The sequence below is a fragment of the Crassostrea angulata genome, chromosome 3 (assembly GCF_025612915.1).
Source record: "Crassostrea angulata isolate pt1a10 chromosome 3, ASM2561291v2, whole genome shotgun sequence".
In the NCBI taxonomy this organism is placed as follows: Eukaryota; Metazoa; Mollusca; class Bivalvia; order Ostreida; family Ostreidae; genus Magallana; species Magallana angulata.
In genome coordinates, this window is record NC_069113.1 from 13,115,740 (window position 1) to 13,259,918 (window position 144,179).

A 144,179-nucleotide genomic window follows, 5' to 3' on the forward strand; every position below is an offset into this window, starting at 1 on the left:
TCTTTTTTTCGATCTCAGAAGTTTTAAGTAAATTCATTTAGAATATAACACTCGGGTACTCATATAACTTGATCACTTTCTTCATTAACTTTTAAACATCCCCAGCAGGCGACGTTCAAAGGACTTCAATGGAATCACAAAATACATCGAAGAAAACTTTGTTGACTATGAAAAGGTTACTGAACAGCACTTGTTAAAATTTTATAAACCCGTATTTTTCCGACAATGACCCTTTGTGCTATTATGCAGTGTTTATTTACAATGCAGAGCCTTTTCAGCTGTGAATAATTCTTGGCCACTTAGATTTGTCAAAACAGAATTAAGTATTGTTATCCAGTTTGTCTGAATAACACATCTACCTGTTGTGCAGAAAGATAGGAAAGGGCTTGGAAAGATTTAAAATATACACGTACTGAGAAAGTCCATTTAAATTGACCAAATCCTGCACAATGATAAAGATTTTTTTTGAAGGTTGATGTCCCGAATTAATAAAACAACGAGGATTAGCGGCAGATCACAAGGTAAGAAATTGACCTTGTTTTGTACAAAAATATTACTTATGTAAACCTAATATTATTATAACAAAATGGCTACAAATGATATAGGCATAAGGAAATCATTATCGCACAACTTGGTTTAGATATAATTCCTTTTCTTAAATGTAAGAAAACAAAAAGTAAGATCACAGAAGAATTGGCGGGAAAACCTTTATGATTTCCATAGAGATGCAATTTTTATTGAGGTGTGATTTTCGTGATCAATACTACATGTAATCAAACGGCAGTATTCCCCTACCCTGCTCCAGTTTTATGTCCAAGAAGGCAATAAACATAACCGGAAATGCTTCCAATTATACATGGAATACTTTCTTCTGCAGAAAAAGCGCCAGATTTTGTTTCTCAAGACAAGCGTCTGATTGGGGACATAAAGAAGTATTGATTGAGAAATCCCCCTCTTGACTTGTAGTGCCTTGCATCTCTCTCTCTCTCTCTCTATGATGCTAACGAGCAACATACAACAAAGCGGATTGACACAACACCTAAAACTCTCTCTCTCTCTCTCTCTCTCTCTCTCTCTCTCTCTCTCTCTCTCTCTCTCTCTCTCTCAATAACAAGATCATTTTCAAGACTCGACAATATATACTCGTATAATGTGTTACCTAATAGAATATTTTTTTCTGTTCTTAAAAATTTTCATTAGCTCATGCAGTAATCTTATTCAGGTACGGATATTTTAATTTGATGAGCAATCCCAATAAGTCACTAATCTTTTTGTTGTTTAAATCTTCTGTGTATACGTAAGAATTATGATACTCGACGTTCCTTGTTAAAATTCCATTATTGTTCGATGATTGTCAAAATGTACCCCCTCGGTCGTTGATATGACACTCCTATAAAAAATAACTTTAATAAATCATTGGCTCACATTATATACATACAGCTTAAAGATTACATCACATGAGGTAAAAGTCCCCAAATGATCGAAGCAGGTGGATAAAACCATTGAATTTACTTAAATTAAAATTATCAACGACCCCCGATTTTGTGCATTAAAAATCCCCGAATATCCAATAGTTGCGTAATGAGCATTTAAATTTCTTTAATATTTTTTCGCCTGGTGTATTAACCTACGTATACATATCAGTTAAAAGAAGAATGGGGAAATAAATTGGATTCGCTGTGTATTGAAAGGTAAAGCAAACAACGACCAGATCGATTGTCCCCAACGAGAGCTTTCTTTATCATCTCTGGCAAAGCACCGGGATAGGAAAGTCCCACACGGGGCACCCAAAAATATAACAAGTGCATAGTCTGCTGTCCCTTTATAGCAGCAGAAAAAGGATTACCTGCAGGTTTGCGTCTTTGGCGTAAGGGGCTTTCCTGGCGTTAAACCGCGTTAATCTTGGGACAATAAAGATTAAATGACACAGTGAGACCGATCGACGATATGGGAAATAATCACTTTGTGTTCACAATTGCAGTTCATTGAAACTTTCGCTGGTGGGACCTACAAACCAGACACCGGCAAAAAAGGAAATTCGCTTCTATAAACTGGAATATGTAGACAGAGAATTCGTGAGAGAAAGAAGAACAAACAGATGGGTACTTTGGGTCTGTCTATTTTTTCCCCGTAGCCCGTTGTAACTAGCTCGTGGTAAGTAGATATTATTTACTTTAATAGATTATTTACAGTTAATAGCAAAATATATTTACTCACTCGAGAGCCTGTATCTCTAACCGATTCAAATTCACATGATGTTTGATTTTTTTTTTCTATAAATTTTCTGGCATTTAATTCAGCTTTGTATATCAAAATCGCCTTCTTTGTAAACAGACGTTTACAATCCGTGGCAAAAAATCTTGACACAAAGGTGTAATTTATTCTTATATATACATATATAGAAGTATATTTCTAAACAAAAATCCCCTGGTGCTTTACATAGCCATGGTGTGACACTTTTCATGAATAAACATACATATTAACATCTTCAATACTGAAATTTTGGTCGATGAACACTTTAATTGTTCGACATCGTTTCAAGTCTCAGATTTCATATTTCGAAAAACGATCCTATTCAAGTAATGTCATTAATTTCTCATTATAAAGCCATATCTTTTATGATTTATCCAGACCTAAGTGAAGTATAAGGGTCTCTATCTATGAATAAAACATTTTAGCTTTTATATATAAAAGAAAATAAACACGGTGACACCGACAAATTTGGTAAACGACCTTTTGAAAACATTCTGACCAAACATCGGCCATTTGCCCAATGATTCAATCACAACGGGGGACCGATTCAGCGTTTACAGTGACACTTTTAAACCATTAATAACCAATGAATTAATAACAGATTTCTATATCTGAGAGAAACCCAGACAGTATAGAAACCAAGGCTGCCGTTGCAATTGTTCTTACTTGTTAACTCTGATGGCAGATACAGTCATAGAATTTTAAACAATCGGTAATATGTTTGCTTTGTAAATGGGCGACCATCAGTATTGTGTGATCAGACATACCGGTACTTCGTTCGTTTAAGAGATTGTAAATTCAAACAGCCTTTCTCAAAAGGACATCGGAACAAATTTTTGTTCATTATGCGCAAACTAAATACACGAAATCGCCTAGGAGTGCATATTTACACGGACTTCTTTAATACACATCAATATCAATTGTACTTTGAAGCACCCTCATTCCTGTCTGCAATTCACCATAAACCACTTGAACAAGCGGGTATAAATTACTTGTATGCCAAAGCAAAGAAATGAGGAAACACCTGTTAATGTATTTTATTACTGACGAAGTGATCATCTAGGTGTTAATCATATCATGGGGGTACTCTTGGGTTAGCCGTAGGACGACCACAAGTGCAAAGAACTCTCTTGGTTCTCTGCAAGGATAGCTAATGTAGACTTGCTCAGTCCACAATCGGATAAGATTACATGTGTCGCTATTGTATTAAGTCCCTCATGTGAACTTTAAACAAAAAACTTAAAAAACCTTTTGAATATTAAGACGATTAAAAGGTTCTATAGTTTTGGAATCACCAAGAAAGTGATTTTGTATGGCAGCTAATTTTTGAATACTAAAATTGATTATATGACAATGCACAGGATTAAATGTTTTAATTCCTTTGAAATCAAATTTTGAATTAAGGGCATTAAAAATGATGTTTATGTTTAGCGCGTTGTCTTATTCTTAATTAATGATAAAACACACCGGAACCTTATGATTTTGATGGATATGAAATACTCATTGGGAAGAAATAAACAAATAGTACATGGTTATTAGAGACCAATGTGAACTGGTTATAATGCATTTCTTAGTTACGAGATTAGCTTACTAGCGTATAACCAAATTTGTGACTTTTTAATTAGATGACAGACATGAAAGAAAACACACTTGAAGAGAAAGAAAGCGACAATGAAAATGGCCGGCCGGGTAGTGAAATCTCCCTGGATTCCTCGGATTCTAACAGAAAGAGACCCTCCCTGCGGGGCAGTGCCAAGTTTAGGAGGGTGCCCTCCGCAGCAAATAGCCAGGGATCTATGGAAGACAAAATGCTGGCCCTGAACGCCCTACTGTCGGACAGCCTGTTGATCACAGAGTTTCCCGGAAGGAACGGGGAGGTCAGCAGAAACGGGAAAACCGAGGACGACGACACGCTGAAAGACGAGTTTGGCGACGATCTCAGTGATGACGATTTCGAAGAGCTTCCAGAAGATGGTAGATCTTCCAGGGATGTCGACTATGACACGGATTTAGATATGGACTATGATGGTATAGTTAATAATCACGTTAAAATGTGTATATATACTCTAAAGAAAATAGAAATGGTTTTTTTTATCTTACCAGTTTTCAATTTATTTTACTATCTAAACATCCATTTAATGTTACCATCTTCGCTAGCTAAGATGAGAATAAACGAATCGGATACAGTAAAGCAAAGCAAAACGATGTCCGAAACCTTCAATCATTATTAAGTACGTTGAACTTGCAGAAGGTATCTTAAGAATATCATAATGATGTTTTCAGAATGGATCAACGAAGCCAAAAGGGAAATAGAAAACGACAAAACGGGAGAAAAGAAATACTTGCACATGTGTGAGGAAACGGGAGTTATTCCTGCGTCATATTTTCTGAATCACATACAAGAAAAAGAATTCAGTATGAAATATCATGGACTCGGTCCAAATGGTGCTAAGGCCATCGCATGGCCGCTAAAGGTATATTATTGAATGCACGTAATCATTAGATCTCCTGAAATTATTATACTTTGATATGCGTTTAAAAGAGCAATATGAAAATCTATTTAAGTTTGCTATTGGCATTATTCATCATGGTATTGCTTAATGTAATGGTGCTCTAATCATTTGCTTCAGACGAATAAGAAGATTGAGAAAATAAACCTGGAAGGCAATTGGATTGAAGCCGAAGGATCAATATATCTGGCGAAGATGTTGAAAAATAATATCTATGTCACAGAGCTGGTAAGTCATAACATGTAAAACAGATATTTTGTACAAAAATTGAACCATCACCAACACGTTTTTAACACATTTTAGTGAATTTGAATGAGCATAATAGTTTCCGTGAAATTATCGTGAAGCCAAATCTAATTTTAAACATTACCATAGACATTAGCAATTGTTGAGACATTATTTGTATGATAGTGCAATGACAAATACCAATACTCTGCATGAGAAAAGTGTACATACATCATAGGAAAACGATGTGCTCTGTTTACAGACGCCGAAAACTATTTTTGTCAAATCATTCTTTTGAATGCTTTTCTGATTGATTTAAAGATTAATTTATTCAAATACCTTGAAGATTTAATAACCAAATGACGATGGACTTTTTATATTCATGTACATAAAATACATTTGGTAGAAATTATAACCAAATCATATGCTTGATACTTAAACATAGAAAAAACAATGTTTTTTGCAGCATTTAGCAGAGAATAGGATAGGCAACGAGGGAGCAGAGGCAATCAGCGACATGTTACAGAAAAACGACATGATCTACTCACTCGATCTGTCGGGCAACTCCATTGAAGACTACGGTGCTGAAAAACTATGTAGAGTGCTCTTGGTAAACAGGTTTTTGTCAAATTTGAATACTATTAATTAAATCATTAAAAAAACCTTGATTAATTCGCAAGCTTCATCATTTGACCCTCTCGTAGAAGACTTTGACTGATTACATGTAGTTTATTATGCAATAACTTTTTCATTTTAAATAGAACACTTTGAAAACATGTTTGAAAAATAGGCAAAATGAGTGATATTTTCAGCGTGATTTATTTAATGGTCTCCTTCTGCATATCATATTTAGAAAAATTCCTCTATCAAACATCTGTACCTTGCCAACAATAAGTTCGAGGAAAGGGCGGCTGGCTGGCTCCGAGAGGTCCTGACGAACAATGAAACACTGGAAACTGTTGATCTAAGCTGGAATCATCTTAGGACAAGGGGAGCTATCGCCATTGCAGAGGGTGTTCAGGTAAATTCTCGATTTCTATGGGGAAAAAATGAAATAAAGCAACATGCATGTACAACTTGCATTTTAGAATACAATGTGCAGCATTATTTTCTGCTTGTTTTAGTAAGCATTTTTTATGTTAATAGGAGAACTATGGTCTGCGAATACTCAATTTAGCTATGAATGGGTTCGCGCAAGACGGAAGTGAAGCAATGGGGAAAGCATTGAAAAATAACCGGACTCTCCTGGAACTGGACCTTAGTCATAACCGGATACCCGAGGCAGGGGCCACGGCCATCAGCCAGGGTCTACAGCATAACGACACCCTCAAAGTACTCAGGGTCAGTTCTTACTACAAATAAAACATACGCAGGCACGTAGCATCTTTTTGAAAGTTTAAAACTTATCCGAAGTCTTGACAATCAATTTTTTTTCAATGATTGCTACCCTCATAACCCGCATGAATCATCAAAGAAAGAATTTTATTGTTTATATTTACATATTCTTTAAACAAATTAATAATTTGACTGTTAAAAGTAAAAAAATTAACTATATTATTGTTGATGTACATAAGTAAGGTAAAAGAAACAGCCAAATTGTCTTCTACAGGAATTTTACATCATCATGATTATTTCGTGCAGTCCGTGATTTTTCTTAGTCTGCTGAAGGTTACGGCCAATCGATAAACGGGGCCTGTAGATTTCAGTCCTGTCAGTTTCGACAAAGCTATTAATTATTATTAATTTTCGTAAGAAATAGAGGGAAAAATACTTGGTGTAAATATATATGAATAACTTATGGTAACACAGCACGTATACTTGTAGGTGGCGTCCAATCCTTTGGGAGGTGAGGGACCTCTAGAACTGCTGAATGTTATTGCAAAGAACGACATGAGCGAAATCCGTGTTCTGGATTTGACGGTGAGGAGATATAAAGCACATAGATATGCCAGTTTGTGAATATAAATTTTTAAATTGCTTTAAGTTTTTTGATGACATTTCTTTTTGAAAAAAAGAATTATCGTATTTTTATTCTTTTACATTTCATTTATCTCGTTCAACTACGTAAAAATCAATTTATGCATGGAGCTCGAGGCTTTCTGAAATACCGCATCTAAACGTAGGCCTAAGAACACTTTATAGTTAATATAGAAATATACATGTACTCATAATGTACATATATTCATAATATAACATGTAGGCATTCTTCTTTCAGGACGTTCTAGTTACCCCGGCGTTTAAAGAACTCCAGCAAAGTTTGGAAAAAGACCGAATCCTCACTGTGTATTTCGGTAACGTAGTGGGAGAGATATTTGATTTTAGTTCGATTAAATTCGATCCGTTTTGCGACTTCCGTCGAAACCCTATGTCACTACTCATTGAATACTGCAAAGAAGCTGGTTATAGACTGGTGGACCTATTTAACGATTTCGATAGGGATGGGAACCAGGTTATCTCAAAAGAAGAATTCATTATGGGAATTAAAGTACGTAATACTTAGTTTCAGGTCAAAACAATGGAAAAAAATATGTTGTGCAGCAATTCAGCTAAATACATATATCTAATTGCGCATTTTGTATTATTTTGATTTCAGAAAGCTGGTGTAAAGATTAGCATAAGGCAACTTGAAATTCTCATTGAGTCTCTGGACATAAACAAAGATGGTAATATCGACTTCAGGTAAAGTCTTCAAGTTGTTATTTGGTGACTTCAAAACTCTTTTCACAAATAATTACCTTATAACGACAAGGATTTTAAATTATTTCACGTTCTTACATGAGCAGTATCTAACATATGAATCCCCGAAAAAAATTGTTGTTAAAGTCACTATTTAATGTTTGTATTGCACAATTTGGTCAATAATTTTATACATGTACATGTTATGAGCGATATCAACTTTGCTTTTTTCATTTAGTTCGATATTAAGTTTTGAAGAGGGAAAATAAGTAAGTGTTTATATGACTAGAGCAGTCAGCTAGATCTTTCACCGGATAAACTAGCAGCGCACGCACAATGTAAATCTATCTGCTGCCTTGCGCAATCACGAAAGACACATCTTTATTATGTAGAGCTAGTATAAAACTTTTTTATGATATTGCTTTAGGAAAGCGTAGAATTTTTATTGTCAATGATGTTATGCATTTCTTATAAATACTTTTCTTTACCATTCTTTACGACTGAGACGAATCTCTATTATGACATATCTTACCTTCATTTGTTCCTGACTTTCTCTGTAACTAGTGAGCTTAAGAAAGGAAAAGGTAACCAATTCGTTTAGATACTTACTTGTACTTTATATGCTCTAGAATTCTTTTTCCCCCCTTTGTATGGTACAGCATGTTTGAGTGTTGTTCGTAAAATGAAATTAAAAGCCATAATGATCAAAGACGAACTTTGTATTTACCTTATTCTTTAACGGTAACAACTGAGCACTACTTCTCTCTAAACATAAATATCTTTGTACTTTTCTCCTTTTTTTCCTACAATGTATGAAAATATCATCCAGAATATATCAATATATTAACAATTATTGTATAACTATAGTACATGTTTATACTTTTAATATTAATATATATGTAGTTCTGAATTCATATTTACTAACTTCTTATCAATATTATCAAGCATCTATATATATATATATAATTTATAATTTATTGACGATTGATAGCAAAATGAAGAATACGTGTATTTAATTAGTTTTACAGTATTTTAAAAACATTTGGCAATGCCTCGGAGATTGACTTCGATGGAGGCAAATTTGACTTTGATCAGTGGCTTTGACCCCATCCCGCTATTGTCCTCTGAGGTTTTAGTAACATATTTGTAGCTGTCTTCTTCCATCTGAATATCGAATTTAAAAAAAAAATTATTCAGTAATAGCCTGCATGTATGAACTGTCACAAAATTACGATATCCTTCTATCAAATCAAATGATCCACAATTTTGTAATTGCTGTTGTTGTTTCGCTTTGCACTGAACAGATGTACCAAGGTACATTAAATTGTCTAATGAAGATAAATCACAGGGCTGTATCTTTATATTGCTCTGAAATAGCATGTTTTAAATCAAAATTAAGGAGGCTGGATGGTCAACAAACTAACGATCAGATCTACATAAAATTTTAAGAAATGATTTGCTTAGCTTTAAACTATTATTTAGTAAAGAATTTTTTTTTTTAAACTTTTTTTAAATTGGGTACTTTGCGGTAATTTAATGTAGAGCTCTTCTTCAAAAGGAGATCAATGCAGTCTAAAAATGGCCACGACCATCGAGCCATCTTCAGCCTTCCCTCTATTGGATTGTTGTGAATGTTTCATACTAGTATTTTGATTACAAATTGAATGCTTTTAGCTACTCTCTCTCTCTCTCTCACTCTCTCTCTTCTGCTTCCCTTTTAAAATATTTAAAAGCTATCATACATAGAAATGGTATTTACTCACTCATTTACCTACTCATTTTTGGCTTAACAAAGAAAGTGAATCCAAACTAGAAATATATATAAATTCGATTCGCTATCCCTAATCAATATGATAAAGGAATGGATCTTATAAAAGCACAACGTTTTTTAAATCTTTATTCTAATTCTAAAAAAAAAATTTTTGCCTTTACTTATTATTATATTTCTTTTTTTAGGATCAAATATAAAAATTATTCCTATTTTATACAAATGAATGACCGCAACCGATTCTAAGTGTGGTTTTTAAAACTTGCAGAGAACTGGTCATCGGAGAGAAAACATACACACAACAAAAAATGAAGCTGGCCGCGGAGGCGAAGAAACTGGGGAGGAAGGTATCTTCCACAAAGTTGATGGATGATATGTACCTAAAGAAGATGATCGATGAAAACTATGCGTAGACTTTTTGTTGCTTATCTGGGCATTGAAATACTGTTACCATTTTATGTTCTACATGTATCTCTGTTTTTTTTTATATTTATGAAGAATTGCATGCATCGTGAAGTCATTGATTGCATTCCTTTGCTGGGGGGGAGGGGGGACCTATGAAATAGTCACCGAACTCTCTTCTGGTTTTAATGTTGTTAGATTGGCAATCTCATTGTAGGATCTTAACTTTTTAACGATAGAAAAGCTAATAGGTGCATGCATTGTTAGTATATGTACATTAAAAACTTTATTGTTATAATTGGACTTATTTGAAAGGAAGCGTGTAACGAGCAGAAAAAAAATTACCGAGAGCGTAATCAAAAGTTTATGAACAATGACAATTAAGCCCGTTAGAACATGAATTGTCTGTATAATTTTTAAAGATGTTTATAATTTATTCAATATTTGTTATATTTGTGTATATGCTGATTAAAATATTCTGTTGATAATAATTTTTACAGTATACCTGAGACCTCTTCAGTACCTGTAAAAATCTGACATTCCACACTCTCTTAAATCGGAATTATAACCCACGAACCATAGACATAAATGGTCCGAACGCTTTGCGACAATATAACAGACACAGTCACACATATCTTTTTATTAACATTTCCGAAAATTGGAGAAATTTTCCACTGGAAATAACATTATACCAAACAGAATCGCGATGAATTTCGTTGAAAGGCGCGTTCAGATTGGTGGTTGTACAAGACCGATACCACCAACCGGAACCGCACTGGGCAGAACACTTTACGGCATTGTCGTGATCAAACGTGTAGAAGGTCTGGTTAACAATCGAGTGATCCCTGAACTCATCGCTTCCTAATAAAAGATATAATAAAATGATATTAATCAACTTAATTTAAAAAAAAAATAGATGGACTTGAAATTTCTTTGAATGTACATCTTCTATTATATGCACCTTACGTTTTTCAATGGTCTAAAGTAGTCAATTTAGTAATTTGTTAAAAGATTCTGTAAATGTAAATATAAACAATACAATGCTTTCTTTGAAGATTCATGCGGGTTATGAAGGTAGCGATCATTGCAGAAAAAAATACATAACCCTTGAACATGAATCATCAAAGAACGCATTCATTTGTATTGTTTCAATAATTTTCCCAAAATTGTCTTAGGAGGCCTGGGTGGTTGTGGCCAGATTTAGACTATATTGACCTCCTTAAGAAGGAGAACTCTGTGTAATGACACTGTATGGGAAGATATTCAAACTTAAAAGCTAAAATAGGAGGAATTTTCAATACTAGATAATTGTTTAATATAGCCAAAAAAAAAATATCCAAACATTAAAGGTAGATCTAATGAACAAATTGTTGACAACACGTCTTTCTTAAAATGGATAAAAAACAATTATACTTAATGCAATAGGAACTATGTTAAACTTTGTTAAATAATCTACAAAAGTATTAGATTACCAAAATTAACAGGAACATTGGATGAATATGTTCGAGAAATGTGTCCCAAATGAAGACGGTAGCCATCATCCCCACTGGATATAGAGAAAGAATCATACTCCGCCCAATATGTGTTTCCATCTGTCGTCTTCATTTGTATGTACAAAGAATAGTTGTTACTTGTAGTCAGTAGATGGATCAGATCGTTTCCTAAAAAGTTTTTAAGAACACATTCATATACATGTATCTACATTTCCCAGCGACTTTGACGGTCAGAACAGTACGAATTGGTTTTTGTCCAATACATTTCATCAATAACTTAAAAAAAAAATTAAATCATACAATTGATAAAAATTAAATAAAAATAAGTAATAATGAATCATTCTTGGAATATTACGGTCGAACGTGATCAAATCTATCATAAAACCCTAGCTTCGGGCTTTATTGGATTAGATCACCCTGTCCGTATTTACCTCACAATACTAAAAGAATTATTTCTTATTCCTTAAATGCATGTCATTAAAATCAACCACACATGTATCCTAACGGATCATCCCGGATCTAGGATCTGGTTTATTCGTCGCATTATTTTATGCTTTTTCTCAAAATCCTATTTTTTTAACGTTACAATATAAGTACTAAGATTACCCAGCCAATGGTTTCCGTTAATGTCCCCAAAGCCGTTCTTGTAAGCCTGCCAGGTTGTGTTGAAATCCACCCTTGGATTATCCCGCGCCCTGGACTGAATTACCTGTACATAATCTATATGTAAAATACCAGACAAGTTTGAATTTAAGGACATTGCTTCATGTATATGACCCAAAAGATTTAAATGATTAAATCTAAATTTAATAAAACTGATGATCTCATCAATGTACATGTAAAAAGTTCAGTCGGCACATCCATGTAATTATTGATATACAATTATATACTTTTATTGCATTTGTGTACGATGACATGATAAATATTCAATTTACTAGCTCGCTTTTAGTACAGCTTTTCTTATATACGTAGTTATGTAACCCGAACAAATAAAAAAAAAAATGACATCCCCCCCTCCTAAAAAACTCAGAATTTAGAATTGCACCTCAGAAAGCACAAAACTTTATTCATTATCACATATTTAGAAAAATAATAAAGCTGTGTAATTTTTTTTTTCAGACGTAAGGAAATCGTAAGATGTGAAAGATACCTAAATGTGTACTTCGTGTATTGGGATTATATATTTATCTTGTCTCAAGACCAGCCTACTTTATACATTGTTTAAATTGAGTTAAGGTTAGATGTTTAAGAACTACATGCAAAGTAATTGCTTTTTTTTTTTTTAAAACCATTTGAATTATTCATAACATTTTTTGTGAAGCATGAAGTTTGTTATATTGTACCTCATTAATAATATTTCTAAACTATGCTTCATTTGATTGGTCTAAACAGCCACGTGATAGGACGAATAGAATATACAGTATCCCAGGGAATAAATATAAAAGTTTTCAAATGGTCTGAGTGAAAAAAAAAAAACGAAGATAATCATACAAAATGAATAAATCTTAAATACCGAAATCTTTTAATGCTTTCTCATCATCTCAAAGTAATTTAACTACATTTAATTTATACTTTGAAAATAGAAAATAACCTAGAAATGTATACATTTACAACGTTTTTTCATGTACTTTATTTGAGGTTGAAAATCCAATGTACCCTTTATTAAGGTCTTCCGTTTCCAACGGAAGACCTTATTGTTTTCGTACTGTTTCTTATTATTAAGGTCTTCCGTTTCCAACGGAAGACCTTATTGTTTTCGTACTGTTTCTTATTATTATTAAGGTCTTCCGTTTCCAACGGAAGACCTTATTGTTTTTCTTCGGTTTCTTCTTCCCTATTATTATTATTTTTGTTTTTTTTTCTTTCAAATTTTGTGCACGCGAGTTCTCGGAAATGGCTCGGCCGATTTTCATGAAACTTTCAGATCTAATAGATAATGATCTAAACCTTATTGGAATTTTTTTATTTTGATGACGTCATTTCCGTTTCAGAGATATTGACGTTTTAGCGATTTTTAGAGGGTCAGCTTGTCCGTCGAACTCCTCCTAAACGATAAAAGATATCGAATTCAAATTTTCAGGAATTGTAGACAAATGATGGTAGTTTTGTCTAAAGTGAGCCAATTTTGTCCGGCGCAAAAGGCGCCGAAGCTTGCCTGGACCCGAAAATTGAGATGTAAAAAATGTAGTGATTTTTCTTAGTTTTCTTTAAATATCTCTTATCTCGAAAATATTTTGTTAAGACATGTAGAGAAATTAAAATTGATTTTTACAAGAGCTTTCATTCGACATCAAGAAAAAGGGGCTACCCCCTCAAATTAGGGGCCAAAAGGGCTCTGAAGTCTTTCTTCCATAGCACTTCACTGAGAAATATTTTGTAATATCTTAAAGAAGCAAAAATGTTCATCTTACAGTTATTTATCTATTCATTATAAAAATAATTTCATGCGTTACGTATTTAGGGGTTTTAAGGGGCCAGAAGTTCAAAATTTCGATCACTTATATCACAAAAAAGACAAATATTTTGAAAAGCAATATAGAATAAAAGATGCTTAGAAAGATGTTCTAAACATAATTCAACCATCAAAATTTCGTTCTGTGGCCCCAATAAGGAGATAAGGGGTCGGCCCCTAAAACGTTCTTTCCCAGATAGCTCAAGAACGGTAACGAATTTCTAGACACTTGTTGAACAAAATATGTTGAATATTAAAAGACCTTTCATTTGACATCAAGAAAAAGGGGCTAGCCCCTAAAATTAGGGGCCAAAAGGGCTCTAAAGTCTTTCTTCCATAGCACTTTACTGAGAAGTAATTTTTAATATGTTTAAGAAGCAAACATGTTCATCTTACAGTTATAAAACTATTCATAATATAAAAGAATTCATGCATTACGTATTTAGGGGTTTTAAGGGGCCAGAAGTTCAAAATTTCGATCACTTGTATCACAAAAAAGACAAATATTTTGAAAAGCAATATAGATTAAAAGATGCTTAGAAAGATGTTCTAAACAATATTCAACCATCATAATTTCGTTCTCTGGCCCTAATAAGGAGATAAGGGGTCGGTCCCTTAAACTATTCTTTCCTAGATAGCTCAAGAACGGTAACAAATTTCTAGACACTTGTTGAACAGAATATGTTTAATATCAAAAGACCTTTTATTTGACATCAAGAAAAAGGGACTGGCCCCTCAAATTAGGGGCCAAAAGGGCTTTGAAGTCTTTTTTCCAAAGCACTTTACAGAGAAGTAATTTGTAAAAGGTTTAAGAAGCAAAAATGTTAATCTTCGAGTTATGCATCCATATATGATTTTAAAAAATCTCATATGTTACGTAATTAGGGGATTTAAGGGGCTAAAAGTCTTTTGATGATAACTTTAAATTGTGAAATATTTTGTAATACATTATAGAAGCAATTATATTCATCGAAACACTATACACCTATAAATGCAATTGTTTACTCCTTTGTTACGTAATTAGGGTTTAAGGGGACAGAAGTCCGAAAGATTGATCTTCAATATATTAAAATGGAAAAAAATTTCGAATGCTTAACAATATGCAACCATCCTTGTTTTGTTACCTGATCCCTTAAAGGAGTTATAGGGCCGGCACCTTAAATGATCTTTTCCAGATATCTCGAGAACGGTATATAATTTCGAAACACTTGTTGAACAAAATTAGATCCCCCGGCATTTACTGATATGTTTCGTTGATGAAGATCAAAGGCAATTTCATTTCCTTTTCTTAAAATCGGACGGAAGACCTCCTCGTTGCTCGCAACGAGATCGTGTCTAGTTATTATTATTTTTTTCCAAATTTTGTGCACGCGATTTCTCGCAAACCATTCAACCGATTTCAATTATTTTTTCACAGATGATGGAACGTGACTTGAATTTTATATGTTTTTAAAGTTTTTGACGTCGTCACTTCCGGTACCGATTTACGGCCGATTTTGTAATTTTTACGACCTATTTTGTGCAGAGATGATCTCAGAAACTATTAGAGATATGAGTTTGAAACTTTCAGGATATGTAGAGTAAAGCTTGAAGTTAGGCCCTATTAAATTTTATGTCAGTGGCTATATTCCTTAGAGCTCAATGAGGCACAATATTTGGGTACGAATTTTCATTCAAAATTTTCATACGTTTTGTTCTGTATCTTTTTATCAGTTGATATTTTGTTAAGACATATATAACAAAAGTAGTAGATAATAAAAGGTTCTTACCAACAAAATCAAGAAAAAGGGGCTGGCCCCTTAATTTAGGGGCCAAGACGTTCGTAAACTCTTTTACAAATAACTTAAAAATGATACAGATTTTTTGATGCATTATAGAAGCAAAGTTGTTGATCGTACCAATATCTATTAGAAAAAAACTATTGCCACGCCCATTAATACGTAATTAGGGATTTTTAGGGGCGAAAGTACTTAAACTTTGACGCAATATAGCTAGAGAAGTAGACATATTTTGTTAGACATCATAGAAGAGAACATTTTTGAATTAATGATTTAAATCGATTCCACATATCAAAACACGAATTTCTGTCCCCATTAAGGATCTAGAGGGCTGGCCCCTAAAATATTCAATCATTTGTATCTCAAAAATGATCAACAATTTTAGATTGGTGTAAGAACAAAAAAATGTTTGTATTCTTAAGACCTTTTGAAAGAAATCAAGAAAAAGGGGCTGGCCCTTTAAATTAGGGGCCAAGACACTCGTAAACTCTTTTACAAATAACTTAAAAATGATAAAGATTTTGTAATGCATTATAGAAGCAAAGTTGTTGATCGTACCAATATCTATTAGAAAAAATATGGCCACGCCCATTTATTACGTAATTAGGGATCTTTATGAGCCAAAGTACTTAAACTTTGACGCAATATAACTAGAAAAGAAGAAATATTTTGTTAGACATCATAAAAGAGAAAATGTATGAATTTATGATTTAAATCGATTCCACATATCAAAACACGAATTTCTTTTCCCATTAAGGATCTAGAGGACTGGCCCCTAAAATATTCAATTATAAATATCTCAAAAATGATCAAGAATTTTAAATGATTGTAAGAACAAAAAATGTTTGTATTTCTAATACCTTTTCAAAGAAGTCAAGAAAAAGGGGCTGGCCCTTTAAAAATATGGGCCAAGGCACTCTTAAAATCTATAACAAATAATTTTAAAACAATAAAGATTTTGTAATGCATTATAGAAGCAAAGTTGTTGTTACTTTGTTACTTTATTAAGCATTTGAAAGGATATTGACAATCGTATACATTATCTGAATGGGAGAGGATGAGTGGAAATTCTGAAATTTTATTGATATTTTAATGGTATCGTTTAAAAAATTGAACGGAAGACCTCCTCGTTACTCGTAACGAGATCGTATCTAGTTATTAAGGTCTTCCGTTTCCAACGGAAGACCTTATTGTTTTTGCTTTGTTTCTTTTCCTCTATTATTATTATTATTTTTTTTTTCTCCCACGTTTTCTCAAAAACCCTTCAGCCGATTTTGATAAAACTTTCAAATCTTGTTTATGACAAAATTTGTAAGAAAAGTACGTGGGTTTTTTTTGGTCGTCACTTCCGGTCCCGAGATATTAAAGATTTTATGTTTTTGCTTGTTCACGAGTTTTCTCTAAAAGTATTTAAGATAGAACTTTAAAATTTTTAGGGATGGTAGAAAGTGTCCAGCCGCAATGTACTACGCATATCCGAACGTCCGCCGTCACTTCCGGTCGTCACCGGAAGGAAACGAAAAAAAGTCATTTTTTAACTTTTTTGGTTTGAAAATATTTTTTGTTGCTATTCGATAGAGACATATAAATAACTTCAGAATATGAAATCCGTTTTAAAATCGATCCACGCATTCTCGAGATTTTAGGCTTCAAAGTCTTGAAGCGAGAGTCCGCGTAGCTCAGTCGCTAAAGTGGTGGACTTGTGCCCAGGCGACCCGGGTTCAGTCCCCGAGTGTCGAACGTTTTTTTCTTTCTTAATTGAGGTTTGTTTAACGATTTTATCTTTAAAATGATGGATTTCAATGTTTTCCGTTTTATATTTATTTATTAGCAGCTTTTTTTTTCCATTACAAATAGATAGCTTGTTTCTGTCAGCAGTTCGTTAAATTCAAACGCTCGTCGCATCGCCGGCATCAAAGACATGCCGCCGACGTACCCCTGCAGTGGGTTATTTGTCGGCATCAAAGAAATGCCGCCATCTCAATGACACACACAATATTTAGCAATGCACCCACGTTTAAGTAAGTATTCTACATGACCTTAAAAAGAGGACTGATTAGTATTTATTCACATATATAGATACACGCATGCATGTATATGAATTTGTTTATTGTCATACGTTGCTGATATACTGATTACCTAAACACTATAAAAACTAGAAAATATCTCTCTCTCTCTCTCTCTCTCTCTCTCTCTCTCTCTCTCTCTCTCTCTCTCTCTCTCTCTCTCCCCCCCTCTCTCTCTCTATTCAAATTACAAATGTTTTAGCATTTGAATAAGAACTAGTTCAGGTAACATGCAGTCAATTGGATATAGGCTAAATGTACATTGGCGTCAAAAAATTATACATGTATTTATTTCAAGTTACGGGATAATGTCTATGGATTCTAATAATTTGAAATTCATTGTTTAATGATTGTCTTCATACTGATTGGAAGTCAACGCTAAAAAGTCATTTTTATTAAAGATGGTGTCCTTTTTCCTTTTTTGTGCATGTCTATATACCGATACAAATCTGTTCCCTGTCTGGGATTAAGAAAAACCTCCAAAGTTTATACGCGTAACTATACAAACGAACGGGTGACTGCGACAAGGTTTGAAAACTGACCAGCCGTTTATGAGTGTTTGAGCCTAAGATAAACAGATGTTAAAAAATCAATAGTTACATCTTTCAAACAACGCTTATACATTGTTCGAACATATGTATTTTGTTTAGAAATTGTGTTATTTGTGATATTTAGAATTTAATATTTTACGTTTAATATAGAAGTCACCGACCGACCCCCCCCCCCCCCTCCCCAATTCATATAATCATTTAGTTTTTCTGGCCCGACTTTCCTTGATCTTTGATCTTGGGCCTTTAATTTCAACTAGGTACCATTTTAGATTACTGTACTAATTACCAGACCAATTCGTTCATTATTAACAGAGTTATGAAGTTTTTGGCATTTGAGTTTCAATTGTCGTGATTGACATGTACTGTAAAAAAATCATAACTCCCAAGCCCTTCACTCAATCCTAATGAAAATTCGTGAAAATGAACCTCGGACACCATCCTTATTTTCTGCCAAATATGCAGCGGATTGAACAATCAAGACGAAATTCCTGAGATTAAACGGCGCTTATTGCCTACACTGGGAAATTAAATTTATACAGTCACGCACCGACCCCCCCCCCTCCTCCTATTCACAAAACAATTTAGTTTTTTTTGGCCTGATTTTACTGGATTTTTCATCTTGAACCTTTATTTTCAACCTAGTTCAATTTTAGATTACTGTACTACATGTAATGACCGAATCCGAGATCCACACCTCAAAATTTTATTTTCGATTTATTTACGACGAAAATCAAACTCAGGTCTTTTCATCCCCCTCCAGACACAAACACGCATCAATAATTCAAATTACCTCGCACTGTTACCAAACCTGAATAGTCAGACATCTTACACGTTGTTTTTCATCTCATACAAAAACTCAGCTCTTCTCCCGAGCGGAAACACCCCAAATTCAAAGACAAATTCGGGAATTATTTCGCGTCAGCCATGTTTTGAGACACCTGCAAAGGCTGTGTGTTCTAATCTCGCCGGAGCCAAGATTTGTTCTTTCTCTCTATTTCTTTCTCTCCTTTTTATTTAATTTTCTAACTTAAATATTCAACATAAAAGGGTTGTTGGACTAAAGTTCAAGTTGAAAAACACTCTTCAATTAAGATTTTTGACAAAAACAGTCTTTTATTATTAGGGTCTTCCGTCTTCAGCGGAAGACCCTTCTATTCTTATTGTTATTAGGGTCTTCCGTTTACAAAGGAAGACCCTCTTTTTTTCCTCGGTTTCTTTTTATAACAGGTTATTAGACGTGTTATTAGGTCAAAAGATCTCTTATTTAATATGAAATAAAATGGGGCTGGTCCTTCAAATTAGGGATCCAACGGGGTGTATAATTCTTCATCCATCGCTCTTTAAGATCACATCTGCATTTCCTGATATGTTTCGTTGATGAAGATAAAAGGCAAGGTCATTTCCTCTTCGAAAAATCGGACGGAAGACCTCTTCGTTGCTCGCAACGAGATCGTGTCTAGTTATTATTATTATTTTTTTCCACAAATTTTGTGCACGCGATATCTCGAAAACTATTCGGCCGATTTCGACCATTTTTTCACAGATGATTGCCAGTTGTCATAATTCTAGAAGTTTTTTGAAATTTTGAAATCGTCACTTCCGGTTCCGATTTACGGCTGATTTTGTAAGTTTTTACGACCAACTTTGTGCAGACAAAAACTCAGAGACTATCAGAGATATTAATATGAAATTTTCAGGATAGGTAGACCATAGTTTGAAGGTGTGCAGAATGTAGTTTTTTGGCGCCAGTGGCGCAATTTCTTTGAGCTCGCCTAGGCTCGAAAATTGGGTTCGAATTTCGATTCAAAATTTTCACATGTTTTGATCTGTATCTTTTTATGAGTTAATATTTTGTTAAAACATATATAACAAAATTGGTAGATAATTGAAAGTTCTTTCCAACAAAATCAAAAAATAGGGGCTGGCCCCTTTATTTAGGGGCCAAGGCACTCGTAAACTATATTACAAATAACTTAAAAACGATAAAGATTTTGTAATGCATTATAGAAGCAAACTTCTTGATCGTAACAATTTCTATCAGGAAAAATTATTGCCACGCCCATTTGTTACGTAATTAGGGATTTTTAGGGGCCAAAGCTCTTAAATCTTTGACGCAATATATCTAGAGAAGGAGACATATTTTGTTAAGCATTGTAGAAGAGAAAATGCTTGCATTGATGATTCTAATCGATTCCATCAATCAAAACTCAAATTTCTGTCCCCATTAAGGATCTAAAGGACTGGCCCCTAAAATAGTCAATCATTTGTATCTCAAAAATAATAAACAATTTTAAATAGGTGTAAGAACAAAACATGTTAGTATTTGTGAGACCTTTCAATTGAATTCAAGAAAATAGGGGCTGGCCCCTTAAATTAGGGGCCAAGACACTCGTAAATGCTATTACAGATAACTTAAAAACGATAAAGATTTTGTAATGCAATATAGAAGCAAAGTTGTTGACCGTAACAATATCTATCAGGAATAATCATTGCCACGCCCATTTATTACGTAATTAGGGATTTTTAGGGGCCAAAGTTCTAAAACTTTGACGCAATATATCTAAAGATGGATACATATTTTGTTAAGCATTGTAGAAGAGAAAATGCTTGCATTGATGATTCTAATCAATTCCATCAATTAAAACTCAAATTTCTGTCCCCATTAAGGATCTAGAGGACTGGCCCCTAAAATATTCAATCGCTTGTATTTCAAAAATAATAAACAATTTTAAATAGGTTTAAGAACAAAAAATGTTAGTATTTGTGAGGCCTTTGGAAAGAACTCAAGAAAAAGGGGCTGGCCCCGTTCATTAGGGGCCAAGACACTCGTAAAGTCTTTTTCACATACCTTAAAAACGATCAAGATTTTGTAATGCATTACAGAAACAAAGTTGTTGACCGTAAAAATATCAGCTTGTAAAACTCATTTCCAAACCAATTGATGACATAATTAGGGATTTTAGGGGACTAAACTCTTAAATCTTGAATATGCAATATTTGAAAATGCAAAACACTTTGTTATGTATTTTAAATGATATTGACAATCGTATACATTATCGGAATGGGGATGTTTGAGGGAGAATTCTGAAATTTCATTGATATTTTAATCGCATCGTTTAAAAATTGAACGGAAGACCTACTCGTTACTCGTAACGAGATCGTATCTAGTAATCTTATATTTTTGGTATAACAAACAAATTGCACAAATGTTCAGCAGACATAAGTGCCCCCCCCCCCAAGAAAATAAATTGTGTTTCCTTCTTAACTAATGCCCTCGGTAAATATCATACGTTTATTGTTAAGGAAATAAATTTTCATATTGCTTTACCATCGTGCAATATATCGCCAAACATGTTTTCTTATCAATATGAGCAAGTTTTGTTAATAATAATATGATTAATACTCTATGTTTTGAGAAGATACAACAAAGGACATCAGTCCTCATTACCGTCCAGCCTCCGCCGAGTACAGCCCCTTCACACTTGACACGGACGGGTCTATTCGGGTCTTTATAGGGGTAGATCGAGTAGACCCCGGTCTGATGCTGGCCATTCTGGTAGATATCCGAACAGTCTACGGGAAGTTTACCTACAAGGAGTAGCCACATAATTTTTGATGTAAGAAGATTTTGCAAAACACAGGCCAAAGATGTAAATCGTACACTTAGTTTTTTAAACAATTAGAGTTCTCTCCCCTCTAAGGCTTTAAAATTTTGTTTTTTACACAATTATTTAATTAGATTGAAATAATGTATAAAGCTAATTTTGTCAAATGTTACATCAATAAAAATACATAGTGTTTTAATAATTATTATCCTTAACTTTTAACCATTAAAAAGAATTGATAAAAAATGCATTTTGGTTTAGAATTTGTGTATTTACGACTTGCGATGTCAAATATTAAAGGAGCGATAATTACAAGATTCTCCAGGCAAAGAGTGAAACACGTCTAAAATTCTTTTTTCAGTTTATGAGTATTCACATTATGTCTTGAGTAAAAAAAGGAATTATAGATGAATGTTGTATGTTTTTTTTTTCCCAAATCAAACGTATAACAGAGCAACATACAGTTTGAGTTACACAAGTCGGTCCCACAACACGAGGAGCAGGCGTGTACGTATCTCTTTCTACCAAAGGCACTGCCTGGCCTGTAGGCGTCACATATCTTGAAAAAAATAAACAATATGTGATTCAACGCTGTTTCAGAGACCCTTTTCATCATTCAAAGTTCATTCTGAATTTTAAAACACAGACATATTCACAAGAAATAAGGCGCTCTCCAATAAAATAATGTTACAAAATCTTTTTATTTGAAAAAAGGCCTGCAAATCGGTACCATTTTGACTCCTGAATTTAACAGGAAGTGATAAAAAGGATAATTTATACTTTGAATTCCAATGTGTTGTTGGTTCCGAATTTCCTCTTTCATTACTGACCTGTCTCTGTAGACACGATGATGAATAGAATCGTTCACCAAATTCATGGACTTCGTGGATGTGACATACCTACAGTATATTAACAATGAACAAAATAATAGATACCAAAAATATTAAAAAAGAAACAAACGCGGGCTGTGTATTTTTTCTGTAATTATAGTTATCTTTATATCCACTGGGAGCAAAAAAACCCCCAAAGAAAGCATTTAAAAGCAGTTTAAATATACAACTGACATATCTTTAGGAAGTTTGATGTTCGTGGTCATTTTATACTATTAAGTGATATTATCTTCCTTAGAAAAGGAGCTCTCTATAAAGACACATGGTAATGGCAAATAAAACTCCCAATTACCCACCCCTTATTATAGGTGGCGCTCACAACGATTAGGTTCAACGCTATTCTCGCCTCCGCGACTGAAGATCACTTTCACTTTAACCTTCAATCGTAATTCGCTTCGCAGATTCCTTTAATCATTATACATAATGGCTGATTACGGATCGTGGTGCCTCAAAGATATAAGAGACGAATTGCGTCGACGGAATGCGCGAGTCTCCGGTCGGAAAAGAGAGCTTGTCGAAAGGTCTGACTCGCTTCGATATTTAACCATAATTTCCTCTGTTAAACATTATTGACATGTAGAGTGGTGAATAAATGAAATCTAAATGTTTTAAAGTTGTTTTGACTGGTGTATGAGAAATATTTACTTACGCAAATGACTATTACAGTTGTAGCTATAGGGTTAAGTCATAGAACATTGTTTTGAAGTAAAAAAAAATACTGAACACGAACTTGAATATACACAAGGAAAAATGTCTTTCATTTTGGCACATAATTGAATGAAAAGAATTAGAAAATTACAACAAATCCGAATTAAGTAAAAGATTAAACTTATTATGGTCTATATTTTCAGACTAGAAGCTTATGACAGAAACAGTAATTTTGGTAGCAGTGAGAATGTTGAGAGAGAATATGAAATGAAAGTGCCCTGCTATGAGCAGTACAAAGATATTAACAAAGACACACAATTTACACCTGTAAAGAAAGAAGCTATTGCTGCATATTTAGGGAAAATGGGGAAAAGTGTGGATGATCATGTGAAGTATATATATGAGAGCAAGTTTCTGAAATATGTGCGATTGGCGTGTGATGTTGGTTTGTTTTTTGTGAGAGCTGAATGTCATGCAGAGATGAAGAAAAGCATTTCATACAAAGTGGATGTCTGTGTGGATGTAGATGGATGTATTGTGCAATGCCAGTGTGAATGTGCTGCAGGGATGGGCCCATCTGCTGTGTGTAAGCATGTATCTACTGTGTTGTTTGGTTTACAAATGTTTAGTGAGTGTGGAGACATAGTAACAGAAGAAACATGTACTCAAAACCTACAAACATTTCATCATACCAAACGTTATAAGGGTAGCCCCATCAAGGCCAAAGACTTATCATTGGCTAACCAAGACCTTAATGTCATTTTTGAACCTCGACCAAGAGAATTTCAAAATGCTGCTGGACATCAAGACATTTTCAGAAATGTGTGGTTAAATCACCCAAATCTTGATTATTTCCCTGTGTCTCAGCTATTTTCATATGCCAACAAAGTGGCTTTAAACAATGACCATGACTATCTACAAGGTTCTCTTTCCGACAACTGGCTTCGGAATATGAATATTACTGCCATAACTGACAATGAAATAATGCGGACGGAAAGACAGACATGTGGACAAAGTAACAATAAATTATGGCATACTGAACGTCAAAAGAGAATTCATTCCTCTAACTTTGGAAAAATTTGTAAAGCAACTGAGAAAACTGATCTAAACAAAGTTGCCAAAAATTTGACAAAACATAGCCCCCAATTATTTGCCCCTGCTATTTTACATGGCAAATGCTATGAATCAGTTGCTTTACAGGAATTTCAAGAAAAATCTGGTATTCAAACCAAAAAGTGTGGTATTTTTGTGTCTAAATCACATCCTTACTTGGCTGCATCTCCTGATGCAGTCATTGATGACAACAGATTAGTTGAAATCAAATGTCCCTATTCAGCAAAAAACAAAGAAATATCAGAGGAAACTGTACCTTATCTTAATTATGTTAATGACACCTTAGAGCTTGACAATTCTCATGATTATTACTATCAAGTGCAAGGACAGCTCTTCTGTTCTGGAAGGAAGGAATGTACATTTATTGTTTATACTTTAAAAGACATAAAATCAGTTACAATACATAGAGATGAACATTTTATTGAAAACATGCTCAAGAAATTGAAAGAATTCTTTGAGACTCATTTCAAGAAAGCTGTTTTGAATAGGGTTTTTTTCCAACAAATGGATTAAATGCTGAGATGTGCCTTATTGAGTTCTTGTGGAATTCTTGGTATACATTAGACTTCCCTGTATATTGAACATAAAACTCTGACTGTACACTAGATTGAAATATGCAGCACTTACAAATTGGATACATTTTCAGTGCACAATTGTTTATAAAAAGTGTTTTTTGATAATAAAAAATTTCAATCTATAAATATGTGATACTTTTTGTTTTCAGCAAAAAACTGAAAGTTTTCAACTTGAATAGGAGTGTATTTATGCATGTTTAGGGACAATGCACTTTCGAAAATTGCACATAATAAAACACACATAAGAAATTTCACTTGCTAATTTTGTTTCCGTAGAGTTGAGGGGTCCTTTTAATATCTTATATGTTTTCGCAAGCCCTATCAACCTCTCAATGTGAACACGTTTGCTTGAAATTTTTCTGTCTCTTAAAACAGTTTTATTAGACATACGGTTTTTTTTCTTAAAGAATGTGGGAATGTTCACCTTAACATCCTTTGGGGCAAACAAATCCTGGACATTGAATCCTTTGTCTGACATAATCGAGTCTCCTGGTTCACAAATGTTTGTTAAAGGGCTACGTTCAACAATTTGCCTGTCACTGGTAGACCCTCCATAAGCTGGGGAGATGTATGATATAAGTCCTCCAGGTGTAGCACCAACAAGCACTTTAACAGTGTTTCTGTTTTTGTAAGTTGAGAAGGTAGATTGTTGAGCAACAGGGGGTTTTGGTTTTTTGACTGGGATTTCAGTGCCATCAATAATAACTCTTGTAGAGGAAAATTTTTGAAAAAAGTCACAGGGTGAAAACAAATTAACTGTGTCTCTATCAGGCCAGAAATTAATTTCTCTAAATTGTTTTGCCATAAAATTTACCCATGTAATCCAAATGTTGTCTACTGTAGTTTTTGATATTCCAAATGAGCGACTCAATTCATAGTTTGTTTGGTTCTGTCTTAGTTTTATCAAAGTTAAAAACAGTTGATTTTCAACTGACAAATTTTGAACTTGATTGTAAAGATATCTTAGATGATAAGCAGCTGGACCTAAACTATGAAGAACAAAAAGGAAATCTGTGTGTGTTGCAAGACCGGTGTAAAATAGCATTCCTTCATGGTCATCAATAAAGTTTTCTATGGATAAAAAAGGTGTAGGGATGGTTTGAGATGATGTCTCTGTGAAGCACACTTCTTCCTTGTCTTCCAACTCAGTAAAATTTGATGCATCTTCGTCCTGATTTAAGTTGCTGTCTGTTGAATCAACAGTACACCAGTTTGCCACATCAGAGATATCAGCATCATCCATCAATACTTCTAATGGTTCTTCAGCCTCATTCTTAATCTCTTCAACTTTAAGATTGCGCGCATCTCTTCGCTCACTTCGCTCATCTTTTTTCTGTTTGATGCAGCTATTCCAAGGAAAAACTGAAGGGATCGCATCAGCCTTTCTTTGTTTTTTCAAAGGATCAGTTCCTAAAACAAATATTAATACAATTTCATTTTATTTATTCAAATTGCTGGTCTTATAATGAATTTCTTTTATCAAAAAAAAAAGCTCAGATTACATCTTCTCTCAATAGCAGACAGGCTTTACCTGAAGCTATGACTATATTAAGCTTCAGTTCTAATTAGTGAAAAATTTCTTCCATTTCATTTCTTTCTCAAATTTTAATAACAACATTCAACATTATAAATATTATAATGAATTTTATCTGATTCATAAGTTTGATAACAACATTTAACATAAAAGAAAATAATAAATCTTATCCTGCATGTTGTGACATTCCTCCTCCAAGAAATTGATTTTCTTCATCATTCTTCATCACATTCTGTCAGCTCAAGTTAAATGTGGGTCTATGCTTTGTGATTTATGACAAAACAAAATAGCTATGGAAGAGCAAACTTTGTAACATAATCACAAGTTTGTCAATTTCATTGCATATTTTGAATCTGCCAATTTATTCAAACATGGCCAATCAATTCATGAAAATAAAGTAAAAAATTATTCAACAACGAACAAAAGTATACAACATATAAATAATCAAGACACATATGTTTTCACTTTCTCGTTTTTTTCATTTTCGGGACATCAATACATTACAATGCAAAGCAATCCGAACCCCCTCCCCCCCCCCCCCCCCCCCCCCCCAGTGAAAACAGTCTCACTCATTATAAAAATTTAATACCAAAACACAAATTCAATTAACTGAAAATTGTTATAACGCCAATGAAACAACATATCAGAGAGAAAACTTACCGTGCGAAGTTACAGATATGAAGTCATCTTCCCGAAAATGTTTGTGACAGACAACGCTGTGTGGCTGAGGACACCATTGTTTATAGCGAAACTCCTCGCTGTTTCTTTTGATGGCTAACACCCAGAGTTTCTTCAGTTTTTTGTCTTTAGGGAAACTCAATCCACCGCGGGTTGAGCACCCAGGGACACAGCAACATGTAGGCATTACGATAACAATCATGTAAACACCAAAACAGTGACGAGCTACTACCGGAAGTATAGATCGTGAACCTAAACGTTCGTAGCGCCACCTATATTTTAACAAAGGGGGAAAACCGACAAATATCGATCATTAAAATATTGAAGTTTTTGCGGGTTAAAATACATGTATATGTTTTTTTCCTAAAGTAAATACATATAGCAGTTTAAATCCAAAAGAATCGTAGTTAGATTAAGATCTGCTGGGTAAGTCGTTGACCACCCAGCCTCCTTAAAACCATTCAGGTGTCATGGTCGTGGTTTTACATGTATACAGTGGTGACTAGATTTACCCATCCTCGTTACAGACTCGGGCCGTTCTACACAGGGAAGGGTAATGGCCTTGGTTATACATGTATACAGTGGTGACTAGATTTACCTCATTCTCGTTACAGACTCGGGCCGTTCTGCACAGGGAAGGGTAATTGTCGTGGTTTTACATGTATACAGTGGTGACTAGATTTACCTCATCCTCGTTACAGACTCGGACCGTTCTACACAGGGAAGGATCTGCTGTTTGTTGACAGCTAAAGCAAAGAGGTCCTCTGACAGAAGGGTAGGCTGAAAGGGAAAACATTGGAAAATGATTAAAAAAAATTAGTAAAATATCAAATATGTAAAAGTTGTAATAATGAATATTGTTTAATAAATATTTTGGATATATCGTATAATTTATCATATATTAATTGAAAACCATGTTGGGGATATTCTTAAATAAACGTATCGGTTACATGTTTAACGAAGCAATAAAATCGCCAACCTTTGGAATTACATCCGTGACTGTTGCAGGCGTTACCATGACAACACTCCACACATTGCTCTATGCGGTTGTTCGACGAAGCTTCTAATGGACTCCCGACAACATTTGTCAAATTACAAAACTAAAATAATATTTTTTGTAAAATCGAAAAAAATGTATATTTTAGCATACCCTTAAATATAGTTGTATGGAATTCAGCAACCATCAACATATTACAGACAAAGGTCTAACTTTCTAAGTCTAAGTTTAGTGATATGTTGGTATAAATAGCATATCATACAGTAACTATACAAAATATACTCTAAGCAATAAAGCTAACTTGATAAAGTTGCGTTATACCACTCATACTTACTGATGGCGAATGACATCCCGTATTATACAGTATCTCTCCATTATAGTTTGTATATTTTTCCGTATAGCAGACCTACATGCAAGTGAACATGTTAAAATAGATAATGTTCATGTAGACATACATAGATTGAACCTGTTAAATAACCGGGCTTATTTCTTATTGCTTAATAAATACATCTAGAATGTAAATACTCGTAGTAGGAGTTTTATTAATATAGTTATAATGCTGAGTAATTATCATCATGTTATAAAAATATAACAAAATTTTGTAAAAACTAAAAGAACAACAAGAGATGTGTGTGAAACACTTATGCCCCCTTCCCTTGGAAACATCCACAAAGAAATGAACGTAAACTGCAAATAACTGTAATTTTTCTATGTCCAGGAGCCATAACTCTGTAGAAAATTGCTCGAATGTACCCAATATAGAACTTTACCTAGATATTATCATGATAAACCTGTATACCAAATTTCATTTCAAAATGTTCATCCTCTGCGAAGAAAATGAACGGAAACTGCAAATAACTGGAATTTTTCTACGTCCAAGGGCCATAACTCTGTTGAAAATTGCTCGATTGTACCCAATATCGAACTTGACCTAGATATTATCATGATAAATCTGTATACCAAATTTCATTTCAATATGTTCATCCTCTGCAAAAAAATGAGCGGAAACTGCAAATAACTGGAATTTTTTTTTATGTCCAAAAGGTCATAACTCTGTTGAAAATTGCTCGATCGTACCCAATATCGAACTTGACCTAGATATTATCATGATGAACATGTAAACTAAATTTCATTTCAATATGTTCATCCTCTGCGAAGAAAATGAACGGAACTGTTGGTGGACCGACAAACCGACATACCGACCGACAGACAGCAGCAAAGCAATGTACCCCTCCCCCTTCTTCGAAGGGGGCATAATTATCATCTTAAAATCAAATTTTCCGTTCATTGAATGATCAAATATATCGACCATATGTAAAGTACTCTATAACTGGATCATCGCACCTGTCCTTCCTCACATTTTCTGATGTTGTGACAATGACGAGGGGAGATAACTGATGAACAGCTCAAGCAAAACAAAGGTTCCTTAGCTGTAAAGGAAAACAAATACAAAAATGTACTGAAATTGGACAACGGTATTTATTAATTTTGTGCTCAATTCAATTCTCAGTTCACAATATCTCGACTTGCCTTCAACGTAATTATAAAGATTGACTGAAATCAACAAGCCAACCAGTGACGACAGTTTTCCTGTATTAAAAGAAACCAAATAGTACCATTATATCATCTGATATTTACATAAATAATTAAACATTATATTCACAGTAGTAAATTCATAATATAGTATGCATACTCATCACATTTTAGAATAGGGCTTATTCGCTCCTGATTTACTCTTTATTGATTATTATCAATAACTGCATGTACTTCCATTAATTATACCAATAACTGCGTGTACTTCCATTAATTAATTTAATGCTTAAACATTATCTATACCTGTCCAATAACTGCATGTAGTTACATTATTTATACCTGTCCAATAACTGCATGTAGTTACATTATTTATACCTGTCCAATAACTGCATGTAGTTACAATATTTATAAATACCTGTCCAATAACTGCATGTAGTTACATTATTTATACCTGTCCAATAACTGCATGTAGTTACATTATTTATATCTGTCAAGTAACTGCATGTGGTTCCATTTATTTAACTTTACCAACAAATACATGTACTTCCATTAATTATACCAATAACTACATGTTGTTCGATTAATTATACCAATAACTGCATGAAGTTCTATCAATTATACCAATAACTGCATTTAGTTCCATTAAATATACCTCTAAATGCATGTAATAACATAAATCATTAATTTTACTAAACACTGCATGGAGTTTTTACAAGTCGTACAGTGTACATACCTATTGAAAGCGTCGCCATTACTGATACTAATTCCTTTAAGTTGAACAACTGTAATCTTCCTCGAATTTGATAAACGTGTTCAGAGATAAAATCGTCACACAAGAGAAAACTTGGATTATTCTGTACTAGAATTCAATCTAATTATTTTCAGGAAGGAGAGCTGTGTGGTTTGAAATTTTTTTAGAACGTCCGATTACCACAGAAAATTGCGAATGATGTTTTGTCCATCATCTAAAATGGACGATTTCTCATTATTTGTTATTTTGCAAACCACAGTTGACCAAGGCTGAAAAGAAAACTGTATTTCCACCCCCTCTTTTACTCACATATCGTCTATTAAATCTCTTATGTATATTATGAATAATAAATTTTTAAAGACCGTGAAAATATAAGAAATAATAGTATACATAACAGATGATATAAGGTAAACAGATGAAATTCAGACAGACCGTAAAATTCATATTTTGCAAATACGGATTTACCATTTTAATTTTAAAAATATACTGTTTTGGTCGAGGGTTATCTCTCTTCTCTTATACAAGTTAATAACCAGAAGAATTTATTGTAAACACATATAATAAAGGTACTTTTAACTGTCATCTGCTGATTTTAATGGGTTGGCTGTATTTTGAGGTTTATTACTTTATTATCAAACGCATAGTTTTGATAATAAATCTTTGCCTATTCTATCCAACACAAGGTCCGTGTTTCTTAATTAAGGGTCACCTGAAGATCATAGTAAATTAACTCCAATATAAAAACCCTTCTGGAAGGAAAGATATTTTAAAAAAAAAAAATACCGATATTTTGTAATAAAAAAAAACATTCTGATTCTTAAAATGGCAATTCAAAATGACAAAAAAAAAACACGCATATAAAAGAAGACTATGATCTTTATTTGAAAATAAATTGCCAGACAAAAAATATCGGATTTCTATATCTATTTAAATTGTACGTTACCTTTCAACTTCAGGGTCGGTTAGGGTCTTTTTTTCTTTCAAAGAATTGTCCTATGGGTTCTTATTGGTTCCATCAAACGGCTGCAATATATCGTGGTGACCCTAGAGGGATATAGGCTTCGTGTTTTTATTAAGCGCAAAGACTATATCACAAAATTGCGAAGCTAAGATTAATGGGTTTTTCTTCTAAATCCTTAAACATGTAAATGTTTTATATCTAGCAACATAACAAGTCTTAAACACAAATTTTCCATTGTTTGTCATTTCTTATGGAAAAAAATGTTAAAATCCATGGCCCCAAGGTCAAGGAATAAACGGAATGAAAATCTTTGAAAATCTTTTAATTTACCAAGCCTAGATAGTAACTATTTTGTCGCCTACCTTTTATTCAGAATTGACTTGACTTAGCTTCGCAATTTTTGGATATTGTCTTTGACATGAATATATAATAAATCTTAAAAAAAAAAGATAGAAAAATGGTATCCTTCAGATGTTCTTCTGCTTATCAGAGAGCAATCTCCCACAAGAATATCGCGGTCTTAAAAAGCATTAGCGGAAGGAAATTTAAACTGCATCTGTGATATAGGTAGGTAAAACAGGTGAAAAACTCGGTGTCCCCATAAGTGACAGCATCGTTTACATATAATCAGGGGGTTTAATCCGGTGCCTCGTTGTTCCTGTCAACTCGTTGTTCTAAGAGGTCTTTGTTTGATACTTCAAAGACATTGCATATCATCAGGGACATCTTCGCGTAAGACAAAAAAGCTTGCCATCTTGGCAAGGGTAAACTCTCCACAGTGGAAACAGTGCAGTTTTTAAGTGTTTATTTATGCGGAGATTTAAATACTTGTTATAATTTGCTCTCAATAAAGATGATGTATGGGATTTGGTTGCGTGGCTAATACACCTAATCGGCCGACATTATGAATTGCTGGCGAGAATTAAACAGATCAATGCTTCTATACAAGAATTAGCGGGCACTTGATCGCAGGGCTCTCGTGTTTCGCTTTTATTTTCAAACGGAACTACCTAATGGAATCGAAAATCGACCAAAGTATAGATGCTGATTTTAAATAGAGACTAAGTAAGGAACAAATGGGATATTATTGGTTCGAATACAACCGACTTCACCTGTAACAAATTTTATTGTCAATACTTTTATAGACGCAATCTACTATAGAAGGTAAGACTTTATGAATGTAAATTATCAATTTCACAATATTTACGTTGATATAATATTTAAAGTACAAGAACTTTTGAAAATATTTTCGTACGATCACCTATATCTAATTGATAAAGTGACTTAATATTATTATTCAAAAAGATCTATTGTTACATGTTTTAAAACATCTGTTTAATCATTTGATACAGCAGAGTGCTATTACCCGTTCCATTAACTATTTAGTAAACTCAAATAGGTCCTTTTGTATATCTTATCAATTCGATATATCTCCCGAATTAGTCGACACAATAACCATTTTAACGGTATCAATAGGTTGGACTTCTCAATATAACAGAACTCCGTTTAAAGTCGGTGTGCTTATTTTGTTAAAACACATATGACATGTGCTGTATTGAAATGTTTAAATATCCCATAGAGAAGTATCCGTTTTTGGACGTAATGATTTCTCAACAAAGGCGGGATCTAACCTGAATACATTGGTATGCCTCTTTGGGGGACATTGGTAGATATCTGATAAAATAAGATTGTAACTTTGTTCGAAGTTGGATCTCGACAGTGTTATCTTTAAATCGGAATCAGGGCGTTATATCGGGACATTCTATATTGTATATCATTGGAATATGATCTGATATCATTACTAACAGTAGAAAACATTCAAGTCAGTTGGTCTGAAAAGCTGGATTTCTATTTTTCTCATATACATGATCCTCAATATATACCTGAAAACGGTAAAAAATTAAAACAATACCACCAGAAAAGTCTAGTCTTTTAATTTCTACCATTTAGACAATCATTTATGTTTCCGTAAGTACGAGCGTTTTAGAATTTCATCCAACTTCAATGCTTCTTTTAACCAATCAATCTATGATTTGACCGATATCTTGTGGTTGAACAGTTTGCTTTGAAGGATTATAAGGAGAAATGAAATGCAAATTGACCAGGCGTGAATCAAAACAAAGTGTTTTTCAAATCTAACCCTTTAGGCAGAAATATTCATTTCCAAGTCACAGAGATTTTATTTGTTTCAAATTTTATTTGTTCTTTAGATTGTAATTTAAATTTTTTCAATGTAATTAAGTGATTATCAAACAAAGGATATAGATTCACGTTGCCTTCAGTAATACACTTTAAATGCATTTACAAATAATCCGTTTATCAAGTGCGCGTTTTATATTATGAAGTTTATAAAACTTTGAAGGTTAAACATTTCGAATTTAATGAATAATCTTAATCAACCTGTTCTAGACAGATTTTGAACTACTTTTTATTTTGATTTATCAAAAGGAGTTTAATTTATACGTTAACTTGCTGTTTAACATATAACCTGTTGAACATTTGTCTTGATACAACATGATCTGGAAATCTCTGCATCACTAAAAAGTGCCATTTAATGCAACACAAATGCAAAAAAAAAAAAAAAAATAAAAAAAAAAATGCCATAACACTGATCGATGCTTGTCGGAAGTCAAACTCTTTTCTACCAAATAGGTCTTTTGCCAAAGGTCCCTCGAGAAATCAATGAATCGAGATCAAAAGAGACCTTTTTGATTTGCGAGAAACTATTGTTGATTAGTTTACACTTTCAAAATTATGAATAATTTCGTAAAAGGAGGGAGTGTTAAAGCCGAGTATTTCTGAGAAATTGACAATTGATTTGATAGAAGTTCTCGCTTGTTTCTTTTTCCTTGCATGTCATTCTAGAAATGGAATATGTGTATTAAGGACTCTAAGAAACGAATAAAATAACAGTTCATTCGTCTGTTTGTTTTTCCTTTTTCACATGCATTTTCCTGTATTCGCATTTGCTTTCAAATTTCACATCTCCTGAAAAAAACCCCACCACGATGATGTTATAATTATTTTTTTCTAATTTGATTGAATTTAGTATTTTCATCCCAGCGAGAGTATTTAATTCTAAACATAAAGTCCTTAGATGTTTCAAACCTTTGGTAAAATACAATTTGTACTATTTTAAACATGAGATGGTCTATGGAAAGGCCTACACCTACACTTACTCACTGAGTGAGGAGTAAAGGCTGTAAATAATTTTATAGGAAACCACTTCGATTCCAGCACACTTTGAGGTTATATATGTAATGAAAAATTACCTAATTTTATGAGTTTTTAAATAGAATTTTGGCGTATATTAAGAAACCCAAAAACATAATTGTCATCGTTTGATACAGATAAACAACTGTCCAGTCCCTTTGATAAAACACGCCGCGTCAATTCAAGTCGAACTGATCAAAACCTATGGCATTTAGATACGAATTAAATGATAACAAGTTCCCAGGCCCTTGCGACACTGTTTACTGACGTATTATTTATGGCAATATACCAATAAATATATCGCTGCCCTTGTATAGATAATGTTCTGGGTTTAGACTCAAGCATATTTGACCATCTTCTCTTCTTAATTAATGCAAATTGCTACCAGGGAAGAAAATTGATAAGAAAGATTTATGTATATGTAATCGAAAGAAACAAAAACATATTGCATAATCTTGTTTACTATTGGCGTATGTAAGAGCTATTTCAAGAAACATTATAAACCTATTTTTTTTGAAAACGTGTCTGTTCGAAAAGGGTAGTGAAGAATTTAGTGGTGCTATAAAGAGATAACAGAGCCCATCTCAGTTCTCTAAGTAAACTGTCTTTGTCCAAAAGTTGATATAGAGAGAAGTGTTTTAATGACCTACGACCTGCAATGATTTATTTTCGATACCAACCGGTATGTAAAGACAAGTTTATGAAATCCATTTATTGAAATTAAATATCATATGCAAACCTAGTCTCTTCAATCGGAGGCTTTTGATATTGTGTTTAAATTTACAGGTAAACTCTATATAGCTTTGTATTGACAAAGAGACTTACGGCATACTCTCGTTTCAAATCAGTCGGGTCAACATGGCGGCCAATTAACTAAAGTCCTTGAGGGAGTCTATATACCCTCTCTATCTCTATTGCAGATTGCTCACTCACGATGTAGCTGTTGTTCAGGCTGAACGGGACTTTCTTTGTGTAGCACTGTGAAAACTATGTCGAATCTGCTTCGGGTGCAGATTCAAGAAAGCGACCTCAGCAGGCGAGTCTTGTCGCCATTGGTGGAGGATCTAGATGAGGATGCAGAGAACCGACCGCCAATTCTAGAATATCTTCCAGATCTTGAAAAAGATGAAATTGTCGGTAATGAAAAGCAGAGTGAAGAGAATAACGAAGATTCTCTTAATAACAATGAAATTCAAGAGGACGGGTTCTTAGATGCAGACGATGACAACGTCAGTGATGACGACGAGTATTTCACGGAGGATAGCATTTCTATACATACCGATCCCGATGACTATGACACGGATTTGGAAATAGACACTGAATGTATGTTTAATCAATTATATTTTTCAACTTAAATTCAAGTATATACAGGTAGACATACGTTCACATAGTATCTTTAAAAATTAAAGCATCTGTTGTTCTTCATACTAAATGTCAAGTTGTTTTTTTAAAAATTTTTTATAGCTCTATTGAACCCCAAAACAACTGACCATGATACAACAGGAAAGACAAAATACATAAAAAAGTGTTTCGACTTGGGAATTAATCCAGTGTCATATTTTGTGAAAAACTTGGAAAATAAGGAACTTAAACTCAGATTTCATGGACTTGGTGCAGAGAGTGTGAAAGCCATATCGTTCCCTCTAGAGGTAAGCGTAATCTAAATACCCAGTCTGATACAAGCAATATACACGCCAGTTTATTCAATATTGACACAAAATATTGTATTGAGAGGGGTGTTAACCCTTGCTTCACTCGCAACTTTATTAAATTCTTTTACATTGTATTGAGTTTCGAGTATCTATTAATTGATTTAAACCTCTGTGCCTCATAATTTTTTGTTCATGTGTAGTAGACTTAGAAAGAATTGTTCCTTGGTGGTTCTTAACTCTGTACAAAGTATTCATAAAACAGGTGCCAAATAATATGGCACATTGGCAGAGATTGCATATACTTGTGACCTGCAGGATTACATTTGATCATCATGTTTTAAATCTTGATGGCATTACTATGAAACAAACAAATGCGTTTTAACAAGAGGTAAACACGGCAATAGAGTGACTAAGAAGGACAAAGGACGATCACATTTTATATCCAGAAATACTTATCTTGCCCATAAGCAACAGGAAGACACAACGAAGCAAGCGCAATTCTTTGCGATGTAATTAAAGTCCTTACGGGGCGCTATCTTATGAGACGTGGCATTTTGCATTTCCTTTTCCTATTAAAAAATCTTGTGTCTGGTTAAGGGCAAGAATTATCTTGTCACTGTAATTGTGATTGAATAAAAAATGGTAGCGGAGAAATATCCGCTAAAAAAAGGAAAAGAAACATTAGCACGATATCGGGGCTTTTTTAAATGAAACGATGTGTATTGATTTAGATACTACTATGTTTTTTAAATCTGTTGAAATTCAAATGGATTGTATCAATTCATGAAAAAATGACATTTAACTGATATATATTTGAATTAATTTACGAATAGTTTAAGCAATGCACATTTTCCAAAAAAAAATTATGATTTTACATTTAACTGTATACAAGTATGTCTAAAAATGGCTTTCCAAAACTGATTTTTGCTTTTAGAAAAATTTCGTACGACAAATGCATGTAGGTAAATATTTTTTTGGTCTGAAGAGAGTTAAGTGTAGACAAGATTTATTGACTTTGAATCATCTTTATGTATATTGCAGACGAACACGAATATTGAGATATTAAACCTAGAGGGCAATGGAATTGACAGCCTGGGGGCCCGCTGCTTGTGTCGTGTGCTCAGGGAGAACCTGTTTCTTACTGAAGTGGTAAGCCAACAATAATGTCGAGCGAACGCTAAAACAAACACATTCAAGTATAGGTAATGCAGAATTACCGGTAGCTGATGGCAGAAAGTGAGAGAGAATCGATATATTGAAAGTATGAAAATAGAAAATATTACATTTTTATGCGTTCAATATTTCATTTTCAACAGGTGCTTAGCGAGAACAAAATAGGAACAGAGGGAGCCATTTCGATTTGTCAGTTTTTGAAGAGCAATCGGAATCTTTTAAAAGTCGATATGACAGGTACATGTTAATGAAAAGTAAAAATTCGATAGGACATTGTTTGAGTAACCCTAGTTATCGTTTTAACGCCTCTCATATCTATTCATTTTTGTAGCGAACGAAATTGGGGATCCCGCGGGACAAAGTTTTTCCGAGGTTTTAAAGGTAACCCTGTTATTTGTTTTAGAGAGAGAGAGAGAGAGAGAGAGAGAGAGAGAGAGAGAGAGAGAGAGAGAGAGAGAGAGAGAGAGAGAGAGAGAGAGAGAGAGAGAGAGAATGGTACTAATGAATGCACAATGAACATAAAGTTTCTATCATATTTCTACACAAGACTATATAAATTTATGCCAGTTCACTAATAAGACAAAGAGACCGTCCTACACGAATTTTAACACAATAACACATCTTCACGATCTGTCCAAGAGAAAATGCCATTAAACTTTCTGTAATAACAGGGAAATCAAACACTAAAAGAGCTGATATTAGCCAATAACAGACTAGAGGAAACCAGTGCCCGATTTCTGAGGGAGGGGATACAAGAGAATGACAGGCTGGAAATGTTGGACCTCAGCTGGAACCACTTCAAAACTACTGGGGCCGTCGCCATTGCTGAAGGACTGCAGGTCTGCGATTTGTCGTCATTATATATGTATGACGCAATTGCGTAATATTTTTATAGATACGCAATTAAAACCATGTGTTTGAGTGAATTAATTTAAATAAAGAGAAATTTAAAAACGTCGTTGAGAAATCAAAAGGTAACATATATATAATATAAAACAACACATACAAGTTATCATGACGTTGCACACTACCACTTCATTGTACGTGCTTTATCATCATATTTTTTAAATAAATAAAAAAAAACCCATGTAGGCCTATATCAAAATAAAATATTGTTATTAAGTAAAATTATTTTAAGGAACACTAGTACAAGGTTTTGTTAATTTTAATTTTGTAGGAAAACGTCGGTTTGAAAAAGTTTCGTTTTCAAATGGCCGGTCTTGCCAAAGCTGGGTCGGAAGCCATGATGAAAGCCTTAAAACACAACAGGACTCTGAGGGAACTAGACATCAGCTTCAACCGAATCCCAGTGGAAGGGGCTGCCTTTTTAGCCAATGGTCTGAAAGAAAACGATGTTCTTCAGTATCTGAAGGTGAAACTTTTGTTTCCTCATTGTTTCACATCGTAAAGTCGTTAAAAATGTTTTTCACAATAATGTGTAGATGTGTTATCATGCAAAACAAAATGCCTTTTTGTAGCTTGGAAATAATCCTTTTGAAAGTGAAGGAGCTATGGTCATTCTAGAAGCTGTTGAGGCAAATGAAAACAGTGCAATAAAGTACTTGGATTTCAGTGTAAGTTGTTATCCTTTAGCATTGTTACCAAGACTTACTACAATACATGGATTTAGTTTCAGTGATTGTATGATAATTCTTTGTTTACTAACTTTCAGAACATGCTTGTAAAAACGGAGTTTGCTACGATTGAAGAAAGACTGAAAGAACAAAGAAAATTAAGAATCAAACATGAGGGTATTTTGCCAGAAATGCATCCAAAGAATGGAACCTATGCCCGACTTAGTGCCTTCAGAAGAGACCCAATAGAAACATTTAAGAAATACGCCGAATTCTCAGGAGTCAACCTCCATGACGTTTTCAATGGCGGACATCGTCTTCGACTTGATGCAAACGAATTCAAAGATCTTATAAGGGTAAAAAAATAATGTAAAATTGATATTGGTGGTTCATATCACAACTTACATTACCTAATTGTGATCTAAATTGAGAGATTTATTTACACTTTTAAAGTTCTGTCAGTTTTCCAAAATTCACAACTTCATGTAGTGGTAATTTACTACATGTGTATGCAGTCTTTGACCCAAAAGACTAGACCCATAATCTGTCGTAAAACCACTAAGACTTTAATAACGCTTTCCGCAAATCCTTAAAAGACCCCGAGTTAGAACAATTGGGTTTTTCCAAATCCAAGATTATGTCATTTAAGACGGACACGTTACGGGGATTACTACAGTAAAGAAATGAACCGATTTATTGTTGTGACGAAAGAATTAAACATGTTGTTTTATTTACCGAAGTTATGATAAACGATAAAAAAAACTATAGATTTGTCATTATATAATTGATTATTCAAAGCTTTCTGATTGGCTGAAATAAAATATTCTAAAAAATATAAGTATTATAATCACCTACACGTGACCTAAGAGGTAAATTTTTCGACATTACTACGATTGATTATCATCATTGTAATTGTATAATACTTTCCCAAAAATTGAATTGATCAATTTGCTTTGCGAAAACAATTCATTTTCTAAAAATTAAGGTTTAGTATAAGAAGAAAAGTCTGTGAACAAAAACCTTGGTTGGGGGGAGGGTGGGGGTGGGGGTGGTAGGCCCCGTTCTTTTAATTTTGTATCAACGTACCTGCAAAATTTGATGCTAGCTTAACAAAAAGAAGAAAACGGAGCCTGTTTTAAATGATTAATTCTGTATTTTGAACTGAATACAAGTATCTGCTTGAACTAAGGACATCAATATGCAATACCCACTAATCAAGAGATATTTACTGTAGTTAATATAGTTCCGGATTTGAAGAAATCGTGATGGCTGTAGGTCATCATTCACTTTAAATATAACATATATTCATGCACCTTTTGTCAATGTTCTGAATAAATATATATAATCAAATATAATAATTTAATACAAAATGAATGTATATCTAAGGCCGTTAGGGAGCGGAAATCTTTACAATAGAATTTACATAGTGATACATACATACTGAAACCATTAATTTCCATACCATTTCAATATCTATATATCGATTTACTTGCTTAGAGTTGAAGCCGTTAATCATCTTGATTTTTTATAACAACAGGCACTCCGTTAAAGAATTTCCCTATATTGTCTCACTATGAATTGGAGCGTTGGCATAGGATTTATTAATTTTTGTGTAGAGGTTATTGAATATTTGAATTGGGTCAGGGCCTTCATGATCCTACAGCTATGAATCCTTTTCAGTACAATACTAGTAAACATCACATGCAATTGACCCAAAGCGCCCCCTAAAATAATTGTACTGTTTACTAGTATATAGATTTTACGTGTGCTCAAAGCTTCGTTTTATGTTTTGCGTGTATCTGCGTGAGTATTTCAGAGTTCTTCAGCAATTGGGGGTTTTGATTTTTGCAGGGTTCTGGAATCGATATACCTGACCAACAGCTGACCGTTTTAATTCGGACCCTGGACGTGGATGGATTTATTAATTATAAGTAAGCAAATTCTCTAAATTAAATGTCTTGAAGGTTTGTAACCAGAAATATATTTTAAATTTTCTCATAAAAAGAATATTACCAAAAAAATTAAGAGTAGCCTATATCCAGGAAAAGTCAGCTCGATTATTTATAAAACGTGTCAGTTTTGCCGTCGATGGCGAAAGGTCTATAAAAATCATATAATGGTAATATTATTATAGGCCCTTGTTGAATATAAATGGGTTAGCAATACCATCGGGTATTTGTAACGAGGATTTAATCCATGTACGAATCATCAACGGTATCGTAATGATTTTATTTTCCATTTGTTTGTTTTAGTCGCATACTGGATGAAAACGAATCTGAATCTCCCATCAGTCCGGAATCAAGATCCGCATCCGTTGTGAGTTTTAGTTCCGATAAATCTGAGAAAAGCGTGTCCTCCGCGAGGCGAAGGACGTCTAGCACAGATACTGTATCGACAGACGGAGGGAACAAACCCAAGTCCGCCAAAAACAAGGCCAAGAAAAAGGAGAAGAAAAAGAAATGATCTTTCTTTGTGACACATGAATGCAAGTTTGTGTCGTTTGTGAAGTTAAGGATTCCACAGTGGTTGAAACACTTTAAATATTCAAGAAGTTGTATGCGACAGCGCTACAGTTGAGTCTACAAGGCTAGGAACACGCTAGCATAACTATGCGTTTGACGCATCCATTTCTCCTAATGTAATATAGTACGTTTAAAATCATCGTTCTGATTTACATGTTTACGGTGCTGAATGCATTTCATTCACGTTGGTTGATTTTCAATTTTTTTTTAAACCCAGGAGACCCTTTTGGTCGAAATAGTGCTTTGCATTTGATGGTGACAAGTATCATCTATATAAAGTGGCATTGATATGTATTTTATTTTAAACTTTTAAATGTTAAATATTCGAAATATTTAATTAAAACGTGCATGCAAATTGAATTTAACCAGTAATTTAGTACTTCAAATAAATAATTATTGACATTTAATAGCCATCATTTACAGGTTTGTTGCAAGTTTAATAAAATCTCGAACTTAATTTTTGTGTTTTGAGTATTTGTTCCAATCTTTGTAGAGGTAAAGAATGAGTTATGTTCCCGCCCACAGTTCACGGTTAACTGTTGAGTATATGTTTGCTCATTGAGATCCTGTGAAATGTTTACTTAATGCCTTGAACGTAAGAAGTTAATAGTAAATTATTCATTAATTTTGTTGAAAATGAGATATTTGTTGCATTTTCGTAGATTAAACGCCCTGTCCATTGGACGTACAAGTCACAGTTAGTCGAAATGATTTCTTTAAAACTTGCGTCAGAGTTTACGTTGTCTTTTGAATTAGAAAGAGTAATATACAAAACTAAAAGCTTCTCTTGTATATTACAATACTTTGAAATAGATATGCCGTTTTCATTTGAAACGGTACTATTTTTTTTTAACCTTACACTTTGAAACAAAATATTTCAATAATTATAAAAGATGTAAATTTTGTTTCAAAGATTGTATCTTTTATAGAATAAATGAGATAAATGTGGTATTAAATGAGATGAATGTGGTATTCGTCCTCTAATCCGTTTCTATTGTGGAATCCAAGTATATGCGTTCAATCATTAGTTTAATAATTTATAACTGTAATGGTGACGAGTTTTATTTAAATCGAATATAAGCATGGCATGCTTTTTTTGGATATCGTCGGTCCTAAATCACACCAGACCCAGGCTGTGCATACAAATTAGCATACCGCGCTAACGATCAGTAATCAATTTGTCTGCACAGCATGGTGTGTTACATGTACAGGACCGACGATATCCAAGAAATAGGCAATCAATGCATAAAGGAATTAATAAGACCAAGCTGCATTGTTCAATATAAAGTGAGAAGAGAAAACAATTACAGTTGTCTATGGAGACACAATGTTCTTTTTTGTCGATTACAATATGTTTCGGGTCTTGACAAATATGACACTGAGAAAAATGTCGTTCTCAAACAATCAAACTACGTCATATTTCTTTCAGATTGTCTTTAAGAACACAAAACAACAAAGAAAACGCAATTTTACCATATTATTGTTAGTGTTTGATTCCATTTTGACAAACATGTAAATCTCATAAATGGACGATGATAGTCGAATTATTGCTGTACCGTTTACTGAATCAAAATTGAAATAATAAAACTTAGAGCTTCAATAGGTTTTTTTTTTTTTTAGGAAAATATAAACCGGCTCTTAATGTCGGTAATCAAACATGCAAAATGCAAAATACACATTATATACTTGTAACACACTAATGTGAAAGAATAAGGTTGTTAAAAGTCAATTGTACGCACAGCAGGACCAAACATTTTTCTTCAAATTTTACCTAAATACCCCCCCCCCCCCCCCCCCCCAAAAAAAATTATCATCGGAACACATTTTGAGGAAATACTTACATATACATATAGGTTAGATACTCTTTAATTAAATGCATGTTGGAACAGAAAAAACGGGTCCAATTTGTAAAAAGTATCTGTTTATTAAAAAAAAAGCCGAATACACACAACAGCATGCGTAGGACAAAATAATTTCCAATATAGGTCTCCTAGGGTGTGAATTTCCGCGAAAGGAACAATCTTTTTTAGATGGAAACGATACGAGACTATTTGAATTTTTTATGACTATGTGAAATGACACTGTTCTGTATAATGTAAACAAATTCTCTTTTCTTGCTGATTGTTTAGATTTTGCTACTATACGAAAATATTGAGGAAGTATACTCTAGTTTTGAATGATGAAACAGGAATCTCCACAGATGTTTGTAACTTGCAACTGCAACTGTATAACTTATACTGTGTAATATTTTAAACAAAAATATCTGATCAAGAGAGATAACCCTACCATCAGAATTATTTTTTTGAAAACAATAGGAATTGTTTCAATGATCTCTTTTTAGATTTGAAGGAATGGCACGAAATTGCGTGTAAATTGTGTGTAAGATTGTGCTTTGCAAGGAATGGAAATCGAGGTCTAAAATTTCTTTCCACGTTTTCTGTTATATAGCCAAAGGGAGACAATCCAATATGTTTAAATCATTTACTGAATTCTAACAAACAAAAAATATAACAAGACAAATTAACAAAATGTTAACAATATCTTGAAAAGAAAGGTAGACATGCTGTTCTAGAAGTTTATTTAATTTTAAAAATCAATTGAAAGCACTGCATGCTTTTTAGTTACGGTGATTTATATACATGTAATTAGACGGTTTGTTGATCGCATCTTCCCAAGTCAAGGGTTTCTGATCCGCTTCTCGTTTGTGAGAAGCTATATATATATATATATATATATATATATATATATATATATATATATATATATATATATATATATATATATATAATAAAAAACTTTTAAAACACTGTTTCAAAATATTTCGACCGTGTTACCGGTCTTCATCAGTCGGTGTTTATTGTCTATAGCAACACAACGTAGAACATATACTATGACGTCACAATATGAATACAGTCTGGCAAGTGACGTCATACAACAATATTGCGCCAAAAACATATGAAATATAGGTGAGAGTCTATAGAAAGCACATTGATAGCCGTAATTAATGCATAAACAAGTAATATATGAAAAATGTATAGATAACGGGACATAAAATAAAATTCGAATTGAATTGGGTAGGATTTAACTTTTCCGGTAGATTTCAATTTCACACAAATAGAGAAAATCGAGTTGTCCTGGCTTGGACTGAATTTGCAGTTTTACTGTAGTAGCATGAGCTTCCGGTGGGCAGTAGAACGAAACTTGATCACTGTTACGTGATAATACACCCGGATAAAAGCCACAGATGTCGGTGACACCGTTTTTACTGTACGTAACGTTTACGTTGACAAAAGCAAAACCTGCAAAAGTGAAAGGTTAAAGATATGTAATTATCTGTCTATACGTATAGATAATTATTGATTAAATCGTACTGTACCAATAAGAATATATGTTTTGAAAAATAATTAAATCGAACTTCTCTCATTCTGTTCTGATGAATATCATTTGATATTTATTTTTGCTTATGTGCATAAATCAATTTTCTAATAAAAATTATGATGTTTGAGATTTTTTCGTAACAAAATAAAATTCTGTTCTATGTGGATCCAAATTTAACAATACTTACTAAATATATCACCATTGTAGATTACTATTTTCCAAATCGTTATTGCCCCGGGCAGTGTAACTTCTAGCCATGGATTTGGTTCTCTAGCTGAACTGTATATATTACTTCTATTGCAGTAGGGGATCCCATCAAGAACATTGGAAACGATGTTGTTCTTGATCGGCCACCATGTGGTACTTGCTACTGCTGACAAGTTTGCGGACACTGTATATGATAAATAAAGATTGTTATATTTTAAAGATAGTTATATTCAGTTTTTTTGTGAAACGTAGTGTAACATGCAGGTAAAATACAGTTTTTGTTGGGGAAAAGGCATAAAATTCCAACAATGTAATTTCTATTTTTATTGGCTAATTTTCAAAATATACGCATGTATACATATTCTAACCGACTTTATACTGACCTTAAATTGATCAAACTGTGTGTCTATATGTAATATCCTACCCCATAATTTATTCGTATACATTATTTAGCTATTGAATTAACTTTCATTATATTTAGTTCAAATATTTTTATTATTGTGTTATTTTTTCGAAGCAGAGGAGATGGAAGTCTGAGTTGATATTATATTGTCGAATACATCATTTCCAAATCAGGGTATTATTTTTACAATCTGAAAATTTGACTTGTTGCTTGCAATGAGATTGTGTCGGGTCTTATACTTACCTCTGCTTCCTCTTGATTCCATGTTATTTTTGCTCTGTGAATGAACGCAAATGTTTGATACATATATTCCAACATTACAAACAATGAGAGTCTGAATAATACCGACCTACCGTACTGGATTTATATACTCATGAATTACTTATAACAAAGAACAGTAGTAAAACCAATGTGGCTTTCAAGATAGATGCAAGATTTATTGTTAAAACATTATATCAAATAAAAGGCATTCTTAATTGTATTAAATAATACAATAATTTTTTTGACAGTTGAATGCAAATTTTAATTTGAAATATAATGAATTTAATCTACCATGTATTTTGAGTATTTTCAGAAATCTTTTCTAATAATTGTTAACTGATTAGTTTATGGCAAGAAACTGCATGTGTATCTACAGTGCATGACCAATTGTTGTTCGGGCTACGTATAAATGTACCATATCATTACCTCAGTTGTTGTTGATCATTCTTGTTATTATTTCAAATATTAATGTATACTTTATTGATAATAGTTTCTTTAGAAATCGATTAGCGCCGCTTACCCGATTTTAAAGGATATGTGATATATTATGCAATATGTGCCCTTTATTTTTAATTCCAGTCATTTTTATAGCAAACATGACTAAACATAATATCTGCGTTGTTTATAATTTACGTTTAAAAGTAATTGCCAAAAGAAGAAAAGGAAAGTAAATAATTTGAATATAAAATAACATACTGCGGTTTAGTGCTGCGTTTTTTTTCTCTGAAAAAAGGTATAGGTATTTTATCATAGATTTCATTTTATGTTTGAATTTAATGGAAAAAACAATTTCGCGACCATTTTACAACATCTAATTTACATGTACGTTACAATATAAAACATATAGGAATTATTTTTTACAGGTATATCTATTTTAAACATAATGAAGATCACATACCAGTTCAAAATATTTGCAGCCATCCGTAGCATTTCCGGGGAGACCTCCATCTTTGTCAATCACGTACCATTCACAACATCCCCTGCACCGTGACAAGTCTGGTCGTATCGTGCAAATTTCGATCCCGACACATCGCTGGTCTCTCTCACATTGAGAGAAACAAAAATGCATGACCAAACCAACAGATTCCCTCTCGAATTCCCAGAGAGGCTTTGCTCGATCTTCCTGAAGTGACCCGATAAACTTTTTATTCATGGTGTATGTTGTACATCTAGACTGTTGGTTCCGTGAAAGTTCGAGACAAGCAAGAATACAAGCAATTACTTTCTTGAAGAATTCGAACTGCATGTTGCCGGCCTTGCTGTTCATGGAAGTGTCCTTAAACGAATGTAAGTATGATCTTTATCATATATATCACGTGAGAGGAATTGTTTTGTGTAGAATTCTTTATATGATGTGTCTGATGTGTGATCAGAATCCCAGTATTAAAAAGAGTGGTCTCAGAGGATGTCAATTAAGTTTTCAAATGTATGTCTATTGATTATCTAATTAGTTACACCAAGCGGACCATGTCACTGTATGATCGTACTTCGTGATACGTTTAACAATGAATAAATTATTTCTTCCAAACATAATAAATGCATTATTTTGATATCAAACGTTTTTGTCTAAAATACCCCATCTATACTACTATACAAAAAAAAGACTAGAATTTTTTGCCTTTAATACCGAGAAATCGGAAGAGTACTCTGTTTTGTTTTATGTATTTCAAACATCATTGGTACCTAAAGATCATCAATTTGTTTTTATTTTTTCTCAATCAAGCTTCGCTAATAAATTATCAACGAAAATTCCTAACAAAAATCCGGAAATCATCTGGATTTTTTTGGATTTTACAATCTTGCACATGTGCATCACATTCAAGCTAAATTACGAGAGGCTCTTTAGTTTATCTTTCCGCAATAGCACATTTGCATTGATAAGCTCAGAAATAATAAAACAAATAGAGCCGAGCTCGTTGCAAGCAACGAGGAGATCTTCCGTTACAGCTTCCAGCACTAAAATGGATATCTCGGCAGAAATAAAACTAAGCATGTCTTTGGTAAGACATATGTTTTACTGACCCCTGATGTCTAGAGACGTGTCTTGTTAGATAGACTACTGTGTATCAATAGGTAAAGGGCTAATGATAAGGCAGAATTAGTTGGTATTAGTACGTCTCAGCATATGTATGGACTACCTTATGTAAGAGTCATAAAAAGGGGGAACAAAAACCAGACCGCAAAGACTACTACTGAAGATATTTTCAATAACTTCATTTAGCATTTGGAAAAACCTTATAGATAAACCTCGTTATGATCAAGATACTAAATATTGCAGTAATAGAATAGGGAATTATTTTTTTCTTAAAGATATTTCCAAGTTTTAAACAGTTCCGTATCATTCATTACGCAATTACCGCACGAATTAACAAAATATTAGGAACTTTAGAAAAGCCCATAATGTAAACTTAAAACGCCATATAGACGTACCGGTAGACGTTTCAGATAATTAAAATAATGTGTCTATTTCAGATTTTGAAAGTAATTTTTCTTCTTTGGTAACCATGTTATAACAGAATTTTCTACCAGGGACCTCTAGTCAAGATTATGAAGACCATTTCCTGACTAGAGAAGCTTCAGAAATGTGTTCTTTATCAGTATGACCCTGAAAACCAACCTGAAGAAGAAGAAGAAGAAGAAGAAGAAGAAGAAGCTAGTCGTAAAAGAGAGGAGCAAAAGGCTGGTGATGAGGATGAGGATGACGAACCTTCATTTGCCCCAGACTGGCCAGTTCCCTGCTCCGTGGAAGTCAACGAGACATAAAAAAGTTCTGGGATTAGTGATTATTTGCTAATCAAATATTTGGTCTATTGTTTAAAATGAGCAATTTAATGATGATTTTAGTAATCTGTTAATTGGATTACATATATACAAAAATTGACATATTATGATGACAAAGATGCTAAGCTACATGTAAGTTGTGGAAATATTACATTCATTAAAAAATGTGTGAGTTATGCTTTTAATTGGAACTTATTTAAATTAATGATTATAATAGTTTTAACTTATTCACATGGACTGGTACATTATGAAATAACTGTTTTAATAAAGAAGACATATTTTTGGTTTAAATTGAAATACAGAGAATTCTTATAAATTAATCTCCTGCATCAGTTTTGATTGATTTACACGAACTGGTGCATTTTGAAAAACAATTTTTATGCAAAAGTCATATTATATATTTACGTGCAAATCAAAGAATTCTTTCATTGTAATCCCCTACGCTAGTTTTGACTGATTTGCATGGACTGGTACTTTGTGAATTAAATATTTTATATAGAAAAATATTTTTTTGGTTTAAATTCTACCTCAGAGAATTCTTTCAAAGTATTATCCTGCCTCAGATTTTTATTGATTTACACGGACTTGCACTTTATGGAATTATTATTTTATACAGAAGATATATTTTTTATTTTCCTGGAAATCACTGATCTCTTTCATTCTTTCATTGCAATCCCCTGCGTTAGTTATGACTAATTTTCACGATCTTGCTATTTGTGAAATGAATATTTTATACAGATAAACTTAAAATATTGTGATATTCTTAAATTTCAAAGCATATATATATATATATATATATATATATATATATATATATATATATATATATATATATATATATATATATATATATATATATATATATATATATATATATTTATATTTATAAAACTCTAAAATCGGTTGTTGCCTAATGGACATAAATTTCAAAAGACATACACAGGACATACACAGGAAGTTGAATCACTGTAAAGGCTTTGTTTCTTTAAATCAAAACAAAAAACTAATAACAAAACAATGCATAAACAATCATTATAATGTTTTGCTAATTTTTTACATGATCAAAAGAGATTATTTTCACAGTGAAACAAAATAGGAGTTACATGCTTTATACATGCTCGTGAAAGATGAAACATCAACTCTAACTGTACAGCACAACGGATTCGGAATCTTTACTGCATGTAAAGAACAAATGTGTGCAGAAGTCACAACTCTTAATCATAAAAGTACGTTCCACAAGAAAATACTTAAACTCTGCAACCAAAGAGTTTCAGTCCACGAATAAAAATCCGACAAGAATGTTTTATGTACAGGTGAAACACAAACTCCCACTTGAGTGTCAAAGAGGAGAGTCAAAGAGGAGAGTATGCAACATACATTGTCACGTGTCTATCGTTGACATATAGGTCTTGGGTTCCGACTTGGCCTCCATCTGAGTTTCTTCTAGAGTTTTATCGTGAGCTTGCTGCCATTTCTTTGCCGCCCTTTTCTTCAGTATTAATTCATCATTTCCTTGTAGAAGTTCACTGCGAATGCAAAGATTATAGCTATTGAAAAGCTGAATACAAAAAGATAGATGAAGGAAAAAAATTGAAATGATAAGATGACGATTTTAAATTTAAAAGAAATATCAAAACTAAACCATTGTTATATTTTTGTAACACCCGAAAATCAATGACTTGAATTCTTTACCACGGTTCTTATTCACATTTAATTACAAAATAGGCGCAATGCCCCAGCTACCTGAAGTCAATTTCCCCATTTCCATCTTTATCCAGTTGTCTCATCAGCTGTGAAATCTGAGGATCGCTGAGGTCTATGTTACATCTCTTTAAAAACAAAACACTGGATTTAACCACAATAGCAGATAATGTACATACAAACGGGGAATCTAACAAAACAATTTTACATGTTATGTGTCTGATTTGTATGTATATAAATATCTACACGTATTTTACGTGTTTTAGTTTTAATGTTTTTTTTCCATTGAAATACAATTTTCTTGTTTTTACCCTAATACCCTCTTTGAGCTCCTCTAATGATATTGTAAAGCTATTGTCTCTGTCAAAGGACTTCAGAAGGTCGATCATTCGGTACCCCTCTTTTTCTACGTATGCCTTTAACTTTGACATGGGATCTCGCAGCAGCATTTTCATGGCGTCGATCTCTCTACCCTCTCCCCTAAGCTTCGTGCGGGGACAGTCGGGCAACACCCCGCCATAAATCGTCTTTAGACCTCTCTCTTCTGCAAGTTGGTCCTCCAGTGCTTTGAACGACTTTTTTACCATGAGAACCTGGGATTATGAGAAAGTCACGTTATGAATTTCACACGTCTACATGATACAAATGTAAATACACGTACATGTACATATAGGTAATGATTAATATCTATAATTTACATTTAATGTTTGCTGGTGAAACAATGTGTTTAAAGAAAAAACACAACTTCAGTATTAGCTATTGTCTTCAGTGATGACATGAATTACTTAATCAATATTGACTTAATATAAACATTTATTTTTTCTTTTTATAAAAGAAATACAATTCAATCATACCGACTGAGATTACAATAAGTTTGCAGTGCCTACTGGTACATCTATACTTACACCAAAGTCTATAAGTTTTAATACACTGCTTTGATTGACTTGAATAGCTGTCATTATTTTGTCCGCTCCATCTTCTTGTAAAGGATTATATCCAATCTGAATCAGAAAAAAAAATCGATTAATGTTTTTGATCTAATTACTTTACAAATGCAATTATTATATAGTGTTTACACATACTCTGTCATACTCATTAAAAAGAAATAAATTAATAATATATGAGGCTGACGTTTAGATTTTCCAGTGTGTCGTTGTGCTGCAGACCCCCCGCTATGTGGACAGCAGCCTCGTCTGGAATACGACAGTAGCTGATGTTTAGGTCCGTCAGGTACTTATTTTCCTTCAGAGCGCCCTCTAGTGCCCGAGCGCCCTCTAGGCCAAAGCCGTTCATACTGATGTCAAGATATTTTAGCCCAACGTTGTCCTGAAACAAAGGTACACAAACACTTAAACACATGCAATTTCACCCTACCCCAAAGAAAAAAAAAGAAAATTAAAATATCGGTAATTTAATGAATAAAATTAAAAAGCAACAAATCCAGTGAAATCAAGGATAACATTATCCATTTTTAACGGAAGTAAACTGATGAATGGTTGCACCTTGAGAGCTTGAGCTAAGAGAACACATCCTTTGTTTTGGAATCGGTTGAAGCTGAGGTCCAGAGTCTCCAGGGTGACATTTTCATTCATGGAGTCGGAGAACCATTGAGCCCCCCCATCCTCAAACATGTTATGGCGGAGCATTAACGTCTTTATTGACGCATTTCTCTACAACATAAGGATATAATAACATTTTATAGTGGAGCATTAACGTCTTTATTGACGCATTTCTCTACAACATAGGGATATAATAACATTTTATAGTGGAGCATTAACGTCTTTATTGACGCATTTCTCTACAACATAAGGATATAATAACATTTTATAGTGGAGCATTAACGTCTTTATTGACGCATTTCTCTACAACATAAGGATATAATAACATTTTATAGTGGAGCATTAAGGTCTTTATTGACGCATTTCTCTACAACATAGGGATATAATAACATTTTATAGTGGAGCATTAAGGTCTTTATTGAAGCATTTCTCTACAACATAGGGATATAATAACATCTTATAGTGGAGCATTAAGGTCTTTATAAACGACTTTCTTCACAAAAATATAATAACGTTATGGCGGGGCATCAGTGTCTTTTTGGCACACTTCTCTACACCAAAGAAAATTGATATGATTAAATATTTTGGCGAAGCAGCGGGTCGCTATTGAGGTAATTCTCTATTACACAGAAAAAAATATAATGTAAATTTTCCTATGGTATAAAGAAATATGTCTATAAAAATCCTGATGCTTCGCCATAACAGAATAATGATTATAATTGTTTTGCTATGGTATAGAATACTACGTATATGTCAATGAAGATCCCGATCTCTATTTCTAAACTCCATTGGAAAAATTAAAAATTGCGGATGATACGCGTCTTTTTGACGCATATCTCTAAGCCACAGGAGATAAATGATATAACTACATGACTGCAAGCTCGCATGTCACACGGTTTGTTCAAAGTGATGCCTTACCGTTAACATTTCATAAAACGCCTCAGCTGCGGAGTCTTCTATGTCATTACCTGAAAAAGGTGTTAAAGGTTTGTCGTAAAAGAGCGCCACTTCGAGTTTGTATTTTTTTAACTGGACAGATTAAAAATAACTAATATATTTGGGATACATGTAAAATACAACTTTATGGTTATTAAGATGTACCTGTCAGGTTTAAATGAATAATTGTTTTATTTTCAGACAGTAGTTCACAAATAGCCTTTGCTCCCTCGTTCCCGATTTTGTTATCACATAGCACCTGGAATTTGTAATATTAATTAAACAGCATTGTCATGGCGATGTATCTCTACATGCATATACACAATATGTACATGTATAACTTTAGCACACAACTTCAGTTCAGTTATGTTCAGTTCAGTTTATTTCACTCAAAACAATGGAATCGTACATGAGGTTCATGAACAAGACTATTGTATCAACAATTATGCCGATCATACCAATTCTGTGACGTAAACATTTTCTCGTAGAACTCTCGTCAGATACGTGGCTCCCTCTCCCAGGATGTAGTTGCCCTCGAGATCTATCTTCTCTATCACTGTATTCACCTTTATTCAAATAGAATTAAATCACAATTTTCTCCAAACTGATAAAATATAATTCTAATTATTACGGTTTATTTAAATAAAAGAGCGTCCAAACTACACATAATAATTTCAATCGTACAAATTCAGCATGAAAAGCTACGCATAATAAAATTCATCATTATTTACAATCCACTCAGTTCAGCGGAGTGGATCCTAAACTACTGGCTAGGAGAGATTGAAATATATTCAATCATGTTGGAATCCATCTTGATCTTAATTTTACAGGCACTACATACTAAAATCAAAAAATTATAGTGTAACCTTTTTTGTACACTAACATGTTTTTCACGTTAAAAAAGCTCTAGGTTGTCAAGGTTGGTCACAATTTATTTATAGCCAGCCTGATTTTGAGATTCCCAGTTTAACAGCATTCGGTGGTCAGTGTAAAAATCACGGTTATAACCCACTGATTGAATTAAAAGGGCGTGGTCTTACCTCCAGTGGTGTGGCTATTGCTTTCATCCCCTGAGGACCAAGACTGTGGTATTTCATGACTAGCTCTGTGTCATGCATATGTTTTAAGAAGAACGTGATCGGCTGTACCCCGATTTCTTCGCATTTCTTTAAATATGCTGATTTTCCACTTGTGTCGTGATCATATCTGTCTGGGAATATTAGCTCTAGAAAAAAACATGAACCAATTAGAGTTTACAATAATGCATTGGTAACATTTTTGGTAATACATTTCATTTGTTGTTTCCAAGATTAATTTCCAGGATAAAGAACCTATCTTACTTTCTGCATCTACTTCAAGATCTGTGTCATACTCTGCAGCTTTTGCCTCGTCGTCTGAGCCGATGGAAGATATGTTATCCAAGTCTTCACCAAACTCGTCTTCCAGTTCATCATCAATGTCCTCAATGTCGTCCTCAATTTCCTGAGGACGACCCTCGATATCCCCTCCAAAGAAAACAGTGTCCCTGGGTTCGAGTCCGTCCTGTTCATCGAGGAACCCCGTCTGTGGAAGTTCATCCGGTCCGAAGTCATCCAACAGCTTTCTGTATGACGGGCTTTGGATCCTGGCATCGTGTGTTATCTCCTTCAAACGAGTCAAGTCTGTGATGAGACCCGCGGGATCGGTACGTCTGCTTCGAGCAGACGACACTCGACTATCCGGACTTTCAGATCTTTGGTGGGAGGGAAGAACAAGCGGAGGGTCGTCGGAAGGAGCCGGTGATTTTCCTTGGCTCGACTTTTGTCTGGGAGTTCCAGCTTTCGCTGAACGGTCTCTTGCACTTGGCATAGTAATTGTTTTATTTCATAGATGTTTGTTTTCCTGGATGTGAATATCTGTGTTCTATGGATAAAAACAAAGTAATGTCAGTAATTTACATAATAACTTGACATAGAATAAAACAATGACAGATGTCTGACATTTTTAAAATGAAAATACATCATAAAGTTTCAGTTACGGCGGGATATACCAGCAGTTTGGTTGAATTCGAAAAAAAATAAAAATCTTTTTTGAATATCTAGCGGTGTCATGCTACAGATACAGAAATCGTTGACCTTAGCAAATGAGATAAAGTCAACCTCAATGTAAAACGTATCTCAAATTTGTCAGATTTCACACGAATGAATTGAACTGAATGATATCAGCGCGCATCATTTTGGCGCGCTTTCAACAAAGTCTTCGCTTGGTGGTAAAAAGATCTCTAACACTAACCGTATCTCTTTTATGTTTAAATAATTTAACGTGTATCAAATTTCTGGCTGCATAGTGCCAAGGTGATCAATCTTTTAACTCGATACAGTTATATCTGCTTCATCTTGTCAGCATTGTCAGTCCAACCTTTAGTACTACAGCCAAAATTTGCTGACACACATTGCCATACGTCGTAAAAACTGTATAGATTCTCTGTTTTAGAATATAGGGAATTAACATAATTATCCATCATAGTCTTAATGCTTTTCCTGAATGTTTGTCTATTCTTGTGTTATCAAATTTTTAAGCAATTTGAATTACTTTAATTTTTTGGTTGTCCTTGACCTAGTAATTTCTCAATATTTGAGACACTCATCTGCATATGAAAAGCCATTTCTAGATACCGTTGCACTAAAATAAGCAGCTTTTTGTAAAAATGTCATGTATGTTTATTGAAAATATAGGTAAAATGTTTATATCTCTGGCATACACATGTACGAAAGTGTTTGGATAGATATCCTTGATATCCAGCGCCTTGAGAAAGATAACATCAAATGTTCAGATTAGAACGAGAAGCTAACATAATATGCAATGTTATATAATTTCCTATAAAATTGCATCAATTAACCGATCTTAATACTTTCTGTAGCTTTCATTTAACTTTTAAAGACCGTGCTCTTTAACAGGTCTTATCTTTATCATAACTCATAATGTATATCTGACACAACAGGAACCATTATCATAACGTATTCTGTCGCATAAGTTAAATAAAGTATGCGTTTATCTTTATAGAAAAAAATGACAAGATATCTATAGCAAATATACATATTTGGCAAAATACGTTGTAAATTTGCAATATGAGACTTAGAAATTTTTTATTGAAAACGATATGAACAGATACATGAAAACACCACAAGTTGGCTTTAGATTATGAGTGAAGACTTACCGTTCGTTAGAAAAGCATGCCTCATTTTGTTTATGTTCTATATTTCCTCCATTTTAGATTTCAGTGCTTGTACAGATATGGTACACAAACTAAGATCCCGGATGAACTAGTATGTGACATCATCTCTGGATATCACCAAGGCAGCAATGCTCCGAGTCAGAAGGGTCTTTGTTAGACATGCTTAATACTGATAGCATCATTTGACAAGGGTGCTTGGCCCATTCAATAGAGACAATCGTTTAAATTGCCACAAAATTTTAATACAACGATAATTACAAATCCTTTGTTGCAATTGCTTCACAATACACTAGGACCGTTATTTCAATTACGGAATTTAAATTTTAAAATTAGAGCTTAAATGTGCATAAATTATTCCTTTCGTGGTCTGTTAAAATTTTTCTTCAACTGACAAGCTATGGATAAGCTTTAAACATAATTTAACGAAAGGATACAAATGTATATAAATGAGATCCTACTTTATTTGTTCAATATTCGTATACTTCCGCCGTCGATTCTTTTAAGTTAATTCACAATGCATATATACCTTGAAACATATTTTTATCGAAATCAAAAAGTTTAACTTGTATCTGCAACATTTTCTGTTAGAGATGTTAGAGTCGATTCATAGTGATTATGGGGAGTTTTGATGAGTTTATAATGAGTTTATCCATATACACGTATATCAGTTTTAACAAATGACTTTTCCGCTGGCGAAAATTGACGAGTGAATTTTTAAAGGGCGTCTAAAGGCCTCTGAACCCCTCTCTTTAGATCCGTGAAGAATATTTAAAATCATATAGGAGTTACATTGCTGCCCCTTTAAACATCATGATACACCTGTACATGTACTTATATCGTTAACGATTCCTGTTAGTATGAAGGTAGCAGGAAAATCAGAAAATACCAGACCATTGGATTATTTAATTTTTTCTGCAATCATCTCTACCCGCATAAACCACCAATTACCTTCAGTTAATATCCATATTTAATTTACATGATAGTGTGCAAAAGTACGTAAAGCATCGTTTTTGTCGATTTTAGTGGAAGGAGAAGGTACGACATTTCCTCTATGTACATAGAGGAAGTGACCGTACTTTCTCTTTCTACAGAAAATCGACAAAGTATATATGAATACTTTGCTGTAATTCAAAATCTGTTTAAAATTTCATTTTGCATAATTTTAGACGCTTCAAAACCGACAAACAACTCCCACTCTCCGTCCCATTAATGACATCGTTTACAGTTGCAGTAAGCTGTTTTTTTATTTAGATATTTTGAAAATAAACCCTTTAACTTTGTTTATACAAAGGGACACCGGTCAAGAGTTCACGAATAACCCAAATTATATGGCGCATATATAGAGACAAATTATATCAGTTGGTGTTTTCTTATTTTCAAGCGTCAGTAAATAAAATGCAGGTAAACATTTGAAAAAATCTGGTTGGTTTGTGAAAAAAAATTCTGTTAACGCACACACATTTAGATTTTTATTTATTGGTATAACATATTAAAGTGTCCAATCCCTAAGATATATACATGTGTATACGTCATCTTGTTCTCTTGGTACTTTATTTTTAAAAGTACGTAGGCCTATTGCTTCGTAATCCATATCCAAGACAAACAGTACTGCGGAATAAACCAAAGCTTAAACACTAGTTTAAAACAAGTCCTATAAGAATATGAAAATTAAAGGTGGCATGGTCACGATTTTAATCAAAACACATTTTACCGATTAAATGTTCACAATGCTTCAGTAAGGCATTTTGATAACCAAAATTTAAGTGCCATTCGTTGAGTTATAAGCAAGATACAGAGCTTTGAAATTTTTTGCCATAAAAACAAAGCGTTTGTGAATATTTTGAACGTTGAATTAAAAATTCCAGTTTTAGACCTAAAATAAATGTGTTAACGTTAGGAACTGTTTATTTATGCTTAAAATGAATGAAAAGATAGACAAGTCGGCTTGAAAAATATTGTTTTACTGGTATATTGAACCTATGTAAACCAATTGTTTATTGTTTACATGACAAAGAATTGTGATCCATGTATCTTGCTTATAATTCTACGAATGACTCAAATTTCATTTGATCATTAGAAATGCATTCCTAAAGTATTGTAAATAATAAAATCAGAAAAATAAACTTTGACCAAAATCGAGACCATGCCCCTTCAAATTGAAATATAAAATTACAACCAACATTGTCGTTTATTGAAAATGACGCAAAATATTGAAACATCATCAATTACAATAAAGTGGCTGGGATACCGGACTTTAAAAAAAAACTTTTGTCTAATCCTTCTAACATAATTATATGAAATGCTTACATATTAAACATTCAATACAACAACAACAGCACAAAATAAGCTTCACAATACAGTGATATGTTCAACGGTTAAAAGAACGATCTGTTATAATCTGTCCTTTTAATGATGTTGAACAATAAAAGTGATATAAATACTGGAAACATGTAAAATCTCTCTCTCTCTCTCTCTCTCTCTCTCTCTCTCTCTCTCTCTCTCTCTCTCTCTCTCTCTCTCTCTGGGACCAATGTGTTCGATTTTTTAAGGAATAAGAAATCATTCCTTTAGTATTATGAGGTGATCAAATACGGTCGGGAGTGATCAAATTCATTAGGCACGAATGACTTTATGATAGATTTGATCACCTCGACCGTATTTGACCGTATTTCACCTCATAATATTCAAAGCATGATTCATTATTACTTATATTTATATAATTTTCACAACACAACACAACACCTACTCACTGGAAACAAAAAATTCAAATACTCCCAAGCATAGCATTTTTGAATGAATCTAATGATAATGAAAACTATCGTACTTTAAACGGTCGAGGGTTCATGCTCCACTTACGTCAAAGAGCCTTCCAAAATAATCATCACTGTATTTGTTATTTTAAGAATCACCCTACTTCTTCAAGCGTAAAAACATGAAATGAACAGTATATATATAAATATACATGTGTATAACTATTATGATATTCACTTGGTCAGTACGTGAAAACCGTACTGGTCTACATTATTTTATCACAAAACCAACCAAAGTCATATTTTTTTCCTTTCACTCATTCCCCGTCGGTCCAACAGAACAACCCTCCCCGACAGAAAAGAAAAATACCCCCAAAACAACAATAAAAAACACAAAAAACTCAACAATTTTTCATTTGATATTATAAAAGTTAGACTGTTTATGTATCTGGGTCAGAAGTGTCATCTCCGGCCAGATTTGATCCAGTCAATGAAAAAAAAAGATGAACATGTATCTGTAATAGCATCATTTCCGGTTTGGGGTTTTTATAATTTTTCAGTAAAAATATCACTCCTAATATTTCAGTATGATCAGAGACACAATAACAGAGATAGGCAACTCCGCCATTAGCGTGTTTTGTTGTTGAAAAATGTTACGGGACCAACCTCACTTTGAGAACTACTTATTAGTAAACTGAGATACATGTATAATCTTAAACCAATAGTATATTGTTTTTATGAAGAATGTGCATAGGTTTTAGACCTTTTTGAAACAAAAAATTGAAAAAATAAGATTAATTTATAGAAAAAAACATTGGCCAGCGATAAAACATCGGCGAAATATCGGACGATGGGTAGCCAACTGCCTCCTAAATGTCCTGTTTTAATATTGTTTATTAGACATAAACTCATGAAAATTTATATTTTGAATGTTTTGTTAATAGGTTTTAGCTGTTTATATTTCGATATAATTGTTTATTAGAGAGATATCCTGATTTAAACAGGAAATACTTTACAATAGGGACCGCGATATTTCGCGAGATTTCGATCAGTTGCCAATCTCTGTTATTTATGTCTCTGGTATGATTATGAAGCAATTAAACTATAAATAGCTTAGATATAGCTACTCTAAAAGTGAAAAAATCTGATAAAATCCTTTTATTTTGCCTCATTACAAAAAGATAACTAAAGTAGCAAAATACCTACACACAAACATGCAAGCAATGCACAAGGACAACAGTGGAAAGGTGTATAAATACAGTGTACATGTAGATGTAATATTTCATCATGTATATAACAAAATGTTTTAAATTGAGACCACCCATATTCCTCATCATACAGAATCAAGTCTCTTAAATAATTAACAAAAAAATCATATATATTAAGAAAATGATAAACAAATCTATTTTTAACTCTTTAATATTGATACATGCAAAATTACAACAAGAAAAGTTGGTAGATTAGGATACCAGCAAGGAATATCGCCAAGAAAAGAGTAGACGCTGCTATAGCGTATAGAAGGATGGAGGGACAAGAGAATATGAGCAAATAATTAACGCTAGGGTGATCTATGAAAATAGCCAACAGAAAATAGAAATATTGACGTCCAAAAATTTGGAAAACGTAAGCATATATTTTTTAAAAGTAGTATGCTCAGTGAGTTTAATTTATTAATTTTAGTATACAAATGAATAAATGCGACAATTTTGTGGGTGGAATTTATTTTATGAATAAATAACTATTTAACAAAACTGAAGGTTTTACTTGTCAAAATTATTACCAATATCAGTTATTAAATCTACATGACATTACCATTTAGTAACTTTACATTAACTTTTTTATAGACTTTTACAAACTTAAAGGGAAAAAAAAACATTGTTCGCTTTGGACTGTGATTGTGCCTCATGTTCACAATACATTTAAATATATTATGGTAAACCATATTGCCATAAAACAAAAACACAACACCTACTCACTGGAAACTGAAAAATGATAAAATTCTTGTGCATAGCATTTATGAATAAATCTATTGATAATGAAAATTATCCTACTTTAAAAGGTCGAGGGTTCATGCTCCACTTACACCAAAGAGCCTTCCAAAATTACCATCACTGTATTTGTTATTTTAAGAATCACTCTACCTCTTCAAGCGTAAAAACATGAAATGGACAATATATAAGTAATATTAAAATTTTCACTTCGTTGGTACCTGAAAACCGCAGTGGTCTACATTATTTTATCACGAAGCCAACCAAGGTCATACATTTTCCATTTAGTCAATCCCCATCGTTCGAACAGAACCCCCCCTCCACCAAAAAAAAAAAAAAGGGAAAAAAAGCAAAGAAAAGAAAAAAAACCCCAAAACAAACAAACAATATTAAAAAACAAAACATCTTTTAACTTGAAATTATAAAAGTTAACCTCTTTATGTATCTGGGTCATAAGTATGGTACGCCAATTTCACAAAAATGAACTAAACATAGTTTCATATTTGATAAATTAGGTTTATCGACTGTTAACTACAGTTTACGAACCACAAACCATAGTTAACGATTCGTTAACAATAGTTTTCATCTGTAAAACTATATTTAACTGTTGTAAACAATAGTTTACGAATGATAATCATAGTTTATCTGTCTGCAAATAACGTTAACAATAGATTTTGCTGATTAATATAGATTCACATCTGTAAACTATAATTTACATTCGTTAAGTATAGCTACATGTAAATATTGTTAATCATAGTTTCGCGATCCTGTAACTATATTTATCAGTTAAATTATGTTTTGTAATCGCAAATGGTTATATTCAGTGATAATTATAGTTTACATTTCTGAAACATAGATGATCGCGTTAACTATTGTTAACAGATGTGAAAAATAGATTAGCGGCGTTAAATATAAGGTTTTACAGATAATAAACTAGGTTTATCGACTGTTAACTATAGTTTACGAACGCTTAACTATAGTTTACAATAGTTTATTGTTAGCTATAGTTTACGAACCGTTACGATTCGATAACTATAATTAACGGTCCATTAACTATACTTTATCTGCAAAACATATTTAATGGTTGTAAACTATAGTTTACGAATGAAAATCTAAGTTTAATATCTGTATGCAAATAACGTTAACGATAGAATTTGCTGATAAATAAAGATTCACATCTGTAAACTATAATTTACATTCGTTAAGTACAGTTAAGACCTGTTAATCATAGTTTCACAATCGTAAAACTATATCTATCAGATAAACTATGTTTTGCAATCGCAAATGGTTGTTTCCACTGATAATTATTATAATAGTTTACACTTCTGAAACATACATGTAGATGATCGCGTTAACTATGGTTTACAGATGTGAAATATAGATTATCGTCATTAACTATAGTTTTCTGTCCGTATACTATAGTTTACAACCGTTTAACCTAATTTATCGACTGTGAAGTTATGATTAACTCATTTTTGTGAATTTTGCATGCCATGCATAAGTGTAGTCTGCAGCCAGATTTGATCCAAAGATTACCAATAAATAGTCCAATGTACATGTAATAACGTCATTTTCGGTTTGAGGATCTTATAACTTTTCAGGAAAAATATTACTTATAGTACATGTATTTAAGTATGGTTACGAGGCAATTAAGCTATAAATTGATAAAGACACTCTAGAAGTGAAAGATTCCGATAACTTCATTTTATTTCGCCTCATTACAAAAAAGATAACTAAAGTAGCAAAACCTACGTACAAACTTAATTAAGCTCATGCAAGCAATGCACAAGTACAACATTGGGAGGGGGGGGGGTGTTAATACATGTACATGTAAATGTAATTATATTTCATCATGGATATTAATAACAAAATGTTTGAGATTGAAGACCACTCATAATAATATATATATATTATATAATATAATAATAATATATAATCGAGTGATCTCTTAAATAACAAAATATATACTAAGAAAATGATAGTAGACAAATCTGTTTAACTCTTTAAAATTGGAACATTCAAAATTACAACAAGAAACGTTGGGAGCTCTGGATATCAGCAAGCAGTATAGCTAAGAAAACAATAGACGCTGCTATAACGAAAGGATGGAGGGCAAAGAGAACGGGCGTAAATAATCAACACTAGGGTGGGCTATGAAAATAGCCAACAGAAAAAAAGAAAATTGACGTCTAAATCAGCAATTTTCATCTGTTATGCCATGAAGCCATGAACTCTATATGATCATTTTTGCAAGGTAATCTTAAGGTTTGATAACATATTTCTGAAGGCAATCCAATGTTATGATGACGCGCGGTCCCAAGAAGGCATTTTAAATGACGTGAAATTAAATAAACAACCCTGTCTATAAATACCGTTTTAATGGTCACTTAGATTTTAATTTTGATCTGGTCGTTTTCGCTATTAAAGTCCTAATTCAGCGGAGGATCAAGATATAACACAAATACCCAGCCAGTCTACGAAAGAAACTGAATAACTGTATCAAAGATGTCAAAGTAAGTTGTTTACTTCATTAAAAAAAATATATGTACTCATCGAACTAGAATTCTAAATATTCTATGAAAGAATAATTGTAAAATTAATTCAAAGTATACCAAAAAATTATCATGATATATACCAGAAGAAAAATAAATCCAATTACATTAATTTATCTTAAACGTGAGAAAAAAGGAATCTTAGTTTTCAAGGTTCGATCAAATTCTCTTGGGTTCTACAGTAGCTTCGTATTTTGATTATTATGTCTGTAAAGTAATTGTCTCTCGATGAATTAACTACCTCTATCGTGTAGGTACGTCGTCTTCTTGGTTCTGGCTGTATCAGCCTATAGGGCCTCGGCCGCCTACAACACGCCCGTTCAGAGACTGACCGACTGGTGGGACGGGAAATATCACTATTTCCATGGATACTGTGATCTTCCGATTGACAAAAAATACCGAATGAGAAGAGTCAAAGTCAATCTAGTCCTTGATACTCCATCTGAAAGCATTCAAGTAAGTAGCGTTGTCGCGATCATCGAATTTTAATCGATGATCAGTTTAAAAGGTTGTCGATTTACGATAAACAATTTAAGATTTCATAATTGATTACAATCGGTTTATTACATTAATATTATATATATCATTTTGTTAATTATTTTGTATTTAATGAAATGAAAACTGTTGTAAACGGGGTGTTTTATTCAATCTCAAAAGATGTGCAAACACTTAAATTTAATTAATAAAAATACGGCATACGTGTTGTAAGCTTTAAAAAGTAATCGCAAATAGCACTTATATATTTTAAATTAAACCATAGCATAAAATTTAGTACCCCATTTTAATGAATATCAAGTAATTTGTTTTCGATTCGATTATTGGCCGATCATCAGTTGGTAAGGGACAAACGATTCCGTCGATTAATCGATTATTTTTCAACCGATTTGACAACACTAAAAGTAGGTACATGTACATGTATACGCATTATTGCATAATTTTAATTACTCACGTAGGTCTATATTCATTTGAATATTAATTTAGGTTTTGAAATATGAAAAGATTCATTCGATAATTACTCCATGCATAAATGTAGATGGATTATTTAGTTTTGTTTGATGTATAGATTTGGAAATTAAAAGTAATTAAGAAGAATTGCGATGGTACGGAATACCTAATGCGAAATAAATATGAAATACACAAAGGCGTGGAGAGAGCCGATTTCATCCTAAAATACACATCTCAGCAAATTCCTACCGGAATGTGTTTCACCAATCTTCCTTCGCCCAAAACAACCAAAGCGCCCTCAACGCCTACACCAACAACCCTAAAACCTACAACTAGCTCTCCCGCCATTTCTACGTCACAGTCCACACGAAATGACGTATACCAGGTACCCGTTGTTAAGGTACAGGAGCCGTGGGGAGGAGGGTCATCTTGGACGTTTAAGGGAAGGTGTACCTTGAAGATCAGCGACACCTGGACACCTGCCACACTTCCTGTTGACCTGATATTTGACCAGGAAACCTCCAACCTACAGGTGACGAGTTTCTTTTTATGACCCTTCTTTATAATTCACAATTTAAGTATTATTAACTTTTACAAGTGATCACTGACTCCCATTAGTTAAGAAAAAATCGGACCATTTAAGAATTCAACAGTAACATAAATGCATGAGAATCTTATTCTTGTAAATTCTGTGGATATCTTCAACTCTTCAGTAATTTTTACAGGTATTTACGTTGACTTAAAATAATGATAAAATTTTGAAATAGTAACATGGCGACAAACTTTGAAAAGATCAATCTGATTTGAGTATATATCTGTTTGAAGATGTAGAGTATGAAATGTAGAGTATTAAATATATGTAATAAAAGTTGATGTTCCGTACGTCGTTTGCAATGCAACGATAACAATTTTCTGAATATAATAGATTAAAATTTAGATTAATTTTTTTTATTAGGTCTTTGATTCCATTTCAAAATCGGAACACGGAAATTCTTACCTGCTCATTAAAACAGCACCTGCTAAAATATATTTTAAACTTTAGATTGTATTTTAAATGATAGAAACTCTTAATTGTAAATATTAAATTAACATTAAATCCTTTCAGATCTGGAGAATGACCGTTCTGAGTTCTTCTTTGAATGGAATGCTGTATGAATTGACCAATGAACACCGGGTATCTCCAGGCAAACTAGAAATCACCTTCATCGTCGATTACAGTGGCACTATAAATAGCTATCCTCAGGGTTTTTGTATACATGTAAGTAAAATTACGCCTGGATCAACCCAACCTACGTCATTCACATCTACAACCACAACGGCTTCACCGAGCAAAACAACAACTGCTCAACCAAGCACAACAACAACAAAAGCGGCATCAAGCACAACAGGTGCCCAAAGTACAACAACCGGTGGAACCCTTGGTGAAACAACACCAGTCCCATCTAACACAGCACACAACTACGGCCTAGTTCTAGAGAAGTCGATCCTATTCTACGAGGCCCAACAATCGGGAGATCTGCCCCCTACCCACCGTATAAACTGGCGGGGGGACTCGGCACTGGGGGATTCTGGGATATATGGAGAGGATCTGACGGGCGGGTGGTACGATGGTAAGATACGACGAAGATGAACAGACCTCCCCAAAAAGAAGGAAAATAAAAGAAATTGAAATGAACTTATTCAAAAACTGTTTGAAAATTTCAAAGGTAACAATTTAGCATAACTAAAATGTATAATAGCATTATGATATAAATTTGTAGCTGGTGATGGAGTGAAATTTAATCTCCCGATGTCAGCTTCGGTTATAAACTTGGCTGTCGGTTTGTACATATGGAGGGACGCCTACAGTGCATCGAACCAGCTTCAGCATATGTACGACTCTATCAAGTGGCCTCTGGACTATTTCCTGAAATGCTGGCAAAATTCGGCTCAAATATATTACGCGCAGGTAAGTCTTCTTTGTAATATTGATAAATCTTTGAGTTGGTGTCTGATTGTCTCCTCAGATATCTTAACCTTCTTAAACTGGTCGTTCGATATTAATAAATCATTAAATAATTTAAATTAATATTTCGTTATCTTCACAATTTAAATCAGTTACAGTAACTAACTTAAAAACTTGGTCGTAAATTTGTTAAGGAGCAATGTTTTTATTTTAAAATCTTAATATTTGTATCTTACATGTATATATACCTCTAATTTGTAAATTCCTGTAAAAGGGGTGAAAAATCACGCCATCTAGATCCATATCGACCATCATCTTAAGTAATACTTACATGTTGCACAAAGGTTGGAAATGGTGATACAGATCACGCGATTTGGACTCGTCCTGAAGACATCACAATATCTCGACCGCCATACTACCTTGACAGCAGCAAGAGAGGAAGTGACGTAGCCGGAGGGACGGCTGCGGCATTAGCGGCAGGCGCTTTGGTTTTTTTGAGCGAAGGTTAGTTGTATTCTTGTATAATTATGGAATTGAAACAATAAAACGGCCCTATTTTCTAAAATGAAATCTTCAACGTGAACCGTTTATTTTTCGTTTTAAATGACAGACTCGTCCTATTCATCAAAACTTTTGGAGAGTGCAGAGAGTCTCTATGCATTTGCTAAGGCACATCAAGGCACATACAATACCGATATTCCTGAAGGAGCAAAATTCTACAGGTATGTACCAGATGATACTGAACATAGCCAGGTCTGAGAAAGCTGATTCACAAAAATATAAGGCTACATTTGGTGTTGTAGCTCGTCCGAGTATAGAGACGAAATGTGTGTCAGTGCCAGCCTCCTGTATCTAGCTACCAACAAAACCGGATACCGAAGTGACGCCATTACCTTCTACAACAGCTACAGCCCCGGTCGATGGGCGTATGACTGGGACGACAAGACGATGCTCTGTGACGTAAGTAGTACTGAAGTCTGTAATATATTTGAATTGTGTTTTTGATGCAAGTTTCAAACCTTCCAGGAGAGATATCATAAATAAACTGATGACCCAATAAACATGATTTTGTGAAATATAGCATGTATGGAAATATGCAAATTTTGAACATTTAAACGGTTGTCAAATAAACTATACACATCTACAGCGAAATATATGTGTACAGCTTGTAAATTCATTTATTACACTTTCATGTTAAATACTGAAATCTGATTGGTTTAGACGCAGTTGGCAATCCGTTCTATTACCCTCAGCGTTAGCAACGCACTTGGCAACGGGTAACACAACAAATTGTTACATGCGCGTACGGTTCGCCGTGGAATTCACTTCATTTTTATATAAAAGCAGTAAAATTTTCTTTAAAATTTAGACATTCAGTATAATAAAATATATAGTGCCTGTTTGGGAGGGTAACTGTTGAAATTGACACCCCTCAAAAACCTTTGTCAACCTCCGCTTCGCGTCGGTTGACAATGGTTGTCTTGGGGTGTCAATTTCAAAAGTTACCCTCCCAAACAGGCACTATATATATATTATCACTGACTAGTTTTACGCAGAGGAAAATGAATGTAATATTTTATGAAGAGGTAACAAACCTCAATCATCTCTTTTTATTGATGTATTTTCTGTATAGGTTCTTCTGTATGAAATAACCCAAGAAACCAAGTACAAGTCGGCAGTAGAGAACTTCGTCACGTCCTACATGCCCGGGGGTAGCGTCCAGTACACCCCCTGTGGCCTCGCCTGGAGACTCGAATGGGGGTCCCTTAGATATTCGGGTAAGGAGCAGACAGAATGAAAACAGTTTAAAAGCAATATCAACAAATGTTTCTACTTGGTATACATTTTTTTGACGGTTGTAAATGTAATTTGATTTGTTTTTCAGCCAATGCGGCTTTTATTGCTCTCCTGGCTGCTGATGCAGGGATAGGTAACGCAGCAAACTACAAGCAATGGGCAATGTCGCAGATTCACTACATGTTAGGAGATAACGCCGATGATTTCAGCTATGTGATTGGGTATGGCTCCAAGTACCCTCTGAAACCACATCACCGCGCAAGGTAAATAAAGTCGTGGAAGGTTAACCGAAATGTACACATTATTTGATGTAAAATTTGACCGATTTAATGATTTAAAAAAAATTGGCAGTTGTGAGACGATTGTTGCCCAGATTCTTTTTTTTTTTAGAAAACCAACAAAAAATAAGCGCTAAACATCGTTTTCTTAAAAAAGGGGGGGGGGGGGGGGGGCTTACTTGCCTCTAAAGTCTTAAAAGCAAAAAAAAAAAAAAAATAATAATTAAAAAGTCGATTTGCTAAGAAATGGAAAGTGAGTCCTTTTCCACTTACGCTATGCGCCTGTATATATAAAAAAAGAAAGTTTGAAAAAGATAATTAAAGTTGAAATATTTGTATGCATGAGAATTCCTATCAATAACCAAGTGTACTTCACGTTGTTTAAGGTGTTTAAAGTAATGGGTGTAGATAAATCAATTCTTTTTCATTTCGGCAGTTCCTGCGACAGCCCGCCTGCAGTCTGTGACTGGAACGATTACAACAGTCCTGACCCCAATCCGCACGTGCTGCAGGGCGCCCTTGTGGGTGGACCGGACCAGTACGATAACTACGAAGACGCTCGTGACAACTTCCGGACTAACGAGGTGGCGTGTGATTACAACGCGGGGTTCCAGTCGGCCGTGGCCGGTAATGAAACACGTACAGCATTGAACGAAAAATACAGAAGTACATTTATAAAATGTACAACACGATGCTATTTTCACAGCTATAATCATCATCATCATTGTAATCATATTGTTTCATAATTTTCCAGGTCTTCTTCACTTCGCTGTGAATGGTAACTTGCCAGCTGCTCCAACACCTGCTTGCTAGATGTATATAAGAACAATACCAGCAATGATAATAATGGACGACAACGACCCGATCATCTCATAATAAATAAAGAACGATACTAAGTTTACAATTAGTCTGTTTTACTAGCTGTTGAATTAAGTAATAAGGCATCATTCTTAGAGTATTATGAGGTGATTTCTTTTTACGTGTATAATTTTCAGTAATAATACGATTTAATAATATTAAAAATGGTCATCGTTGAAATGTATTAGGCATTGCATGCAAAGGCACCCGGCTTTATATATTTTTGTCTCATCATAAAAAGATATACATACAGGCCTACTGCCTACCTAATAACACACAAGGTGTTTTTATTAAGTAAGCCTTATATATTTTTTATCATGAGAAAAAAATATAGCGTCATGGGCATGCGTATACATGTTACAAAATTAATAAGTAGTGTTATCGCACAAAAAGACACTGAAATTTAAACATGTACATATCAATGTAGCTGCAGGTCTGTAGCTCCCGGTCTGAAAAAATTTGGATGGACGAATTTTTTTCAGACCAGGAGCTACAGACCTGCAGCTAATATCAATGAGGATAATAATAAGACGAGATCTAAGTCATCACTTGTTTTTTTTTCTTCTAAAACCAACAAAAATCATCCTAAATGCTTAAAAGGTCAGAAGGAAAGTTATTCAGCCGCTTTCGTCCATTCTTATCTGGATCCAAGAAAAACTGTTGTCTCTATGAAATGTATTTATATACCGATTGCTATAAAGAAAAGTACTGAAAAATTTAGCTTTTATATTTTCATTTCAAAATATTAACATGGGATCTATTCAATATTTTCTCCCATTTTTCTAAGAATTGCAGCCCCTGATAAAGCCAATCGTCGATCAATCCATGCAGTTTAAATCATTTTGTCCATCTATGAACATACTCGTTTTTTAAACATTGACCGAAAGCGTAATTTAGCATTGTTTAGCTTATAAAGTGATAAAGTTAATTCAAATGTATATGATATATGTTTGTTAAAGGGTGTTATAAAGTTTGGATTATTTCTTGATCAATTAACATTTTAGTTACATGTGCCTTTTCAACTAGGAGAAAATACATACAAATCAAGTTTTCACTTACTTTTCTCTCGTGTTCATGATACTTGAGAAAACACATTATTTAATGAATTACATATATATGATATTGCAGTTTGCTCTATATTTTTAATGGCGGATCGACCCCGTCATCCAGCTACTCAACAGTACCATGTCATTTAGAGTCTTTAGTCTGATCTACGGTTGACAACTCTAGCCTAAGGAAAATGATTGAATAACCTTTATTTACCATACAGTAGGCACATGTATGTTAACATAAGAGATTCAATGGTGGATGAAAATTTCAACCACGATAAACAAATAAAATAGGCCCCAGCGACATTTTAATGACCTGTAAAATTGACAACTTTGCAAAAATTTGTTATGTGGCACGAATTTGAGCTACATTTTACTGCTTGATTGGAAATAAATGCTTGTTATTCTACTTTCAAATTTGAAAAAGAAATAAAGGTCATTTACACATTATTTATTGATTTAATAAAGTTTAAATTGCTTAACTACAGCAACATAGAAACATTGCTATTATTTCTGAACACGTACAACCCTCAAAACTCCTCTTAAAAAGCTTCAAGGAAGAAAATGCCATTGATCATTACCAGAACACATTATTAAACGATATTAATAAGAAATACACGAGTGTTACATATATAAATTTTGAAACTATGTGCACATTTTTTGCATTATACATTCATAAAACTGGTATTGTTTTTAGATTTAAGTTTTATAATTTAAATGATTCAAAAGTATCTAAATCATCCCTGTCTATTATTTGCAAATAGATTGACAAAACCCATAAACGCAGACATAGGAAAGATAAAAAAGATACAGACGTCTATACCGTAAGTCCCATGTCTAATCAAGAGTGTGCACAATCGTTCGATTTTATTTAGATCAAGACTAAATGAAGTCTTATGGTCCAACAAAATGTCATAACTTCATCTCAAGATGATAAGCTAATGACCCCCCCCCCCCCCCCCAGCATTTACTGCTTTTTATAAACAAGGACGTTAAATTCAACGAAAGTAACAGTCGTGCATGATTCAGACTCAAAACTTTAGAGTCTTTTAAATTAAAATTAAGAATCTGGATTTTTGTAAAGGACAATCAGACCTTTTATTATTATCTCTTTAATTAAATAAATAAAGTCAAATCTGGGACATGTACATATTTGACATATACGTCTAGAAATTGTCTATAAACAATTACTGTCAACTATGTAACGCGTTCCGACAATACAACTTAAATATGAATCATACGATAACTAGATATAACACAAATTATTCCTACATGTGTATACATGTATATGCACCATCACTAACCATTCATACAATGATACATGAGGTACATGCGTGTATTCTGAAATTCGTGTCGATGATTTTCTTGCATATTTTTCAAACAAAATGACATGTAGGACTTCATATTTATTGCTTTTATATCTTTTGGCAACATATTTGCCCAGTTTTGGGCAGTAACAAGCCAGTTCAAGAAATGTTTACATTCTTATCCTCAAATGTACAAGATGGCCGCACATTCCCCTTAAGGTCAGACGACACGTTCCTCGAGAATCTTTTTTGTATCTCCTCGTAATAAAGAGTTCCAATAAAAATTACTAATTTTATAATTCCTTTAAAAATGATCAAAATTTACTTCAAAATGGTTATATGTGTACTTGGTCGAGTGGTTAGAACCGTGGCCGCTCTCTGCCAAAAGCGTATAGGTTCTAGAGGTCGTGAGTTCAAAGCCCCGCCCCGGCAGAGATATAGTTCTAATTTAGTGAATTTTGCTGTGCTGTAGATGTATTTATTTTATATCAGCAATTCAAGTGTATTTTCAAGAAGATTATAAAGGAAATTGCATACTCTAGTATTTTGCAGAAATGCCTGGTAAGGTACCCTAATTTTTTGCAAGAAAGCTTGTCAAAGTAGTAGTAAACCATTAACAAATTCCTGGAAAAAGTTATCTAAACTTGAGGAACGTGTCGTCTGACCTTAAGGTAAGCTTCACAAGGTCAGAGTCTCGTATAGCGTATTTTTTAAAAACGTGATTTGACATGTCTAATTTCAATTAGATTGGCTACATCAATACCCATTACAACAGTTTTCCCTAAGAAACAAGATATACACGTTGCTATATATATGTCGATTTTAGGTTTTTATCATTGATGTCACAGAAATGATAGTCGCAAACCTTTCGCAGAATATGGTTTGTTTTATGAATTTTAATAACAAACCATTTTACAAAATCAAGAAAACCGTTCCCAAACAAATGATACATCTTGTGAATAACTTGATACATACAAAAAATCAACAATGTTTCCTACAAAAAATAAAAAATGTTTCCTTTAATAGTGGAAATTTTGAGATTCGCTTACTGATATATGCATTTTATAGGCAGGTAGCACCACCATATGCATATATCATATGTGGTTGTCGTACTAAATTCTCAATCCTTTGGTTGATAGTTATGTCATTTGCTTACAAAACAACAATAAAAAAAACTGATGATTAAATGGTCTTTCCTATTGCTACATCGTGATTCAAATTGTTTACCAGAATCTTGGTGTTGTTTACTACAAAATTCTCGCTCCACAACAAAGACTTCGTGTATACTTTGTCTTACCCGATTTATCACATGAAAAAACCAAAGCCTAACAGAAACCACAGAAACTGAAAAGCTAAAATTAAAGTTTTTTGATGTTGGCTTCAAACTGACACGTTTCAGCAATTATTCAGTTTAAAAAAAGAATCACAATTATGGTTTCAAAATACATATTTTCTCTTTAATACATTGGTTTCTGATGATAATTAACCATATTGATGACGCAGATCCAGTAAACCCAATTAGATGTTTATCATTTTGAATGACTTTAAATGAAGTAAACAACCGTATACTATATATAAAGGTGCCTAGTAGGTAAAAGGACCCATTTGAGGGTAAACAGAGATCAGATATATTACAGATTTTAAATTTAATCGACATTTACTGGTGAGCAGGCCTGAACTGAAAGAGAACTGTGAGAATCCAGCATGTCAAAGTAAGTAATAGACTGTACCATAAATGATTAATTAACCTATTTCGTTAGATTAAAATAAGGGATTAGCTTAATTTTAAAAGAATACACGTATATCGTTATAAATAAGATACAGCAATAAGTTTTAGAGGACTTGAATTTATGAGAATTTTTTTTTAATTTTCGATATTTAAAATCACATATGAAATTAGCATGGACGTCTGCGAAAGACTAAATGCAGGCATGAAGTAACAGGGGCTAGATCCCCTCCCACTTTATAAAACATACATTTTTCCTTAAAATGTCAAAAGAGAAAATTGAATTGGACCGAACATTCTCCATCTAACTTTTTTCTAAGAAAATTTCAAATAAACACAAAATCTTAAGATAATGATGTCTTTCCACCAAGGATTAAGATTTTGAATATAATATTAAAGTTATCCTTCTTTTTTTAAATTGCTTTGTTAAGATATTAGTGTAGGCCCATCCCCTCCCCAAACTTTCAAAACAATAAAACGTGCCAGATATGACAACACAATTTTATGGTCTAACCAACTTTATTTCTAATTCATACTAAAACCTTTTTTTTCCTGGGCACGTAACAACATGGAGTCATCCTTTGTTTTGTTTTTCTAGGTACTTCGTCCTACTGGTCCTGGCTGTGGCAGCCTACAGGACCTCAGCCTATAACACGGCCGTGCAGCCTTCAACCGATTGGTGGGACGGACCGTTCCATTATTTTCAAGGCTACTGTGATCTTCCCATTGACAAATCGTACCCAACTGGTGGAGTAACCGTTGACCTTTTACTTGATACGCCATCGGAAAGCATTCAAGTAGGCAAGATTCAAAGGGCAGATAAGATTATCAATAATTTAATGAGTGGATATGCTAAGGACGTTTACAATAAGTTTCAATATATATGTACCTAATTCACATTTTTAATAGATTTGGAAGCTAGATATATCAACAGTTAACTCTGACGGTACAGAATACTATATGTATAATAAACACGAAATACACCAAGGGGTAGAGCGGGTGGGCTTCATCTTGAAGTACACCTCGAACAACATTCCATATGGCATTTGTGTCACCAGCCTGACATCAACACAGACAACATCGACGACGACAACAACAACAACAACAAAAGCACCAACTACAACTACTGTAACACCAGCACCAACCACAGGCTCGCCCACCAGTTCTACGTCACAATCCACCGCAGGAAATGACGTATACCAGGTGCCCGTTGTAAAGGTAGAGGGGCCGTGGGGAGGGGGTTCGTCCTGGACATTTAAGGGAAAATGTACCTTTGAAATCAGCGCCACCTGGGCAATCGGTACACTTCCTGTTGATCTGATATTTAACCAGGAAACCTCCAATCTACAGGTAAATGTAACGCAATTTTTGATATAATAATAATGATAATATTTTAGAAACAATAGAAAAAAATCGACAATATATCGGGTTAAAAACCTACAAAAAAAATTATAAAAAATAATTATACAATTATTATTAAAACATGAATATTCATAACAATTTCATTTTCAAAGATGTAATGCTTACATACTTTAGCAAAATACAAATTGTTAGCGTTTTATTTTTATAGCCGAATATATTTGTAGAATATGTCTATGTTATATATTTTTAAAAGGTTGAATGGTAATAAAAAAAGAACTGCTTCTAATCAAGAAAAGCATAGTGCGATTCCCAATGATTCAATCAAAGTATCAATTTATAACTTAATGTGCGAACGGTTAAGTCCTCATAAAGAAGGCCTTTTATTGTTTAAATTGGGCTTTAAATTAATGCAAGATGCATCAATTTAAACCTGTATCTTTTGGTTGCAAAGGGGGTATTTCAATAGTGTAAAAAATCATCAAACAAAGCAGATGCAGCGAATATTTAAATTTAGGGAGAAGGTAGAGGGCTCAAACCCAAGGAAAACTTTTCTCTTTCATGCTTCTTAACAAAAATCCCGTTCGACGAATCTCCCTTCGACAATATTTTTAAACGTTGTTTTTACATTCAACTTTCATCATCAAATAATTAAAGATATTGAAATTGTATTTTTCAATTAAACTAAAACTAATGGGGTAGTAATTTACGCAATTTAATTTGCCCATCTTCTTTAATATCAACTTTAGAGAAAAAAACGTGAGTTATTAACGAGTGAAGTACATTCATGCTTTATGAATTAAAGTATCCTGTTTACTTACATATCCGGAAACATGCACTTAAACTGAATGTCAAAATTCATGAAAGACATATTAAGATAAAGGATGAATTCTGAAACCGGATACGTGAATTACTTATCTTAAGAAAACTTTTGAATGCACAGAAGATAAAGTTTAGTATGGAGTGTTTCATTTCGTCTAGACTTGTACAGTGACTTACAGCTTAATTTGTCAGCCGTTAAAAATTAACATCGATTTTTATAAATACACTTTTGAAAGTAACTCAGGCATTCGTTAGCCATACAATTAAGGCTTTTACTTTGTACAATGAACCAAAGATGAAAAGGTAATTAAAACTTAAAAGCATATAGCACGAGGTACTGTAAGCAAATGTCACCCACCTTAAAGTATAAAGCGTCATTCATCAACGTGTATGAATTTAAATCTATTAACTCTATGCTTTACTCTTTTAGATCTGGAAAATGAATATCCTAAGCAATGCATTAAATGGGATGTTGTACGAGTTAAACAACAAATATTGGGTATCTCCTGGCACATTAGAATTCAACTTCATGGTCGATTACAGTGGCACTATAAATAGCTACCCTCAAGGTTCTTGTATAAGTAGAATTTCTCCTGGATCAACACAGTCTACTTCATCAACATCATCTACAACAACAACATCTACAACAACAACAACAACAACAGCTGCTCCAAGCACAACACCAACTTCAGGTTCACCAACCTCGACCACAACAGGCACAACGACTAGTGGAACAACAACAGTCCCGTCTAACACAGCACACAACTACGGCTTAGTTCTAGAGAAGTCGATCCTATTCTACGAGGCCCAACAATCAGGAGATCTGCCACCTACCCACCGTATTAACTGGCGGGGGGACTCGGCACTCGGCGATTCTGGGATATATGGAGAGGATCTGACGGGCGGATGGTACGATGGTAAGCTGTTGTTTATATGTATAGAGAATTCCATGAAACAAAGTTTGATAGAACTTCAAGACAAAAATTGCGTAAAGATACAGTTGGTTTTTTTTATGTTAAACAAGATTATTTTCTTTCCATAGCTGGTGACACAGTAAAATTTAATCTCCCAATGTCGGCTTCGGTCATAAACTTGGCTGTAGGTTTGTACAAATGGAAAGATGCCTACAGTGCATCGAACCAGCTTCAACATATGTACGACTCTATCAAGTGGCCTCTAGACTATTTCCTGAAATGCTGGCGAAATTCGGCACAAATATACTATGCCCAGGTACATGTAAATTATATATCTATAATTGAAATCTTTGCAAAAATGGCTCATTAACTTCTATCTACGTCTGACCCTGGTCATTGTAAGAGAGTGTCTCCGTGGAGTAAAGACCTTAAGCCACCACAAACACATACACATTGATATTGTGTATAGTGTATGCCATCTAGCATGAACGAATCTAATTCATTCCCATTGCCTATCTGAAATTTACATTTTTAAATAAAAATACTCATCTTTTGTTGCAAGGTTGGAAACGGTGATACAGATCATGCGATTTGGACTCGTCCTGAAGACATGACAATCTCTCGACCGCCATACTACCTCAATAGCAGCAAGACAGGAAGTGACGTAGCCGGAGGGACAGCCGCAGCATTAGCAGCAGGTGCCTTGGCCTTCATGGGCGAAGGTTAGTTTGTAAACATATAATATCTAGAAAATAAGCTTCAGATTTTCAAAATTAAAAGCATTACATGTTATTTATTGGTTATATTACAGACTCATCCTATTCACCAAGTCTATTAGAGAGTGCAGAAAGTCTTTATGCATTTGCTAAGGCACACCAAGGCACATACAATACCTATATTCCTGAAGGAGCAAAATTCTACAGGTATGTAGATTAATCTACAATACATCGCTTATAATGAATGATACCAGCATACATAGATATATACTTATATATACCTACGTTGTAGCTCGTCCGAGTATAGAGACGAAATGTGTGTCAGTGCCGCCCTTCTGTATCTAGCTACCAACAAAACCGGATATCGAAGTGACGCCATTACTTTCTACAACAGCTACAGCCCCGGTCGATGGGCGTATGACTGGGACGACAAGACGATGCTCTGTGACGTAAGTAAGCAAAAGAAAAATCGAGTTTTTAAAATATAACAGCGTCACTTATTTTAGAATAGTCCTACTGGTTACACGAAAATTATCGCCCCTGTTTCATTTTCACCCTTATTAGCCTCATTGGCAGCTGGCTAATTCAAAACGAGGTTGATTGAAACCTGAAGGTTGCTTAGCTATTGTAGTACACTTATCTTATTCAGTTGGGCAAAACATAAACCTGTACAGTTTAACAGCTTCACAAGTACAGACGTGGGGAAAATGCATTTGGGAATATGATAGACGTTGTAAAGTTAAACAAATGCATACAATTTTGTAGATATATATTAAAAAAATTACAACTGCAAGTGGTACACAATTGTTATAGGGAAAAATAACTTACAAAGCTTGTTTACTCCCATGACGATCGTAAGAAGGTCTAAATGGTTTTTGGGAGGGTTAAAAATAATCTTTGTAATTTTCGTTTATTGTATATTTTCTATAGATTCTCCTGTATGAAATAACCCAAGAAACCAAGTACAAGTCGGCAGTAGAGAACTTCGTCACGTCCTACATGCCCGGGGGTAGCGTCCAGTACACTCCCTGTGGCCTCGCCTGGAGACTCGAATGGGGGTCCCTCAGATACTCGGGTAAGGAGAGGATGAGAACAGAACAACTAGAATTTTAACAGATAATGGTCTTAAATCTGCTGGGTCCGATTTCTATCAAATTTTGTGAACGCTTTTAAACAATGGTTATGCTAAGTATGTATATAACAAAAGATATTGCAGTAGTTTCTTTGTCAATTAAGCCATATGTTAATGAAAAAAATGATGAACAAAATTTGTAAACAAAACAAACGACATAATAGGCACCGCTTTATTTCGCCTCATATCAAAATTCGCCCCCAATGTCGAGGCGGCTGCGATTGTATTACGACTTAGACTTCGCTATAAATAAAGGTTATAATTTGTCAAATCAAAAATAAAGCAGTGTACATTTTGTTCACCAATATTTCTAATGTTTAGTTTGTTAACAGTCGATTTATAACATGCGGATTGAATAAACCCATTCATAAAGAAATTATTTTATTTACTTATGAATATTTCTAAATTTGAAAGAAGACCGATTCTGCTGGTGTTAATATAACTTTCTAAGATAATTGGTTTGTATGGAAAATTGTTTGATACCGTAAGAGCGAAAAAACCGGACCATGCAGCTTTAATTATTTTTAACTTGCCTTATAAATAATCTATGATTGGAAATATAAATGTAATTTGATTTGTTTTTCAGCCAACGCGGCTTTTATTGCTCTCCTGGCTGCTGATGCAGGAATAGGTAACGCAGCAAACTACAAGCAATGGGCAATGTCGCAGATTCACTACATGTTAGGAGATAACGCCAATGACTTCAGCTATGTGATTGGGTATGGCTCCAATTATCCTCTGAAGCCACATCACCGCGCAAGGTAAAATTAGTTTTACATGTCCATGCATTGCTCTATATTTAATTTACTGTCATATTAAGTACATGAAAAAAATTACATTTAAAAAACAAGCTCTGCGTTACTACTTTAAAAATTAAAAGGCAAAACGGTACATACAGACTAGAGAAAACAAATTAGCACTAGAGGAAATCTGCTATATTTATCACTTTACATGGGGTTTATCTAACTTAAGGCCCTATACTCCCTTAAGTTATGCTTCATTAATGTGTACATTTGCAGATTTTTTAAAATAATTTTTTTCTAGTCATGTGTTTTATTACGTGCACTGTACAAAAATATAATAGAAATATCTTTTATCTGTCTGTATCATTTGTTTACCCTCCTACACACCTCTCTTTCCATAGTTCCTGTGACTATCCTCCTGAGGTTTGTGACTGGAACGATTACAACAGTCCTGGCCCCAATCCGCACGTGCTGCAGGGCGCCCTTGTGGGTGGACCGGACCAATACGATAACTACGAAGACGCCCGTGACAACTTCCGGACTAACGAGGTGGCGTGTGATTACAACGCGGGGTTCCAGTCGGCCGTGGCAGGTACAACAAATCGTTCAGTAAAGAATGAAAAATATAATTAACAATATAATGCTTCTATTTCAACTTGTCATCATCATCGTCGTCGTCGTCGTCGTCGTAATCATCTGTTATTTAATTTTCTAGGTCTTCTTCACTTCGCTGTGAATGGCAACTTACCGGCTTCTCCAACACCTGCATGCTAGATGTACGACATATGAACAGCCGCATGAACATGCATCATGTATTCACCAATCAATCAAGATTCGTGAACTTTCCGTATTGTTTGCTTTATAAGATAAAATTTACTGCTCAGAAACTCATTAACAAATATATGAATTTTTGCGTTTCGGTATGGGAAAATGATGTTTAAACAAAAGGAAATAAAGAAATATAACTATTGAAACTACAAAAAGCTACCCATGATACTAGCATATTACAGTTCAAAAAAATATAAACTGTTTGCTATCTAGAAGACTCATCTATTAGATTGATATACACTGTAACTGACTCTCAATGATCTCCATTTATTTATTTATGAAAGAGAGAGAGAGAAGGAGACTAACCACATTGTATTAGCACAGGCTGCAGTGCACAAAAGAACATGAGAGACTGTGTCTTTAAAAAATGTTTAACCTTTTTCAAAATTTGTTGAGAAATTGGAATGTATTTGTATTCAATTGTTTACAATTTCTATTTTAGAAATAAAAACACTCTAATTGCATGTTAACAGTTGGTATTTTTATGCTATGAAGTGCAATTGTTCCTACTGTTCACAGCAAAAGCCTAATAAAATAATGTTCTTATTGATCAAATCATGACTCATAAAAGATTAGTCTGTAGGCATCGAGTCTTCTTCACGAAAAGAAAAACACTTCAATGCAAAATCCTACAAAAATTAATACCCCATACGGCAGTTTTGCAATTTCAAGTAAAGATACAACGCATATTTATTATTTTGCGATACCCCCACCAAAAAAAGACCCACAAAAAAATCGCCTAAATGAATGACATATTTTGTATGCATTCATAGCACATGTAATTACAGCCCATTGAAAGAGATTGAATTAAGGAATAGAAATTCCCGACACTTTTATAAGTAAGACAATTTTAAACCTCTTGAAATTCATCAGAAACTCTGATATTATTTTCCTGAAAGTGTTTCGTGTTTACATGCATGGTTTAAACATAAAAAAATCGCATAATGCAGATACATGTAGTTAAATGCCAAAACTCTAAAAACATTCGAGACACGATGTGTTATATCTAGATTGTTATATAATACTGAGTCTTAATATCCTTTAAAGAGAATATGTCTGACATGTTATTTTTCTTGAAAACTATTAAAAATGGTGAAAAAATAAGTAGTGTAGTGACCTTTAGAATGAAGATGTATTCCTTAGGTTTATATGATTTATTTATCATTGTATTAATTAGATTTTCTATCCTCTCTAGACTTGGCATCCGCGTAAACAAAATGAATTATTGCATCGTGTTCAGAATTGACTGTTTCCGATTTATTGTTTATAATAAAGGGGCATAATCTAAACCTACTTATACATGCATATGCCCATTCCACTGATCTCTTGAAATGAAGAGAGTGATGACAATGCATATATACACAAATTACAAGAAGTCAACTTTACAATTAAATAATCGTTAATGTCAAGAAAGGGGCCTAGTTTCTTTGTATAAATCATGTCAAAAGGTAAAATACAATGGCAAATTAGCGTCAGATCTAATCATTTTAAATAAAAGTCAATTTTGCGCTCTTTTCTGGAAAGGGCCTGTTACTTGGAATAGTGTATCAAAAGGTGCCTGTTGATCCCGATCTTATTGTATTACGGAAGTCAGTTCACGCCTGCGCTCTGGAAATTACTCTTTACCAGGACCGCGTCGGCCAAAAAAGTATGCTCTGCAAGTTCCAGTGTTTGCCCCAAAACAGGAATTATAGAACGGGGAATTTAACGCAATAGCATTGAATTGATAAATAATTGATTGATTCACTACAAGCCAACGATCATAAAACCAAGTCTTGAAGAGAAATAGCATTGATGTTTTTTGAAAAAGAAGGAAGCATTAATGTGTGTGTTGATCTTCAAAATGGTGAAATAAACTGCTGAAAAAAGAGTTATCTTTGCTACTATATATGCCTCTGCAATGCTAGTATTCATGTTAAAAAACTGATACATGCATGTAGTACAGTATATATATGGGTCGATTCTTTTATAGCAGACTGTTCAATTTATAACCGTTTATAATTTATCTATACAAAATAAAACGGCAAAACATTGTCACAGACGTAAATGGTCTCGATGTATATCATCTGTAAGTAAACGCTGCCGCAAGATGTGGTATGCTGCAGGGATTCACGAGTACATCATCTTTGTCAGAAGACCACACATTGGGATTTTGTGGGATAACAAATCTTTTCTTACAAGAAATTACACGGATTGCATAACACAAAAGGAAATCTATGTTTGAAGCTATATTACATGTATTTTCGTTAATCTAATTTTGCTGTAAACAATATTGTATGAAAATTCAACATAAACTTAATCAATTTCATGTGAAATATATATGATTGAATGTTACTCAACGAAAGCTGAAATTTAGATGATACACGATTCCAAAGAGGTTATATTTTTGAAATTCGTTTTTAATAACCACTTCTTCATTTCACTGAACATCAACAATTAATGACTACGTAACATTTATATAAAAACTATGAGAGAGAGAGAGAGAGAGAGAGAGAGAGAGAGAGAGAGAGAGAGAGAGAGAGAGATATTTACACTTGCATGATTGCTAAGCATATCGCCTTTTTTCACTTCAGAATACCAGCTAGAGTCTAATTGGTTTCATTATAAAGTAACATCTGAAAATCTCCAGAAATAAGCATATTAAATTCATTCTTGGACAATGTACATGTTTAGAAAATGTCAATCAAGTACTTTGAAAATATCGAAAAGGTCTCATTATTTATGTTTTAAATTATTGATTTCTAAAGCAGATTACAATTGGTATTTCAAAAATAGGACTTCTAGTAAACATATTTTCGTATAAACCAAAATAACCACAGCCAGGCAAATCGTTGCTTTTATAGACCTTCATGTACTACTGTTGTACTCCAAGTCCGATCCTGTTTGTAATGATGACATCTGACATGCCCAACTGAGAGTTAACATATATAAACTCAACATATAAAGATTTTTTCTCCCGTGCTTTATTACAAGAAAATCCTGAATAATTAAATAAATACAATGTATATTCAAATGCACAGGCGTCAGAACCGGAGGGGGGGGGGGGGGGTAAAGGGCGCCTTAGCGTCCCCCAACAAAAAATCCTTTCTTTGCAAAGTTATACATAAACATGCCCATATTTTTTTTTGGCTTGACAAGATTTCTGATAAGGTCTAGCCACCCCCCCCCCCTTCCAATTTGCCTCCGACGTCACTAAAATGTTTATACTGATATTGTTATTTGCATTCATGCACTGTAAATCTGAATTGTACATAAAAATATTTGTTAATTTAGAGATTGTCATCTTTCTGATAAAATTAAGTTTAAATTTTTTTTTTTTAAATACCACTATTACTCAAGACGACAATGTAGAGTTCCTTATCCATATAAATGATGGAAAGGAAAAAATCGAATTTTGTCTTTTTCTCTAATCAGATTCAAATCTAAACTCAGAATCCGATTTGAGAATCGCAAGACAATATTACGTGAACGGAAAAACGACGATGAAATTTAATAGAAAATAATATTGAACCGTTTTAGGTTGAAACCCATAGCCAAGAATTTGGGTCGTTTTTGTCTTGTTCATCGAACAGATTGTAATTAAACTTCATTGTGCTCTGCAATTTTCTATATTGCCACCATTAGCAACTCATTCCTATAAAATCCAACTATCGCTATTAGATGCCAAATTATTTAATAAGAGTTAGAACAAGAAATCTTGAAAACGAACAAAATCTGATCCAGGACACGGTGAGTCAGAACTGCTGTGTTAACGACAGCCTTCTATGAACGTAATTGTTCACCGTCCAAATAAAGCACAAGTTATACTTCCGGTGCGTTGAATTGTTTATCAAAATCAACAATCTTATCTAACTATAAAAAGCGTAAACTAAGTTGATCGTATCGAAATCAACACGTTAAGAAGCGTAAACTAAGTTAATCGTATCGAAATCAACACGTTAACAGCTGTTTGGGTACGTCTTATTAGCAAATATTGATGTTGGTTGACACTTTTAAAATACGTAGCGTTGGGGGTAATGTCAAAAATTTCTTAGAATATATCAATTGAACAAGATTATTTCGCAATCAAATTTAAGTTGCTTCTTTCGAACGTCTTGATATGTAGATATCGGTGTAAAAAGAAGCGGTGATTCATCCATTTATTTGACGGAATTGTCTGTTGGCTATTAAAAGATGTAAGATTTGCTACTATATGACAATATATGTAGCGTTTAGGATCTCGCGGGAGACATGTTTCTTTTCTTTAGCGGTATAGGTCTGATATTACACGAATTAATAATCGCTGAGAGGATTTGAATTATGTTCTTTTAGAAAAAGATTTCGCATTAATATTTCTATTTGTTGCATTTTAGCGAAGCTAGATATTTTGGTACCAATGTCGATCCTAATCTGAAACACAAAGGTTCCTTCTTTACAGAAATATATTTAATGCATTATTTTGCATGTATTATGCATGAGATCTTCAAATAAAAGTGAGCATTTTGATGAAAGTTTACATCCACACCAAAAAAAAATTTCTCTCTACAACCAAAAAACCCACAAACCATTTTTATGGAAACATACTACTGGATAACAAAAGCAACTACATGTACTAATTAACAATGCAAACCCCTTGCATATCAATCTATCATTTTATCGAGCATCAAAACTAAAAGTCGAATATCCATACAACTTTTGGATACATGTAGATAAATATCAAACAGTCTAACACCGGTATGTCAACCGAACCACGTAGAAACATTATTTGACCTACATGTACCACCAGCTACGAAAGCCAAACATCACTTAATGCATATCAAACTCGTCAGATAACTGAGCAATAACTTAACAAATGATCGTAATACTACATGTTAAAAAGTCTATTAACGTAATTCGTCAGTACAAATATTTAATCAAGTCCACAGAGGCACAGCTACAGAATTCTGATGCATCCTTTCATTCACCACCAACGCATGAAAGCGCATACATTAATGTCCAACATTTGATGAACATTATGCATCCAAACATTAAAGTCAGTTTAAACAAACCAAACTCAGCAATGTACAATAAGGATATAAAATATAATAGTTACAAGAGATTTGCTTAATAAAAAATTTAACAAATATCGATAAATTATTTATGGAATCTTTTTACAGCTCCCATCTTTTTTTAAAATTATGTGAAATTATCATTACGATCAATTACACATTGAAAATCATAGATGTTCAGAGAATCTATTTGTTACATATTGCAAAATTTAATTTAAAAAAAATAAAATTATAAAAACATATTAACTGTTAGATAACTATCGAATTAAAGGAGAAATTGTTCTCTCGTTTAAGTTAGGGATCAGCAAGAGCATGCAAGCTGAGAATTGATTTGTTATCAGTTTCAATATGCGAACGCATGTCCCTATATATGAGCACAACGTTAGTTCTAAATATCCGTAAGACAGAACGAGAGCGGGCCTGGCAAGATGAGCGACTGGATTTTTCTACTCTAATATCTGAAAAAGAAAAAAACTGATGGCCATCAGAAAATCACCAAGCACAGAAGATTCTTAAGTCAGTCACATGACAGAATAGGACCAATGGGAATCGCTGTACTTTAACCATTTAAGTGAAGAAATTTTTGCTTAACAATTAATGAAACACAGTGTATATCCCGAGAGACTTCTTGTTCCTTTATCAATACAGAATATTAAATAAATTTAAATCTATATTGATCTTAAATCAATTTTATACACGATACCTTTGCAATGTCGAGAAAATTGTCACCTGCTGCCATTGTTTGATACGTAAAAGAAACGATGGTGGCTGATGGAGTGTTTGTATAGAATTAATATTTCCGAATATTAACGATGTGTATATCGAAGTCGATTGAAGGACCCTTTCAAGTTTAAAATCAATACCAAATACTGTCGATTTCAGCCGAGAGGAGGGCTTTTGAATACAGTTTGACGTTCTTTTTGTGGCTTTCTGTCAAAGATGAGTAAACAGAAAGATACGCATTCATATGATAATTGTCTCGACAATATTGATATTATTTTGTGTAGGCCAACAATTGATTTAAATCCTGTTTCATTTGGGAAAACTCCCTCTTTCTCTATCTATTCATTTGAAACTTAGTTTTCAAAGGTTCAATTCATTACCCCAAAGTTTCAACTTTTGTGCGATACACATAGATTATGATAAATAAAGGGCTACCCACTCAACTTAAAATTAATTTTGGACGCAATTCTTTAGCCTTAACTTTTGTACAACACAATCACTTATAACTGATCCCATTGCTACTCAAAAGTTAAATAATCATAGAGAGCAACTGTTGATTAAACTGTTCATTATTAATGACCCAGTGATTACAAAGTATCGGGTTTCTCTTTAGTTGATCAAGGAAACCTGACCCAAGGTGACACTGGTATTGGAGATTTTATTTTGAAATTGGATGGCTCCGTACATACAGTAGCACCTGAAGGTGGTTTCAACTGGTAGAACCTTTGAAAACTTTCATGTTCCCAAAACACTGTATGCTAACATTTATAGATAATATTATATATTCCTTTTAAACAAATCTGACTGAATACATTATTTCATCTATCAACATATATATACATCACTTAATTTTGAATAGTTGAAAAAAGTGATAAATATCCGTGCTTTTTAACCAATATGTAAGATTTTAAAAAAAAATCAAACACAACGAAAGACTCTACTTCTCAGACTTTGAATACAAAAACATTTTCTTCACTATTGATAAATATACATGTAAGTCGTAGTAAATGAAGACACTAATGTACAAAAATAGCCTCTTCATTTCTATTTGTGATATAGCCTCTATAAATTCTCGCCGTCAAGAGCTGGGTAAATCTAGAGTCATTAGTTTAGCTCTCTGTTGAATCAATGCTATCAGTCCGGACTCCGACAAGTGTGAAAAAGGAATCAAACCGGCCTGTCAGATTGTTGACCGCTGCAGACAGAGAAGTTAGAGCCGCTTCAACTACAGAGTTGGAAACGCCCGATGGATTCTTCTAATAAATTTATACCACAAGTTCTGTTTTATTACTGAGAGCCACCTGAGGAAGTAGTACAGATGTTTAATCTGAAGTGGCAATATTGTTTGAGAACGTAGGGTTCGGGGAGAGAGAGAGAGAGAGAGAGAGAGAGAGAGAGAGAGAGAGAGAGAGAGAGAGAGAGAGAGAGATCGATCAATACATCTGTTGCGTACTTGTCATACCAGAAGATTTGATTATCAATTAGGGCCCTTTCGCTAGTTTCAACGGCGACTCATAATTACAGCAGATCGCTGACAAATTGGACGCGACTAAAACCTGTGATTTTATTGAATTTTACTATTGTCCAGACCGGCTTTTTATTGGCCGTTCAGATCGATGCAGAAAATACCTTTTATAAGTCGGCTCCTGCATGCAAATCTATATAACATTTTCGCAGATCGTGAATATCCATCCGCGCAACATTCTACACCTCTGTATTGTTCAATCCTGAAATATTAATAAGTGTCGGGATTGATTTTACAATATATATCTTAATCAAACCTTTCATTAGAATTAATGTGTGTATCTCTCTCAATAAAGGCGTATTAGCAAACCGCGCGCTTACCACCCTGTTCTCCAACAGGGGGCAGTTCATTCGCATGGTTTAGCATTGTTTATCTAATTTACTGCCTGCATTTTGTCAGAAGTTTCATAAATGAATAGGAAACAGAAAAGAAATTCGACTCGTACATCTTCCACTCAACAGGATATTGGTAAAGATCTTATACAGCTACTGGCGCATTTCGTATCATTTGACTGGAAAAACAGCCCGTATCGAAAAACGTAACCGGTGCAAAATTAACAAAACTTTTTCTTTAGAATTCCTCTTGAACACAACTCTATTTTCCGCTCAAACGGGTGGAATTTAATAATTTACGACACTTTTAAACAAAAGTTGAATCGATTTGGGAACTGAGGAGGGATTGCTACAGAACTCGTGCATCTTAGCGCGGTAATTAGTGGGTGAGATAATCAGACCTGTTACCTAGGGCTGAGTGGCTGAAGGGACACGGAAGACGGAAATCTGAACCTACAACTGGATGCTATCTCAGACATGGTGAAAGAAAATCATTATAACTAGGTTCGTTAACAATGGTAAAAACGAGTTTACCTGACATCTAAGGGAGAAGTCACGTTCCGTGCCTCACACCGTCAATCACAAACCCTCCTTATTTGAGTATGGAGATAAGTTATTAATATTCAGATAGTTTCCGTACTGGATTCCGAATTTTCTATGCTACAACCTCGAGTGACATTACTTGTAAACTTTTTTTTTCAATGGTTGAACACTTTCAGATTTTAGGAACAGTAGTTTAGTGAATTTAAGATAGGATGCACCAAGACGAGCCATTTTGTGCAATTTCAAAGGTACAAGTAAGATTGCTCTGATCCCATCTTCATCTTTTTTTTCATTCTTGGTGGATTTAAACGATTTATTCACCCAGCGTCTTCAAAACAACTTCGTTATTACACTTTAATATTCAACAGATGTCTGTGGGATAACATGAGTCGGTTTTTGGAGGGATATGTGAGCTTCATTAAGGAACTTATCAGAGTTAAGTAGCAGTTTGTGGACCTGACTTTTTAACTTTAATTACATTAAGATGAAAATCAAGATAGAGCTGAAATTATCTCGCTTCATCTGGCTGTTTGATTCCCTGTTGAAAGGTAAGGACATTTAAGAATCTCGAAATAGTTTCTCGTGCAATCAATTTACATCAAGATATATTTGTTATTTAATTTCAAGATTTTTTTCCCTGTTATGTGTCGCCGTATGACCTTTAGTTTAAAGCTCTAAACAAAATATTTATCCTAATGAAATCAATAACTTTAATTCAGACAGACACTGAGGGAAATATGTCTACTCTAGTAATTAACGGAAACTCGGTAGGTTTTTTTCTCCCTTCTTGATCAACCGAAATATTTATACATAACTTACAGAGATTTTAATTTCATAAAATTGGTTGATAAAAATTGCATATGTTTTTAATTACCTTAAAGAAAATCAAGATCCAAAAGACAATATATATCACAGTAAATTTAATAATAATTCCCTCTTAAAATTGATTTTTTTTTCTCGAAAGGTGCAGCTTTTGCATAGCAGTTAAGCAACTGAGATTACAAATCATTTCCCTTAATTTGATAATAGTAATGCCAGAAGAATAAATTTTAATTGTTTTTAATTAAATGTGTAGGACGAACCATACCCCTCAGCCTTCCCCAATCAATATGAACACATGCACGCTTTTACCCCCGGAGATTTCATATTTTACGTAAACTTTCTCTGTGGAGTAAATTTCCTTCAATTCTATTGCCTTTGTAAATAGAGGAAACCACGGACTGCTGAAGAAATTTCTTTAATTTTCATACAATGAGAAAATCGACTGTATTCTGTGAATATGCGAGCATTCAATTAAAGTTAAAAGAATCTCAAGCTGGGGGGAGTTCAGTTTCGGTAGACCCTTCTGATAATCTGCTCGATGAAAACTTTGATTTAAATCTTTCTACAATGACAACCAATCTTTTCTTACAATAACCATCAAATCTAACATTTCTCTCATCTTGTTGTAACACCACGTGATTAAATAGGGGTTTGTTAGGATGAAATTAATGTATATACATTCGCAGACAAATCTGATTTTAAAACTTAGTAAGTTTTATTTATATATTTCATTTTGCTCTGAATTAACGGAAAATAAACATACTTCAACAAGATTAAGTGATCATAAGCGCTTTACCAGCGAGCAATTGTCGCTGGTTCAAATCAAGGTGTGGGCATTTGATTTTATGATGTCATATAACAGGGTGCATTTATAACCACCTGTCCTATTGTACAAAACTTAACGGTTTCTAACCACGTGTACACAGGTGCGTTTAAATTGATTCATTACTTGATTTGATTGCACATTTTATACAATTCAATGTTTGATTTTATTTCTAATGATAAAATTTCGAAGAGTTTTTTTTTTTAAATATGCAATAGCTACATGTATAATGCACATCTCATTATTACTTACATGTTCTTAAAAGAAAAGTTACAAAAGTTACAAAAATGTTCAGAAATCTCAATACACAGTGTGGTAAAAAAAAAAAAAAAAAAAAAAAAAAAAAAAAAAAAAAAAAGAACCCACAAAAATCCCGCAACCCAGAACATCCTGCAATAATTCAATGATGGATTTGAACAAATAAACAAACTACAAACTTTTGAGAATAGAAATATTTTTTATCATACTTTAAAAATGTTTAGATATAGGACGTATTAGATGTATATGCATAAATCAAGTTTAGGAAACCCATACTTTATTATTTTAAATAAGATACAAAAACAGCACAAAGTTCCTACGTTAATACATGCCATTTAATCACTCAGTGTAAACAAATAAAAGATTGTTCAACTTCGTTCTGTTTAAAATCTACACGTATCACCAGTAGATCCGTCATCGTATTCGAAATTTTGTTGTTTCGAATGTGTAGTATGTATGCTAGACGTTTTATTATCAACAGAATTCGCGCACTGTACCCACTACAAGTCGATTTGTTCCTCGATTTCTCAGCTGGAGTGGAACATACTTCATTTGTGGCAATCAAACCCAAATCCACGGCTTCGTTTCCTCCAAATCATCTATTATATCATATTTATGACCGAATGAAATAAATCGAGCATATTTGGGTTTTCAATTAATTAAAAGTGTACACTTAGACGAAGGATGAAAGACTTCGTAAATCTCAGAAAGCAATCAGCGATAAATTCTTAAAGAAAGAGATCGATTCATGATTGACAAAATATATCTTATAATCTGTGCTTTTGTAAGATCCTGCCTGTTAGATCATCAGCGTGTTATTTTATTTCTTGCTTCGTGGGCACGTGAAAAGGCGCAATCTGTTTTCTGTCAACGTCGGTAGCAACTAAGAAGACCGAATGTCAATATCCAAAAATATAAACATGTATATACTAGCAGTGTTTATAAATGTGTCTTCTAAATGGCGATCATGTAGAAATTTTATGCGTTCTGGACATAAATCAGAGATAATAATACTATCTATGTATCTGATAAACAAAAACTCTGTAGTCTCGTATTGTGTAATGAAATAGAAAATAGCTTTTTCATCAGCAATGCAATGCAGGACTTGTTGCAACGATCAAGGAACACCCTTTATTTTATAGCAATACGGACAGCAGAATATTGATATCAACTATAATTGATAAGTATTTATTCAAGTATATAATGTCGATTACCAATATCGCGTGCCTTCTGTTACAAATATATCATATAACACCCATAAGCGTTACAACACGGTTAGTTTTGGAGATAAAATATTTGTGTTTGTATCTTTCCTGTTTTTCATACACATTTCAACATATTTTTCATATAGCCTACTAGTATGTAAGTACAAATATTAAAGCTGCATGGTCCGATTTTTTTGCTATTACAGTATCGAATAATTTTCCATACAAACTAAATATCTTTGAAAGTTGTAGACTTTTTCCTAATTACACCAGCAGAATCGATCTCCTTTCAAAGTTAGAAATATTCAAAGTAAATAAAATAATTTCTTTTTGGGCAAACAAGAAAACAATTGGAACATTTAGAGAAGGTAGCCAATTGGTTTCGTCCCCCGAACAATTAGGTTTATTCAACCTGCATGTTAAGCATCGATTGTAAACAAAACAGACTTCCGAATTATTAGTTTAATAAAATTTACACAGGTTTATTTTTGATTTGCCAAAACATTATGACATTTACTTACAGCAATGCCAAAGTCGTTATACAATATATCTGCCTCGACGTCAGGGGCAAGTTATAATACGAGGCGAAATAACGTGGTACCCTCTTGTGTCATTTGTTTTACAAACAATCTTGTGCATCAATTTTTTCATTGAAATATGGCTTAATTGACCGGGAAAACTACTGCAAAAACATTTTATTGTACACATACTTAGCATAGCCATCGTTTAAAAGCGTTCACAAAATTTAATATAAAATCGGACCAAGCAGCTTTAATATATACACAATATACGTGTAGTTTTCAAATTGTAAATCTGTAAGACTTGTTGCTTTGGCTTTTAATTGAAAAGGTAATTAATCAGAATATTCCCACCGAAGGAAAAACAGAATTATATGACTATTGACTATGCTTCAATAATTTCTCCTCAGCGAAAGACGAAGCAATCGAATAACATCTTTTTTCCATAATTTTAAAATTTTCAACGTCTTTGTGTTTTCCCCCATCTTTCAAAGTGTTCAATTTTACCACCCAATGAATTGAATTCAGCATTGAAAGATAAAGCAGTCCATATATCCACAAGAATTATAAATCGTGTGTGTTGGAGTGACGATTTTCTGAGAGAGAATTCTCAGGGGGGTCGTTAGGCTCAATCTCTATCATCTTTCATTTAACAGGAAAACAACAAATAAAAGCTTTCTTCGTAATATCTTCCCAACCATATGAACTCGAGCTGTATAGAATTTCACCTCCTAAATACTGCTCCCCAGTGCACCAAAATGATGACGAAGTGTGAACACTTTCGATGCGTGCAAAAACCATAAACGACCAATTCTTTAAATTCCGAATTACTGATGTGTCCATGAAAAAATTTCAACGCTGGCGAAGAACCATAAATTGAAATCCACTATGTCGGGTGTTTATTTAAACAACGGCACAAATAGTAAATTTAAATTCATTTTTATACTTCATAGCAACAATTTGTCAGATTTTGACAATTTGGAATTTTTTTTTTTGAATTAAAGCAAACTTAGAAAAATAAAAAGAAACATATCAACATCCAGAACATCGATATGGATTAAGTCTCCAAACCATTACAATATGTGTCCTCTCTGAAAAAAAAAACATCATTGTTTACATACAAGTATATTGTCTTCATTAAATAAACCTATACCTAACTATCACACACGCCTACTTCATTAATAAATACTTAAAAGATAAATGTTTTTTATTTCATTAATAAATACTTAAAGCGTCGTTGTTTGTCGTTTTCAATTTCAAACATTATTAGAATGTAAAGAAAACCGCAACAGAAAGATTATAAAACAATCAAACATAACGCAAGTATTTATTTTTCACTAAGTCTTGAACTTAACAAACAGCAGTACATGCATGTAGCTAAACGCGGATTAAACTACAATATCTGAAATAAAACTTGTTAAAAACACGTGTTTGTGTGGAAATATTTCACAATAAATAGACAGGCTAAATATTTATTTAGTAATGAAGTGCCATAGTCTAGTAATTTGCCGACAAATCAAATACTTCATAAATTTCCCTTCAATTAAGAGCTTATTTCTCGATACAAGAACGGTGAAAATTCTGTTAAGTACATCGATTTCCTGCTGATGAATCGGTTCTGGAGTACAGATTACAGAGACTTTATTCCCTGTAAATCTTTCAGTTTTATTTGATGTATTCTTAGTTTTGATATTTTTCTGTATTCATTTTTTTGAATGGTTCCTAGTTCACGAAAGCTCTTAAAAGATTCGATAATTGAGTCCAAAAGAATCAGAGGATAGCGTGTCTCTCCGTCCCTCTGAACAAAGGGTGGACGTTCTCCTCACAAGGCTTAAATTGGAGGAAATGTCTCAAAAAACACCACTACCATCTGCCCCAACTTGTTAGCAAGGAAATAAAAGGTCCGTGCCCTTTTTTTTTAAAATCATCTGCGAGAAGACGTCGCAATGCAAAGGCTTTTTATTTAACAAAAACGCTTTGCGCTTTAGTTCCATTGAAATATGTAATTTTGTTAATATGCCCGCTTTTATGCCAATTGAAAAGTTCTTCCTCATCTTCGGTTATGCGATGACATGACGTCCTTTCTGATGATCAATTTCGTAATGGGGCAATCAGAGTTAGTACAACTTTAAGATTTTTGTGATCAAAGACACTGTCTTTTGACAAATTATAGCTTTCATGGTACTCAGCAAAAGCCCATTGATCACATCATGCAAATTCCTTTTGTGTTAAAAGTCTTCCTATAGACGAAGAAAACAAGGCACTTGTGTTTGACGTTTTATCCCCTTGTAAGTGTGATCAATCTCTTTCTTCCTTTTTAAGCCCAATATGTCTGTGAATGCATGGCTTATGCTTTAATATCAGTGCCTCGGAATAAGGTTCAGATATTTTCTATCAGAGTTGCAAATTAGATTGCTCAATGAAATGTCTTTTAAATTGAAATCTTTCGATTAGTCTAAGAAAATTTTTGATATTTAAACAGTGTGTCTTTGCTTGATACAATACCAATGGGAAGTATGAATTTCAAAAATTGTCTCAGTTTAATCGTTATCTGCGCGCGCATAATAAATAATATTCCCGAGAACCATTTGTTTTGTATTGTAACGTATTTTCGATATGTTGCGAAGTAAATCAAAATATTACACCGTTGATATCAAAATTTTTTAATTATAAAAAATAAAAAGGACAGTTTTATACTTTTCACAAGTCGCTTTTATCATCAGTCACCGTAAGAGCTAAGTTTTTTTTTCAATTGCAGTTCTGTTGGCTCTAGAAGACGTGGCTGTATACACTCAGCCTGTTTTTGAGGACCCATCTAACGTCACAGCAATAGCCGGGAATAACGCCAAACTCCAGTGTAAAGTTCACCATCTAGAAAACTACACGGTGAGGCTTTGCGTAAATCAGTGTGTTCGAATGTGGCCACCGATTGCAGTAATTTCTACGATTGAACATTTGTAGTAAGAAATTCAGAAAACAACGTCATAGTATTTGTTTTTTGTTCCTTTAAACATAAAATAGTATCGGTTACTAATTCACACACAAATGAACATGTTTGATCCAAATAAATTATGAGCAATAATTATTATTATAATATCTTCACTGCGCAATTACTGTATTGCATAGTACTTTATGGTAGTTATTGATGTAAAAATGGAGAAAGCTGCATAAAACACTGCGTATGTCATAATTTGTAATCAATTCAAATATATATGTATGTATTCTTAACTTTATATTAGAAACCAGGGGATATATATTATTATTATGATTATTATTATTTTAACATTTATATAGCGCTAAATATAATAAAATTACTCTAAAGCGCTTTACATAATAAGTTAAAACTACACAATGAGCATACACAAATAAAATTGATTGAGTTATTATAAATATGAATCTATAAAAAGAGGTTTACATATAGAAAATAGGCTAAACAGTTATATATATTCATAAAACATTTTCAGCACAGATTAAAGACTGAAGATCTAATTAAACTGATGAAAGGGTCAATTATAAAACGCTAATTTAAAAAGACGTGTCTTGAGTAACTTTTTAAAACTGGTCAGATTTTCTTCGAGTCTTAAAACTGCGGGAAGACTGTTCCAGAGTTCAGCTGCACTGACATCGAAACGCCGATTTCCATAAAATTTGGTACGTGCCTTGGGCTTAACCAGAAATCTCGAGTTCTCTGATCGAAGTGATCTTGATGAAAAATATACAGCAACAAGGTTCTGAATGTATGCCGGTGACTTCTCTTGCAAAGCCTTGAAAACAGTCAAAACTAGTTTGTATTGAATTCAAATTCCACTGGCAACCAATGAAGAGCAATCAGCACCGGTGTGATATGATCATGCTTCTTGGTTCTTGATATTATTCTGGCAGCTGTATTTTATATATTTAATATATTAATAAATATATATTAAAACCTTTTTGCCATACAGTTGTACAAAATGTCCAAGATATTTTTGTTATATTCATCTGTAAATTCTTAATACAGGTATGCACAATGTAAATGATTGTTATATAAAAAAGATTAAAATAAAATTTAAAAAATAAGAAACAATTTAAAGAACATTGTAGAATATACAAAGGTCAGCATTAAGAAAACAAATGCACTTTTCCGGCTCAAATTAAAAGTGTTTTAAACTATCAACATTAAAAAGATCACGAATTTGTAACATTTGTTTCCCAAATGAAATATGACATCACCAGCGTAAAACATAGTGTACATGTTTGGTGTCTTGCACAAAAATCTATGACGGAAGTTTATCGCGTTAGCACATTCCGCTACCACGCACTTCTGGACATTGAAATCTCGGTCCAAATTTAATTTCTAGGCCCTACTGTAGTACAACAGTTTGCATATTAAATGCATTTCAAAGCTATGACTATAATTACCTTATATTAATTTTATGGAAATTCGAGGTATAGAACGGCCAGCTTGAAACAAAACAGCTAAGTACACCAAAGCGATTTACAAAGCCTTATAATTGAAATGCATTAAGGTCAGTTCTCTTCTGGTGTAGTCTGACGAACCTCAGAACAATACACAGGAACCCCTGCTTATTTGGATCAATTAGACGATAGGATATCGATACTTCGGCGAGTTTTAACTAATAAGTGCGATTCAGCGCTGTTAAAGATTTATGTTCCCAAATTGGTCCAGTTTGATTAAATAAAATGAAATCCTAGAATGCCCAGAATAATACAATTTCTTCACCAGCTGTGCGCAAATGGACCTCTGTAGAGGTCATGAGATATAGACAAGCAAGTTTTGCATATGTATCAACTAGTGCCTAGCCAAGCTGAATACGAACATGTTATTGTCGTGTTGTAAATCGTTGTCATGTTGTTAAAACTTTGTTAAGTGCCATCGGTTGTCTAGTTGTAATGTCTACCCACCATCAGTCGTTATATGTTATAGTTCAAAATATTTGTTTAGTGCACCAAGTTGCAATCTTGTGCACTTTGTGTTTTGAACATTATGATCGTTTATCATGTTCTGTGCTTTCCGATACAATTTGTTCTGTTATTTATTCACTGTATATAGGGAAATATTCGCCCCCGTTTTATTTTCGCCTCCTTCACCCTCGTTGTCAGCCGGCGAATTTAAGACTGGGCGAATTCCAATTTCTCAAATTATCACTGCGTCTGGGCGAATTCAAGACGGAGCGAAATTGTTTGCAAATTGATGGCAAAAACAAAACGGGGCGGATATAACTCTCAGGCTGTATACAGTCTTTTTTTTTAGCAAACCGCAACCAAATGCCATCTTGTAATTTCTGTGTTAAGCGCCAGTTGTAGTTATATTGTAAACTGTGTCCGAAATCAATTGTTATACTGTAAATTCTGTGATTACCAAAATCAGTTGTCATGTTGTAAATTGTTTGTTCACTAAAACCAATTAGGCCTACAACATAATACGCCACACATACAACACGATATCAATCAATATTCAAGATATTTTCATATAAACAGCTACTAGTTTCATACACATGAAGCCATTTTCAACAAAAATTGGGTTTAATTAATTAATATCTAATACGCAAAGCCATTATTTTAGAAAAACAACATTTTTTCCATAATTTGTTTCCATAATTTCCAATTCCATAAAAATGCAATTGTAAATTTTTTGAAAATGTATGAGTGTAAGAAAGAGACCATCTTTTGACTAAATGAACCCTGTATAATCTCTATGGTAGGTGGCGTGGGTGAACCCCCGGGGGACAATATTGACCCGTGGGTACCTTAAGATAACAGACGACACAAGAATCAGCACAGACAGAAACGTGGACGAGGATTGGAACATCATCATTCGGAACATCTCGTTCGAGGACAGAGGGTTCTACAACTGTGTGATTAACACGGCGCCATTTCCATCAGTAAACAGGGTCCATCTTCACGTGATTGGTATGTGATTTTTTTTTTTTACAGTACACGTTGAGTCACATGATAAAGTTAACAGAATGTTAATTAACTGAAAGGTCTGGACAGTTGACTGAATAGCACAGCTATGTCATTCAATCTTTTTCTCAACTTTAAGTCACATTTCAGTTGACTGAAGGGCAGAGCGCCGTCCTTTTGGATGGAAAACAGCATTATGCATGTAAAACACATAAAATGCGAATGTTGTCTTTGATCATAATCAAAACATAATGCCAAAAAATTAAATAAAGATATCTCTATCTCGTCTATGGTCAAATAGTATTTTGTACATAATGAAGCCAGTGAATTCATTTCTTCCGTTGCATTTACATACATGTATTTATCTTTAGCTTGCCATAACGGAGTATTGTAATGTTGTCATGACACGTTTATGGTTTCCAGCGCTATCAGTACATCAATGGAATCTGTATGCCTTATGGTACTTTCTGATTGCAGTGCCGCCTAGAATCATTGGGAGAGTTGTCCACGCACCTGTCGTGGTGAGGGAGGGAGAGACAGTCACGCTGGTCTGCAATGCCACGGGGTACCCACTCCCCAAGATCCACTGGTTCCGTGACAGAACAACAAATGGTAAGACAAATAACCATTTTAAGAAGATCTTGGACTTTCAGTGGGATGTAGCTATCTATTTCTTGTGTCAAACAAGTTAAAGATAACGCGGTTACATTCGAAATGGGCATCGATTGCATAGTCTCTCCTCAAAAGTCAGACAAATCTTGTTGATTTCAATGAGCTATGGCTGAGTGGCTGGTAATGAAATAGGCATGTCTATGTGTTTGACACAACTACCCAAAGTCCAAGCTCCTGTTAAATTGGTCCTAATGATTATATTAAAATGATACTTTGACAATACAGAAATATTGACCATTTCACATTCAGGACCATTTACTTGAAATGTAATGGAATTTTTTTTTTAAATCACTTAGGGGGGCTGCCATTTTAGACAATATTGATCTCCTTTAATAGAATAGCTCCATATAAGAGTAATGGAAAATGATAAAATTTGATATTGAAATATATAAAATTTTTCTTTACCAAATAGAACATATAGTTGACAGCTTAAGATATCACATATAAAATTTTCAGCTAAACCTGATGGTTTTTATATTATATTATGCTTTGATCCCGTAGCCACCTTAATGCATGTATTATGGAAACCGGAATGTATACCTGTTAAATATAAAAAAAAGGTTTCTATTGAAGCAAATTCCTCTTTGAAATTTTATAATAGATAAATATTTTGATCCTTTAAACATTAAACTTAAATGTATAAATGATTCTATAGTAAAGTGAAAAATGACTTACCGTTCAAATTTGACCGGTGTTATATAGTGCCTTTTCCCCCTAGCCATCTTTCCCCCCGGAAAAATGGCTATATAGCAGTTCTCCCCCTCGGAAAAATGGCTATATAGCAGTTTTTCCCCCACGGAAAGCTGACTATATAGTGGGCTTTCCCCCTATTTATAGCCAGATTACCCCCACGGAAAACCTACTATATAGTGGATTTTCCCCCATTTTTACTCTCCGGCCATGTTTATTGCGGACCATTCGTGACAATAATTTGCAATAACTGATATGATATTAATTTCTCACAAAAAAGACAATTATGGCATTTATTAATACATAGAATAAAATACATGGTTTTACAACCCCAAATATGAACTAAGGCATGCGCCCTCATAACATGCATGTGTCATCATCTCACCCCTTTTTGGAACACCTTTTACACGGATTTCGGAATGCCTCAAATCTTTTTCATCTAATCGATGCTGATCTACAGTTTTGACTTCGACGTTATGAACACGTGAGAACACATTTGAGTGAAAATACGCCGGTTTGGAAATGTTCCAATGTATTACCCTCAATGTATAAGCTTCTCCCAGGGAACTAACTGACCAATCTTGACTTAATTTTGTAGAGGAAGGGAATAAAAAGTGGAAATGTATTACTCTCTTCGTCCAAAAGGCTATCAATTTTAAATTAATACCGTTAGAATAGACGATCTTAAAAACAATTATATATTTCTTCTTCTAAATATCAAACGGGAGACAGGAGGCAATGATATGATGAGAAACTGAAATGTTTTAGTTTTACTTTGATTGATGGGGTTCTAAATCATGGGTAAGGGGTATTTTAATTATGTATTAAAGCATGTGTAAAGTTAGTGTTTACCATTTCGTTTTAAAGTTACGCATATTCATATTTTTAAGCACATTTCTACGAAACGCGAGATATTATGATGTAAACATTTTAAAAAACAATGAAATGTCTTCACAACCAGAACAATGTCGGTATCTTTGCTGGTTACTTTGGAAAAAGTGAAATGGAGCCTGAACTAACTTTATGTTTATATTGTCACTCACTATTTGCTAATTTTTCCACTTTTAAGTTTGCAACGTAAATAAAAAACAAAACAACCATTCCCCCCCCCCCCACCCCCCCCCAAAAAAAAAACCCCCAATAATATATTGTGATGAGCTGACTTTTTTAAATATTAGCTTGTTCTTCTAATCAACTAACAAGTAAAAAAGTCGTATATGCGCATAGGTTGGTTATTTATTTTGATTTTCGGTTTCTCCTTTTATGAATAAAAGTTCATTGATTTATTTATCTAATTTTTTATTATATCATTAGTCATCTTATGAATTGATTAAATGTTCTGAAGAATAATGAATTTTACCCGCGTAAGGTAAACAATTTTGTTCGTAAATTTAAAAAAAAAAAAGCAGCAGAATGAAACGTTATTTTCAATCATTTTCATAAAGAAATGTATGAGTGATTGTGTATTTTTAAATGATGTTTTCACTTCTAAATGACCATAAAAATATGTTCATGTGGTCATCTATAGTTTTTGAGATATGGGGCCCTAAAAAAATACATATTCTTTATAATTGGATTTCAAACATCGGTCTCGAAAACAACAAAGGCTCCTATCTTGCATGGGGGCTTAAATTTTCGGTGTCATCTACTAGTGGTATACCACTATCACTGTGAATTGAACATTTTGCAGATGATATTTCACTTATTGAAGAAAGTCAGGCGGGATTTAGGAAAGGGTTTTCCACACTTGACAATATTCTAGTTCTGCAGTTTTTAACACACACACTGATCAACAGTAAAAAGAAATTATTCTGTGCATTTGTAGATTTCAAACAAGCTTTTGATACAGTATGGAGGGATGGGCTCTGGTACAAACTTCTTAAAAGTGGAATAAATGGTAAATGTTTTACATACATAAAAAAACACGAACAAAAGTATAAAATCAAAAATATGTATTAATGGTTTTTCATCTGATCTTTTTACTTGTACTGTCGGTGTACGACAAGGAGAAAGTTTATCTCCATTCTTGTTTTCCTTGTATATAAATGATCAAGAAGATTATTTGTTAGATAAAAACGTAACTGGACTGTCTACAATTACTGAGGGAATTGAAAAGGAACTTTTTTTTATATCTAAAAATGTTTATCCTGTTTTATGCAGACGATACTGTTATTTTAGCTGAGTCTGCAAACGATTTACAGTTGCCCTTAATGAATTCTATAGATACTCTGATACGTGGAAACTTACTGTTAATATTTGTAAAACAAAAATTGTTGTATTTTCTAAAGGTCGTCAACCCAAATATGTCTTTTCATATAATGGTTTACCTATTGAAATAGTTAAGGAATTTAATTATCTCGGTGTAATTTTCTCAAGAACAGGTTCATTTTTCAAACCAAAAAAAAAAACCGGCTATGTGAGCAAGCACCGAAATCCATGTACGGAGTTATAAGGAAGATAAGAACTTTTAATTTACCTATTGATTGTCAAAGATTTATTTGATAAAATTGTTGTACCAGTTTTATTGTATGCATGCGAAGTTTGGGGTTATGAAAATATTGAGATTATTGAACGTGTCCATTTAAAATATTTGAAACATATACTTAATCTGAAAAGTTGTACACCTAGTTACATGGTATATGGTGAAACTGGACGATTTCCTCTGTATATAACCATTTTTACTAGAATGATTTCATTCTGGGCCAACATAATCAATAGCAGTGAAAACAAGTTAAGCAAAATCATATATATGTATGTACGTACTCTTTTTGATAAGGGACAAATATTAAATCCATGACCATGCTCTTTAAAAAAATGTTTAAGATAAATGCGGGCTCTCTTATGGTGTGATCATGAATCGTACCATTATAACTCCAGTTGGATTACGACAACTATTAACCAAAGGTTAAGAGATCAATTTTTACAAAAATGGCATAACGATATTCAGGAATCGACTAAGGGTGTTATTTATAGAATTTATAAAACAAATTTTGAATGTGAACGCTACTTACTCTTGTTACCCAGTAAATTAAGAAAAATATTAGTTAAGTTTAGAACTACAAATCATCATCTTCCTGTTGAAATTGGAAGGTGGGGTATTGTTGAAAGAAGTAAACGTTATTGTAATTTGTGTAATTGTCACAAATTTGGTGATGAATTTCATGTTATATTAGAATACAAGGCATTGAATAAATTACGAAGTCAGTTTTTAGATACATATTACTGTTCTTCTCCTAACACTAAAAAGTTCTATGAAATCATGTCTTCAGTCGATTATATCACATTAAGAAAATTGTGTTTCTTTATTTCAAAAATTAATCATGCTGTTCGTTCACCCCACTTACTTTCTTGAACTTTACAACTATATTGTTTATATGTAAATATGTTTGGTCTTCTTATGTACCTCTTGTACCATCATATGGTGTTGAGTGAAATAAACTGAACTGATCATGTGAATTTTCACATCAACAGTACCATATATTTTTTTGTTGAAAATATGGTTAATTGGTCATCTCTAGAATTTGAGATTCGGGTCCCCACTTATACATTGTAGAACACTATTCAATCATTATAATAGGGTTTTAAACATCGGGCCCTGAAACATCAAGGGCCCCTACCCTGAGGGCTGAAATTTTCAGAGCCATCTTCAAGTGGTATACCACTGCCACTATAAAAATATGGGGATATAGGCATCTCTAGTTTATGAGACATTGGACCCTAAAGAATATGCACTATAATTATTACAATAGGATTTTGAAAATCAGGCTCTGAAACATCGGAAACAAAATTTCTCTAAAACAGAGGTTTAGCCTGGATGAAATTTTCACAAACAGACAAACAATCTGATAGATTTATCAAGAAATTCTTAAAACATTCTCGTTTTATACAATTTCAGGACACAGAATTATGCATATAAGTGTATGACTTGTAAAACTTTTTTCAATAAATTACCTAAATTAAGTTCTATGTATAATTCCATTACACACATGTTCAACTTTCAGCATTGTCTATAAAAATAATAAATCGGCAAAACGAAACTTAACCTGTACAGATGAATGCAGATATACATGTATGCAACCTGGGAGTGTAGAAACAATAATTTTAATCCTTACTGGATTTCCATAAATATTTTTTATAAAATCTGAACCAAAAACGTGAGGGAGAAACCCTACTATGGGGGAACAGCTACTATATAGTAGCTTTTTCCCCCGGGGGGAAAGGCTACTATATAGTAGGTTTTCCGGGGGGAAAGCTACTATGGGGGAAAAACTGCTATACAACACTGGTACAACCGTAAAAGGGTTAATGGCTTATGTAGATCTGTCAAAGATTTGCGATGCAATCAAAGATGACGTTGTTCTAGATACGAAGTTGTACCGTTTGAAAATGTCAAAGACATGCTCAATGATTATTCTAAATGTTTTTGAGAATTATGATAATAAATGAAATATCATTTTGTTTTCATCGTCTAAATGCATACCTTTGTTTTGAGTTATTGTACATACATGTATAGTTTGGACTGTTTGGATTACATATTTTCATTTTAGAATTCTTGCTATATTTTTCCCCCTTCAGACTCATTTATTATGAATTATGCATATTACATATAATAAAAGGAAATTATAGACAGTTTCTGTTGTAAAATGGAAGTAATCGTCACTTTTCGTTGCATTGAGGGACACCAGGGACAAAATAACTAGCGTCGATCCAACATATCCATTTTTCAATGACAGACATATAATTCGCCAATATCAATCGCAGCAGACACTTCGTCTGCTTAAGACCCCCCCCCCCCCTTTCCCACCTTTCTGTGAGGCTGAAGACATAGTTTGGATATCGTTTCAGTGACAGATTTGCCTGGGGATACCCTTGTTATCCGTAACATAACGCGACACTGCGCTGGGGAATACCAGTGCAGGGCAAACAATGGGCTGTCCAAGGAGGATACCCGGGTATTTAAAGTTGAAGTCCACTGTAAGTAACAAATCTCGCTTTTTGAATTAATATGATTAAAAGTCGTGATATTAGAATGCACCATCTTTGTATTTACTTAATATTATCTAATTACAGTGTATTCTATTTGTATTCAACTTTTTACATGAAGACGTCCTGTTGAGTAAAACATATGAACCCGTTTTAATGTTTGACTGTAGTTGCCCCCGAGGTGAATATGCTGATACCGAGGCTGGGTATCACCCTGGGGTCAGAGACGGTGCTAGAGTGTAGCTGCTCCTCGTCCCCTATCGGGGTCTGTGTGTGGAAGAAGGACGGCAGGGACCTTAGAATCTCCGGCAAGTACGAGCTCAACCCCTACAACGAGGGCCGTGAGACCATCACGCTGGGCCTGACCATATCCCACATCCAGGAGGAGGACCTGGGCAGGTACGAGTGCCACGCCCAAAACGAACTAGGGCAGGACAGTGGTTATACCGATTTGTATGGTAAGTAACCAGCCAAAGATAAAGCCATTAAAAACAACTCAAGTTTTGTATGTATTGATGTTGGCCTAGGATGGTTTTCATGACTTCAGTGTCTGTTTTATTGTTCGCAAACAAAATACAACTTTATAAACATAAAAACTTGAAAGTTTAACCTTCAAAAATAAACAAAACACATTATTTGGTTCACGAAATAGAAAATTAAGCGTCTTCTCACGATTTCGTCTGCTTGAGATCGATCAACATTACTGCGAGGCTGGCTGTTCCTTTTCCAGAATAATTATAACGAACATTTTGACAAAGCATTAAAAATACCCATATCAACCATTCTAAATATTGAAAATGGAAATATAAAATTTTGAATTTTAAGCTCGAATCGTGTCGAAGTCCCTTGACTATACTCTTTTGTATACAAACAGAACAAAAAATACTTAGTTACAATGGAAAATAGACATAATATATATATATACATGTAAGTGTCTGATAAAAGTATAGGTCTTGTTTTTGAACAGAAGAAATTGACAGAAAAATATTCAGTTTTAGCCATGAAATACAAATATTAATATTTTTTAAGAATATTATTTAATCTAAATAAGTTATAAAAGTTTTTTTCCCTTTATTCCAATGTTTGGAAACAAATCCTATATATAATTAAAATTGCTGTACAGTATATCCTATTGATTCCTATAATATATCACTTAAGTTTAGTTTCTTGAACAGCATGTTTATTACTTTTTTTTCTTAAAATGATGAATACAAGGTCATTAATTTATTTTCATTATATTCAAATAGATACAAATAGGCCTTCTGCAACCTTTTCATTGTTTAAATGGTATGGAGTTTTAATTACCTTTCATATGAAAAATGACATCTAAATCTTAAATTGCGGTACATTATATCCTATCCATCTAATGTATCACTTTATTTATGTTGAACTTCGTGTCTATTAGTATTATGATTTTTTTAAGAATGATATGTGCAATTTCATTAATTTATTTTTCATTTTAAGAAAATTCATTTTAAAAAAGATCTCTTACAACCTGTGTATTTTTTTTTCAGTTTACATAACACAGTGTATTAATTGAATGTAGTTGTGTAGATTTATACATGTACCTACAAGCAATATACATTTAATATTCACCGGGTACATGTACCAGCCTACTATATTTGATAAATAAATGTACTTCTTTCATGCATTTTTCATGCCTTTTACTCATGGTTATATGTATTATTTATAATTAAAATACTTTGAAAACTTTTCTCTATTTATTTTAATAAGATTAAGAAACAGACTATAGTTAATGCACGTTTTCAAGAGTTGTCTCTCTTGGGGACAACAATGAATGCTCCCCAGGGTTCATGACCCTGAATATTGAGTAGGCTGTGAGGTGTGATATAGGCCTATACACTTTCACGGTAACACTACTGTACTGTTCAAATTTGGTAACGATGATTTTTAAATTTACACACGTACATGATCGGTCATCAGAATAAGCATCGTAAAGCAAAGCTATGATTAATGCATCAACTCCTACGGCACATTCCAAGCGGCAAATATACCATTTACTGTTTTAAGTACATTACTGGCTATCTAGTTACCACAACGTTTACAAAAGTCGCTTAAACATACTAATCTTTGTCGACATATCAACTATTTTAATTTCGTCCACGATCGCCTCTCCTTGGATGGTTATGTCTAGTTGCATATTCCAGCGATCTCATATGAAAACTAGATTTATTACGAGTTTTTCTGCACAGTGAATAATACCACAAGCTATCGCATGTATTTTTCTTTCGTTTTCAATTCAGCCGGTTCAGATTTTAACTCCCTATTTGTGTTTAATCCATTAAATTCAGCTCAATAGCTCTGCATCAGCTGAAGGCGCATCCATTTTGAATATTGTTGCTATTGTTGTTTTGTATTCATACGCGCCGCTTCATTTACATTATTTACATTTTTGATCAATGACGCTTCACATATTTTGAGTTGAAAATGTTTTATTAAATGATAAGAAATGAAGATAATAATTTTTCAATTGATCGACGTATCAAAGAAAAAATTGACCGGAAAACTTTTTCATCAATGCGCTACGCGTCGATCAATAGAAAAATTATTATCTTCATTTCTTAATTCTTTGTAATAATCTAATATCCATTAAACTATTGATGTATTAAATAAAATTTGAATATCAAATTTAGATTATTTTTTTAATTAAACAAAAGTTGCATGTATCTATTGACAAAATGAATATGATTTACACCAAAAAATATTTCAAAGTAGTGATTTTTTTTTATAATTCATCGGTCACTTTTATGTTTTGATTAATGATTCTTTCCTGTCTTAGCCCGTCTAAGGAATTATGCGTTTTCTTATAGAATACAGACCTCCGGTGCCGCCCACCCATGCTCCCACTGCTCGTCCGACCCCCAGACTGATCACCCCAGATTCTGGATATCGCCCGGTGCCGACGAAAACACAAAAGAATATCTTTGATGATGAAAACTTTGTATTTTTTAGACCATCAACCATTAAAACACGTAAGTTGATGAATTGCCATAATATAATTCTTTATTCCAGAGTTAATAGGCTTTATAGAACGTCAAATGTCACTTGAATTTCTCCACAATTGCAAAATGGTTCTTTCTTAAACAGTCAAAGAAATATACATACATGTATATATTGTGTTATAAAGAATAAAGAATTTCATTATTAAAGTTTGACTGCTTATAAGTTACTTGTAATCAGTAAAAGAGCAGAATTGAGCTTAAGTTTGAATGTGCTATTTAACGTGATCAACATCGCGGGTAAAACAAAAAGAATATATGTGTAGGATTTCCTTGTATAGTATAATACGGTAATTTGACTCTTTAACTCGATGAATTCGAAGATCTCGAGGGAAAACAGCTAAGAAATTTGTTGGTTTGAAAATACAGTTGTATTCTGATAAAATGGGATAAGGCACAAGTTCCAAAATTTTATAATGTTAAAGGAGGGCCAAAATTGAGACCTGAAAAGTGAACCAAACTGAGAAATGTGACCTTATGCCACCAATCATCTTTGAAAAGCAATAGAATTACTTATTTAAGACATATTTTTGTGCGTTTATAACATTCCATACATGCTAGTGAACGCGGATCGCAAAATGTACTTGGGAATAAAGTCACAGTAATGAAAAAGATATTAAAAAATTACTCGAATTCTTAATTTATGTTATATCAATGTTTCGCATGCTGTAACGCAAACAATAATATATGTAACTGAGAATAATTGGCGTATGTTCTGTTGATTTATAAGCAGCATCCAAATACTCCTCGGAGAGCCGAAGTAGCAGTCTGGGCGTGGCTTTCTGTACCCTGGTGATCGGATTCATCGGTCTTCACTTCTTTACCAGTCTGTCATTGTGAACTTACACGCTTGTACAGATATACCTCAATTTTCCAAACCAAAGAACTCATAAATGAAGAGCAAATGAAAACAAACCGGATGCTTCAGGTGCATGTGGAGATTGCTTTAATTTGTTATATAGATTGTGTGACCTGTATTAGGTCGATTATTTTCAACTAAAACCTGTACATCACACAGTGTGCGAAGAAATGTTCATTAACTTAGCTTGAGTAGCACGCCGTTCTGTTTCCATTTCAAAGTTGTCAATAGATGCCTGTAATTTTAACAAAAGCGGGAAAATGGACGCCGCGTGATGGCGGCAAATAGAGCACGGCTTCTGACGTCCCGGCGGCCGCTGACAGAGATTCAGTGAATCAAGGCTCCGTGCCGTACTTATGTTTCAATAATTCACGGACTTTTCATTGATTTCACTCCAATGGCTCTCTCTCGACTTGGCACCGAGAGCCAAATTGAGCGATTACCAGTATTTCATCAGGTTGTGGAGGTTATTTGTGAATGTCACCTTGTTTTTTGTACGGGTGTGAGATGTGAAATTGGTGTAAAGTGAATGTGGGCCAAACGTGTGTACATGAATATCTTGTGCTTTTGTTGTTCATAATGAGTCCTCTTCATAATGTTGCTATCAATTTTTGTTAGTTATGTTGTTTATTCGATGTCTTTTAGTCAATAAAACGAAAAATATTGGTATACCTTCTCAATGAATGTTAATTTAAATTCTTCATTTACAGTTACAAACCTAAATCTTTTAGTGTTATATGCTCTTTATGTATTACAGTTTCTTTTGCCAGTAATCATGAAAAGGTCTGGTTGAATGTAAACTATTTTTAATTTTATGCTTAAAAGTCCTGTAACCTATTAATAATGGGACACAGAAACAAAACTTTTAATAAATTATGTATAAAAAAACCCCAAAGACTTATTTCGTTTATTTTTGGAACTCTGTTTAAAGTGGCTATCACAATACAAGGCATAGCACCATAGTAGTCAACCCACCTGACTAATCTAATATTTGTTAAACATCTTCACTTGGTTAATGGTATATTGTCCTGCATAGAAGTAGATATCTATCAACATACACGCTCAGAATGGCACGAAGCGAGGAAAACGCTGATCTGTCCACCCAACTGAAGATCTTGAAGTATTAACAATCTATTCAATAAATAAGACTACAAGAATGTTGCACAATGCTCTCAGGTGCATACGCTTTACATGGTCACGGTTTCAGCAGCAATGCTACATGTATAAGCTAACAAACCAGAGGAAACCATTAATCTCAAAAAATTTAACTTATATTTAATCATACTTTTCAGTCCTATAAATGATTAAGATTTTAATGAGAATTTTATGAATAAGATGATTTCCAATGTGACAAAATTAATGCCAGTAAGACCTTTCCCCGTAGTTAAAATTACCAATTATGAAATAAACGTCTGTCTGACAAAACTTGAAAATGTTATTGTTAAATAAAACAGGATATGACTCAATTAATTTATTTAAAACTCAACACATTCAATATTAGTATAAAATTAAATGTGAATTGCACCGAATCACATAATCATATATTTGTTATTAAAGTCATCTACTTATAAAAAATGTGTAGTGAATTCATCTACCAAAACCGGGAGGAAAAAAAATTGGTACATATGTTTTTAATGAAAATAAATTGTCATTTTTTGACATTTCTTGATAAAATACTGGCTTGCGACCAGTTCTCGCCGAGTACCATTTCTCGCCAGTACATTGTGACGTCATTTTAGCAACACATAAAATTACATATAAAAATGAAGTCACAATGTACTGGCGAGAACTGGTCGCACGCCAGTACAGTTTAAAAAAAAACTGTACATAGAAAAAATTGAAGGTGAATTAACCTACATGTATACGTAATGGCATACATTTCAACACTCAACAAAACCTTAATTACTTATTTAACACTCAGAATATATGTGGCATACCTCACCTTACAGGGTACATGTCAATTTTGGCAGAGGTTGACAGGATAGACAAAGGTCTCCTAAATCATTTTGAAATGATTTTTACAAGACATTTATTATAATTTAGGTACTAAATGAATTTTTTAAATAACAAAATAAACATGCAAATATCCCTCTTGGTTTTTTTTACACATTCAAAATTCAATAATTTCCAAAATTAAAAAAAGGTACAAACTCAGACTGGCAACAGCAGTTTCAAACTGACATTATCTTTGAATGAATGATCCGTCCTTTAGAACCAATATTTTAAAACCAGGTCACGTTCCCTTGATAATAATGGTTTTTTCATGATTATCTTATTTTGGGCACAGGTACAAAGCTAAGCCCATTTTTTTTTTATAAAAGTTATTTACATAGGAAAATAAATGACACTTTCCACACAGAAGATTTTAGTAGACTTTCTTTTTAAAATAGTTTGTATGTGCTTGACTGTATTAGCCACATAATAATTTTAGTCGCAATTAGTTTGGGGGTAGGCATAAAACTTTGTTATATTGAATAGACTAGAACATTTTGCTATGTGTCTCTCAAAGTTATGAAATGACTGGTAACCCAAAGGATTTTTAAAGACTTACAGGCTAGTGGCTTTGTTGCTGCGCATTGTATATATATTTTATCGTAAACAAATGCATCCATAAAAAAATTATCAATTTGAATGATTGTTAAAATTAAAAGAGACGACTGTTCCATTCGTTTATGTCGAGGGAATAACTCTTAACTTTGCTTTGCATGTGTCAGTATTCAATATTTAAATATAATGTTACTTCTTTTATCTAGTTTTTGCAAATCCATTCATTTAAAATTAATACAAGTGAAATGAAAAAAAAAAAAAATATAGTATGTTTGATTCGTTGATAAGCCACTATTATTTATTGCTCAAAATAAAATGAAACTGAATCAAACATAATCAAGTCGACTGGGGAGTTCACGGAGTAGTTCATTAATACAAAATCTTGTGAATACAGACACGATTTGAACACCGCAGTTTCTATTTAAAGTACGCTTATTCACGAAAACGAAAGTAGGATTTTCCCCACAAATTATTTTGGTAAGATTAGAACAATCAAATCGTACATGATTTAAATTATATAGGTTTAAACTACTCTTATTCATTTTTATGAACCTAATTTCAACCTGAGGAAGAGGAAATATGTGTGTATAAATGTATTACTTTAAGACTGATTATAATTTCTCTGTATATCGCCTGAAAAAGATATAAAAAAGTCAATTGTGAAATGATTTCGAGCTATATAGGCCACCGACGACTTATTCTACCATCATTATAATGAAAACAAACATGGACCTTCCGGTGTAAAATTTCTATCCTTCTATATTTAAATATATTGAAAATTTCTTTTCATGTAAAATAAATTAATACATCTATGTATTCTGGATTCTCGTCTCTGGCATTTTCATTGCTTTATTTTGAAAAGTTATCTTAAAAGAGTTCCAAAGGATATGGATATATGATAATATATTTATCACCTGGTTCTTTGGCACCTTGTTATATGTGACATAGGCAGGCCCCCAATGCTTTCCGATTGTACAGCTTGTTCTATCGGAAGGTCGCATAGCAAGTTCGTCCAATCGACATGATTATTACATAATAACTAGTCCAATCAGAGAGCGGGTTATTCAAAAATATTAGCGTTGGAGTCGTAAAATACACTAGTCAGTCCTTAGAGTTTTGTCATATGTGGAAGATGCAAGGGTGTTGCAGCTTTATCTCTATCGTTCATTTTGTCATTCATCTAGGCTATCAGGTAAATTCATTGCAATTCAACGGTAGATATACACGTTATGAAAATGTTTTTTTTCTTGCCCAAATAATAATCGCATATTTATCAACCCTCTTTGCAAACATGTTTGGTTTTTTTGTTTAGAATTTATGGGTTTTATCTAAAAGTTAAGAATATTACGTTTTGATGTATATTTAAATGTACATGTATATCCAATATAATCTTAATCATTATAATTCTTTTCATTTATTTCATGTTTTAATTGAAATAAATGATTAAGTGTACGACGAATAAAGGGTATGACCACTATTTAAAGGAAACCTTTTGAAATGTTATTTTTTTTTTAAAATGATTTACTTTGATCTTTGTATTTCTTAACCGAAATATGGATGCCAGTTTTTAGGTAACGGTAACGTAGTTTATAATTCTTAGCCATGCGCGGATCTCGACAGGGGAAGGGGGAGGGTTCCAGCACATTTCTTTAAATCACATTAAAAAATTACCTAAAATATGCCTCGGACCCCCCCCCCCTCCCCCCTCAACACCTGGCAAACTTTAAAAAAGTCGGACCCCCCCCTCCCAAATTAACACTTTTCTGGATCCGCGCATGTTAGCTGTGTTATTTTGGTCTGTATGGTACATGTACGTTGTTTGTTAAAATATATCTTTTAATTTGGGTAAAAGTTTCTTTTAAATCACATTTATTGCTTTTTTCAAGGTTATTATGGTCACAATTGAACAGATTCTGGTGTTTGTTACTTTTGTTTCGGCATTTAGAAAGAAAAAGAAAATAGTTTTTATTTTGTTATCATAAACGCTTTTTGCGATTATTATAACGAAAAATGTCCCTCTTGGTTGTAATTTTTCTGTTTGATTTACGCACATATAATTGTAATATTTTTTGTTTAATTTACGCACACATACACAATGGCATGTTTTATAGAGTTCTTGAACAAAGTTGAGTGAATAATAATGTGTTAAATAGATGAACAGAAATTAAGAATTCTATTTCTTTGCATAATCTTCATCGATTATTATTGGTAAATAAAAAATTGAAAGTTGTATGATGAATAGCTTTTAATATTGGATTCAGTCGAATGTAAAATGGGTTCGAACAGCTTTCGCTTAAAAAAAAACCCGGAACCTATAGATAGAGAAAATATACAATAAAACCCAACACTTCAGACATTATTGTTAACACTTCATCATTTTTTTTCGATACCCCCCCCCCCCTCCCCCCAAGTTTTAATTTTCACTTCTATGTGTGGTATCAAATATATAAATGCAGTCTCAGGTACCAAAAAATGAAGAAAAAAAAAGATTTAAGTACTGTAACCAGTCTCAGGTACCAAAAAATGAAGAAAAAAAAAAGATTTAAGTACTGTAACCATTTCTGTAACTGTTTAATCAAATACAATCATCCTTTCGATTGAAAAAATGTTACAATAGATTAAAAAGCTTCCTTCATATTGCTTAATGAAATGTTCTGTCTTTGATTGCATTGGAGACTCATAAACTCCTCTTCTTACAGATTGGCTTCCCAGAGGCATTTACAGAGCCTTGTATTGCATCTCTAAAAACTATCACGAATATGACTAGATGTCCAGCAAACCTGTCTTCTTTTGAAGCAGCTGCTAGGAGAAAGAACTGCTCATCATTGGCTGGTGGAGCCAGAAATTGCAAATCTTTTCAATACCACTGCGTTCTTGGTGAAGACCTGATGTCTGCCATTGAATTGTGTGCTCCATCTATTTATATCATTGGTAGATATACATGTATACTTATAAAAAAATGTTATAAACATTTGTTTTGAGTTTTATCATTGATGATATTCAATTTTCTTTACTTTTGTTTAGTAACAACGTTATTTATATGACTCCTATGAATTCTCTTAACAGATAGTGTCTGCACTACATTCAGCACTTATCACAAAAGTATCATTCGAGTTCAGGGACTTAAATGTAGCGAATGCCCATGGTCCTACAACTCAACCAATGCATATCAATGTAAGTCTCGTGATGTACATCAAGATAATGGCAAGAGGAAATAAAATGTTTCATAATTATATATATGAAAGAATGTACAGTCCAATTGAAAAATTAGTTTTTGTTTTAGGTTTTAAGGTACTTCACTACACCGAGACTTATACTTTTTAAGACACTACGTCACAAGATGGCGATTCAAATGTTTTGTTAAACTGTTTGTATCAATCGATTAAGATGTATATCGTCATAGCTCAGTGGTTAAGGTATCAGGCTTGTGAACCGCAGGTCATGAGTTCGAATCCACCTGGGCTTTTGTTTATGTTTACTGAATGAAATTTTTGAAAATCCAATTCTTACCTTCTTATCCATCATGCTTTCTATCATAATCAAGCAATTTTCTGCTGATTTGAGAAACTATTTCAAGGTGACGTGGGGCACCTTAAATTAAATTAAGAAAAGAAAAATCAATTGGAGATAAAACAATCTTTATGATGAAAGGCAAAAACGTTTTCGTTTCTGAAATTAGAAGATATCATTTTTATTTTTGAACTGAAGTTTGTTTAATATGGCTTTTTTTTACTGCAGGTTTTCAAAATAAATTGATTAACTTATACAGTAAACTGTGTTGCATAAAGATGTTTTACAAAAATGTAACAAAAACAAAAGAATTTATCTCTCAAGTGCTGCAATGTATTGTTGAATACTTCTTTGCCATATGGTTGATCTGCTCAACAAATATTTGATTTGATTTTTTAACAGATCAGCAATGTTATGCTAACATCAATCCTCATCTTACCACTGAATCGGCTACAAGGTAACGTACATTTTTGATTTTAACTGCAATGGACACATATTTTTCATCCAATCATATTTGGCAACACAAACTGTTCCTTATGAACTTTGAACTGTATCAATTCTTGTATCTTAAATTTGTTGCTCATCAATATAATATTCAATTCATTTTAATATCTTAAAAAATGCTTTTCAACTTATATTCTTGGTATTTATACACTTGTGTATATAATATACAATGTATACATTAATATATGTATACAATAATGTTTAGTATAACGTTGTAACGTGGTTGTATCTTAAGTCAAACATGCCCTGGATTAGTCTTGAATGTGTTTTTGATTTTTCACATATAAATTCAAGCCGTCACATTGTATATAAAAAGACAATGTGTTAGACTACATCATGTAAGCATAACATGTATTGTTTTGCATTATATTTTGAAATCTCAAAAGAACCATCTTGTTCATTTGTTCGTCCTTTACTTGGTTGTTGCAGTACACCAGAAGCTATTCTATCAACAACACAAAGGGAAAATGAAGAACAGTATGTATCTTAATGTACCTGCAAAAAAGAGTATACCTTTTATATATTAGGAATTACATCAAGATTCATTTTTCATATTTTTTTTTCATTAAAAATTTAAAACACATTTATATATTGCTCAGATGAATATTATTACATAAATCTGAATGTAGAGATTTCCATAAGGATGTTATAAAAGAAATAAGTAAGTTCAAAAATTCATCCATATCATTTTGATCCAAATATAAACCCAAATGACATGTCTTCATTTTAAATCAATGGATAAAAATATTTCTAGATATGTACAACATTTATACATTCAAACTATGATAGTCTTGTATTTTAATTGTATTACACATGGACTGAGTCAGTCAAAAAAGTCCTCAGAGCCCAAAGTCTGTCACTGCCTCCCACAACAGCTGAGCAGGATCAGGAAGCAGCGGACTATCTTTTTATGTCACCTTATTCACTCAGGTGATCTATTGCGATTGGTCTTCGCCCGTCGTTGTGCGTCTGTGCTTTGTGCGCCTTCCAGTGTGCGTTAACCTTTATACAAAATTAAAAATTTATGAATTATATTTTACATTTTCTCTTCTTTAAAATTATAAGACCACTTGTTACCATTTTTGGCGTGAAACATCTCTAGGATAAGTGGAATATAAATTGTGAAATTCATTACCATATCACCCCTGGGGCCTCATTGGCTGGTCGAAATAAGCAAAAAGGGGCAAACATTTCAAAAATCTTATTCTTATTCTCTGCTCTATCACATGATACAAATATACTTAATACATGATTAAATTTGTGAAATCCATGACCCTTTGATGAGAGGTTCATGTCCTGGGGCAAGCCCAAGTGAGCATAAAATGAAGATTATCAAATGTAAGAAATTTTTTTTCTCTACTCCCATAAATGTTTGAGAAAAACCAAATGCATAATTATGATATCCATAAAGCCATCTTCTCAAATTGTGCAATCCGCGTAAGAAATGCAATGCAAATTTACTGTACACAAAGTTGGACCATTCTTGCTTAAAATAACAGTCTTCCACTATCCAAGTAAAGACATGGTGGTTTATAACTATTGGGAATCGTGAGTATTTTTGCAATAAACACAGATTTTCCAAATAAAAATATGTTCTTCTTTTCATGATTCAATGAACCAAATAAAAATCTTTAATTCATTTTTTTCTGTAGGAGAATCATTTGCATCCCTACTTTTGCTGCTTATGCCATTCTTTGTATCATAACTGGTTTGTATTTGATATGGAGGTTGAGGTATCAAATTAAATGCTTAAAAGGTTTGTAAAATGTTAACCTACTTAACGCGTATTCCATACCGTACTTTTAAAACTTATTCGTTTAGCACCAAATCCTTCAACGAGATTCTACGTGAAGATAATCAAAGTGAATTTTTCCTATGTGTTATGTATATTTTTTTTTCAAATATTTTTATCTCAATGCTATAATGTGATGGTATTCATTTTATCTGACTTAGGAAGAGAAAGGACAGTCCAAGAGGTCGGTTTAAAAACCCAAGGTAGGAACAACCGTTTCCTAGTATTTGTCCGCAATGATGTTAATGAGCTTTTACTAATTAAGGTATATAAGAGTTTCGTTGACATCCAATACGGGTTGTCAGCATTAGAATTATTTAAACACAAACAAACAAACAAACAATTATTTCGGAATTTTTGACAGATATTAAAAAACAAAGTAATTTCCTAAAGAGCATAACCAATTCCTATTTGGTTTATATCAAAATTAAATTTGTAGTCAAATACTATTAGTTAATTTTTAACAAAAGTTTGCTTCTCCTATTAATTGTTTGCGTTATATACCTATGTGCAACAAGACTCGTTAAAGAATGAGCTTACAGGGGTCTAAACATTTTTTCGTTGAAATCGGTCTCTTTGAGTGAGGGAAATATTATTTAGCGGCCGATATGTGTATAAAAACTATTTAAAAAATCACATGTTTACGTTGAATATTAAAGTAAATTTTAATTTTAATTCATATTTGTTAATTATTTTTGAAACCTTACAAAGCAAAATACTTTTTTTGGAATGTATTTTGGTCTGTAGACATATGCCCCCCTCCCCCTGTGAAACAGCAAACCCTTTGGTATGAATATGCTAAATAACAATATATAAAGCCCTTCAGATTATTTTTTTTTGGGGGGGGGGGGGGGAGGGGATGGGGATTTTTTTTTTTAAATTCCGTTTTCCGTTAGTTTCAATTATGAAATGAGCTATTTTAGACAATTATTAAAAACTACTTTTTTAGGCGGCTAGACATGCTACCGTTCGCAGTTCTTGACCAAATACATCAGTGTATGTTAAGAGAATTTTCAGTTTATAAAACTTAACATTTCAGAAGCTCCGAAGGTAAATCAAAATGGGCAACTCCCAGTGAAACATATATCCACAGGGTAGGTAGGAGTTTTATATCGAACACATATTGTATTTTCTCTCTCTCTCTCTCTCTCTCTCTCTCTCTCTCTCTCTCTCTCCAAAAAAATGCAATAATCATATTTAATGACTTACGAAATATTGTTTTTATATTCGAAAACAATTTGAACGAAATTATACTCTATACAACCTACAGGATTAGTTTCGCCCCGTGTAATTTTTGTCCCTCAATATTTGCAAACAGTTCCGCTTCGTCTTGAATTTGCACAGACACAGCTGTGTTTAAAGAGAGATAATTTGATACATTGATATTCGCCCAGTCTTAATTTCGTCTGTTGACAACAAGGGCAATAGGGGCAAACATTAAATTGGGGCGAATATTTTCCTGTATAGAGTATTTTATAAAAATAATAAGGATACGAGTCTGCGTTTTCTTCCAATGTTTGATTTTATTTCATAGAATGTAAACCATCTGAATACCAGTTAGTCCCATTGGTATCTTCTTCAAGATCTGAACATGGTTGTATGAGAACCAAAAAGGGTGAGCTGAACAATTGAAGTATTGATGTATCAAATAAGAAATGAAAGCTCTGCGTCACGCTTAAAACTTAACATTTGACAATCAAAATTTGGTTTACCATCAAAGGAATTTACAAATTTGATATTTTTTAATTATTCTTTTGAATAAGATCGTTAGTTTGTTACCATGTCCATAAAACCACAATATAATCTTGATCTTCTACCAAGAATGCAGTCTCTTTGTTGTTGGTTGAAAAATATAAATGTATTCATTGTACCGGATAAATATATCATTTTTCGTCTTAGATGCAATTTTTAAAAGATAAAATATTTCATATTAAAGGGTACCTTCAGTCAATGTTTTAGCAATAAATGAAATAGATCTATTTATATAGAAAGCACATAGCTGAACAGCTGATTCAGCACAATATGAGCAATTGTCTCTTCTCAGGGAAACAAGAGCGTTAAATTTGAAAGGGTCGCTTATCAGTTGTTTTATATGCTTCGTCACAAATGTTTCAATCAGTATCATTGCTTAAAAATCAAATAAAACTGAAGTGTTAAAAGAAAATGACGATAGCAACAGAGACTGTCTGCATTTGGACACATTTGAAACGACCCACACTGATAACGGCCGAAACAGACGAGCATCAGCAGGCATGTTCATGAATCTTTCCTAAGATACAATGTATGACCTATGTGTCTTATATTTCACATCAAGTCATAGACTGAATCAAATAGTATTTGAGAGACTTGTGCAGGGATGAATCAATAAACACTTTGCCAGAGAAAAATTATACGTGTCGGTAACACGATAGACCTTAAACCGGTAATTTTAATTTGTATACATTAAAAAAAACAACCCAAAAACATTTACTTAGATATATTTCAGTGTCCAATAACAATTATGTTTAAAAAAACAACCCAGAAATCGAAATAACCACTATTTTGTGTAAAGAAATTATGTATCGGGACAGTTTTGGCTTACAAGGAAATAAATATATGAATATTTTTGCATTCTTCGAGTGTAATTTAACATTTGATGCTCTTGTCATTCAAATAATACATAAGCACGCGCTCCCATATATAGAATTTAATGTTACATATAAAAAACACAACCAATTTCCCTTTGATAATCTGTAATATATACAATACACGTATAGAAAATACATGAATACAGTTTATTCAACACTGTGATTTTTTCAAAGATTATTTCTCAGAATGAAGCAATAAAAATTAAAAATGATCACGCATGACTGAAAATTGATTTTTGACATTTTAGCCAAGGATATTCGAATAATGTTTTTGCTAATGCTAGTATTCAAAACAATAAATGTAACTAACTTAGTGTAGATATTAAAAATAAGTGAATAATTTTTGTTATTTTAGAACCTTATTTAGGACAGTCTTAGGAAAAGGTACATGCATGTAAGTGACGTCCTAAAGTTAAGACAAAGTTATGGCGTTTCGTAAATTCAGGAGAGATTCGAGAGACAGACATAAGACAAAGACGTATCCTAAGATGTACTTAGGACACACCATAGTCCTAAGATAGTTTCGTGAACATGTCTTCCGGTTACTCTCTCTCTGAGGTTGGACATTTTAATTACTTTCAGCTAAACCTAAAATTCTACAAACTTTTATTTTTTTCTGAGACTGTTTTAAATGTTCAAATGAATATTCAAATTAAATAAATTGACTGGAGGTACCCTTTTAAAGACTTTTAAAGAAATAATCTCTAAGAAATTATAAGCACTTTTGTTTTTTTATATCAATAAACTTTTTTTTAAATCGATTAAATATGTAAATACTAATTAAAACCAATTTTTACAAATTTCTGACCAGTTATATCCTGCATACTATGGAATCATTTAAATAAATGAGGATATTTTTCGAGGAATATCTGGTTTAAAAGGACAATTGTACATGTAATTTCAATGATTAACTTCATAAGACTTCGTTTCAGATTTTAACACGGGGTGAGTACGTAGTCTCCTCCAATCCAAGAACATTTAGTTCCCTTGATTTTTACTTATGACAAAAAATATGAATGTCAATGTACATTTTTTTTACAGTTTTAATGCCGATTATTTAATTTATCTTGTATTTTACTTTCAACTTTACTCATCGCAGAGGTCCAATACCATAACCATTTGCGATGGGTAAAACAAAGTTGATTCAACTGTTGGCTGTTTGTTTGTTTGTTCAATGTTTTTCCGATCAGCATCCACAGTACTGTGATTTCATAATTTGGTCGGGATTTGAGTTTTACGTAAAGAATATCCACAAAATCTTTAAACATTGAACCATCACAAACTCTTATGCTTCCAAAATTTATTAATGTTTAGTATTTTCATTTGTTGAGGAAATTTTTCTGCCGATTCTTTTTTCTGCTTTCAGCTTTGCTCATCTCAGAGGTCCAAAACCTAGACCCTTCGCCATGGTACAATGCAAAATTGATTCATCTGCTGGTTGTTTTCGTGTCAATTTCTTTTCCTATAAGCATCCATAGTGCTGTGATTTTAGTTTCCAAAATAGTTTGAATTTATACCAGCACCGACAGTCTTTTGATTTACAAGATGGAGTCTGCTTTAACTTATTGAACTAACAGAGATGTGTCTCGATCTGTTAATTGATTAATTCTTATTGGAGCCCAAAAAATCAACATGTAATTTATTTCAATTTATGTGCTTGAATAGTTACCACCATTTATTACCAAGAATGTGTTCGCACGACAAAATTTAGTCCGTCCGGGTGAATGTCAAAGTTCTGATTTGCCGCAGACTTTAATGATACGTTTGAAGCGATGTGGGTTTTTTGACAAAATGTTGTTAGTACTTTGTAAATATGTTGTTGTGCTTTATCTGTTATTTTACGGTGAATGCTATTGAAAATATTCATGAGAAATATTTGTAAAGTAGTTCCCACGAAATAAAATTCGCTATCAAGGAATAAAAATTCGTTTCAAATAAATAAATTTGGTGGCAACGATTTCAAATTGGTTTTTACAAAATCAGATTTAATTTGTGACAATAAAATAATTTTTTTTACTAAATGAAGCCTTGAACACAAAATAAAATTTGTTGCCACCAAATAAAATTGGTAGCAGCGAAATAAAATACTTTCCCAAGAAACAAATTACATTACCACCAAATAAAATTCGTTCCCTCGAAATAAAATCCGTGGTCGCGAATTTTATTTGTTAAAACTGAAATATAACTGAAGATGTTTAACCGATTGTTAAGTGTTATATTTTTCAATTTCTTCTATGGCACTTTTTTTTTTAAAATCAGTTAATGTAACAAATATAAGAGTTCGATATTTATTTTAAGAAAAGGTGTGTCCCTTCTAAATAAATATGGAAACGAAATTTATTTCGCAGCATTGATTATTGGGGGGGGGTACTCCCTAGAATCGAGTTTTATTACGAGGCAAAGAATATTTATTTCGTGGGATAGAATTACATGGCCACAAATTAATAACATATCTCTATAGCATTGTTATATAGCAACCACTGTCGTTTACAATGTACTCTGTCCAATGTTAAGTGAACTTTTCTGATCAAATTTTTCCCTTGTCTATCGTCGTCGTAAACTTTTCACATTTTCATCTTCTCTAAATTACTGAGCCAATTTAAACCCATTTCGGCACAAAGCTAATTGGTTGAAGGGAATTTACACATGTTCACCCTCTTTAGAGGGAAGATATTTTTGGATTCAAAATTTGTTGGAATTTTCAAAAATCTTCTTAAAAATCTTTTGGTCTGATAAGCTGAAACTTGTGTTGAAGCATCCTCAGTTTCTGTAGATTCTAGTTTTTACATAGAAATATATGGAGAAAAACTAACCAGCCAAGGTAGCTGAAACTTGTGTCATTATCAAGCAGTGGAGATTGAAGTTTGTTCAAAACATGATCACCGGGCATTGGGTAGGGATCTTAATTTGCGATCAATTTTTTTTTTACACATGAATACATGTTTTATTCTATATATGATCCCTTGGGTAGGGTGGGCCAAAATGTGATGGGGTCAAATTTTCACAAGAAATTATACAGGGGAAAATCTTTCAAATTTCTTAAAAGCCGATGAGCTGTAATTTGTGTGGAAGCAGCATCAGGAAGTGTAAATTCAATTTTGCTCAAATCATTATCCCGAACCGTAGGGTGGGGACAAAATGGGGAGGGGTCAAATTTTCACAGAAGAATTTATACGTCAAGCAATTGTAAGGATAACAATGTTTATGAATCTTAAAAATCAATCTGCTAGAAAAGCTTAAATTTGTATTTAAGCATCCTCAAGTAGTGGAGATTCAAGTCCGTATAAATTATCATCTCAAGGAATTTGGTGGACCTAAAATAGGGAGGAGTTTGATGGTGAATTTTTTTCTTTTTGAATAAATGTAGAAAAAACTTTTCAAATCTTATTCTTAAAAACCGATACAACAAAAAAGCCAAATGTTTAGATTAAGGATATGTGGAGAAAATTTTGGAAATCTTAATGAAACAAGATATTATACTCTACAAAGTCGTATAGATATTTGTATTTGAATCTCTGTATAAAGCTTCTCTGATAAATTATGGCTATTGTTGCTGTGCTGAGGTGAGCGATGTGGTTCCTGAATCTCTTGTTTAAAACTTGTAATCATATTTTGTCAAGAATTAGAGCATTCTTTAATTTTTTTCTTCTTTTTTGTATACAAATAATAAATGTTGTTTATGCATAGAATTGGTGATCTTTTACTTGCAAATTTGGCAAGGTAAAATATTTCAAATAGGGATATATGTGCTCCTCATTCGGATTACATATACATCCTGAATGAACGGGCAACACATAAAAGGAGAGGAACGTTGAAATAATCGTTCTAGATGGAAATCTGTTTTAGCCATATGAAATATGAAAGCATAATTTTAGCCTACTAGTTTGAAAAACTGGAGGGGATTTAAAAAAAAAAAAAAAAAAAAATATATATATATATATATATATATATATATATATATATATATATATATATATATATATATATATATAAGATAAGATATTCTTTATTTCCTCCAAATTAATGGAGAGTATTACTTAATCAAATTATAAACTCAAGTGAAAATAGAACAGAAACAAAACATATTTATATATGTACATATTTTGATAGACATTCATAAATTACGACAATCTATTGCAAAGAAACATCTGTTTTTATACAACATAAATGCAACGATTAACATAATCTGTTTCCATTTTGTATACGATATATTTTCAAAACTTGTACCATTGCCACATCCCATAAGGGATGAAAACTGTAATTCTGGATCTTGATTTTCAAACAATATATATTCATTGACATCAAGAAATTCTAAAATGTTTTCAAGCATAATTTCTCTGTCTTCTAAAAGATTATAACAGCTTAAAACAAGGTGCATATTAAAGCTTTCTGTTTCCTTATAACATAAAGGACACGTTTTACATACAGTTTTCATTGATGAAACTTGAACTAAAAAGTTGATCAACAGTCGTTTTGAGGGTTCCTCTTTAGCAATTTGCCAAAGCTTATTAGGGCACAAATTCGTATGTATTCTACTATAAAAAGAGAGTTCAGGGTTCACACAGAGAGAACTATGCCATTGTTTTTCTTCCTCTGCCCAAATTGTTTTGCTAACCAATTTTGAATATTCTTTTTTGTTAAAAATATTATTACAGTCGTTTAAAATCACATCGAAGAGCTTATATTTCTTAGCTGTTTGTAACAAGTTTTTAGTTGCAAAAAGTTTTTCAGTTACATGAACATCAGAAATAAACCTATAAATCCGATTTTGTAAAGAGTTTTGGTCTGATCGGTGTAGTTTCCCTAAAAACAATAAGCGGCATTTGTCAATGTAGCCTTGCATGGTCCACAGTCCAATATTTGAGATGCTGGAGAGCGACGGAGAAAATTTGGAAAATCCTTGAATGATTCTGGAGAAGTGTCTTTGTACATTATCTAGAAGTTGCATGTCGGTGAGTGTCAGTGACGACCATATTTCACAGGAGTAGAGGGTAGAGGGTAGCACAACACGTTTCCATATTTTGGCAGACACAACTGGATGAATGTCGGAGTTATTAACATTAATAGAGTATAATGAGTGGATTTTTGATCTTGCATTTTTGCACACTCGTTCGGTTAGCTTGTCAGTTTTCATATTTGCTTGTAGAAGGCAGCCAGCATAAACAGTGTTATCAGACTGAGGAATTACACTACCAAATAATCTAATACTATAAGAAACAGAACATTTTTGTGTCTTGGAAAAAACAATAAAGACACTTTTACTTGGATTGTAATGAAGTCTCCAAGTATATGCATATTTTTCTACTTTATTAAGTAAACATTGTAAAGACCTTGGCGAGTTGGTCATTAAAACAGTATCATCCGCTAATAAAATACCTGGTATGTGTATATCACCCAAAACAAGACCATTACCATTTTGGCAAATTTCAGATAACAAATCATTAATGTAAACAAGAAACATAAAAGCACTTAGGACCCTTCTTTGTCCTACACCTTGTAAAACTTTAAACAAGTTGGAGTTTGCACCACAAAATGACACAAAACATTTGCTGCCATTATACCAGTATTTTATAATTTGCCATAACCTTGAGTCAATATTAAGATTATATAGTTTATATAGTAGACCATTATGCCAAATTCTGTCAAACGCTTTTTCATTATCTAGAAATGCACAAATACTGATGAACCTTTATCTACATAATAAATTATTGCTTCTTTTAAGACGTAACAAGCTGGTATGGCACCATATTCACTTCTGAACCCAAATTGCAAATTGTGTGGGAATGATACATTTTTGTTAGCGAAGTCATTTTCAATTCTTGATAGAACTATTTTTTCAAACAGTTTGCTCACTACAGATGTCAATGTAATACCTCTGTAATTAGTAGGATCACATTAATCCTTATCTTTACCTTTATAGATAGATATAATTTTTCCAACTTAAAACATTTCGGGTACATACTTTTCACTCATTATAGCATTAAAAAGAAGACATAGTTTTTCAATAAGAATATGATCACTGTATATCAGGTGCTAGGTGGTAAGAAAGTCTGGTCCAGGGGCTTTGCCTTTTGAGAGTTTTTCAATATGATGCTTTATTTCCTCAACTGTTATAGCGTCTTGTTCCGTGAATGGTTCTTCCTGATAGTTTAGATTGTTATCGATGTTTTCTACGATTTCATTAATGTAGTTTTTAAAGTTATCATCGAATTTACCTGGACAATGTCGTTCGCACGCAAGATCTGAATAATATTCCTTCCAAAGGTTACACATGTCAGTTATGTTTTCAGCAGTTTTTTCTTTATATCTTAACTTGGAAGGTAGGGATGTGCTTGTTCGTTTTTTTATTTTTCCATGCTGTACTATAAAAAGTTCCTATATCTATTTCGGCGGCTTTATCGATTTCATCAAATATTGTTTGTGTCCAATCTTTTTTTGCTAATCTGTGAAGTTTTCTAAATTGACATTTTGTTTTTTTGTAATTTACATATGATTCATTTTGTTTGTCTCTAGGCGAACCTTCTGATTTCCATGCTCTTCTAGAACGCCGCATTTCATAATGGGCGTTGTGTAACTCTGATTTTTTTCCAATATGGTTTGATGTGTGAATTAAATTTTCCATATAAAATATGTTCGTCAGCAGATGACAGAAGAGAAGCGGTTAGGTGGATAAGGAACATATCGATGGTGTCCTTAGATGACAGTACCATAGCTGTTGAGTTTAAAAGATTATTACATGTAATTCTATATTGCTGCTAGGTTGTTTGTGTCAGCTAACTAATTTTCAAAAATCTTCTTAAAAATCTTTTGGTCTGATAAGCTGAAACTTGTGTTGAAGCATCCTCAGTTTCTGTAGATTCCAGTTTTTACATAGAAATATGTGGAGAAAAACTAACCGGCCAAGGTAGCTGAAACTTGTGTCATTCTCAAGCAGTGGAGATTGAAGTTTGTTCAAAACATGATCACCGGGCATACATGAATACATGTATATAGAAGAAAACACAGTTTTTTAAAATCTTCTGATGAAAACCAACTAGCAATCAAAGCTGTAACATCTGTAGAAGCACCCTTAAGTAGTGTAAATTCAGGTTTTATTCTATATATGATCCCTTGGGTAGGGTGGGCCAAAATGTGATGGGGTCAAATTTTCACAAGAAATTATACAGGGGAAAATCTTTCAAATTTCTTAAAAGCCGGATGAGCTGTAATTTGTGTGGAAGCAGCATCAGGAAGTGTAAATTCAATTTTGCTCAAATCATTATCCCGAACCGTAGGGTGGGAACAAAATGGGGAGGGGTCAAATTTTCACATAAGAATTTATACGTCAAGCAATTGTAAGGATAACAATGTTTATGAATCTTAAAAACCAATCTGCTAGAAAAGCTTAAATTTGTATTTAAGCATCCTCAAGTAGTGGAGATTCAAGTCCGTATAAATTATCGTCTCAAGGAATTTGGTGGACCTAAAATAGGGAGGAGTTTGATGGTGAATTTTTTTCTTTTTGAATAAATGTAGAAAAAACTTTTCAAATCTTATTCTTAAAAACCGATACAACAAAAAAGCCAAATGTTTAGATTAAGGATATGTGGAGAAAATTTTGGAAATCTTAATGAAACAAGATATTATACTCTACAAAGTCGTATAGATATTTGTATTTGAATCTCTGTATAAAGCTTCTCTGATAAATTATGGCTATTGTTGCTGTGCTGAGGTGAGCGATGTGGTTCCTGAATCTCTTGTTTAAAACTTGTAATCATATTTTGTCAAGGATTAGAGCATTCTTTAATTTTTAACATCGTATTTGATTCGTAGACGATGTGAAGATAATCTAAGTTTGCTTAAAGGCTTTCCTATCTTTAACATATTATATGTATTTAGATAGTCTTCCTGGTGCATAGGCAAGTTTAGATATTTATCTCATACGCGTGGTGTATATTACCCGTGTGATAAACCTTTGCTATATCACACGGGTGATGCTATATCAAATACTTCCGGTCGGAACTACTTTTGACACAGCCCCTCGCTTCAACGCTTCGTGACCTAATTTCGAAGATTTGCTAGTACTTTCAACATAACTATATCTACTACAAAAATTAATATAAAATTGATTTTGTCAAAGATTTAAATTACAAATATGAAGGAAAACCCATAACTGCGTAGCACAGGCGTCGGAACCGGGGGCTATTTTGAGTGGGGGGGGGGGGGGGGGGTGGGGGGGTGGGGTTAGCCCCCCCCCCCACACCTTTTTTGCAAAGTTATTCATAACCGTAACCACAAGACCCTTTTTTCTTGTTTGTCAAGATTTTTGATAAATTTAGCCCACTTCCAACTTTCAATTTGCTTTGTGAAGTTTATAAAACTACAAATTACGTAAACTATCAAGGAATAACTGTTCATCCTGACGACGCGATGAAACAGAGCGCTCTGGTTGTGTTTATATACAAGAACTTACCGAAATAATGTTTCATGAGACTTTTATTCCACCACCAGTAAGCATCCTTTTTCACTATTTTCAATTTCGAATCATAAGGCTAGCCTAGTGTTTGTTTTATTAAACATCATGCATCAACAACTGTTCCTCGCTCGAGTCAATTCAAACTAACGAGCATTTGCAACTTTGTGTATGTCAACAAAACTGATTATTCAAGTCTTCTAATCGGAATTTCCATTTAATCAAGTGAATAAGCTCTAAGAAAAATTATCTAGAGCTAAAAAATTATTTTAATGTTTATTTCAGTGAAACTTTACATTAAAAGAGTTAGATTTATCTCAGGTATGACGTACTAAATTGTATTGCGCAAGGTCACAATAGCCGCATAACACAACGTTGCATCATCGTTTTTAATCTTTGAAAAAAACAACAATTTGGGTCACACAAGGGACTATCTCAAAAGCTTCATAATATAAATCAAATTGTATGAGATAAATAGAACATCTATAATTGTGTGATTTTATATTTGCTTTATCCAACTCGTTGAAATGGTTATATTCGCTCGGCAAGCCTCGCGAATATATACACCATTTCAACTCGTTGGATAAAGCAAATATAAAATCACACAATATAGATATCCTCTATTTATCTAAACGTAAAGGGCGGGCATTTTCAATTTCTACACGTTAATTTTGGTGAAAACAATCTGACAGTCTTTGCTCAAAATATGAAAAACATTTTTTTTCATTTACCGACTCAAGGTTCTATCATACATCATTAAAACCATTTGACAAAAGTGTGTTCTTGACCCCAAAAATCCAGCCTGATACATTGTTTTTCAGATCATATTCATGAATGATTTTATAAGAAGAAAATCTACAAATGTACAAAAGAGCTTAACTACCATTTGCAATTTTAAAGTCAACGATACTTTTTAAAACATATAATGCAGGAATAGAACAACAAACTATCTTAAGCCAAAATTGCTCATCTCATCAGATATCGCACTATTGTCTTCTGACCATCTTTGTGATCTGTTGTTTAGGATACGTGAGAAAAGCTTCGCCAGAAAACTTATTAGGGTTATGCCCCTGTAGTTCTGTGGATCTATTTTATCTCCTTTTTTTAATCGGCACAATTATACCCAATTTCCAATTTGAGAGATAATAACCACTATCAAATATCGAATTAAATAACACATTAAACACTGGTTCAAGGGTTGACACATCTGCACTGAGCTCCTCGTTGATAATATTGTCATAACCGCTCGATTTTTCATATTTGAGAGATTCGACCGCATCAATTATCTCTTTGCTGGATAATGGTTCGTCTAGCTCTGGGAAGGCGGTCGCGATTGGTCCGTTTCTTGGGCTTCCTGCACGGTGCATCATTTTCATTTCGCAAACACCAATCTGAAAATAGCTGAAAAAATCGTCAGGTGCTACTTTAACTTGATGCGCCTTCTCCTATGGACTCAACAATTTCCAGAATTCTGTGGGATTTTTGGTTTTTAGTTGCTTTAATTTATCTCGTTGGTTTAGTTTGTAGCTTGCACTTTTCTTTCGAATAAGAGATTTGTAGCATTTCTTGGCCGTAAACATTTCAATTGGGTTATTCGATCGTTGACCTTTTATTGTTGTATCGGTAAATAGCATTGACCAACGTCCTTTAAGCCGTTTTGCACTCTGTGTTAAACTACGGTGTGTCTTTGTGTCGTTTGCATCTGAATCCGGATCCTCCCTGTCTTATACCTGGTATCTGTTACTGGTTTGCAAAAAAGGTTCCGCAATATTTAGCAGTGTGTCTGATAATTGGCTTTTTACATCGTTTATAGCTTCTTGCGTTGTGTGGTTCCTATTATTTACTATGTTTTCGAACCTATGAATGTTTGTTCTCAAGTTCTGTATGTATTCGCTGCGAGTTGATTCGTTCCACTTCCACTTTTCTATGCTTTCACATTTTCCTTCCTCTCTGTGATTAACGTTATAGCCAGCTTTGATATCACATATCATTGGGTTATAGTCTGAAAATTGTGGTTTGTCTACACAAAATTTCGACACGTTTTGAAAATATTCCTCCTCTGTCAACATTTATTCAATTATGCCGCGCTTCCCAACTCCGTTTCACATGTGAATTTACCAATCTTCGCATCTGAGTGGAGTCGGCCATTTACAATTCTAAGTTTCAGAGATATGCACATATCCAGTACCATTGCTCCGAATAATTTTTTTCTCGCATTATCACCGGTATGAGATCGGTTTGTCCGGTGTGAGACAGCAGTGTGAGATTTTTCTGTCTTACACTATGTATTACTACGCCGTTTTAAAACATAAACAAACGTTGTCTGCTGTAGGGAAATGCAAAATGGTGCATTGAGATTATCCATTAAGTAATTGCGTTGCTTAATTAATTACAATTTATCATATTTTTAATTAAAAAACTGTCGTATGCTCTCGTTTTGACTTGCACTATTTGAAGCACGCAGAGGAATAAACTGAAAGTAATCTTTTGAACGTCATAACAGAAAGTTGTCAAACATCATTTTTTAAGGTAATATAATGCGAGAAAAATAATCATTCATTATATACTTGTGTGGGATAGTGAAATTCCACCTCGGGGCCAAGATTCACGGTCTAGGACTCGGCAAAGCCTCGTCCTAGACCGTGAATCTTGTCCCCTCGGTGGAATTTCACTATCCCTGACTCGTAATAATGAATGATTCTATTAATCTTTATCCTCGGCGTAACACTTTATAACTTTATCACATTATTATATATATAAAGTTTATTCTCGTTCTCTGGTGGTATGAAATCGTCCATAATGTAGTCATGCAGGTGCTTGAGCAGTTTGGGCATTTAGATCATTCCTTAAAATAATTTTCCCTAATGTTTGGAATGTAGCTATATTTTTAGTTACTGTAATTTATCAAAAACATGTTTGTTGTTTAAAATTACGTTGTAGATTTAGGATTTTTTATGGGGTAAGTACGCACAGCATAAATATAGGTCCTCCTCGACCGAGAAAAAGTCTTTGTCAAGCTTGAACCACATAATTCTCTCAGAGTCTGATAACGCTAATTGAATGCCTTTATGGAGTGAATCTTTTATGAATACAACTATTCTACCACTATTACTTCTGGACTTTTTCTGTATAAACGGTCTGGGTTTATGGTACATTAAGTAATTGTTCACTTCAATTTTGCTGTCATTGTTTGTCCAGGTTTCCTGTAGACATAGTATGTCAATATTATTTGATACCAAATATTCACTAAAATCTTTATTTTCCATTTTTTGTGGTGTCAGACCTTTAATGTTCCATGACATAATGCTAATACTGTTCCCGGCGTACCCCCTTGTCATCACTAGTGTCTCTTTGATTTGTTCTCTGATTAATACATGTTTTGTTACCGGATGTTTGTATTTTTCTCCGTCCGTCGATGTTTAGTTTGTCATTCCTCATAAAGGCTGTTTTATCCTCACGTTCGCCTCGAGCCATTACGGGTGCCTCGAGCCATTTTTCTCCTGTCGACGATTTCCTTAGGGTACTGTTGCGCTATTCCGTATGCTGTGTCCTTTAGCTTGAAACTGTCTTTTTGCACCATTTCTTTTTCTTTTTCGAAATTGGAATATAGCAATTATTGGCTTCTTTTATCCCACTCTTTATTCTGTTCTGTACACGTTTTCAATTTTGATTTTTTGGGGCGTCTAAGTAATCCGCACAAAAACCGCGATTCAATACAATCCTCTTTTCTTTCTAGTGCATGGGACTTCATTAATTCCAAATAAAATTAGGTTATTTTTACCTGACTTTGTACAGTCATATTATAACATTTCTACGTGGAGATCCTTGCTCGATATTTCAATTTCCTTTATTTCTGAATACACATATGCACTACTTTCATCCATTCTGCGTTCTTCCATTTGTTTATATTTACATCTACCGAATATGATTCCCTCTATTTCTTACGGAAACTTTAGTTAATTCATAGTTCTATAGAAACAGCCAGCCAAGACGCCCTCTTTATCGACTGGTCAAAACCTACAGCGACCTAAGAAAAATCATGGACTGCACGAAATAATCATGATGATGTAAGACTCAAATTCCCATAGGGGATGATTTTGGCTGTTTATTTTAGCTAACGTACTGATGTACATTAACAATAATTTAATTAATTTAACTTAATTTTTGCAATCAGTCTATTAATTTGTTAAAAGAAAGATGTAAATATAAACAATAAAATGCTTTCTTTGATGATTCATGCAGGTTATGAAGGTAGCGATCATTAACGCGGGTTAATTATGTATTTTTTTTTTTGCAATGTCGCTACCTTCACATCCCGCGTGAATCACCAAAGAAAGCATTTTATTGTTTAGATATATATTTTTTTAAGTTATTGGAATTGATACCTTAATAAAAACACATTAACTCTTGATTCTAAACTCTGACCTGAGTTTTGCTTCCACCACTTTTCGCTTGATATTTCGATAATTATAAATAACTTTGTGCTCAAAGTATGCTCATCCACTAATATGCAAAATGTCCAGATTATCGGTTTTGAAACTCTTCCTCTACCGCTTCAAGTTTCAATATACATAGCCCAAAATAGAAAGTCTACGTGAATTTTGCATTGCATCAGCCATGAAAAAGCCCGGATGATAACGTTGAAAAACTGTGCGAGGTATTCCGAGTGAGTTCCGAATGGAGAAGAGATGTAAATATTTCCAATTATATATCTCCGTTAAAAATTGTTCTTGATCCTGTGAACTTTTATGACTGAAACATGATAATGTGTCAACGAAGATATCTTGAATATTTTCCATTTCATCAATTTCAACTGTATTTCTTTCACTGGTATGTGTATTTTAATTAAAAAGCATTACAAAGTAATGAAGCAATAACTTGGGACAGACTTTAAGACCGAGACTGTTCATTTAACTGACTTCACTTCCATGTCCAAAAGATTCAATTTTGTATCAAAACATATGTAATTTGTACTTTAGTTTCTTTCAGTGTTTCTAATTTTTCATTGAACAAATCGAATTTCTCTCTCTCTCTCTCTCTCTCTCTCTCTCTCTCTCTCTCTCTCTCTCTCTCTCCCTCTCTCTCTCTCTCTGTTTTATCAGATTTGCATTTCACGATGCCGTATAAGATATATATTATAAGTTGCCATAACTATATGTTCAAATCTGATTGGCAAGAAAATATATAAGATGAACCAAAATTACAACACCAAATCATAGTTACCTTTGATATAAAGTGCCCATCAAGTCATTACACAAAATATCAAAACATTTAAATTTTATAGACCTAAAATATTTTCTAAAAAAGCATATTGATTAAATATTTTTATAATTATCTAATATTTACTGACATATCAATTCATTCGTAAAATCATTAAAGTATGGGTCTCTTAAAAGATATGTATGAAATAAAATATGCAAAAAAATATGCATATTTAATCAAGTCATTAGGTCTACACAGTGCTTATTGGGTCATTATTCCGACCTCCCGGAAATTTAAAACGAAAGTAGGAAGATTCATGGCGTTCACACATTTCTAAATATAATTCTTAAAGGAGATGGGTATTGTACACAATATCATTATAACAGTTGCTCCAGTTGTTGTTGGAGTAGGGATCGGATGGTTCATCAGTAGAAAAGGTACATTACACCATCTTTCTAGTGCTAACATTGGCAAATTCTTATGAAATTGTTGACATATTGCTTGAGAATGGTCTGAAATCTAAATTGCCATTCTTACTTAAGTACATGTAATAAGGCATATAAGCCCTAAATAGTTTAACAACATTTGATTCATTCACTGAGGTATGAATCAATAAAGATGAACATCAAAGGAATAAGAACAGCTGAAGAAATAATTTTAAAGAATTTAAATTACATTCGTGGATTTGTTTTTAAAATGAGTTCCATTGTTAGTATGTCCCAAGTTATTGTACTGTCACATTTGGCCGATTTTTGATAAAGATACACATACCTGTCAAAGAAATGTACGGTAATAGATATTGATGAAAGGGAAAATATCCAAGATATCTTCATTGACACCTAATCATTTTGCACTCTGAAAAATTCACAGAATCGAAAACAGATTTCATATGGAGATTTAAAATGGGAAATGTTGATATTATTACTCCATTTTGAAATCACTCGCAATGCAACCCACAATTTTTCAATGATATCGTAGACTCTTTTATTTTTAGCTGTGTATTGAAACCTGATAAGCTAGAGCCCAAGAGGAGGTGTTTTTAAAAAGAAATCTTTTTTTATACTTTTAATGAACATCAAGTGAACCCTGAGGTATTCATAAATATTGAGTTATTAAGCATAATGTGAATCAAGGATATCTTAGGACAGATCGTACATTGTAGTTTAATATATACATATTGAAATGATCCTTTCTAAGGCATAAATCACACAGGTAGAAAATCTATTGTAGAGCTTCAGTTCCTCACATACAAAAAATTTGAGTTTTTATTAATGCACAATAATTTCCGATCGCTTAATTTTTTCATAAATACTTAATATTGTTAAAGATTGCATAGAATGAAAAATAATTAGTATTATAAAATATGTATAACATTGAACATGCAGGTAAATATACTTTATTTTCATTAAAAAAAACCCAACAATATGATGTCCGACCATGAATTGAATGTGCATTGTCTAAACATGCATGTTTTGAATTTTATAGGTTCATTGGTTTCCACATTGGTTTCCAAATCCAATAATAATAATGGAACACCAGATGACCAACAAGGTCAGGAAAATGCAGAAACTTCTGTAAAAACATCTTCCCAAAAACCCCATAGCCTACAGACTAACCCTGACTCGGCTTGTGGGAACGCACGTTTACCCAACAGTAAGCAACCCAACGCCACACGTCAACAGTCACACAGACAAACTGCCTACCCAGAAGGAAACACTACTGTTCTTTATGAAAGAGATGACAATGGAAATATTGGGACACAAGATATTGAAGTAGACAGTGGTCCTATTACTAGTAACCTGAGCCTTATGGAGGATGCTGTACCAGCAACACCAATAGCTTGTATTCCACCACATATTGGTAAACATTTACCATTGACCTACATTTGTTTTTTAGCTCACCTGAGCTGAAAGCTCAAGTGAGCTATTCTGATCACATTTTGTCTGTCGTCCGTCTGTCCGTCCGTCCGTCCGTAAACTTTTCACATTTTCAACATCTTCTCAAGAACTACTTGGCCAATTTCAACCAAACTTGGCACAAATCATCCTTAGGCAAAGGGGATTCAAAGTTGTGAAAATTAAGGATCACACCCGTTTTCAAGGGGAGATAATTAGAAATTAATGAAAAATTTCAGAAATTTTCAAAAATCTTCTTCTCAAGAACCAGAAAGCCAGGAAAGCTGAAACTTGTGTGGAAGCATCCTCAGGTAGTGTAGATTCAAATTTGTGAAAATCATGATCCCCGGGGGTAGGGTGAGGCCACAATGGGGGGGTCGAAATTTTACATAGGAATATATAGAGTAAATCTTTAAAAATCTTCTTCTCAGAAACTAATCAGCCAGGAAAGCTGAAACTTTTGTGGAAGCATCCTCAGGTAGTGTAGATTCAGAGTTGTGAAAATCATGACCCCTGGGGGTAGGGTGGGGCCACAATGGGGGGTCGAAGTTTTACATAGGAAAATATTGAGTAAATCTTTAAAAATCTTCTTCTCAGAAACTAATCAGCCAGGAAAGCTGAAACTTGTGTGGAAGCATCCTCAGGTAGGGTAGATTCAGAGTTGTGAAAATCATGATCCCTGGGAGTAGGGTGAGGCCACATTGAGAGGTGGGGGTGTTAAAATTTTACATAGAAATATATAGAGTAAATCTTTAAAAATCTTCTTCTCAGAAACTAATCAGCCAGGAATGCTGAAACTTGTGTGGTAGCATCCTCAGGCAGTGTAGATTCAAAGTTGTGAAAATCATGATCCCTGGGGGTAGGGTGGGGCACAATGGGGGGTCGAAGTTTTACATAGGAATATATAGAGTAAATATTTAAAAATCTTCTTCTCAGAAACTGATCAGCCAGGAAAGCTGAAACTTGTGTGGAAGCATCCTCAGGTAGTGTTGATTCAAAGTTGTGAAATTCATGACCCCCGGGGGTAGGATGGGGCCACAATGGGGGGTCGAAGTTTTACATAGGAATATATAGAGTAAATCTTTAAAAATCTTCTTCTCAGAAACTTAACAGCCAGGAAAGCTGAAACTTGTGTGGAAGCATCCTCAGGTAGTGTAGATTCAGAGTTGTGAAAATCATGACCCCTGGGGGTAGGGTGGGGCCACAATGGGGAGTCGAAGTTTTACATAGGAAAATATAGAGTAAATCTTTAAAAATCTTCTTCTCAGAAACTAATCAGCCAGGAAAGCTGAAACTTGTGTGGAAGCATCCTCAGGTAGGGTAGATTCAGAGTTGTGAAAATCATGATCCCTGGGAGTAGGGTGAGGCCACATTGAGAGGTGGGGGTGTTAAAATTTTACATAGAAATATATAGAGTAAATCTTTAAAAATCTTCTTCTCAGAAACTAATCAGCCAGGAATGCTGAAACTTGTGTGGTAGCATCCTCAGGCAGTGTAGATTCAAAGTTGTGAAAATCATGATCCCTGGGGGTAGGGTGGGGCACAATGGGGGGTCGAAGTTTTACATAGGAATATATAGAGTAAATCTTTAAAAATCTTCTTCTCAGAAACTTAACAGCCAGGAAAGCTGAAACTTGTGTGGAAGCATCCTCAGGTAGTGTAGATTCAAAGGTGTGAAAATCATGATCCCCGGGGGTAGGGTGAGGCCACAATGGGGGGTCGAAATTTTACATAGGAATATATAGAGTAAATCTTTAAAAATCTTCTTCTCAGAAACTAATCAGCCAGGAAAGCTGAAACTTTTGTGGAAGCATCCTCAGGTAGTGTAGATTCAAAGGTGTGAAAATCATGATCCCCGGGGGTAGGGTGAGGCCACAATGGGGGGTCGAAATTTTACATAGGAATAAATAGAGGAAATCTTTAAAAATCTTCTTCTCAGAAACTAATCAGCCAGGAAAGCTGAAACTTGTGTGGAAGCATACTCAGGTAGTGTAGATTCAAAGTTGTGAAAATCATGATCCCTGGGAGTAGGGTGAGGCCACATTGGGAGGGGGGGTGTTAAAATTTTACATAGAAATATAGAGTTAATCTTTAAAAATCTTCTTCTCAGAAACTAATCAGCCAGGAAAGCAGAAACTTGTGTGGAAGCATCCTCAGGCAGTGTAGATTCAAAGTTGTGAAAATCATGATCCCTGGGGGTAGGGTGGGGCACAATGGGGGGTCGAAGTTTTACATAGGGATATATAGAGTAAATCTTTAAAAATCTTCTTCTCAGAAACTAATCAGCCAGGAAAGCTGAAACTTTTGTGGAAGTATCCTCAGGTAGTGTAGATTCAAAGTTGTGAAAATTATGATCCCTGGGGGTAGGGTGAGGCCACATTGGGGGGGGGTGTTTAAGTTTTACATAGGAATATATAGAGTAAATCTTTGAAAATCTTCTTCTCAGAAACTAATCAGCAAGATGATTCTTTATAATTGTTAAGACTTTGGCTCCAGGACAATTCTTCGGCCTCACAAGAAGGTTCAGAGTTTGATGTAGCTAAATATCCCATATATAAACAATTGTAAAGGATCTTTTTGAGAACTGCAATACTCAACATGTGATATGACTATAAAATTGAAGCAGGCAGCAATTTTTTCATTAGAATCTTTTTGTATTACTGTATTGAGTTATTGCCCTTGATTTATTGATTCTTGATTATTTTAATTAATGCATCCACTGTTAACCAATTATTGTGATGATTATTTTTATACAATAATAAAAATTCAATGTATATAAGTTGTTCTGCATAAGACGTTTTGGGTTAGGCCGGATTAGTTTGTTTATTTTTGATTTCCAATTTTTAGATACTATGAATTATTTTAGGCCGGCACATATATAGGGACAGTGTCTATAGCATTACGATGAGACACTGTTTGGGGTTAAACTTAAACTGGTACGAAAAGATTGAGTGTGTGGACCTCCCTGCTCTATCTAATTTTCGTGTTTTCTAACGTTTGATATAGTGAGCGAGGTCATTCCAGCCCTGTATCGCATAAACACAAGTGGGCAGTCATACCTGCTTGTATTGGTAGTGATTGCGGTGGTGGTGCTTTGTATGGTCATCCCTGCTGGTGTTCAGGCCTTTCAAGCACAAGTGTGCGGCACTCCCTGCTTGCGTTAGGTTGAGCTGTTGGTGCAAGTGTGCGATCATCCCTCCTTGCGTTAACGTTGGTACCTGTTGAGTTGCGTAGGTGTGTGGTCATCCCTCCCTGCGTAAGGTTGAGTCCCTAGATATGTGCAGGAGCGGTGATTAAAGTCTGGTCTCGTAAATATTCTCAGCAATCAGGGCTATCCGAGTTCCAAAGGGGAAAAATGGATTTTTCTTTATACAGGATCTACATGTATTATTGTACATTGTCCAGATTGTTTGTATTATGACTCCATTAAGCTGACTTTATCATACCTATTGTTCCTCAGGTGAGCGATGTGGCCCATGGGCCTCTTGTTTTCTCTCCTCTTTGATTTTAAGACCCTGAAAAACACAGGTATAACAGAAAAACTTCTTGAAAAAGTTCAATGAAAGTTTCTTTAAATGCTTTTAAATTATATACATAAGCTTTAATATTTTTAAAGTTTTTAAAGTGTGTATACTAGGGTATGTTATTTAATTTTTTTTTTTAATACAGAAACACATGATGCTATTCTACTGTATGCTGAAGAAGACAGGCCACTTGTCAAACATATACAACAACAACTGGTATCAAATTTGGGCACAGATATAAATGATCTCAATATTATCTTATATGAGGAATTTGCTCCAGATGTGCAGTCCCATTTTAAAACAATGGAGCATCTGTTTTGTAGATGTAGATTCTTGTTCGTTGTGGTAACCTCCAATTTCAGAAAAGACAGTCTAACTAGATACCAACACGAAATAGCTTTAACTGACTCCATTAAAAATTCATCTAGGAATGAACGGGTTATCCCTGTGTGGGCTGAGGCAGGAGCCCAGAATTTTTTGCATGAACTTTCTGTACTTAAAGGCATTGATTATTCACGAGAAGAAGTTGACTTCCGGATGTTCAAAGCTGTCTTTCAACATGGCAGGAGAAATATCCATTTGTGAAGCTGTATTCTTATGTGTAGATGTGTAGTCAACTGAACTGTTGACTTTTCATAAAAAATATAATCATTCTACTGTATGTGCCAAGAGAGAGAGAGAGAGAGAGAGAGAGAGAGAGAGAGAGAGAGAGAGAGCAAATATTACATTTTCATATTTAGATGTAAACATAATATGGTAACAATGATCTATAAATCTTCCCAAAAATTATTGATTTATTAAAAATTTGCTATCATTCATTGGCTCAGAGAATTAGGACTTAATTTCCTGATTCTGCTGTGATTTGTCTGTGGTTCTCATTTAGTGCTTGTTTTGTACCTAACAACATCAAAAACGGTGTCATAAGGTCATTTTGTATCACCTGGGCTTCAACTAAATCATTTGTGTTTTCTTTTTGCCTGTGTTTGTATTACACATTTGCAAACATTTTATATATCTACTTTTTGTCATGCTCAAATAGAGGGTATTGAAAAATGAAATTTATTTTTTTCAAATAAGGTCCGTTTCTCTATCTCTAGAGGAGATAATGTGATGCACGGATCCAGAAAATTTTCCAGGGGAGGGGTCTAAGGGAAAATTGTGTGTTGCCGGGGAGGAGATGATCAGAGTAATTTTACTATTATATAAACTTAATAAATTTGGATTTTCTAGGCTTTGGCTTGAATAGGAGAGGGGGGAGATTGAGATGCGTTTAGTGAAGGTTAGTGACTGGTCGACGTGATAGTTATTTTGAGCTATTTAATTTAGAAGTCGGTGCTGCTTATAAACAATATGTCAGTTAAAAGTATTGACAAAGAAAAAAACACGCCATTCAATTTCTTGTCTCGAGCGGCTAATATCACATGGTAGAAGGCGACTTTGACTTCCATGTGAACACTAAACTGATGTATTTTGAATTGCATCTGGTCTGAAATCGATTGATTGCTGTGGATTTGAGGATTAAAAGAATGAAAAGTCCAAAATTAATTAAGGCAAATGAAAATGTGAACTAAATTCAAATCAAATCAGGGTCAGAGAAGCACAGATATCCTTAGTAGAACTTAATCCACACACTACGGTCACAGGTTACTTATTAAAAATACAAACACAGAATTTAAGTAAAGGATATGAGCCGAGATTAGTTCTTTCTCTCACAGAATGGACAATTTTCAGCTAATATCCAACTTAAAACATTAACTTCTTTGTTTTTAAAAATGGACAGTATCAGGTAAACCTGTTGACAATGCTGATAAATATATTTTTTATCTTTGAACAATAAAACCAGTCTTGCATAAAACTTTTCATTTTTCACTTAATGGACAGTTTTAGGTTTGTGCAAGGGTTTATAAAGCTATTCTGTGAAACATATTCATTCACTCCTCTACTAAGCAACATCACCTCATTCTCCATTGGGGAGAATTAACATATGTCTTATTTAATAATAATAGAAATGCCGGACGTCCGTCCGTGCGTCTGTGACTCCGTGGTCCGTGTGTCCGTTCGTCACACTTTTTTGTAAGCGCTCTCATGCCTACAAATTTTGACGGATTTTCATTAAATTTATACCAAATGTTTATACCACTATTACCTTGGTCAAGTTCGAAAATCAGCATTGGTCGATACTTTTTGTTGGAGTTATGAGACTTTGACCACAATAATGACCCTGTTTTATCCAAAAATTGACCTTGTAAGCGCTCTCATGCCTACAAATTTTGACGGATTTTCATTAAATTTATACCAAATGTTTATACCACTATTACCTTCGTCAAGTTCGAAAATCAGCATTGGTCGATACTTTTTGTTGGAGTTATGGGACTTTGACCGCAATAATGACTCCGTTTTATCCAAAAATTGACATTGTAAGCGCTCTCATGCCTACAAATTTTGACAGATTTTCATTAAATTTATACCAAATGTTAATACCACTAATACTTTGATCAAGTTCGAAAATCAGCATTGGTCGATCCTTTTTGTTGGAGTTATGGGACTTTGACCACAATAATGACTCCAGTGTATCTGAAAATTGGCCTTGTAAGCGCTCTCATGCCTACAAATTTTGACGGATTTTCATTAAATTTATAGTAAATGTTTATACCACTAATACCTTGGTCAAGTTCGAAAATCAGCCTTGGTCAATAGACTCGATACTAGTATACTGCTTGACCGGCGGGGTACCCAGGAATTCTATTCTTGTATATTTAAGGATGTAAAAGAGGTACTGCATATATTGACACTGTTTTAAGTGATATTCTAGATATGGAGGGTGGAAATGCTGTGCCAAATTTTGATATGACTTACAAAATCATTTGATGAAATGATTAAGGACGTTGTTTACTCATGGTATGAATTCTCAAATTTGGATTGTTATAAAGTTCAATGTCATGAGTAAAATTTGCTTTAATTACAAAAGATATTTATGAAATGAATTATTATTGACATAACATTTGATAATTTTTACTACATTATGGTATTAGGCTAGAACAAAGTTGGATTTTTACCAAAAACAGAGGAAATTCGGACTAACTTTTTCAGATTTTGTTTTTCACTGAAATATTTTTGGTAGTACTGTAATATTTAAAGTTATGGTTTTATTTGTAAGTCAACATAATTTTGCATATACTTTGTGTTGATTTCATCTCACTTTTCCATTTAGATAATAGTATGGCACGCAATACAAATATATTCAAAAATGTCATATGGAGAAATCACGTACACTTTATTCATGAGCTATATGCCACGTGACACTGTTCTCATTAATTAGCGAGCGCAGCCCGCTGGCGCGAAGCGAGCTCTACCGGCAAGGCGTGTGTGAATAGAAATTTCGGACTATTTGCACATTCATTCAACGGATTTTTTTGGCGTCAGTAAATCGGACCAGTAATGTTTTAATCGTCCCAGTAGTTCCCTGTAATTATGGTTTCCCATTTCACACTCCCACGAGAACAAGATAAAAGACTATGTACATGTCCATTACTTTTAAGACTAACGGAGTTATCGTCCTTTCGAGTGACGTCACAATGGATTTCTTGCACATTGATCCGACAGAATTTTTTGGAGTCAGTAAATTTCGACCCACAATGCAATTCCTCAATGTCGGCCGATCTCACTAGACTGGATACCATCTCGCGAGAATCAAAGTAAAACTTCTGAGAAACAGATAAATTGTGTAATTTCCAGAACATCATGCTTTTTAAGTAAACAATCAATATTTTTCGCGTAGTTTTTATAGTGTGTTTTCAAAGAGACAGACTACACTTGACCGACGTGAACTTTGACGTCACAATAAGGGGAAACAACTCTAAGTAGTTATTGTAAATCTGCTGAAATATAAATACCAAAATCTTCTCAAAATCTTGCAGAGCTAACGAATCGAGACATTTCTTCAGAGATAGGAAACAGCTGTAACTTGCTCTCATTTGGATGAATGCTCACATTTATTTTATTCACTGCATTTACAGTAATTTCCAGGAACGTTTTTAGCTCACCTGAGCTGAAAGCTCAAGTGAGCTATTCTGATCACATTTTGTCTGTCGTCCGTCTGTCCGTCCGTCTGTCCGTAAACTTTTCTTATTTTCAACATCTTCTCAAGAACTACTAGGCCAATTTCAACCAAACTTGGCACAAATCATCCTTAGGCAAAGGGGATTCAAAGTTGTGAAAATTAAGGGCCACACCCGTTGTCAAGGGGAGATAATTAGAAATTAATGAAAAATTTCGAGATATTTTCAAAAATCTTCTTCTCAAGAACCAGAAAGCCAGGAAAGCTGAAACTTGTGTGGAAGCATCCTCAGGTAGTGTAGATTCAAAGTTGTGAAATTCATGACCCCTGGGGGTAGGGTGGGGCCACAATGGGGGGTCGAAGTTTTACATAGGAATATATAGAGTAAATCTTTAAAAATCTTCTTCTCAAAAACTAAACAGCCAGGAAAGCTGAAACTTGTGTGGAAGCATCCTCAGGTAATGTAGATCCAAAGTTGTGAAATTTTTGACCCCCGGGGGTTGGGTGGTGCCACAATGGGGGGTCGAAGTTTTACATAGGAATATATAGAGTAAATCTTTAAAAATCTTCTTCTCAAAAACTAAACAGCCAGGAAAGCTGAAACTTGTTTGAAAGCATCCTCAGGTAGTGTAGATTCAAAGTTGTGAAATTCATGACCCCCGGGGGAAGGGTGGGGCCACAATGGGGGGGGGGTCGAAGTTTAACATAGGAATATATAGAGTAAATCTTTAAAAATCTTCTTCTCAGAAACTAAACAGCCAGGAAAGCTGAAACTTGTGTGGAAGCATCCTCAGGTAATGTAGATCCAAAGTTGTGAAATTCAAGACCCCCGGGGGTAGGGTGGGGCCACAATGGGGGGTCGAAGTTTTACATAGGAATATATAGAGTAAATCTTTAAAAATCTTCTTCTCAAAAACTAAACATCCAGGAAAGCTGAAACTTGTGTGGAAGCATCCTCAGGTAGTGTAGATTCAAAGTTGTGAAATTCATGACCCCCGGGGGTAGGGTGGGGCCACAATGGGGGGTCGAATTTTTACATAGGAAAATATAGAGTAAATCTTTAAAAATCTTCTTCTCAGAAACTAATCAGCCAGGAAAGCTGAAACTTGTGTGGAAGCATCCTCAGGTAGTGTAGATTCAAAGTTGTGAAAATCATGATCCCTTGGGGTAGGGTGAGGCCACATGGGGGGGGGGGGGGTGGTTTTTCATAGAAGTATATAGAGTAAATCTTTAAAAATCTTCTTCTCAGAAACTAATCAGCAAGATGATTCTTTATAATTGTTAAGACTTTGGCTCCAGGACAATTCTTTGGCCTCACAAGAAGGTTCAGAGTTTGATGCAGCTAAATATCCCATATATAAACAATTGTAAAGGATCTTTTTGAGAACTGCAATACTCAACATGTGATATGACTATAAAATTGACACAGGCAGCTATTTTTTCATTAGACTCTTTTTGTATTACTGTATTGAGTTTTTGCCCTTGATTTATTGATTCTTGATTATTTTAATTAATGCATCCACTGTTAACCAATTATTGTGATGATTATTTTTATACAATAATGAATATTCAATGTATATAAGTTGTTCTGCATAAGTAGTTTTGGGTAAGGCCGAATTAGTTTGTTTATTTTTGATTTCCAATTTTTAGATACTATGAATTATTTTAGGTCGGCACAAATATAGGGACAGTGTCTATTTCATTACGATTATCGACTGTTTGGGGTTAAACTTGAACAGGTATGGATAGATTGAGTGGGTGGACACCCATGCACTATCTAATTTTCGTGGTTTCCAACCTATGATACAGAGTGTGCGGTCATTCCTGCCCTGTATCGCATTAATACAAGTGTGCGGTCATACATGTACCTGCTTGTGGTGGTTGGGGCGGAGCACTAGTGTATGGTCATCCCTGCTGGTGTTCTGGCCTTTCTGGCGCAAGTGTGCGGCACTCCCTGCTTGCGTTAGGTTGAGCTGTTGGCGCAAGTGTGCGGTTATCCCTACTTGTGTTAACGTTGGTACCTGTTGAGTTGTTTATCCCTACTTGCGTTAACGTTGGTACCTGTTGAGTTGTGTAGGTGTGCGGTCATCCCTGCCTGCGTAATGTTGAGTCCCTATATATGTGCAGGAGCGGTGATTAAAGTCTGCTCTTGTAAATATTGGCAGCAATCAGGGCTATCCGAGTTCCAAGGGGGAAAAAATGGATTTTATTTATACAGGATCTACATGTATTATTGTACATTATCCAGATTGTTTGTATTATGACTCCATTAAGCTGACTTTATCATACCTATTGTTCCTCAGGTGAGCGATGTGGCCCATGGGCCTCTTGTTTTTAAATGGGGCGTGGCAACATCATTCAAAAAATCTTCACAAGCAAAAAGAAAAATAAAATTCTCAAAATCAGGAAAATTCTAATCGGGG

General features: G+C 33.6%; 9 protein-coding genes and 1 long non-coding RNA gene across 16 annotated transcripts; 7 read left to right on the plus strand and 3 right to left on the minus strand.

Annotated features, from left to right (window-relative positions):
* The first annotated feature begins 363 nt into the window (after window positions 1-363).
* Window positions 364-10,325, plus strand: LOC128177083 (leucine-rich repeat-containing protein 74B-like). 3 transcript variants are annotated; one of them, XM_052843616.1, is made up of 12 exons: window positions 364-521; window positions 1,982-2,154; window positions 3,879-4,281; window positions 4,537-4,727; window positions 4,884-4,991; window positions 5,455-5,598; window positions 5,842-6,009; window positions 6,135-6,329; window positions 6,813-6,908; window positions 7,204-7,473; window positions 7,582-7,667; window positions 9,701-10,325. In XM_052843616.1, the coding sequence occupies exons 3-12, from the start codon at window positions 3,879-3,881 to the stop codon at window positions 9,843-9,845; spliced, it is 1,806 nt and encodes a 601-aa protein (XP_052699576.1). In that variant the 5' UTR covers window positions 364-521; window positions 1,982-2,154; the 3' UTR covers window positions 9,846-10,325. The 3 variants fall into 3 exon arrangements, with proteins under 3 accessions (XP_052699576.1, XP_052699577.1, XP_052699579.1); XM_052843617.1 differs by lacking the exon at window positions 364-521 and adding an exon at window positions 8,229-8,248 and having other exon boundaries at window positions 1,736-2,154; XM_052843619.1 differs by lacking the exon at window positions 364-521 and adding an exon at window positions 7,903-7,933 and having other exon boundaries at window positions 1,736-2,154; window positions 9,701-9,840.
* Window positions 10,326-10,454: 129 nt separating this feature from the next.
* On the minus strand, window positions 10,455-30,560 carry LOC128177084 (fibrinogen alpha chain-like). The gene is made up of 12 exons (XM_052843620.1): window positions 30,481-30,560; window positions 29,745-29,804; window positions 29,559-29,644; window positions 28,549-28,620; window positions 28,197-28,317; window positions 27,903-27,997; window positions 22,610-22,678; window positions 22,242-22,338; window positions 21,623-21,762; window positions 11,934-12,036; window positions 11,307-11,495; window positions 10,455-10,695 (listed from the first exon to the last, which is right to left on the minus strand). Exons 1-12 carry the CDS (start codon window positions 30,497-30,499, stop codon window positions 10,460-10,462), a joined length of 1,287 nt encoding a protein of 428 aa, XP_052699580.1. The 5' UTR covers window positions 30,500-30,560; the 3' UTR covers window positions 10,455-10,459.
* A 1,538-nt stretch (window positions 30,561-32,098) lies between these two features.
* Window positions 32,099-42,050, plus strand: LOC128178230 (leucine-rich repeat-containing protein 74B-like). 2 transcript variants are annotated; one of them, XM_052845289.1, is made up of 12 exons: window positions 32,099-32,623; window positions 35,593-35,995; window positions 36,137-36,321; window positions 37,366-37,473; window positions 37,641-37,734; window positions 37,829-37,878; window positions 38,169-38,336; window positions 38,675-38,869; window positions 38,976-39,071; window positions 39,170-39,427; window positions 40,923-41,002; window positions 41,324-42,050. In XM_052845289.1, exons 2-12 carry the CDS (start codon window positions 35,662-35,664, stop codon window positions 41,532-41,534), a joined length of 1,779 nt encoding a protein of 592 aa, XP_052701249.1. In that variant the 5' UTR covers window positions 32,099-32,623; window positions 35,593-35,661; the 3' UTR covers window positions 41,535-42,050. The 2 variants fall into 2 exon arrangements, with proteins under 2 accessions (XP_052701249.1, XP_052701250.1); XM_052845290.1 differs by lacking the exon at window positions 32,099-32,623 and adding an exon at window positions 35,209-35,354.
* Window positions 42,051-44,363: 2,313 nt separating this feature from the next.
* On the minus strand, window positions 44,364-47,123 carry LOC128178723 (uncharacterized). The gene is made up of 4 exons (XM_052846023.1): window positions 46,741-47,123; window positions 45,825-45,858; window positions 45,159-45,362; window positions 44,364-44,892 (listed from the first exon to the last, which is right to left on the minus strand). Exons 1-4 carry the CDS (start codon window positions 47,107-47,109, stop codon window positions 44,675-44,677), a joined length of 825 nt encoding a protein of 274 aa, XP_052701983.1. The 5' UTR covers window positions 47,110-47,123; the 3' UTR covers window positions 44,364-44,674.
* A 2,881-nt stretch (window positions 47,124-50,004) lies between these two features.
* LOC128175698 (leucine-rich repeat-containing protein 74A-like) lies at window positions 50,005-54,450 on the minus strand. Its single transcript, XM_052841519.1, has 10 exons — window positions 54,436-54,450; window positions 54,160-54,382; window positions 53,860-54,044; window positions 53,278-53,385; window positions 51,827-51,994; window positions 51,456-51,650; window positions 51,230-51,325; window positions 50,636-50,917; window positions 50,367-50,452; window positions 50,005-50,149 (listed from the first exon to the last, which is right to left on the minus strand). The coding sequence occupies exons 1-10, from the start codon at window positions 54,448-54,450 to the stop codon at window positions 50,005-50,007; spliced, it is 1,503 nt and encodes a 500-aa protein (XP_052697479.1).
* A 35-nt stretch (window positions 54,451-54,485) lies between these two features.
* Window positions 54,486-79,760, plus strand: LOC128177479 (uncharacterized). Its single transcript, XM_052844197.1, is given in 24 exon segments — window positions 54,486-54,668; window positions 60,843-60,934; window positions 63,578-63,779; window positions 64,387-64,800; window positions 65,374-65,878; window positions 66,029-66,216; window positions 66,558-66,717; window positions 66,824-66,935; window positions 67,017-67,173; window positions 67,847-67,991; window positions 68,099-68,273; window positions 68,725-68,915; window positions 69,043-69,066; window positions 71,640-71,721; window positions 73,827-74,025; window positions 74,138-74,578; window positions 75,840-76,326; window positions 76,452-76,639; window positions 76,886-77,045; window positions 77,135-77,246; window positions 77,332-77,488; window positions 77,970-78,114; window positions 78,758-78,932; window positions 79,316-79,760. Coding segments are annotated over 24 exon segments (5,067 nt in total). The 3' UTR covers window positions 79,689-79,760.
* Window positions 79,761-87,175: 7,415 nt separating this feature from the next.
* LOC128178834 (neuronal growth regulator 1-like) lies at window positions 87,176-108,529 on the plus strand. 3 transcript variants are annotated; one of them, XM_052846195.1, is made up of 10 exons: window positions 87,176-88,140; window positions 88,261-88,440; window positions 94,277-94,404; window positions 97,221-97,428; window positions 97,900-98,034; window positions 100,610-100,681; window positions 103,630-103,758; window positions 103,938-104,225; window positions 106,599-106,760; window positions 107,518-108,529. In XM_052846195.1, the coding sequence occupies exons 2-10, from the start codon at window positions 88,377-88,379 to the stop codon at window positions 107,625-107,627; spliced, it is 1,296 nt and encodes a 431-aa protein (XP_052702155.1). In that variant the 5' UTR covers window positions 87,176-88,140; window positions 88,261-88,376; the 3' UTR covers window positions 107,628-108,529. The 3 variants fall into 3 exon arrangements, with proteins under 3 accessions (XP_052702155.1, XP_052702156.1, XP_052702157.1); XM_052846196.1 differs by having other exon boundaries at window positions 87,178-88,440; window positions 107,521-108,529; XM_052846197.1 differs by lacking the exon at window positions 100,610-100,681 and having other exon boundaries at window positions 87,180-88,440.
* A 2,736-nt stretch (window positions 108,530-111,265) lies between these two features.
* On the plus strand, window positions 111,266-114,949 carry LOC128178158 (uncharacterized). Of its 2 annotated transcripts, XM_052845195.1 has the most exons (5): window positions 111,266-111,385; window positions 112,893-113,124; window positions 113,260-113,367; window positions 114,106-114,160; window positions 114,591-114,949. In XM_052845195.1, the coding sequence occupies exons 1-5, from the start codon at window positions 111,317-111,319 to the stop codon at window positions 114,676-114,678; spliced, it is 552 nt and encodes a 183-aa protein (XP_052701155.1). In that variant the 5' UTR covers window positions 111,266-111,316; the 3' UTR covers window positions 114,679-114,949. The 2 variants fall into 2 exon arrangements, 1 of the variants encoding a protein (XP_052701155.1); XR_008242904.1 differs by lacking the exons at window positions 111,266-111,385; window positions 112,893-113,124 and having other exon boundaries at window positions 113,255-113,367; window positions 114,637-114,949.
* A 1,136-nt stretch (window positions 114,950-116,085) lies between these two features.
* LOC128177380 (uncharacterized) lies at window positions 116,086-121,432 on the plus strand. The gene is made up of 3 exons (XR_008242829.1): window positions 116,086-116,202; window positions 117,039-117,093; window positions 117,534-121,432. It is a non-coding gene; the product is annotated as an uncharacterized LOC128177380 (long non-coding RNA).
* An 11,128-nt stretch (window positions 121,433-132,560) lies between these two features.
* On the plus strand, window positions 132,561-138,410 carry LOC128178654 (uncharacterized). Its single transcript, XM_052845919.1, has 3 exons — window positions 132,561-132,717; window positions 133,766-134,140; window positions 137,845-138,410. The coding sequence occupies exons 1-3, from the start codon at window positions 132,636-132,638 to the stop codon at window positions 138,282-138,284; spliced, it is 897 nt and encodes a 298-aa protein (XP_052701879.1). The 5' UTR covers window positions 132,561-132,635; the 3' UTR covers window positions 138,285-138,410.
* Window positions 138,411-144,179: the final 5,769 nt, after the last annotated feature.

Excerpts from the sequence above, each read along its gene's own strand:
- LOC128177083 (XM_052843616.1), top strand. The coding sequence starts at position 3,879 with ATGACAGACATGAAAGAAAACACACTTGAAGAGAAAGAAAGCGACAAT. Across the intron at positions 4,992-5,454 it reads ATATCTATGTCACAGAGCTG|CATTTAGCAGAGAATAGGAT; the intron begins GTAAGTCATAAC and ends TGTTTTTTGCAG. Across the intron at positions 6,909-7,203 it reads TCCGTGTTCTGGATTTGACG|GACGTTCTAGTTACCCCGGC; the intron begins GTGAGGAGATAT and ends TTCTTCTTTCAG.
- LOC128177084 (XM_052843620.1), bottom strand. Across the intron at positions 21,763-22,241 it reads CGACTTGTGTAACTCAAACT|GTAAACTTCCCGTAGACTGT; the intron begins GTATGTTGCTCT and ends TACTCCTTGTAG. Across the intron at positions 12,037-21,622 it reads TACTCGGCGGAGGCTGGACG|GTAATTCAGTCCAGGGCGCG; the intron begins GTAATGAGGACT and ends GATTATGTACAG.
- LOC128178230 (XM_052845289.1), top strand. The coding sequence starts at position 35,662 with ATGTCGAATCTGCTTCGGGTGCAGATTCAAGAAAGCGACCTCAGCAGG. Across the intron at positions 37,879-38,168 it reads GTTTTTCCGAGGTTTTAAAG|GGAAATCAAACACTAAAAGA; the intron begins GTAACCCTGTTA and ends CTGTAATAACAG. Across the intron at positions 39,072-39,169 it reads TAAAGTACTTGGATTTCAGT|AACATGCTTGTAAAAACGGA; the intron begins GTAAGTTGTTAT and ends ACTAACTTTCAG.
- LOC128178723 (XM_052846023.1), bottom strand. The coding sequence starts at position 47,109 with ATGAACAGCAAGGCCGGCAACATGCAGTTCGAATTCTTCAAGAAAGTA. Across the intron at positions 45,363-45,824 it reads GGAATCAAGAGGAAGCAGAG|TGTCCGCAAACTTGTCAGCA; the intron begins GTAAGTATAAGA and ends TATCATATACAG. Across the intron at positions 44,893-45,158 it reads CTACAATGGTGATATATTTA|GTTTTGCTTTTGTCAACGTA; the intron begins GTAAGTATTGTT and ends TCACTTTTGCAG.
- LOC128175698 (XM_052841519.1), bottom strand. Across the intron at positions 51,326-51,455 it reads ACACACTGGAAAATCTAAAC|ATTGGATATAATCCTTTACA; the intron begins GTCAGCCTCATA and ends TTTCTGATTCAG. Across the intron at positions 50,918-51,229 it reads TAAAACTTATAGACTTTGGT|GTTCTCATGGTAAAAAAGTC; the intron begins GTAAGTATAGAT and ends TCATAATCCCAG.
- LOC128178834 (XM_052846195.1), top strand. The coding sequence starts at position 88,377 with ATGAAAATCAAGATAGAGCTGAAATTATCTCGCTTCATCTGGCTGTTT. Across the intron at positions 94,405-97,220 it reads ACCATCTAGAAAACTACACG|GTGGCGTGGGTGAACCCCCG; the intron begins GTGAGGCTTTGC and ends TCTCTATGGTAG. Across the intron at positions 100,682-103,629 it reads TCTTAAAAGTGGAATAAATG|TGACAGATTTGCCTGGGGAT; the intron begins GTAAATGTTTTA and ends ATATCGTTTCAG.
- LOC128178158 (XM_052845195.1), top strand. The coding sequence starts at position 111,317 with ATGTGGAAGATGCAAGGGTGTTGCAGCTTTATCTCTATCGTTCATTTT. Across the intron at positions 113,368-114,105 it reads CTCAACCAATGCATATCAAT|ATCAGCAATGTTATGCTAAC; the intron begins GTAAGTCTCGTG and ends ATTTTTTAACAG. Across the intron at positions 114,161-114,590 it reads ACCACTGAATCGGCTACAAG|AAGAACCATCTTGTTCATTT; the intron begins GTAACGTACATT and ends TTGAAATCTCAA.
- LOC128178654 (XM_052845919.1), top strand. The coding sequence starts at position 132,636 with ATGGGTATTGTACACAATATCATTATAACAGTTGCTCCAGTTGTTGTT. Across the intron at positions 132,718-133,765 it reads ATGGTTCATCAGTAGAAAAG|GTTCATTGGTTTCCACATTG; the intron begins GTACATTACACC and ends TGAATTTTATAG. Across the intron at positions 134,141-137,844 it reads TTGTATTCCACCACATATTG|AAACACATGATGCTATTCTA; the intron begins GTAAACATTTAC and ends TTTTTAATACAG.